We start from the raw sequence: 140,241 nt of genomic DNA, 5'->3' as shown, positions 1-140,241 counted from the left end.
TTTAGCTCACTGTTTACAGAGGTTTCAGTTTATAATGGGCTGGCTCCAAGGCAAGGTGGCATGGCACAGGGACATGACAGAGACAAAAAAGCTCGTGGCAGGCAGAAGGCAGTGAGGCAGCAGCAGGAACCTGCCTCTCGCTTTTACCCTTCCAGGCTGCCCACCCTTTGAACCTTCCATTATTCACACCCAGAACTATGCCAAGCCAATCAGTGGACTCCTTTATAATCACACTGTAGCATCACACACCCTAGATCCCGCCATCTGTGACCACATGACGCTTTGGTGGCATCTAGATAGAAGCCATAACATCTGCTATCCCAGACTTACTCGTATTTGAGTCCAGCTTTTAGGACAGAAATCTATGAATGACCACAATTTTTCCACGCAGTTGAAACTGAAGAGAGGGATGTGTGAGAAAATCTCCTTAGATTATTCTGTCTTGTCTACCCATAAGAATGCTCAACAGATTAGGAAGGGGATGTGATTTCCTCAAAATGATTCAGATGCGTTGAGATAGAAGGAAGTTGGATGGTAAGGAGAGTGAGAGAAAATAAAAATGCCTAAGATATGATATGTAGTGATACTGATTCCCCAAGATGAACAAGTATTATTTATCACACTAATGTTAACAATGATCCCAGTTCAGTAGTTCACAGAACACAACTAAGTATATATCACCCATATCCGTTTATTTGTGTTTTAGTACCAGGGATCAAACTCATGACCTCACACTTGCCAGGCATGTGCTTATGCCACAGAACTAAACCCCCAGCCCCTCCATATCCTTTTAAAACCAAAGGAATCTGTTATCTCTCTGCATACCCTGTCTAAAAAAATAAAATAAAAAACAATGTTTAAAAAGAAATGGGGGGGGGGGGCAGTAGCTCAGCGGCACAAGCACCTGCCTGGCAAGCACGAGGTCATGAGTTCAATCCCTAGTACCAAAATAAATAAATGAAAAATCAATAAAAATAAATTCCATTTTGAGGTTATTTGAAATGTTTCAGTAGCATGCTCACTATGTCCAGTGAATCAAATGTAGGGCTTGGGGAGTTAATATGATCAGGTTCTGGGCTCATTCATCACAAGACAAAAATGCCAGGCACAGTGATGCATGCCTGCATTCCCAGCACTCAGGAGACTGAGGCAGGAGGGAAACAAATTCAGTGCCATCCTAGACAACTAGCAAGTTCCGGGAAGCACTTGGACTGCATAGTGAGACCCTGTTTCAAAAAGTAAAAAAAGAAATCAGCTTCAACATCCATGGATGAGGCCACCAAGCATGAATCAAAAGGACTAGCGGTTAAATCCTACACTGAGAGCTGTATCCCCAGCCACCACCACCCCTTCTTTTGGACAGAATCTTGTTAAATTCCCTAGGCAGAACTCAGCAATCCTCCTCCTCCTGTCTCAGCCTCCCAAAGGACTGGAATAATAGACATGTCTCACTAAATTGTCACAGCTGTCCTCAAACTTTCCCTCTTCCTGCCTGAGTTCCTGAGATTACATGTGTCAGCCTCTGCACCTGGCTCAAAAATATTTTTATAAACTGGATGTGAATTGGACATGGTGGTACATGCTTATAATCCCAGTGCTGTGGAAGGCAGAGGCAGGAGGATCACAAATTCAAACCCACCCTGTACAATGTGGTAAGAACCACTCAAAATTGTTTCAAATTTAAGATGCTGGAGATGTAACTCACTACGAAGGTCCCAGATTTAACCTCCACTACAATACCAAAAGAAAAAAATGTATGTATCTAAATAAATGGAGACACAAACCATGTCCACATATTGAAAGACGTCATAATGTTAGGAAGATGTCAGTTCTCCTCACATAGACCTATACAGTCAGTGTAGCCCCAAGAAAAATTGCAAATGGCTTTGGAAATTGACTAGCCAAATTTTATATGAAAAAATACCATGAGTAATTAAGATAGGGGCTGGGGGGCGGGGCTGGGGATTTAGCTCAGCTGCTTAAGCACCTGTCCTGCAAACATGCAGTCCTGAATTCGATCCCTGGTACAGATAAAAAAAAAAAAAAAAAAAGATAGGGGTTGGGAATTTAGCTCAGCAGCATAAGCTCCTGCCTTGCAAATGCATGGTCGTGAGTCAGTCCCCACTACTGATTTTTTTAAAAACCTCCTGTTGCTCTGGCTGGGTGTGGTGGCTCATGCCTGTAATCCCAGCACTTGGGAGGCTGAGGCAGGAGGATCGTTGCAAGTTTGAGACCGGCCTAGGCTACAAAGCGAGCTCAAGGCCTTCCTGAACTGCATAGAGAGACCCTGTCTCAAAAAGACCAAAAAAATTAAGATATGCCTTGGGAATAAGGGAATGATAGGGAGAAGACTTGATTTCAGGCAGAGGAAGACCAGAAAACCTGTCACATTGCACAAAACTCAATTCCAGTTGAATCACACAGCTATGAAGGCTTTCTGATAAGAGCGTCATCCGAGGTTGTCTTCTAATCTATAACAGTGCCTTCTGAACATTCAGACAATGTAACACGCTTACTCATTCGTTTCTTCTCTCCCCTCCTTGCCTATAAACTTCATGAAGATGGTAATTGTTCTGTCTGCTGCGAACCCTTTACCTGAAACGGTGTCTGATGAATAGTAGCTACTGGATAATCAGTTTTTGAATGAATAAATGAAATGAAACACCAAAAAAATGGTTCAGGGGTGTGCTGTTTTGGTGATGCATGTGGAACCCAGAGCCTTGCACATAATCCACATGACTTCACCACCTAGCTACATCTCCGCCCTTGTAGCAGTGGTTCTTAAACTAGGGCAACACTGCCACCCAGGGGACAGTTGACAGTATCTGAAGACATTTTTGATTGTCACAACTGATGAGATTGCTCCTGGCATCTAATAGGTACAAGCCAGGGTGCTACTGAGTACCCTCCAGTACGCAGGACCCCTCCACAACAAGGAATTAAATGGCTTACTGTGTTAGCAGGGCTGAGATGGAGGTTTAAGGTTAGGAAAAGCTCTAAAATTAAGAAAATATCTACTGGGTGTGGTGGTGCATGCCTGTAAAAATAGCATTCGGGAGGCTGAGGCAGGAGGATTGCCATGACTTTGAGACCATTTTCAGCTACATAGTTAGTTCACAGTCAGTTTGAACTGCATAGCGAGACCCTGTCTCCAAAAAAAGCCCAAAAAAGGAATAAATAAAAATAAGATTAGGAAAATATGTCCTAAACATGATGCTAAAAATCTCTAGTCCTGTAAGTCTGACTGCTAAACTTGGCAATATTAAAAGTAAGAATATCTGAAGCCAAGCACAGTAGGACACACCTCTAATCCCAGGTACTTGGGAGAGTAAGCTAGGAGGACTGCAAGTTCAAGCCCAGTCTGGGCGATTGAACAAGAACCTAGCTCAAAAAAATTTTTCAAGGGCCAAAATGTAGCTCAGTATGAAAGCTGTGATTCAATACCCAGCACTGTGGGAGACAACTCAGTGACTCCCCTTCAATACAAAACAATTGCCGTAACTTTGATTATTTGGAGTCTTATTTCCTTATACTGATTATGCAGAGAGCTGGCTATGATATTGCTACAGGCAGCTGAGTTAGTTAAAAATATAGGCAGTGAGACAGCGCTAGGTCCTCAATGGAGTCAGTGCAAAAACCTGGCAACTCCGGGGGAGACAGACACCTCCTGCCGTGGGCCAGGCCTCAAGACAAAGGATCAAACAAATGCATCTACATCCTGGGGACTGATATTCTAATTAGTTCCCTCTCACCCTGGAGTCACTAGGGGAAAGGTCACAGCTCCAAGAATGCCTTCTTCCTACAAAACTTGCTTTCCCATTTGTCCCTAATATAATCAGTTTTACCTGAACTCAATAGGCTGAACTATTTTACCCGAACTTATTGGCTAACTAGCTATATCTCACCTTATGCTCATCTGCCTTGTGAGTTCCCACTTTTCCCCACCTTAAACCCGTGGCTTTATAAAAGTCCCTGGAAAAGATGGAGTCCTTGGCAACCCACTTGGGACCCCTTCTGTCCCTCTTCAGACAGAAGCTTCCTTCTCTGAATAAATATATTCTACTCTTCACCTTCCTTGTTCCTAAAATTCATTCTTTGGTTTTAGAGGGCGTTTCATTCCCCTATATCAGTATTTCCTTCTCTCTAAGCATTGCAAATAAGGCTAGCCAAGGTACTGGTATACCGACAGTCTCCTGTTTCCTTGCATAGTGTTCTCTGTAAAAGATATGAGCACAGTGACATGTTAGGGCCAGCAGCTTCGGGAATGTCAATGGGGTATGAGCTTCCAGGTAAAGAGGCTATGACTCCCCTGGGCACAAAAATTTATATATCAGAAACTGAAGCATCAGCCTCCTAAAACAGTTCAGTTGCTATCTTAATTGGATTATGCAAATTGATTCTTTTGCAAATCTTTAACTGCGTTTTGCAGAGATGCTTTCCTCCCTGCCTGGCTAGCCAGCTCAAGTTACTCACATAATTCCCACCATCCTCACTCACTCTGCTTCACGAGGTAATAAATTCTGGGAGAGGCCTAAGATCAGAGCCTTTGTCCACACATCCTCACAGGAATTAGATTTAGGACCGCTTGGCTGCCCTTAATTTGGAATATGTATTGGTGCCTTTACTTTTGCCATGGATTGCATTGGAAGTGGTAAATCGAAATTAACTTGCTGGGATTCTAATAATATCTCAATGGGATTACAAATATAACTTTTTGGATTGTGAAGAAAACTAGAAAGAGGATTACAATACTTGGATGACTATATACAATATTTGGGATTACAATAAGCACCACTAGAGAAAAAAGAAAAAAAAATATCTGACACGGGTATATACCTGTACTTGGGAAGCTGAGGCAGTAGGATTATGAGTTCGAGGCCAGCCTGGGACCTCTCCAGGAGCTCAACGTGGCACCTCCATCCTGCACCGGAGTGCTTTGCACCAAGGTCCTAGCCAAGTGGACCTCTGTGCTGCTTAGCACCCCCAGGACTCCCATATAGCAAATTCAATGCTAGCCTAGACTAGAGAATGAGACCTTGTCCAAAAAGAAAGAAAAGGACAGGAATGGAGTATCTGTTCATCAAAAAATACCAGCAAGGGAGTGAGCATGCAGAGAGTAGGCAATCTCAACATGTGAGCCAGCCAAGGGCTCATTAGCAGAATACAAACAAGAAAAATGGCGGGAGCCACCGAGACTAAAAGTTAAACACATATACAGGGCTGCTACATGGCCGGGGCAAGGTAAAGTAACAACTAAAGACACCTGGCTCCAACTCCAATGAACTAAATAAAGACTGTCACCACTAACATTTCACCCCTCTAATGAAACGCAGCCTAGAGATCTTTTCCTGCAGTACTCTCCTTGTTGACATCTTTTTAAAAAAAAAATAATAAATGCAGGCTGCTCAGAGGCATCCCCTTTCCTAGTCACCAAAGTCCCCAAACTCTAGAGAGGGCTTTAATCCTCCTAAAGTCCTAAAATCATATCAGTTATCTCATTTATTTAAGCCTTCACCATACACTCGAGAGATTAAAAATCTAAACCAGGTCCCTGAAAGAAAAACTTGCCAGCAACCCCACAGAAAAATATGAAAGAACCACTGAGCAGGTCACAAGGAGAAAAGATGATTGATGGCCAGCAGATACAAGGGAAAGTTCTTGTACAGAAGATGTCAAATTCAAATCACAGTTAAGGTTTGCCCATTCTAAGTGGAGAGAACGGGACCCTGCTGCCCGTGATGTGAATGGCTGAGAGCCTCTCCTGAGGAACCTTGGGTAGTGCCGTGTCCAGTAATGGTGTTTGAGTGCATCTAGCCTTCATAATAGAACCATTTTGCTGTCAACTTTTGTTTTCTTCTTGTTTGTTTCTAGAGACAGTGTTGCTCTGGAGTTTAGGCTGGTCTTGAACTCACTATGTAGCCCAGGCTGGCCTAAAGCTTCTACCTAATAACAGTCTTCCTGTTCAGCCTCCCAAATGCTAAGATAAAGGGCCTGTATCACCACATGTGGCTTGTTTGTTCATTTTACACCTTTGTTTTGTGCACATTCTGCGTGTATGTTTTACAAACTAAGAGTTGTGTGTTTTATTAAATTTTTTTTGAGACAGAGTCTCACTCTGTAGTTTAGGCTGGACTTCCACTTACTATGTAGTCCAGGCTGGCCTTGAATATGAGGTGATCCTCCTGTCTCCTGAGTGCTGGGATTACAGGTGTATGCCACCACATCCAGTGTAAATTTTTTAAAAGAAAACTCCTCAAATAGGATTAAATCACAGGTTTTAGGCTATTTACATAATTTTTTTTGAGATAGAGTCTCAATACATATAGTTGAGGCTGTCCTTGAACTCACTATGTGGCCTCAAACTCACAGCAGCCCTCCTACCTCAGCCTCCCAGAGTACTGGGATTATCAGCACGTGCCACTACACCCTGCCTCTAGGCTATTTACATTATAAAGTACTTAATTTGGGCGTGTCTGAAACACCTTAGGATGTGTGGATTACGCCTTAGGGCGTATCGGATTTGTTTCTGGGATAGAAAAGGCCTGAAACGCTGGAGGTAGCCACAAAGCAAGAGTGGGACGGGCTGTTAAGTACGCAGTGGAGCAGCCAGGACTCAGGACTCTTCTCAGGGTGCACAGTGACACCCCCACCCGACGCTCAGGGCCTCACGCTGAGGTCCCAGCCAGGCGGGCCCTCAGGACTCCCACTTCTACCGCCCGAGACGTGTACACTTAAGGTGAGGGTTGCATCCGTTCGTGGCCACTTTTCTCAGTAACTATGCCTGGTGTGGCTGCGGGTAAGAGGTGAGCCACGCGAGTCCCCCCTCCCCCGGTTTGTTCTCCTGGTCACGGCCTCTGGAGCCCATCGAGGAAGGGAGGTCGCTGAGGAGCAGAGGCCGGCTGGGTCCGGGGCTCCTGGTGGACCTGAGCAGCTGGGGGAGGCCAGGGCGCTTCCAACACTTGCAGCCAGGCACCACGGGAGAGGGGTCCGCAGTGAACGAGAGACATCCCAGTGTCCCGACAGAGCGGAGCAGCTCAGCAAAGCGATCTCTTAGCTCCTCGCGGCTCGCTGGGTTTCGGGTTTTGAGCAGCATCAGCGGCTGGGTGGAAAGGTGGGGGTTCAGGGAGCTTGCAGTAAGAGGACACCACGGAGCAGAGTGAGGCAGGAAAGGCAGAAGGTGCCCGTGCTGGGTTGGAGTGCTGGCAGGCCAGCTGAGCCGGTGACGTTGCAGCGCAGCCCAGGTAGCCCAGGGACCGTCTAGGGGGTGTGTGCAGAGAGGCAGGGAGGTCTGCAAGCCTGGGGTCAGGGGTACAGACTCCCCACGGGAGACCAGGAAGACGGAAGCCAGGAGCAAGGGGGACCTCAGGCCGGTGGGGCAGCCGGAAGCTGCCCTTGGAAGGAGGAAGGGAGGAATCCGATGGTTTTCGGCAGAGGAGTGACACGCGATTACCTTTAGGAAACAGACTCAGCGGCGGCCCTGATCTGCCAGGGGTGTGGCAGCCTGGCCCTGCAGGAGCAGTCTGGCTGGAGAGTGGGGGCAGCCGGGTCTAGGTCCAGTCCGGGGATGCGGAGGGCCAGAGGGATAGCCTGAGAGAAGAGTGAGCCCCCGACTTCCCATGCTCACCGAGGCTTCACCGACTTCCCAGGCTTCACCGAAACCCGAGGGAGGGAGAGGCTAAGCTGGAGGAAAGGCCTTAGAGAACTTGGTCTCAACTAGACCGAGTGCTTGTGTTATCTTAAATCAGAGGGGGAAACTGGAAGTGTTGGGCTGCAGGTGCAAACTCGGTTGTTAATTTAAGCCACTTTCTCTGACCCGAGGTGAGTTCGTGGGTGAAGGTTTGTGCAGGCCGGAGGTGAGGTGGAGGGTGGCGGGTAAATTCCAGGGGTGCCAAGTAAGTGCCTGGCCAGGCGTGGTGCAGCTCATAGTGACCACATCTTCTGCCAACATCTGTGCCCTATTCTGGCAAGACCAGTAGAGGGGAAAGAAAAAAGCCAGACTGATCACTCTGCCCAGCACGCCTTGCTTCATCCCCACCCATCCTTTCTCCAGTAAAACAGCCGGGGGCTCCCCTTTCTCTCCTTCCTGACGGACACAGCAGGGTTGTTTTACTGGAAATGGAACCCAGGCTTCTCACAGGGCACTGCCACTGAGCTGCACCCCAGCCTCTGCCTTGCATTTCAGAGAGGGAGGTTGCTCATGGTCAGGCTGAAACGGACAGGTTGGGTTCCTGGGTGCCCAATGTCGGGGACCACACCTCGCCCAGGGAAATGTGCTGGCCGTGGAAATGTGTGCTTGCTGTGTGCTTGCTGGAGATACAGCATTTCTATCAGTTGGGCACATGGGCACACGCACGTACACACACACACACACACGTACACACACACACACACGTACACACACACACACACGTACACACACACACACGTACACACACACACACACGTACACACACACACACGTACACACACACACACACACACACACACACGGTACACCACACATGAAAGAACCAGCCCCTGAGAAAGAGGACACAATTGTCCAATTCACCTCGTGATTAAGTGACCCACCTGGTCCCTAACTCACATCCTCCTGGAGCTGTGACCTGCTCACAGGCTGATTAGTTCAAAGAGACAGAAAGGCAGTCACTCCTGTGGCCTTGGGGTGCATTCTCGCATACCCTGTCGCTGCGCCCTGGTACTTTCCTTTCTGAAGTGGGCACTGGGGCTCTTAACCACCACCCCCCACCAAGGGAAGCCTCTGCTTTCAACTTCTCACTTTGTCATCTTTCCACATTGCAGAGGTGACTTGAGGTCACTCATTCTGTTTCACCTGGCAGAATCTGGAATCAATTTAAAATGTTCCACAGGGGCTGGGGATTTAGCTCAGCGGCATAAGTGCCTGCCTTGCAAGCAGGCAGTCGTGAGTTCGATCCCTGGTACCGATAAAAAGGAAAAAGACTAAAATAAAATAAAATGTTCCACAGAAAGTAGGGCGTGGTGGCACACACCCTGTAATCCCAGCACTTGGGAGGCTGAGGCAGGAAGGATCTTTGCAAGTTCGAGACCAGTCTGGGTTACAAAATAAGCTCAAGGCCAGCCTGAACTGCATAGCAAGACCCTATGTTAAAAAAAGGTTCCCCTCTTCTGGCAACTTTAGTCTCCAGGGTGCTTGTTAGGATCAGACTGCCTGACCCCAGAGCCCCATCCCCTGGACCTGAACCCTGTAACCCATGGGCCCAGAGCACACTGTACATAGAAAGCACCACTGTTGTGTTGTCAAGAGCTAAAAATTAGGAATGATATAAATTTGCAGAGCTTACAAACAAAATCATGATCCAGAGCTACTCTATCTAGCACACCAAGCAGCCTTAAAAATGAGACAGTGCCATTTTGCACTGGAAAAAAACTGACCTAAATACAGCTGATCACTGCTTAGTTTTGATGTCTTTAGAGGGCAAATAACCCAGAGCACGAGTGTTCAAATCAAGACCTGTACTGTCCAAGATAGTACATTTGATGCAACCACCATCTTATGTGCAAGTAGTCTTTGATCAAAATATTACGTACCACAGCACGGCAATACACGCATGCACACTGGGAGATAAGGCTGAACTGCAAGCTAGAATGCACGTTCCCACCTCACTTGGTGAATTACAATTTAGTAATGTCCCTGCCGTGTGGTTATCTCTGGAGGGTGAACTAAAGTGGAGATAATATTCAGAACAGGCCATTGAGAATCCATTTAATGTTGCTTGTCTTCTTTCCAGCACTCAACGAAGAAACTTTGAAGCCACTGACCACGTGCTTACAGACAGACCTTGATACTGCCCCACGTTCCCGATTTGTAGTTACTCTGAGTCCCTGCACCACCTGTACAACCATGTGAGTATCGGAGGTGAAAAGCATGCTGGGATGTGGTGCGTGGCTGCCTGAGCGGCTCTGGGCCTTCCTGCCTCCTCCATTTACCTCAGTGATTTAAATCCCCCGTGACTTGGTTTCTTCATGTGTAACAAAGGAATAACTCAGATTTTTAACAACAAATTTCTCCTTCTTACAACAAACCCAGACCTTGAGTTGTTACCTGGCTTTTGTTACTCTAAAATTAAGTAACATCTTATTCCATAAAATGGGCTGTTTCAGTGAACTAAGCAAAAGCATTTAGCTTTAGAGACAGAGGGGATGGAGGAAGCAGAAACAAACAACACAAGTGAATTACTCCCTTCAGCTATTTTCCAGTTAGGATGAGAACGAAGGGTTCCCTTACAAAGCCTGCTGAAAAGCCTCTTTGAGGATTTGGCTCTTCTCTCTCCTGGTTTCTTGGAAGATCAGATGAACAATTGAGTTTCCACTTAGCAATAACATCAGTAACTCCATTTTGGTTTGTCCATTGGGCCTCATGCAAGCATTAAGAGCAAACCAGCGGCCTCTTAACACATTTTATTTAACACACTTCAGCTATTAGATTTAAGATAGTGTAACTAATAGGGTAAGTGACTTGGAAATATGTTTAACGGTCTTTTTCCTTCTTGGCATATAAACCAGCTAGTTCTGTTTTGCCAAATTTACAAATTATTTTAGCTTCATTTGTTTAATTTACTGACACAGGCTTTCACTATATTGCCCAGAGTGGCCCCACACTCCTTACCCTCAAGAAATTCTCCTGCCTCTGTCTCCTAAGTAGCTGGGACTACGTGTGTGAGCCAACACAACAGACAAGATTTCAGCTTCAATTAGCTGCCTGATACTTTTATGTTCTTAAAATAACTGAATCTTTAAAAAATTAAATAAATAAATAAAATAACTGAATCTTACTTTTATGCATAAGTTAATAATATTTATGGTAAAAAGTCAAAACAAAAAAGTCTAAAATTATCCATAAACGTCAAACCTGGTATAACCACTGGTAAAATTTTTGTTTTAATTTGAGTCAAGGTCTCACTGTGTAGCCCAGATTGGCCCTCAAACTCAAGCCAATCCGCATTCCTCAGCTTCCTGAGTGCTGGGATTACAGGTGTGCACAGCCACACCCAGCACTGTTGACAGTATTTGACGGGTTCTAATCACTCCTAGAAAGCTGAACCTGATTTTTATAACAAAGAACACATTCATAGCAAAATAATGCTTTTTTTTTTTTTTTTTTTTTTTTTTGTCTTTTACAGTCAGGGTCTCACTATGCAGCTCAGGCTGGCCTTGAGCTCACTTTGTAACCCAGGCTGGTCTTGAATTCCCAGTGATCCTCCTGCTTTAGCCTTGCAGGTGCAGGGATTACAGGCATGCACCACCACACCCAGCTCCAAAATAATGCATCTAACAGAATGTTTTCTCCTATTTTGCCTAGCAGAAATCCATTCATGGTCAATACTATGGAAACTTCTAAGCCAGGTGACCCTTTTCAACATGAACTTGAAGATTATATTAGAAAACAGAAAGCCAGAGGATTACAACCAAATGTCACCTTCAGACAGATAACGGAGGGCTCTGCACACAGAGCAAGGGGTCCGACTGGCCCCAACCCTCCGGTGCAAGAGCAGTGGCAGGCCTTCCAGAGGCTCCCCAAATTCCCCATGCCCTACAGAGGGCCAAAGAGGGTGAAAAGCCGGGTGCCTGCCTGGCCTAAAGCGCATCACTCTGGACAAAGGCCGTACTCTCTAAATCACTGTCAGAAAAAGGAAGCCCATTTCTTCAAAAGCCCCATCTTCTGGGAGGACCCCAGCAGGTTCCGCTGGTCAAGCCATCAGAACAGAGGCCAGAATCAGAGCGGCCAGGAGACAGGAAAAGGAGCCATCACAGTGGAGCCCCAGAGCCAGCACTATGCAGAGGGAAGGGCCTGTGCCCAGAACAGGAGCCTCCGCAAGAGGAAGGCCTGTGGGGAGCCAGCGAGTGCAGAGGAGCCCAAGCACAGAGAGAAGGACCAGCAAGACGGAGGGGACACCACCGAAGCCAGCAGACAGCCCCACAGGAAGAGCGGATATGGGGGCTGCAGTCCAGAGAGGGACCTGTGGGATGAGGCCATCCTGGGTGGCTACCATTGACACGTGGGCATTTGGGGCTCCAGCAGTAGGCAATTGAAATTGTTGGAATAAAGGATTTTGAAGCAATTAATGTCTGAATACTTGGAAGAAAAAAATCTTACCCATACCCCACATACTCTTCAAATATAAAATTCACATGCTATTCAAATATGAAACCTGGATAGTTCAAAGATAGAAAGGTAAAAAACTAAAATGCAGAAGTACTCAAAGAAAACACAGAAAAATTTGGTGATTGCTCTGTCTCAGCCACCCAAGTACTGGGATTATAGGTGTGCACCACCACACTCAGCTAAAACAGAAATGTATTTTATTTTTTCTTCAATCCATTTTATTCAAAGAGAAAAACAAAAACACTACAACAAAATTTCAAAATATGTCAATCAGGAGGCAATAGTCATACATACATTGCACATTGTCATCCCCAAATCATTCACCCAAACCACAAGACATCTGCATTCAATTGATTGAACAATACCAGCACAAATCCTTCTCTTCAGTGAACTCAGAGCAATTGATAGTATAACTATCTTAACTATTTTCTTTATATACATATACATACACATATACATATGCATGTTTTTTTCTTTCAGCTTCTCACATGAGTGAGACAATACAATGTTTACATGTGTGTCTGATTTATTTCACTAATGTGTATGGTCTCAAGTTGCATCCATTTACCTATAAAAGTCTCCAGTTTATTCCTCTTTATCGCTGAGTAGTACTCTTTTGTATAAAAATGCCTCATCTTTTAAATCCACTTCTCAGTCAACGGGCATTTCTGTTGTTTCCAAGATCTAGCTATTCCCAATTGTGCTGCTATAAACATGGGTGCACATATATTGCTGTGGTATGATGCTTTTAATTCTTTTGGGAAGACACCCAGAAAGGAAATAGCTGAGTCAAAAGGAGACTTTTATTCCTAGTTTTTTGAGGCATCTCTACACTGATTTCCACAGTGGTTGCACCAGTCTGCATTTCCACCAACAGTGGAGAACAATTAAAACAAATTTAAAAGTAAGTATTGTATAAATGCATATAATGGCTCCAAAAAGACACATTACAATGATAACCCTGGTCTCTGGGAACAGTGAATGGGAGGCAGACTGACTTTTCCAAGTGTTATTCTAAGTTTAGGATTTTGTGTCCAGTGAAGCTTTTCAAGTAATATTTTTAAAATCAAGAAACATATTAGGAAAAACCACTAGCATCTCTCTCTCTCTCTCTCTCTCTCTCTCTCTCTCTCTCTCTCTCTGCATCACTGTTGTAAATGTCCCTGTTCCAGTTATCAGTTTATTGCTTCTTAGATCCAAACCGCCTATTCACTTCGGAGAACCTCCGCAGTGCCAGTGGAGTGATGTTAGTCTCTGCCAATAGGGGACGATAGAGGCTCACCGTAAAGGGGAAGTAGGAAGAGTGGGCTTTCCTTTTCCCAGGTTGGCCTTTCTAATAGACAGCCTTGCCCGTGTATGTGTGTGTGTGCATGCGTGTCTGTGTGTGTGTGTGTGTGTGTGTGTGTGTGTGTGTGTGTGTGTGTAAGCTGCTACCATAGGGCAGAAATAGAAATAGATGCAAAAATGTAAAAAAGGCAAGGAGAGGGAGAGAGAAGAGGAAGAGAAGACAGAAAAAGGAAAAGAGAAAATAAAGGGAGGAAGAGAGAGGGAGGGAGGGAGGACACTGATGTATAAGTGGCACTCAGAAAGAAACTCACCGGAACTCTTCTCTGGATTGACTGAATCTCCCAAGGTGTGGGAGGACCTGTTGTGTGCTGCTTGTACCATCCTGCATTTGCAGAACTCGAGCGCCTCTCGTGCCCATCTACCAGATACCAATAGCCCTCTCTGTGCACCCCCCCACCATCAAGACAGTCAACACAGGCCAGGTCAAATTTACAAAAGGCTCCCCCTCTGGGAGTTTCTGTTCTCGCCCAGAACACCTCACTTTGCCCTCCATAGTTTCCATGGACAAACATTTAAAGCTTGTCACTGAAAACAGACCACAAGACAGGCCAGGCTGCTGTCTCGTCCTCATCTGTCAAATGAGAACATCATGCCTGGGATCTGGGAGGGTCAGGGAGTGGCTGTACCCAAGGTCCCCTGGGGCCTGGCCCGCTGCTCAGTCCACCCAGTCTTTCCGAATGTCCTTTGGGGCAGTGCATGGTAAAACTGTATCAAAGGACACACTCAGTGTCCAGCCCCTCCCTCCGTGTGCCCTGAGACAGAATCTCTGTTCAATGCCAACGCACCTATGAATCCCACTCTAGTTAATCTTCCTCAGACTATAGCTGTTGTTGGCTTTGCATTCAAATTAACCATTACTTTCATCTTTTTTTTCAGATCCATTTTATTTCAAAGAGAAAAAAACTAGAACAAAATTTCAAAACGTGTCAATGGAGCAACAATGGTACATGCATTGCTCACTGTCATTCCCAAATCATTCATCCAGATCACAAGACACCTACATTCAACTGGCCGAACAATATAAGCACAAACTTTTCTCTTTAATGAACTCAGAGAAATCAGTAGTATCTTAAGTTAGTCAAATAGTTATCCTATTTATTTATGTATATATATACACACATACATATATTGCTTCTTTCAGCTTCTCACCCTAGTGAGACAACATGATGTGTCTGATACACCTGTGTCTGATTAATTTCACTTGTGAGTATGGTTTCAAGTTGCATCCATTTACTTATAAAAGTTTACAGTTTATCACTCTTTATGACTGAGTCTGAGTAGTACTCCACTGTATAAAAATATCACATCTTTTTTATCCATTCCTCAGTCAGTGGGCATTAGGTTGTTTCCAAGATCTGGCTATTACAAATTGTGTTTCTATAAACATGGGTGCACATATATCACTGATATGATTTTTTTATTGTTTTGGGAAAGAATCCAGAAGGAGAATAGCTGGGTCAAATGGCACCTCTAGTCCTAGTTTTTGAGGAATCTTCATATTGATTTCCACAGTGGTTGTACCAGTCTGCATTATGACCAATAGTGGAAAAAGCTTCCTTTTTCCACACATCCCCTCCAGCATTTGTTATTGGTTGATTTCTTGGTAATAACCACTCTTTCCAGGGTGATGTGGAATCTAGGTGTGGTTTTATCTCTCAAAAGACCAGTGATGTTGAACATTTTTTCACATATTTATTTGTTGTTTGTATTTCTTCAACTGAGAAGTGTTAGATATCCAACTCAGATATCCATTTTTGGAATGGGTCTTTAAATCTGGGAGGACTGATTTTTTGAGTTGTTAATATGGTCTCAATAGTAATCTTTCGTCTGAGGTACAGCTGGCAAACATTTCCTCCCACATTGCGGGTTCTCTCTTCACTCTGTTGGTGGTTTCTCTTGCTGTGCAAAAGTTTTCAATAGGGTGAGATCCCAGTTATTGATTCTTTGCAATAGTTCCTGAGTGATCAGGATTTGGTTCATAAAGTCTTTGCCTACATCAATGTCTTCAAGAGCTTTACCTACACTATCTTCCAGCAGATTTAATGTTTCTGTTAATATTATAATCTTTGATCCATTCTGATTTTTGCTCAGTGCATGGTGAAAGATATGAGTCCAGTTTTTTTAATTTTATTTAAAGAAAGACTAAACAAAACAGAAAATAGGTAGAAATAATACATACATTCAGAGAAAAAATAAACAGTAAGAAATCACTAGTTGATGTTTACATATTGTCTTCTTACAAATAGTTGTTCAAGATACTAAAGTGGAGCATATAAAGTGGGGATTCACACAGTGAGATGGCAACCAGTTCTGTTCAACTGTCCAACAAAAACTTAGAAATATGGTTATCAATCCTATACACTTAAACATACATGAAGTTATCCATATCTTCAATTATGTTGAGACTGAATAAACACAAGCAGGCTAATATCACTCTGAACAAAGAATAATACTTTTTCTGGGTTTCACATTATGACACTCCAGGATCAGCACTGGGTATTTTAGTGTCTCTTTTTCTTCAAATTATCTGTTCATTTCATCACGTCATAAGATCAGTTCTTATAAACTGTTTATAGATTCTACACATGCATGAGTCTTAACATGTATTTCTATCCTTTCTATATTCGAGGGAGAAACAAGACAAAACAAAACATACTCCTATAAACACATGAGATGAAAAAAACATATAAGACACTTGTACAAAGTGTTCTACCATGGTTCCTGTGTTGTCTCTTGTTATCTCCAATAGAATTGGCTATATCCTCAGACATAGTATAATTGAATATATCAATACATAACAGTATTATTAAAAACACAACTTTGTATATAGTATAGAACTTCAAAAACTGGCAGTTATCAAACCAGAATGTGTATCGTAGAGTCTTGTCATCTTCAGTGTAGTTGCCTATACTCTCAGACTTGATACTATCAGTCATATCAGCTTTGAATAAAATCTTCTCTGCCTCATTTATGCTCTTTTTTTGCCATCAGTTTTCTGCTTCTCTTCTTCATTCTGTTTTCTGCTCCATTCACATTGAGGCCTCATAGATCAGAATATCATTTCCTTTTCCTATGTTTGGGAAGTTTTCCTTAATTATTTCTGTGAATAACCTTTGTAGTTCCTTTGTTTGTACCCCTGTTTCTTCATTCACATTCTTTATTCTCAAATTATAGATCCTTTTGTCATCTTCTAGCCTTTGTATTGTTACTGCTTGTTTCCTTGTTATTTTTAAAAAGTTTTCCCTTTCATACTCCCACATTGCAAAATTGTCCTCCAGTTTGGATAATCTATCCTTAGTTTCTTTCAAGCTGATTTGCCATCTTTCCATAGAGTTTTTAATTTCCTGGTAATCTCTGAGTTTACTTCATGTATTCTATATTTTCTTTATTCTTCATCAAATGGTTCTCTCCTTTGTTTAAGTTCCTCCCTTCTTCCATCTGTGTCTGCTTGAGGGGTGCTTAGTATCTCTTTTATTAATCTTCTTACATCTTGCTTTACTTGGCTAAATATTCCCTTTTAAACTCGTCTATGAGGTCCTGAATATATCTCTTTATGTCCACTGGCACCGTGTCTGATATTGCATGTTTGCTGTTCTCATTCTCCTTTGTATTTACCTGTCCTGGGTCAATGTTCTCAGGGTTGGGATCTTGGGACTTTTTGTTGTTGCTTCCTCTTTCAATCTTTTTTGCTTCTTCCAGGAGGCCCCAGTTTCTTTCTTTGTTGGTTACAATTCTTCTGAAGCATGCTGGCTAGATGACCCTTCCCACTGCAGTGTGCTAGTGAGTTGCAGACAGGGAGAGAGTATGCTGGCCCCTCCCGTCTGGCTCAGTCAAGCTGCTGTGGCCTGGACTGTATTATTTTGTGCTGCCTCCCCTATGGGTCAAACTTCTGAGACTTCACTGGGTTAGTGTGGTTAGTGTGCGCCACCATGGTAGGGACTTGATTTCAGATAACCCATTGGGTCTCAGCCAGGTCACATGACCTAGGCCTAGCTCACTCCACCAATCCCGTTTGGGAAGGGAACAACTGACTGAAGTCACTATTGCCCCTTATACTTGCCAGTCCTGCCTGGTCCCAGAATGTCCACCAGAGCCCCCCTTTCTATGGAATGGCTCCACTCCCATCACTCACCACAGGTCGATGCAGGCACCCTGCCAGCTAGCTCTCCTTTTGGCTGGCTGACTCCCGACCTCAGTGTGACTGCACCTCCAGTGAGTAGAAGCGGCGGGACCTCTGACGGTCAGCAAGTCGCCCACTGCTGCGGCGGGAACACTGAACCTTTAGCTGTAACACCAGGACTGTATGTTTGGTTGGTTCTTCTTGCCTTAATTTTTTCTTGGGACGAGAGAATTCATCTCCCTCAGAGTGGAGCTCCCCACTCTGCATTATGTTGAATTCTAAGTTGACTATCTCAGGGAGCCTCTCTAGGCAGCTATTATCTATCTGCCATCTTTGCTCCTCCAGATATGAGTCCAGTTTTTTTTTTTTAATTTTATTTAATGAGAAAAAGAAAAAAAACATGAAAAGGGTACAAGTTATACAGAATTTTTAAAAAACAATAGGAAATCACTAGTTAATAGATTACATATTGTCACCTTAGGAATAGTTGTTCAAGTTACAAAATTAAAGCATATAAAGTGGACATGCAAACAGTGAGACTGCAAACAGTTCTGTTCAATGATCCAACAAAAACTCAGTAATAATGGTTATCTATCCTATACACTTAAATATACATGCAGTTATATCCTTTAGAGCACTTTCTTTTCCTCTCTTCTTTACAATGACAATTACACATTTTGGGTTTTATTAGTCCCACAGTTCTTATTACTTTTTTGTGAAGAGCATAAAACCAAATATGACATAACAAAACAGAGTCAGTCAAATCAAAAGGATAGACGTAGTACACAAGGTGATCAACAATGGTTATCATAATGCCTCTTGCTATCTTAAAGAGAATTGCCTATAGCATCAGTTATAATAGAATTGAACAAAACAGTAAAGAACAAAACCAATAAAACCAAAACGTTGGAGACATTACAGGACTTCAAAAGAAGATAATAGTCAAACCAGAATGGGCATCATAGTGAATCCTATTGTCTTCACAGTTGTTGCCTGTTCGCTCAAACTTGGTACTATCAAGCAAAACAGAATAGAGGAAAATCAGTCAAAACAAGATGGTGAGAGCAATACAGGGTTTCAAATCAAGTTAATAGGAAATCAAAGTGGGTTACTATAATATATCCTGCTATTTTTTATTTATTTTCTCTTAATTAAAAAGATAAAAATAAAAAAATAATAAAAATAGATTGAGATAAAAGAGGATATAACAACAAAACAGCACAGCTCATAACATTTTTGTTTCACCACAAGATATCCTGACATAAAAGTAGTTACCATAGTGTCTCTTTCCTTGAAATCTTTGAGTATAACTTTGTATACTGTAGCATCAAACATATCAAGACAATGTAAAACCATTCAAGAGAATGACAGTATTACAGGGTATTTAGAACCAACTATCAGAAAATGAACAATAGTTTGTGTAATATCTCCATGTTTATAAAAGTTTTTATTTATATTATCACATATAATAAAATCCAGTAAGATACAATATGTTTTCCTGGGGCTGGGGATTAACTCAGCGGCATAAGCACCTGCCTTGCAAGCAGGCGGTCATGAGTTTGATCCCTGGTACCGATAAAAATGAAAAAGACAAAAAAAAAAAAAAAAAAAGAAAGTTGTTTTCCTTTACAACTTGTAGTACTTTACTCCAAGCTCTCCTTGATTTGAGAGTTTGTGCTAAGTCAGCTGTGATTCTGACGGGCTTTCCTTTATAGGTGATGTGTTTCTTTCCCTAACAGCTTTTAAGATTCTATTCTTGTGTTGAATTTCTGGAATCATGACTATGATATGCTTGGATGTAGTTTTTTTTTATCACTTCTTGGAGTTCTATATGCCTCGTTTATGTGTATGTCAAATTTTTTCCTCTACCACAAAGTTTTCTGCCATGATTCTGTGAACATTTTTAGTGTCATTTGTGGTATTTCCTGGTTTTTCATTGACTCCAATCAATCTGAATTAATTCTTTGTCTCATCTATCAGCTGCTGGGTTGATTCCTCAAGGTCCCTTGCAATTTTTGAGAAATCTTTCTTTTTCTGGTCACTAACTGCAAACCTGTATTCAGTATCTGAGATCCTGTCCTCACATTGGCCTAATCTTCTTCAAATACTTTCACTGAAGTTTTTATTCTCCTGGATCTCTGCTTGAATTTACTTTATGGAATCTACTTCTTTCCTATGCTGAGCTTCATAATTTTCTTAAGCTTGTCTATTTTCTTGTCTGTATGCACTCTACCATCACTAAGCATGGGATGTATTTTGGTAATTTCTGTAGTTATTTGAGAGGTTCTGATTTCATTTTTTCCAGCACCTTATTTAATTGCTGTGTGTAACCAGCAGGCCTCATGGGGGGTGTTTGGATCGTTTCACCTCATTACCCTCTGGATTTGCCTTTGGTAAACTAGATGTCTGGGACTGCAATTTTTAAGTGTCTTCTCATTTTATTTTCTCTCTCTTTTTATTTTAATTCCTGTGATCCTTGTAAAATTGCCTATGGTAGGTTGCTTTATTGCTAGTATTTAGGACCCTTAGGGATAACTGCTTCTCTGAGATATCTTCCAGGTGTGGTTTTTGAGTTTTGAGTCTATTGGAAGATCTTATCTCTTCAGTTTCTTGGAGATGAGAAGTCATTGCTTGTTTGCCTAGTTCTCTGGCACTGTTCCGCACTATTTCTGTGACCCTTAGTCAATCTCAGTCACAGAATACCAGGATCAACAGCTGTTTAGAATAATTATGTCAATTTGGCTATAGCAGTACCCATAATATCAAACACAGCTAGAAAACTGAGCTACCCTTAATTTGTCACTTTAAACTGTATGAACTAGATTTGTGATTATATAATGAAATATAAAACAAATTAGAAAATTATATGCAGTATACAAGTCCTTATGTATCAATTTTGCCCTCAGGGGTTAAATTCTAAAATGGGCTAAGGAGAAAATAGAGAAATGGAAGAGAAAGAGATTAGAAGTAAGATTGGAGGACAAAGGGGGCTCAAACCAACTTTGGGAAACTGGTGCAGAAGACTGAAAGAAAAGAGAGATGGACGAGATAAAAGGAAGAACAGAATAGAGCCACACCCACAAAGAAGCTAGGAACCACATTCACACTCATATAACAAAATGAAGCAGAAAAAGGAAAAAAACAAAAACAAAAACCAGTCCACTTCTAGGATTCTCTCTGGTTTCACTAGAAGACAAGTGATGGAGACAGAATCCCAAATCATGCCAATCTATCCCAGCAAGCCAGCAGTAGCTTTGTTTGGGGGGTGGATAATCTCAGGAGGCCTGCCCGTAGACAGACTCACTGGGCTCACTGCTGACTGAGCAGTTCCTATGGGCTCTGCTCGATGGATGGGTAGCAGTTCTGGCTTCTGACTCAGCCAGCTTGTTCCCAGGATGGCCCGGCCAATTGCTCTCTCCTGCAGGAAGACTAAGTACTCTGCACTCACCACCAGCTAGTGCAGTCCTCCACATCAACATCTCCCCCCCACTGCTACGTCTCTCTGCAGAGGCCTCTGGGGTCACCAGCTGTCTCTGTGACCACGGTCCAAAGTCCTGAACCATTCCTCTGGCACAGTGAGTCCCTCCTCAGGGAGAAGGCGCCACCATATACCAATTTCTTCTTAATTGAAGTTTTTTTCTTCACTCTCCCTGTGGCTTCAACTCGCACTTCAGATTCTTCCAGTGTCCAGTGGACCCACTTCCTTCCTTCTTGTCTTCCTCACGATGCTATATTCCAGCACCTGGAAGGCAATTCTCCAAGAGGCTGTTTTCTCCTCTGTTTATCACTCTGCCATCTTGGTCTCCCATTATTTTCTATTTGTAAAAAGTATTAGATTTCTTCCTAAATTAAACTTATGTTTTTCTTTATTATTTAAGGGTTTTTTTTAAAGGAAATAGTAATTTTAATGAAAATCCCCCTCACCAGGTGTGGTGCTACACATCCCCAACATTTGGGAGGCTGAGGCAGGAGGGCTGCCATGAGCTCAGGCCAGCTCGGGCTACATAGTGAGTTCAAGGCCAGCCTGAACTACATGGTGATCCTGAAGTGCTCTGTCTCTAAAAAAATAAATAAATAAATAAATAAAAATAAAAAATTTTTAAGTAAAGAAAATACCCTCATGGAATGCAGCTGTGGAGAAGTGAGAGCAAAGAATGAATGGCAAGAGGGTGGAAGAGGAGACTACACCAGGCCTTCCTGACATACACTGAGAATATGCTGGGCCTCATGGTAACGATGAGAATGGAGAGGAATCCAAGGGGAATCTGGGGAGAACTTATGAACAGTGATGTCCTGAGCAATGCATGGAGGTCAGGAATATGTGCCCCCAGAGCCTCCTGGGAGGGGTCGTCTCTTGTTTGAGCAGGCAGCAGCCCTAACTGGGGAAAGGGTGTGCCAACCAACCACAGAGCCTGTCATCCTTGGGCCCCCAACTCACACAAATGCTCTTTCCTGGAGGATCCATGTGTCAACCTCACTGTATTCCCAAGAGCCAGGGCTGCTGGGCTTCAGGCCGCTGGAGAAGGGACTTGTGGGGATGTGCTGTCCTCCAGGGGACCAGAAGTCCCAGGGGTCCTGGAGCTTCCATCTCTTCCCAGAAGTTGGTGGTGAAAGAAAGGCAGGAAGGAGAAAAGGAGGTGAGAGAGAAGAGAGGGAGGAAAGGGAGGAGGTCGGGAGCCAGAAGGAAGAGGAAGGGCAGCCGCTGCCTGCCCTGGGCAGGCCTCTGCCTGGGCCCAGTCCTGGTCCCTGCCCCGTGTGCGGCTTGGGCTGCAGGACGTGTTGATAAAATTCTCTTCCTCCCAGGCGGCTGTCTGCAGCAGAAAGGGCCAGACAGAGATCTGCTGGCTCCCAGGTCTAATTCAGGTAAAGCAGGACCCGCTCCCTGGGTCCCCAGACACATAGGGACACCGGTGTTCATGTGTATTGGGTATAAGGCGACCTCGCAGCGGCAGGGCCTATAGGGTGGGTGTCCTGTTTGGGGGGTGTCCCCTGGGCATGAATGAACAACCTCAGGTGAGAGGCGGCAGCACAGATAAGAGCTGGAATGGGAGGAGGGCTTTAGGTGGACGCTCTCTGCCATTCAGAGGAAGCTCTCTTGCACCCCCTAACTGCCAGCCAACCAGGGCCTGGTTTGCACCCAACCCCGACAAGCCCAGAACTGGCCATCACCCAGGAGGTAGCCAAGCTGCAGGCCCCAAGCTCTAATCCCATGAGCACCACAGCACCATGCACAGAAGCCAGTGCAGGAATCTCTGGAGCTTGTTAATCCCTCCAGGTCTGCTGGGTGTGATGGCACACACCTGTGATGTCAGCATTCAGAGAGCTGAGGCTGGAGGTCACTGGGAGTTCAGGGTCAACCTGGGCTTCACAATGAGTTCAAGGCCAGCCTGAATTACATAGCAAGATCCTGTCCCAAAACCCCACCCACCCACTCCCCACCCCCCAAAAAAACCAGAACTCTAGGTGTCTCTGAAGAATTAACAGAATGAGCTACTGGCCTCAGGGAAAAGAAACTAAATGGAGAGGCCACATGCAAATGTTTCCCCAGGTACAGTTCTGTTTTATTTTGTTTTGGGTTTTGGACCTTGCACTTTCCAGGCAGGTGCTTACACCACTGAGCTCACTGAGCTAAATCCCCAGCCTCACAAGAAGAAATTCAGAGTGTAAAAAAGCCTGTAATTTTACTTCTACCAGTGTTAGGAATTTACAAAAAATTTAAAGGTCTTCATTGGCTTTTATTTGTAATTCTAGAATCTAGCAACATCGAATTCTGTGAAACAGAATGAGCAAGTGTCCTATGAGCCAAGAGAGGCTTTTGGCTTTACAGATAGAAAGAAACTGAGGAAAACAGAAACGAAAAGCAGACCAGTTGCTTGAAAATTACTTTTGGAGGGGTTGGGGATTTAGCTCAGCGGCATAAGCACCTGCCTTGTAAAGCGGGCAGTCGTGAGTTCGATCTCTGGTACCGATAAAAAGGAAAAAGACCAAAAAAAGAAAATTACTTTTGGTGTCAAGAAGCGTTGAAGGGCAGGGGACTTCCTTGTGATTCCAGCAAAAACTGGCTTATTTGAGGGTCTGCCAATTAGCTCTTATGACTTCTAGGAAGGTCAAACAGCATGGGATTTCTGCATGACTTTGGTTTGCTCTGCTGGCCATACATGGTCTCAGTCAACACCAGAGGCCTCCTTTAATTTTACTTTACATTTAAATAAATGTAAAGTAAAATTAAAGGAGGTATGTAGCCCCGAGTGGTTTGGGATTCTTGATCCTCCTGCCTCAGCCTTTGGGTGCTGGGTTTGTACCACCAGGCCTGGTTTAAGTTCTGTTTAACAGAATGCTGGGCTATGAGCATTAATCAGGATGTGAATATGCAGAATACAGACTAGTGAGACACACAAATCCACATATGTAAACACACTGACATGCATGTTCTGTCACAAATGTGAACATTCACACACATACACAAGACACTCCAGCCTCAAGTCTCACCTGGTCTCTTTCTTCACCGGGTTCCTTAATTAATTAGAGAAAAATTACAGGAGGCTGTTGTTTTGGACTAGGCTCCTGTATTAGGGCCCAACAAACCAAAATTAAAAAATGGAAGCGAGGCACGGTGACCCATGTCTGTAACCACTCCCCCACTCTGGGAGGCAGAGGCAGGAGGATCACAAGTTCAAGTCCAGCATGGGCAACTTAGCAAAACATCATCCATTTCAAAATAAAACAAAATATAAAAAGGGCTAGGACTGCAGCACAAGGAAAAAGCCCTGGGTTTCGTACCAAGCAGTGCAAGAAAAAAATAATATTAAAAGGGAGTCAGCCATGCTAAAGTTGCTAAAATTCTAAGCTGTTTAACCTTTCAAGAAACCAGATGAAGGTGACCTAAATTTCCCAAACAAGCCAGTTTTAGTTGACAGTGATGTTTCCTCTGACTTTAGTCCTTATAAAAAGGAAATTGAAATAATCTGATGTTAACCAATCAGTCCTTTCTATTGTTCAGTCCTAGCCTTTCAAGGAAAGTAATTTGAAATGACCAATCCTCTTTTGGTTCTTTGGTCTCTGCTTTCTTTCTTTGGTTCTTCTCTGTTTATAAAACCAACCTCTTCTGCTCAGCCTACTCATTCTGCTTTACAAAATAAAGCACTGACTGCTCTAGTCTAGAATTTTAAAATAAAACCAATTAAGATTTTCAAACTAAATTGTTATAGTTTTGTCCTTTGATAAGGCATAGTTTTTCATAGTATCTGCAGGTGAGGTGACAGACCCTGTGGACGGAAGTCCTGTCTACAAGCTCACCACTGTGTGCCTTATCACTGGACCACGTGGGTCCTGGAGCAGCAAAGCGGCGGGCGTGGGACATGGTACATTGTGTGGAGTCTGGTCCATCCTCAGAATGGCTGTGAGGTCCGTGTCATCATGGGAGAAGCAGGGCTCCCAGACCGAGTAGCACCAGCAACCGCCCAGCCCGGGTTCAGCAGGGCCCCAAAAACCTCAGCTGAGCAGGTGGGTGGGGACAGAGTCAGGCCTCTGCTCTGCTTGCTGAGTTTGAGCAAAGCCAAACAGGGAGCTCCACACTTGTAGCTGAGTCTGCCAAGCAGTAAGAAAATTTCCAGAATGGAAGCTGATTTTATTTATTTATTTATTCATTTTTATCGGTACCAGGGATTGAACTCATGACCATGCACTTGCAAGGCAGGCACTTATGCTGCTGAACTAAATCCCCAGCCCCTGATTTGATTTTATTAAGGAACTGATTTTTAGATCAACAGCTCAGACAACGTTTAGAACAGTATAACAATAAAAATGCACATTCATGCGTGTATGTAGGTGTCATTGCTGATCCGTTACTGTAGATAGTTGTACACATAGGCAGAGAAGTAGATTTCCCATTGGCTACAACTCTGAGCAAAACCAGATTCATGAATAACACCCCGCACTCCAAGCACTTCATATCCTCACATTCCTTCTGTCTGCTCTTGCTTTTGGGTACAAAGAAGGAAAAGATCAAGCAGAATGGCAAAATTAGTCTAAAAACATATTTGAGAAATAGTTTACATTGAAATAAATTTGTCAATTTAGATATAAAAATGGTTGCTGTCTTGTGGACAATACCATAACCTTGAGATCAGCTTTTCTGTTAGATCAAAAAATTTCCATGTCTATCAAATAAAGAGCACTTACAAGTTTTTTGCCTTTTAAATAACATTCAAATGCACGCAACCTGAACCTTAATAGTAAATAACAAGTCAGGAACATCCCGGAGGATGTAAGAGGCTAGCAAGCTAAATTCTGCGGGGACCAAGTTAGGCTTGCTATGTGTTTTTGTGAATAAAGTTTTATTGGGACATAGCCATACCCGTGCTTTTGCACCAGACTGTTAACTACAGATATTGACCTGCAAAGTAAAGGTCTGGCCCTTTAAGAAAGAATTTGGTCAGACACCTAGGTGCACACATTTAATTCTAGGTACCTGGGAAGCTGAGACAGGAAGATGGCAGAGGTCAGCCTGGACACCTGGAGTTTCTGTCTAAAAATAAGAAGTGCTATAGGTGTAACTCCATGTTCTCTGGGTCTAATCTTCGGGAGAAAGAGCATATGAATATGAATATGAATTAATGAGAGAGAAGGGAAGAGTTTGCCAACCCCTGGCCAGGCCTGTTAAATGTGCCATTATAATGTTGAAAGTATTGGAGGACACCCTTTTGTGTTAGTGATTTCTTTGTTTACAAGAGACACATTGCTATTTAGAATTGGTAGGAGCATCAGAAAAGGGACTCATCTTTATTTAACTTTTTAAACCTTGGGTATTCTTTTCTATATTTTTCAACCTTTTTAATACAAATATTAAAATAAAATTAATTTTTTAAAGAAGATAGCCAGTGTTCAGTGGTAGAGTGCCTGCCTAGCATGTGCCAGGCCCTGGTTTCAACTCCTAGTACCAGGAAAGAGACAGAGACAGAGACAGACATAGACACAGACAGAGAGGAAGAAAAAGACAGAGACAGACAGCTTGCCTTCAGGAAGGTGGAAGGGCTCCTATGCTGACTTTGGAATTAGAAAGGTGGATTACTGACTTTCGATCAGGAGCTGAGAGGCCAAGCAGTTCCCTGGCCTGCTCTCCAACTCGGAAACAAACTTTCCAAAGACTGTTCGCGCTGCGCTGCACCTGACACGACTTCTGAGTGGGAGGGGGCTTACTTTCATTTCTCTGGTGGGTCATAATGGAACCAATAACCCTTTCGTCCAGGATCTGGGTTCCCTTTGATGAGGTCGGTTTGATATTTGCAGTTTTTTTCCTAAGAAGTCTAGAAAAAACGACCTAGGCTGCTTCGCTTTGATTTGGTTTAGAACTAAATGTGAGATTTCCAAGCGGAAAATGAACACCAACTCAAAAAAAGAAGCTTTTATTTCATATCGTCCCAAATATTATCTGAGCGACTGATCAAAATTCAGTTTATGTTCTAGACGCTTCTCTGATTTTGTTGCGGAATATTTATTTATATGTGTGTTATTTATGTGGCGCTAGGGATTGAACCCCAGGCCTTCCACATGCGTGCGTTCTACCTGGGAGTTACCCTCTGCTTTGCTCACAAGCTGATTTCTTCGGCGAAGAAAGGGCGTCTCAAGGGCGCACCCTATGGGTCGAGGTCCGCAACTGCAGCAGGTCCCAACCCTGGCTAATCTGCCAGCTCGACCTCTGCAGACCTGCACCGTTTACCAAACAGCTCTTTATGATGACACCGTTTACCAAACAGCTCTTTATGATGACACCTGTGAGATGAAACACAGGTAAGACCGACTGTGTCACCCACACATGTAAGTTCAAAATAAATCAGCAAACATAAATCGTCCCGTGTCCTTTCCAGCCCACTCCTGTCCTTGACTGACTGCTGACGGTATGGAGCGCAGAGTATGGGTATGGGGCACTGGAGGAAGGGGGCCCTGGCCGCTCCCAGGGTGGACTCTGGAGGACGCTGTGTATTCCCTTTCCTCCTGAGGATCCGACTAATCTCCATTTCCAACACCCTACTGTTTGGCGGGGTCCACACGCCTGAGCTCAGGCCACTGCAAACTGGACACTTTCAGGCCTGGTCCTCATCCCTGCAAGCCCAGTGACCACTCCCACAAAGACACCCCTTTCTCTCTCTCCCAGAGCCAGGGTTTAAAGACAGGGGACCACATCACAGAAGGGGCTGAACCCCTGCAGAGTAGAGGGGAGAAGGCCTCTTGCCCTGGTCCGCTCACTGCCTGTGAATGGCACAGAACAACCCTATGCAGTGTAGTGAGTGAAAGCTCTAAGATGTGGCCGGTAATTTGTCAGAAGAGCAAGCATTTCTGTAACAACTGCATCCGGGAGGTCCCTCTCTGTGATTTTAAGCAACACCTTGACAATAATTTAGTTATTCAGTGAGAAAGCCGTGCTCAGGAACCCGTGAGTTGGTAGAAAGACCCGGGATGTATTTTCTACACGATAAATAGCTCAGATACACTAAGAATACAAGAAGTCCAGGCGATGCTTCCCATCATTATTCATTATGGAATTGCCATGGAAACCCCAATGAGATGCCACTTCACACCCAAACTAGCATGGATGCAAAAACAAAAGTAGCACGTGCTAGTGAGGACTGCAGGGGATTCAGGATCCTAACACGGAGAGACTGGCACCCTTTGAGGTGGTTGGTGGCCATGTAACATGGCACCGCTGCTGTGGAAAGCAGTTAAGCCGCTTCTCAAGACATTACATCGAGCTCCTATGTGACCCAGAAATTCCACTCTTAGGTGTATGTTCTGGAAAACACTGAAAACAAAGGCTTGGATGCATATCTGGACATGGCTGAGTTTAGCAGCACTGCACACAATAGCCACAAGGCAGCCACAATCGCTGACCCAGAGGTCCATCAGTAGACAAACCAAATGCGGTACGTACGGACCACAGAATGCTACTCAACAGTAAAGAGGCTGACTTAGCACTGCAACACACATGAACTTTGAAACATTACACTTAGTGAAAGAAGACATTTACTAAAGGCCACATACTTGTAATCCCAGTGCTCTTGGAGGCTGAGTCAGGAGGATCATGTGTAGAGCCAAGCCTGGGCAACTAACTGAGCAACTCAATGAGATCTTTTCTCAAAATAAGACAAATACAAAGGGCTGAAGTTGTAGCTCAGTGCAAAGGCCCTATGTTCAATCCCTAGCACTGGAAAAGAAGGGAGGGGGACAAAGGGCAAAAGAAAAGAAAAATCCAATATGGGCGTGGTGGCAGACACCTGTAATCCCAGCACTCAAGTGGCTGAGGCAGGAGGATTAGTGTGAGTTTGAGGCCAGCATGGCCTACAAAGTGAGGTCAAGGCCAGCCTGGACCGCCTAGTGAGATCCTGTCTCAAAAATACAAGAAAGAAAACAGAGAGAGAGAGACAGACAGACAGACAGACAGACAGACAGAGAAACAGGGGGAAGGGAGAGGAGAGGAGAGGAGAGGAGAGGAGAGGAGAGGAGAGGAGAGGAGAGGAGAGGAGAGGAGAAATATCCAGAACCAAGAAATCAAAGACACAGCACACAGATGGCTGCCAGGATCTGGCTGGGGTGTGGGGGTAACAGGGAGTCAGTGGCTGTAGTAGGTAAAAAAAATTATTTGGGGGAAATGATTGTTTGTTTTGGAAAATGTTTTAAAAGTAGATAGATGTGGTGGCTATACAGCATTGTGAATGTATTATTTACCAGTGCACTGTACTATTTATTTATTTATTTTGGCTCTTTGAGACAGGGTCTCACTATGTAGCCCAGGCTGCCCTGAACCTGTGGCGATCCTCCGGCCTCAGCCTCCGGAGTGCTGGAATCATAGGTATGCACCACCATGCCCAGTTACACTGTACACTACTCTAAGGTTTATTTTGTAGAGAAAGATATCAGAGGAATAAAAGAACAAAACAAAAAACACAAACGCCATGTTCCTGCATGTATTATTCTTCTGTCGTTGGGACCGGTATTTTGCCGTCCTAATTGTAAAAGCTTTGTGTAGAAAATGTGCGTTCACGATCGGTTCGGTGTTCACTGTTTTCTAGTGAGTACTTTCGCTTCGATTTTTAAAAAATGCTTACTTTAAGTGAATTTCACCTCGACTTTTTAGAAACACTCTTGCGTGGTTTCCCGGGGCTCCGAGGCCCTGTACCTCTCCTGAGACCACCCTGGGAGCGGCCAGGGCCCCCTTCCTCCAGCGCCCCAGTCCCTCTGCGCTCCATACTCAGTTCAGCCACGCCGTCAGCAGTCAGTCAAGGACAGGAGTGGGCTGGAAAGGACACGGGACGAGGACGCTGGAGGCGACAGTGTCCTGCTCCCTTGCCTGTTTTAAACCTTGGGGACACTCATCCCCCCAAGCTCAGATGCACCTGCCCCGCGTCCTCGGCCACACAGGCGACCTCCGCAGGCCCCTACCCTGCAGACCCTCTGCCCTCTACCGCTGGACGGTTCACCCCAGCTCTGCACCCCTGCGGGCTCACCACCCAGCGCAGCCTGGATTTCCCGCAGGCTGCGGCGCAGCTCCCCACCTCCACCCCGCCGGCGCCCTCGGGGTGGGGGGCGCCCCAGCTTCCAGAACCCTACCACCGCGTCCCCACCCCCGGAGCCCGCGCCCCTCCGCCGGCGACCGTGGGACCTGCAGCGCCCCGGTGTCCCCAGCTGTCACCAGCCAGGCCACCCCGGGGCACCGGCGCGCTCTCCTCCTCATCCGGAAGCTGGGGTCGCGGTGGGCTCCGCCCGGGCCCCGGGGCCGCCGGGCAGAGGAGGGCGGGTCCTGTGCGCCCCGCCCGCCCCGGCCACCCCGCCCCTCCTCACCCAGCCCCGAGGCGCCGCGCGCCCGCCAGCGAAGGGTGACCCGGGCGCCGAGATGCAGCCGCGGCTGTGGCTCCTCGTGGCCGCGAAGCTCGCAGGTGAGGCCGGGGGGACTCGGGCGGCGGGGGCGCTGGGTGGGTGACGGACCGCGCGGGACCGAGCGAGCGGGAACTGGAGCAGCAGGCGTGTAGCCAGACCTCGGGAGGCTGAGACAGGAGCATCGCCGCGAACTGGAGACCAGCCTCAACCGCTTCTTGAGACTATTTGGAGGAAACAAATAATAGATAATGCAGAGACCAGAGGCCAGTGGCAGGCACACGGGGAGGTGATTGGGCAGGCTTGGTTCCCGAAAATGGAGAGGGAACTCCAGCGGGGGCCACTGCTCAGAAATCCGAGAGCCCCAGCACCAGGCCACCTCGGAAGGGGGCGAAGGGGAGGCAGGAAAAACAGAGAGGGAAGGAAGTGAAAAGGGGAGAGGAAATACCCAGGGCAGAAGAAACAGTGCCTTAATCCAGGGTGCCCACAGCTACGCGCCTCAGGAAGGCTCCCCCACCCTGGGTGAACCCCACACTGGGCCCCGCTTTGTTTTACTTCCGGGAAGCGTTGGTACTGCAGCCGGACACCAGGTCTCTGGTCAGCAGGGCGCTCTGGGCTGCTATGCAGCGTGGACCTTACAGAGAAGGAGGCCAGGGGAGGTCTCAGCCGGGAGGGGATGTGGACACAGCTCCTGGCTGGCCGCTGGGGAGCCGCTGCTGGGCTTCCTCGGACAGGCTTCCCGAATCCGGGTCTGCAGCTGCTCTGTGCCAGCAGGGCCCTCGAGAGCCAGGAGAGATGGTGGGTCTCGCCGGTTCACAGCTCCAAGCCAGGCACCCAGTCCACAGCTGGGTGAAACTGAGTCCGCTACACCCGCACCGTGTGACCTTGGGTGCCTTCTCACTCTTCCCGAGCCTCTGTTTCCTCCTGCGTAAGATGGTGTAAGACAGTTTGTATCCTGAGAGGTTTGGTGAGGACTGAATGGCACAATGCAGGCACCACGCCCGGCCCAGCTCCATGTATCAATGCTGCCCTCCTGGCTCCTATGAACTCCCCTGGAGGTCGGTGACCCAGGACGGTAGCCTTGGGGGAGAAAGGAGGAGGCCCAGCAGCGCTGCCAAATGGCACAGATCCCTTCTCAAGGTGAGGAGAGGATGGGTGGCTGGAGCTGTGGAATCACAAGCTTTGAGCCACATCCTAGGTCCCACTAGAAACTGAACCCAGGGCCTTAACTGAGCTGGGTGGGACACCAGGACAGGACAACATGCCGGCCGCCAGCTCAGGAAACACACCCCTGGCCTTCTTTATGCCTCTCTGCTCTGAGCCAAAAGAAAAGGCTGGCCAGGCACGTGGGGTTTGTTGGAGGCTGTGCATCCTTGGCAATATGGGTGACCCTTTCTGAGGCTTCTCTCAGAGGTTTCATTTGGGGCTGGGAGCAACTCCCAGTCCAAGCCTTGAGGCCCCTGAGCAGGGTTTACCTGTGTGCAGTGCCTTAGTTTGCAGTGTGATTTGCTAGGCCTCCTTTCATTTCCCTTCTTTCTTTCTCTTCCTTTTTCTTCAGTACTAGACACTGAACCCAGGGCCTTAATACCGAGCTGCAGCCCCAGCCCTCCCCGCCCGCCCGTCTGACCTTTTGTTTCCTGAGACCGGGTCTTGCTACATTGTTCGGTTGCCCAGGCTGGACTTGAACTTGCCACCCTCCTGCGTTCCCCTCCCAGAGGGCTGGGATCACCCGATGTCCTTTCATTTCTTTCAAAACAAGGGAAGCAGGGCATCACCCAGCTGCCCGCCTCTCCCAGCGAGGAGGCAGAGTCCCCATGACCTGACTGAGATCACTGGGGTGTAGAGTAGAGGGTGGGATCGAGGCCGGGCCTGTGACTCTTGTCCGGTTCTTCATGGCCAAGCCCCTGCCTGCGGGGAGCTTCCACCTTGCAGCCCTGCTCCCAGGGTAGCTGTCCTTCTGCTGGGGAGTGGGGACCCAGTGATCAAGGATGCACCGCATCCTGGGGTGGGGATTGATGGGCTCCAATTCTGCCTACCAGACACAGCCAGCTCCTTTTACGGGACAAGGTGACTGGTCCTCTTTTAGGTTGTCTAGACCAGCTGTGTGTCCTGCCTGGGACTCCAAGCCCTCTCTAGCTTGCCCTGGGTCTCGGTCAGCTGCTCCGAGCCCAGCCTGTGTGGAGTGGCAGCTCTGACAGGTGAAAAAAGGCAACCAGCTTTGGCTTCAGATGTTGGGTCCCAGAGTTTGAATCCCGGATCACTTCTTGGCTGCAAGTGGGAGTCTGAGCAAGTAACTTCAAGCCTGAGTTTTCTCGTCTGATTAATAGGCATAAAAATCTCCAAACCTGCTGGACATAGTGGACTCCTGGCAGTCCAGCACTCTGAGAGGCTGAGACAGAGGATTTTGAGTCCAAGCTCAGACTGGGCAATTTAACAACTCAGAACATGCCTCGAAATAAAAAAATAGGAAAAAGGCTAGGGATGGAGCTTAGTATAAAGACACTAAGTTCAGTATCACAGTATGTACCACAAAAAAAAGAAAGAAAAATCCAAAAGCCAGCTTGAGGCATGGCTGAGGTCATTTAAGCAAAGGGCAGGTGTCTAAGGGTGCACACACAAACACAAGCTGGACAGGGCAAGTCTTGCTCAGGGCCCCTGGGAGATGTGATGCATGAGCTCTGAGTCCCTATAACACCCCCCCCCCCCAGCCCTGCCACCAGCAGCTGGGAACCCTGCCGGTCCCTGACCCCCTCGGCTTCTGTTTGCAGCTCTCCGGGGCATCTGTGGCCTCCAGCAGAGCCCCCACTTCCTGATGCTCCAGACCAACCAATCGGCAACTATGACCTGCGAGAGTAAGACCAGCTCGATCAATGGCCGTCTCTACTGGCTGAGGCAGCGTGGGGCGCCCAGCCCGGACAGTCACCACGAGTTCCTGGCTTCTGGGGATTTCTCCAACAACATCGTCTATGGCAGGGGTATGACCTCAGAGATGCTCACTCTGTCTCGGCTTTCCACCCGCTTCACTCTCAGTCTCAAACACGTGAAGCCTGAGGACAGCGGCGTCTACTTCTGCATGACCATAGGGCACCCCGAGCTGACCTTCGGGATGGGAACCAACCTGAGTGTGGGTAAGCGCGGGGATCTATGCTAGAAATGGGCATAGAAAGCCAGGCGTGGTGGCTTATGCCTATCCCCCACCCCCCAGTACTCAGAAGGCTGAGGCGGGAGGATCGTCACGAGCTCCAGGTCAACCTGGGCTACATTTGACCAAAGCCCATCTCAACAAGAAACACAGTAAGAGCCTGTCTCAAAAAGCTTTTTTTTTTTCATGTTAAAGAAAAAATGAGCGTTGGCATCTACCGGGTGCCAGGTGCATACCCAGCACTGGGGCTGCTCTGCCGTCAGCACCTACAGTGTTGTTGCTGGAATAACAGGAAGAGGGTGCTGAGGGTCACCCAGCCACATACCTGCAAATGCTTTCCATGGCCATCTCAATGCCTGCACCTTCCCCAGCACGGAGTATGCTATGACTCCCATTTTATTTATTTAAATTATTGTTGGCAGTTTGGTTTTGGGTTGTTTTATTTTGTTTTGTTGAGAGAGTCTCACTACATAGTTCCGGCTGGCCTTGAACTCACTGTGTAGCCCAGGCTGACCTCCAACCTGTGGCGATCCTCCTGCCTCAGCCTCCCAAGCTGCTGGAATTATAAGTGTGCACCCCCATGCCCAGCTTCCTGTTTCATACTAAGTATTTGATGTGTATTTTATTCATCCAATGCACCCAATGTGTCCAGCCTGGCCACACCGCATGTGCACACCTGTGGCAGGTGGCTGCCACACTGCACAGTCGAGGGTAGGAAGAGCTTGTGGCAAAATCCCCCAGGCCACACTGGGCCATCGGGCTACAGCCCCTTCCCCAGCTTCACCCATGGTCGGGCCTCAAGCTGCACTTCTTCCCCATGTGGGGACGCTGAGCGGGCCAAAGGGAACCCAGAAATGAGACCACTCAGCATGGGGAAACTTTGGGACACCAGGGGCAGCGCTACAGTGAGGGAGACAGAAGGGAGAACAGTGGCTGTGTCTCCTCTCGGCAGTGCCAGGGCTCACATCGCATGGCATTGCATCGCATCGTGGGGCATGGGAATTGGGGGTCCCTCTGGGTAAGACCCCACTGGTTCTTGTACCAAAACTCAGGCCTTGGGGTGTGTGTTGAGTTTGCTGCTTTTTTGTCTTTAAAGCCCCACATCTTCCCTGGGACCCCACAGGGCAAGTCCGCAAATAAGCTTGGCTGGGTTTCCCCATCTTCTCCCCGCCTCGCCGCCCTGCCCAGCACTCACTCCTGGATTCCGTGTTCCCAAACCCCTATGGGCCCTGCACCTTGCTGGCACCTGTAACAGCACTGCACCTCCCCAGAGCCACCGCTCACAACCATCCCGTCTCCGGGCTGGGGATGGAGGTAGACGCACTGTCCCTTTTAAGAACAGAGAGGGAGTCAGGAGGAAGCAAGGGGACCTGACAACAGCTGAGATGCATTTATAATTGAGCACCAGGCTGGGCATGGTAAACCCACCCAGAATATATCTGAATATCCATAATCCCAGCACCCTGGGAGGCTGAGGCAGGAGAGTCACAAATTGGAGTCTATCTGGGCAAGTTAGTGACTTAGCAAGATCCTGTCTCATGGTTTTAAAAGGGCTGGAGTGGTCCTTGATGAGAAGGCTCTGGGTTCGATCCCCCATGGTGGGGAGAGGGACACAAAAACAAACAAATAAACCAGAATGCCCCACACCCCGTGAGCCCCACCAGACCTGAGCCACTGAGTCAAGGTGCTGAGAGCTGGCTTGCTGCTCCTGGAGGCCCATCCCTGAGCAGGGGAGAGACCGCCTGCTTCTCTCAGGATTAAATGAAGCAGCGAAGCTGGCCGCACACCTCTAACCCCAGCACTTGGGAGGCTGAGGAAGGAGGATCTCAGTGAGTTGGAGGCCAGCTTGGGCCACACAGTGAGACCCTCTCTCAAAAAAATAAAATGAAATAAATGAGGCAAGCAGAAGCATTCTGGGGCTGTGAGCAGCATTCGAGTGACCCCCCCTAGTGGGGACGGGCTCCCGGCACGCTCAGAGCCTTAGCTGGTGTCACCTGCCCCTCACCGTGGTTCCTCAGCTTCCCGATGGCCACCTCCCATGTGTAACCTCGTCAGAAATTTTTCACTAGGGGTACAGTGGAAAATGGGCAGCACCGGGTAGAAAAAGCCTTTGGGTTCAGATCCCAACTGTGAGTTGGGAGCTATTTCAACCCTCTGAGCCCAGCTCTCCTTGTGGATAAAACTGCAACGGCAGGGCCCGTGCCAGAAGTTGTCGAGGTCTGCAAGCTGAGGCTGAAGGGCTTGGCGCTGCCACCTCCCCACTGGGAGCTCAATATGTCTTCATTCTAGTTCCTTGGTTTTTCCCAGAAAGAGCCATGAAGCCAGCCAAGTCTACTCGAGACCATGGTGTCTCTCACCACCCCGAGACGGCTCTGGGGACAAGGGCAAGGTGTCTATCTTGGGTCTTGCTATGTAGTCCAGGCTGGTCTTAAATTCATTGAGTAGCCTGGGCTGGCCCCAAACATACAGCAGTCCTCCTGCCTCGGCCTCCCGAGCTGCTGGGATTATAGGCATGCACCCCTGCACCTGGCCAAAGCGTCCACTTAGGAAATGGAAGACGCCAGCCCGAGATGACCAGTGCGCTGCCTGCCTCTCCTGTCCCGGGGTTCTAGAGGTTCAGTTCTGCGTTTCTTCTCCCGCTGCTTTGCCAGAACTCATTTCTCGAGCTGTGTCCTTAGCTCGGCAAGGACTGCAGGGCGTGTGCTGTGCACCCACAGCTCACTCAGACCCCAGGGTGGGGATCCTTTTGCTCTGCATGCTGCACCCCTCACCTTCCCCAGCCCTCAGCATAGGACACTGGTTCAGGGCGACCGAAGGAGGGGGTGCCCAGGAAAGGAGAGGCCCTGCGTTCCAACCTTCTCACCTCTGCTCTGTACCTTTGAAATCCAAACCTGAGCCTGGAGGCCCCTCCAGCTCTATATCAGATGATCTTTTATTTTCAGTACTGGGACTGAACCCAGTACTCTTGTACACTCACACCACTCCTTTTAAACTTTGAGACAGGGTCTCCCTAAATCAGTGAATCACCTAGGTTGAGATCAAACTTGTGATCCTCCTGCCTCAGCCTCCTTAGTGCTGGTTAATGGGCTTGCACCCACTTGTTTCCCCAAGAAAGTTCTGGGTGGTAAGTTTTTAAGGACACCTGAAAAGGGAAACAGCCCGTCTGGCACCCTGCATGGTACTGCAGCGAAGAAAGAGCTCTCCCAGGGGCTGGGGATTTAGCTCAGTGGCATAAGCACCTGCCTTGCAAGCAGGCAGTTGTGAGTTCGGTCCCCAATACCGATAAAAAGAGAAAATGACCAAAAAAAAAAAAAAAGAAAGAAAGAAAGAGCTCCCCCTCTTCTTCTTTTTGGGTTCCTCCTTGGGTATGGCAGGTGGCATGAGGGCTGGGAATCTGGTGGTCAAGGGAACGATGGGTCTCAGGACCATGGCACCAGGGTGGAAGGTGCAGTTGGTGGCTAACCTGGGGCTTAGATGTGCATCTGCTCTTCCTACAGTTGATGTCCTGCCCACCACGGCCCAGCCCACCACGAAGACGACTCCCAAGAAGAAAAAGTGTCAGCCCCCCAGTCCAGGGCCCCAGAAAGGTGAGTTCCTGCTCCTTCTGAATGTGCTGGTTCAGTGCGGAGTCTGTAGCCCGTTCCTCCAGCACCATGCTGGGATCAGAAGGGACACATCACAGGCCACTAGGGTCAGATTTGCAAGTCATCACAGAGCAAATCTTGGAGGAGGATCCATCCATCAAAACGCCTGAGCACGGTGATTCACAGCAGCTTGTCCTAACAGCTGAAAAGTAGAAATCAGAAGCCACCGATGACTCATGAATGGATCAAGGAAATGTGCGATCCATAACAGTACAGCTGTGTTACTTGGCCATAACAGAGAATAAAGCACTAGAAAACATTAAAGCTTGGTTGAACCTGTGGACTGTTATGCAGTGAAAGAGGCCAGTCACAGATAATATCGTATGAAGCTGAGAATGGTGAGGCACACCTGTAATCCCAACCCTGGGAGGCTGAGGCAGGAGGACTGCAAGATCAGCCTCCCACCTGGACATCAGTTTAGTAAGATCCCATCTCAAAATAATTCCTTTTAAATAAGGAAGAGGGACATAGCTCAGTGGGAAGGCTCTGGGTTGACTTCCCAGTACTGCAAGAAAAAGATGCTGCATGATTCCGTGGACATGAAATGTTCAGAGTAGAAGCTTCCATAGAGACCGAAAGCAGATGAGTGGCTGCCTGGCCAGAAGGGATACTGGGGAGGGATGAAAGTGACCCTGGTTGCTCCAGGGGTATTTCCGGAGTGGTATAAATATTCTAAAGTTAGATTGTGGTGATGGTTCCACATTGTTAGGATGATACTAAAAACCATGACAGTGTATGCTCCAAACAGGTAGACTTTATTATATGCAAATCTATCTCAGTACAGCTGGTAATAAACAAAAAAAATCAACCCAAAGGAGCAGTGCTTTACATTTTTCCAGTGCTGCTGCCTCCCAGAACTTGTGGCAAACAGGACGGGGTCCCTAGACATTTGCCAAGGAGCTCGAAGACCTGCCCCCTGCACTGTAAGCACCCGGGTAGGGTGGGCACATACACGCACACCCATGCACACATGTGTACACGGACACGTATTTCCCTTGAGCTCACCAGCTCCGATGTGTTTCTGGAAAAACACTGACTTCAACCCCCGCAAGGCTACTTGTGACAAACAGAAAGTACCATTCGCTGCTCCCCAGAGAAGAAACCACAGGCAGCAGCCCCGGGCCTGCCTTGTGCCACTCGGTGGCTGAGTCTTCAAATGTAAGAGACCAGGAAGCATCTGGGAGGGTACCCCCCAGGACCTGGGCGATGAGGATGAGAGGCTGCCACAGGAGGTCATGGCAAACAGGAGGCTGGGAAGCACTTGGGAGGCTGCGGCAGGATTGAACCTTTAAGCCCAGTTTGGGCAACTCAGTGAGACCCTGCCTCAAAATAAAATATAAAAAATGTCTGGGCATGTAGCTTAATGCTTAGTGGTTCAATCCCCAGGACAAGGAGAGACAGAGAGAGACACACATAGAGAGAAAATTAGAGCCAATGAACAGAAAAGCAAAGTGACCTTGTTTTATAACATATTATGACCCAACAACTTGACCTGAAGGTTTGCAGGCAGGCTACAATTGTGTGTGTGTATGTGTGTGTGTGTGTGTGTGTGTGTGAGTGAGAGAGAGAGAGAGAGAGAGAAAGAGAGAGACATGGTCTCGCCTTAAACTCACTTTGTAGCTCAGGTTGGTCTCCAACTCTCAGCAATCCTCCTGCCTCAGCCTTCTGAGTGCTGGGATTACAGGCGTGTGCTACCACACCCAGCTATGCTACAATTTAAAAAGATATAAAATACAAATACAGTCAGGTCATCAAGATGAGGCTGCAGGAGAAGCTAGTGAAATCAGTTAGAATAAAGGACCTGCAGTGCTCTCGACGGCCTCCAGCTCCATCCTGGCCTCTCCTTGGAAGGAGGGGTCCCTGCTGCCCCGTGGCCATTGCTATCATCTTCTGAATTTTGTGGAGTGATAATTTGCATAGCATAAACTCTGCCCATTCTCAGGATAGAGCCTCAGTGAGCTTTAGTGAATGCATAGTTCATGTGGCCATCACCACAATGTAGGTTTAGGACACCCTGTCGCCAGCATGTCTGCAGCTGGCCTCCATCCCCACCCCAGCCTCAGCCACCACAAACCCCCGATCCTCGGGTCATTCAAGCTGGAGGAACTCAGAGACAGTGAGCGGAGCCAGGCAGAGCACCTTTGAGCCTCAATGTTTATGAACTGCAAAGTGAGAGAGAAAAAATAGCGGTAAGACCTTCCTTCCTTCCTCTCAAGATGAAAGTCTGCAGCCAGTGGTCCTGGGCTCATCAGGAGGACTCCGTGAAACACTCTGTCTCCCTCCTGAGCGTCTGAAATGCTTTTTCCAGACTGTAGCCTCATCCCTGGCTCTGCACCTCAGCTGCCCAGTGGGCGCTCACAGGAGCCTGCAGACCAGAGGGCGAGGATCAGGGCGCTGAGAATGTAAACCCTGCCGCTTGTTAGCATGCAAGTGGGCAAAGGAGCAGGAGAAACAGCACACAGGTGCCAATGCGTGCAGTAGGCCGAGCCTCACGCACGATCAGAGGATGGAAGCAAAACACATACATGCACGCGCGCACACACACACACACACACACACACACACCTGCAGACTGGGAAAACTAAAAAGCGGGTGATATTCAGGGCCTGTGTTAAGGGGTGCGGTGCACTGGCAGGAGTGGAAATCGGTGCTCTCTTTTTGGGAGGCACTGGCCAGTGTCTGTTACAATCTGAAGCGCACAAAGCTATGGCTGGACAGTTCTGTTTTCAGTATCTGCCTCTGCATGTACTGGACTCCCACTGAGCCCAACAAAACTCAGCTATATCCGTATATGTGAAAACTCAAAAATTTAGTATCTGCCACTGGAAGGCACTCTCGTATGGGAAGACACCATGATGTTCCCTGTTCTCTGAAGGGTTGTCTGGTTTTGGTTTTTGTTTTTAATTTTGTAAGACAGGGTCTCCCTGCATAGTTTAGGCTGGCCTTGAACTCTTGACAATCCTCCTGCCTCCGCCTCCTACTTGCTGGAATGGTAGGCATGTGGCATCACACCCAGCAAATTCTTACGATTTTTATTTTTCAATTTTTATAAGTACATGTTTGCAGTAGGCAATGATTACATTCATAGTAGGGAGCTGATACAGGTACATAATATATCTTAGCTCCTTTTATGTCACCTTTCTCTCCCACCTACCCCCTCCATCTCTTGCAGTTTTTGTAAAATTTAAATAAATTTTTTAATAAGTAGTTAAAAGAATATTTCATTGTCCACCTCCTTGGAATACAAATAACTTCTGAGCTTAATTAATTTTTTAAAATTTGGATGTGAGACATGATTTTTTTTTTGCATAAAATTGTCTCCCTGATGTCTAAAGTGCCCACGAGAAGGCCTGAGAAGGATATTCACAGCAGCACAGGGCTATGAATTAACAGGGTGCATGTGTGAGTGGGTGTCTGAGCAGCCGTGCCCCTAAAAAGAAGCCAGGGTCTCACATTGGAGGAGCACTATTGCTGTGGCCCGCAAAATACGAAGGTCGCACAGGTGTTTCGGCTCCCTGGCAGAGTACAGCTCGGGACAGCTGCACACTTGGCTGTCTGCGTAACCAAAGTTCCTGTCCTGCCAGGTGTGGTGGTAAACACTTACAATCCCAGCCCTTGGGAGGCTGAGGCAGGAGGATCACTATGAGCTTGTGACCAGTCTGGGCTATATAGTGAGACTCTGTCTAAAAAAACTGACCATGCCTGGCAGGAAAGAACTTTGATTACAAAGACATCCAGGTAGGCAGCCATATCCAGCCACACTCTGCTAGGGAACCACCGGCCACAGCACTTTGAAGTCCCCAAGACTAACAGCCCAGAAGCCTGAAACTCCTTGGCTGCACTGTCAGCTTTTACCTGCCCCAAGCTATGGGCATCAAGAAAAGCCACAGAACCCAGGCATGGTGGCACACACCTGTAATCCCAGCATTCAGGAGGCTGAGGCAGGAGGATCACCTGACGTCTGAGATCAGCCTAGAGTACACAGTGAAACCCTGTCTCAAAAAAGATAAAAAAGAAAAGAAAAAAAGACACGTTATAGGGAACAGAGTGGGCAAAATATGGTGGCAAGGGAGGAAATGCAGCCAAATGCCCCTGGCGGTGCCCTGGGTGGCCCCTCCCTCAGGACCCGCCCTGCTGTGTCCGTCACTGTATCTCACATGTTCAGCCTCAAGCACGTGTCACGGGTGTGTCTTCCAGGCCTGCACTGCAGCCTCGTCACCCTGGGCCTTCTGGTGGCCAGTGCCCTGCTCCTGCTGCTGTCCCTGGTTGTGGCTGTGCATCTGTACTGTGAGTTGTCCCTCCCTGTGCCACCTCGGTGGCCCCATCTGCTGTCCTAGGTGTTCGTAGGGCTGCTCTCTTCTCTAGGAGAGCGCAGTGGGTGACGACAGCCTGCTCCAAGCCTGTCCCCCCCAACCAGAGATAGTCTGGAAGTGATTTTATGTGGGTTTGGGGTTGGTGGGAGGTGTTGGGAACTGAGCTCAGAGTCTCGCACATGCTAATAACACTGCTGTACACCTGAGTGACACCCTGGGCCTGGAAGTGATTCCCAGCCCAAAACCCAGCTGCCCCAATCAGAGACCACAGTCTCTGCCTCTGGACAAAGCTGCTCCCCCCTCCCCCCCGCCCGCGCAGTAATGACCTGGCCTCAAGATCAGCCCACGAGGCTTCCCCCAGGTGGGGTGTGGTAGGGTGCACCCCATCCAGAGTGCAGCCCACAGTGTGTGCCAGGGGAGCTGGAAGTCACCACGCAGGCTGAGCTCAGGCCAGACGCCCGGGGGAGATTGCCGGGGTGAGCAGTGTCCCCATAGCTCCCAGACAGTCTCCAGAGAGACACCTCCTGCCATGGCTTCCAGGATAGGAAGCAGGCAGAGGGGACACCCAGGCCCTGGCTCTTCTGCCCATCCATACCACCTGAGCAACAAGCCCTCTCTGGCCCCTGTACAAATGGGGAGGGAGCCCACAGGGCCATGAACCAGGTCAGCGGCTCTTAACTTTTAGGGGTCCCAGGCCCTTTTGGGCCTATGGTGACCACTGAGGACCCTGCCCTCAGAGAGATGAACCCGTGCACATGCACTGTTTTGCATACAAGCCCCCCACCGGTGTCTGTGTACCCAGTTATAAGAACACCATTAAACACCATTAAAGTTCAAGGATCTCAGTTTTTCCAAGGACCTCATTCGTGAAAGAACTAAAAATTGTTAATTTATTACCGCTAACTGCAACTAGCTGTGTTTATTTAGTGTATTATGGATGTCATTGGTTGCATTTTAAAGATGAAAAATAACAAAAGATGCAATTAAAATGTAAGCAGAGCAGACATGATGGCACAATTCTGTGAATCCAGCATTCTGGGAAGCTGAGGCAGGAGGATCTCAAGCTCAGCCTGGGGCCACTGAATAATTTAGCCAGATCCTGTCTCAAAATAAAAAATGAAAAAGGGCTCTGGATGTAACTCATTGCTAAGGCCTTGGGTTCAATCTCAAGCCCTGCAAACCAGCAAATGGGGAAAAAAAAATGTAAGTGGATAGCTGATGTTTCCTTCCAGTGTCCCAGTGGAAAATCTCATCCCTCCTGGGCACTCTTGCCCTGTTTTGAGCTTCCCGCTTCCCCTCAGCCTGCTGTGAGGAGGAGAGCGAGCTTAACGACAGACCCTGGTAACTGTGTCAGGTTTCCTGCTTCACCGCTTCCTAGTCCCATGAGTTTGAGTGAGTGGCTCAGAAGCTCCTGTGTGTCTCAGTTTCCCCAAGTGTGGAATGGACATAGCAGTAATTCCCCAATCACAGGTTTACAGTGCGAGGGAAGGGATAAAATGTGGGAAGTATCTGGGGCAGAGCCTAGCCTGGGGAGAAGTCTGCCGTAGCAGCAGAGCCCCCCACCACCAGACCTCTTCCCTGTGTGCCCCTGTCCTGGCCCTGTGCCGGGGTCCCCTGCACTGACAGTGCCCTTGTTCTGCTCTTCCAGGTCTGCGGAGGAGAGCGCGGCTTCGCTTCATCAAACAGTGAGTTCTGTCTTTCCTGAGTGACAGGGGTTTCAGGGCCCCTGCTGCTGCGTGCAGCCTCAGATGTCACCTTCATAAAGCCATCGGGTGACAGGGTTCAGGGAAAGAGCTGACTTAAACAAAATGCTGGGTAATCACTTGGCAAACACATTTGGTGTAAATTGAGATTCTGTGCTCAGCTGTGCTACTCACAGCTGTCAGCCTGCAACACACAGAGCACCAGGTCCTCTGCGACCCACAGCTTCATGCATCTGGGTTGCAGGGAGGTCGCCACCCCCACTTTACAGAGCCATGGAGCCAGGCCTGTCCTTTACCAGGAGCCATCAGCATCCTGTCTGTTGCTTCCTACCCCTCCTGGGCCCCAAGGGGGCTGGCAGACTGAGGCTTAAAGCCCCTCCCCGCCAGCCCCCAGCAGAAGCACAGGCTGCCAGAGGCCAGAGGCTACAATGCTCCTGCCTTCCAGGGTTAGGCCCCAGGTCCTGGCTGTCCCGGTGTTCTTGGATTTGCTTTTCTTCAGCAGTGCAGACTTTGATATCTGCTTCCCTGACTAACATGTCTGATCCTCAGAACACACCACCCTCAGCCCCAGCTCCACTCCAGCCAGATGCGGTGGTGCACACCTATAATCCCAGCACTCCAAGGCTGAGGCAGGAGAATGGCCAAGATTTTGAGGCCAGCTTGAGCTACATAGTGAATTCAAGGCCAGCCTGCACGTCTTCATAGCAGGACTCCATCTCTAGAAAATGAAAACACCCCCAGCCATGTGGAAACATGTGAGGGGATGACAGAATAGCATCTTAATGAAAGGGTGCGACAGGGCCTGGTGTCAAGGGTTCTGGCTCCAGCAAGGGGCAGTTTTGGCTTTGAATTCTGATCACGTGACTGGGTGCATGATGTCACCTCTCTGAGCCTCCAATTTTGCATCCATAAAGTAAGGTGACAGTACCAACCTCCTGGCTTTTGCAAAGACTTTGAGAACGCTGTAGAGCCTGTGGCCCCATCCTGTGGAGTCAAAGCTCAGACTTGCATAGAGCCAAGTCAATTCAACTCTAGGAGTCCAACCATTAAGAAACAAAATGTGAGGGGCTGGGGATTTAGCTGAGCTGCATAAGCACCTGCTTCACAAGCGCGCAGTCATGAGTTTGATCCCTGGGACCGATAAAAAAAAAAAAAAAGAAAGAAACAAAATGTGCTTTTAAGTCCCGTGAAGTTGTAGTTTCTGTATTAACTGTCTTTATCCGATGCTGGATTACACTGCGTTTCTACAGAGGGTTGTTGAAGATGCTTGCTGTACGCCAGGGGCGATTTGCAATGATTAATTCATGGTGTGCAGTTTCGACCTCCTGGGTTGATTTAGAAACTGCCCCCTACCTAACAGATAATGAGAGGTAACTGTCTAAGGCTAGGCCCTCAGGAACTGCCATCCAGAGTCTTCCCCTGGTGACTTTTCCTGGAGAGCAAGCCTCACTCTGGGCATCCCCTGAGATCTGTGCCATGAGCCTTTTCATCTTAACTGGTCCCTCACTGATTTGACACCAGTTTGGGGATGTTTGCCTCAGAGAAATGAACCTGTGCAAGTGCACAGTTTTGCATAGGATCCCACAAGAGACCCCTGTCCTGAGAACACCATTAAAGTGTAAAGTTCAAGGGTCTAATCTTCCTAAGGACCTTGATCGTGAAAGAACTAAAAATTGTCACCACTAAGCACAGTGAGCTATTTCGTATATTATGGATGTTATTGGTTGCATTTTAATGATAAAAAATAATAAAGGCTGAGATAAAAATGTAAGGAGAGCAGACATAATGACACGGGATTGCAACCCCAGCACTCTGAAAAGCTGAGGCAGGAAGATGGAAAGTTCAAGTTCAGTCTGGGAAACTTAGCCACTTAACCAGATCCTGTTTCAAGATAAAAAATGAAAAAAAGCTCCAGATGTAGCTCTGAGCAAATGGTGTTGGGTTTATTCCCCAGCAATGAAAATAAACAAGCAAAAACAATAATAAGCAGACCTGCTGATGTTCCTTCCCATGTCCCCATGGGCAGTCTCCTGCCTGATCCCGAGTTCAGCAAGCTGCAATTTGAGGTAACTGCTCCCGGCCTCTAGCTGTCCAGAGAACACCTCCCCATCAGCAGCCCAGTCCTCCTCGGTACCTTACTGTGCGTCTCTGGACAGCTTGTTTTGGTCCTGCTGAAAGCAACACTATTCGAAGCTTGAGTCCTTTGGACTACTTTGTTGTTGGAGAGGGGATTTTTTTTTCTCTTCTTTTTTTTGAGACAGGGTCTCGCTATGCAGTTCAGGCTGGTCTTGAGCTCACTTTGTAGCCCAGGCTGGTCTCGAACTCAAAACAATCCTGCCTCAGCCTCCCAAGTGCTGGGATTACAGGTGTGAGCCACCACGCCCAGCTTTCTTTTCTTTTCTTTTAGCTTTTTTTTTTTTTTAATGACTAACATGGGTCCTAAACATGCTCACATAAAAGTCTTAGCCTTAGGCATCCTCTTTTGCCTTTGCCTCCGTTACAGGAAATGCAGTATCAGTTGGCCTGGAAACAGGTGGTCTCACAGCTCACTGTTGATTCCAGGTTCTACAAATGAGCAGAGACAGTGCTTTTGGTGGCCCGCTACCAAAAGTCACAGGTCGGGAATGAGCAACATCTGGACAAAGGAGAAAGAAAGGGACACACTCAAGGGTGGAAATTTCACTGCCGTGCGCAAGCTGCCTGCTTCTAACTGCTGCAAGTTCTTTCTGGGGGCCTCGCGTTGGAGCCCTGGGGTTTCAACGCTGAGAGTCCTAGTGAGAAGGCTCCAGAGCCCCAGGGCTCCCCACAAAGCGTGCTGCAGGACTAGGAATCTGCACCAAAGATACCACCTTCGGCTCCTGTGCTCCTCCCAGGCTGGGCTGGGACTTGGCGTTGGCCATGCAGCCACCATCTTTGCTTTGCTCTAGTGTGGCAGGGACATTGGCCCCTGGATCTGTTATGGGATGGAGCTGGTGTGACAGCCTCCCCAAGAGGCTGCTTGTGACTAAGGCTTCCAGAGAGAAAATTCCCAGCAACGGGGGAGGCTTCCTCTGGAGCTGGGAAGCCGTGGGCTAGGGAAGGAATTTTACTCCATGCCCTGTCTACTCTCACTCTCTGTCCTTTTAGGAAAATACTTCATTTGTCAAAAATAAAGTCTTGTTTTAAAGATGCAAGTGACTTCTGTGACATAAAAGAGATAAAAAGCTCACCCATAGCAAAGATATTGATGCTCAGTGGGAAAGACACAAGGACAAAATTTATAGGTCCCCCTTTTGTATCTGAGATCCTTAGTCACCCCCACAAGATGCTGCAGATCACACTGCGGGGTGGGGAGGCTGGAGGACTTAGGAAGCACTTGAGGGACCCCACCGGCAGGCCATGATGGCCTAGGGTGCTCCTCTAGATTACTTCTGGGGCTGGGTCCAGGGACTCCTAGCCTCCCAGCAGCCTTGCACCAAAGAGAGCCAAGACTTCAGGGCCTCTGTCCATCCAGTTGTTATCAGCTGTCAGTCTCTGCGGTCAAAAAAGGAACAGGCAAGGAGAAAACACTGAGCCGGGGCAGGGAGTAAGAGAACCCTACCATCTCAAAAGGCCCCCAGGTCTCATCTTAGCCCTCCCCTGAGTACCAGCAGCCGAAGAGCTACTGAGCCCCAAATTAGTGCAGGCTGAGCTGAATTTGCAGAAGCCCCAGCCTGAGGAGATCAGAGCCTGTTTGCTTTTTCTGGCAGTCCGGAGAAGGGCACTGGCAAAGTTGGTGTGTTCAGAGGCCTCCAGCAAGCATGGAGTATAAAACCATTCTAGGGAGCAGAGGAGGAAAAGGGACTCTGGGTAGCGGCAGTGGCCACCTTCCAGAACCCGAAGTGCACCTGCAGCAGCAGAACAGGTGGGGAGGGTGGGGGTTAGCAGGGGCCGATGCAGGAGCAAGGCGGTCACAAAGCAAACACCTTCTGCCCATCAGCTCAAAGAACAAGTGACAGGCCACCTCCAAGGCTGAGGGGAGAGGGAGAAGGACTCAGGGCGGGTGGACCAGGCTCATCTGGGTCACTGTCAGGATGTGGGCTCCTGGTGCAGGCCGTGCTCGGGAAATGATGGGACTGAGGCCCTGGCTGCTCACACCCAGTCCTCAGCGGAAGGAAGAGCAGGCCTCAGGGCCCCTGTGCTGCAGCAGGGCAGGCGCCAGCCATCTCCGACTGCTTCTCTGCAATAGCATTTACTTGTGTACCGGTTCAAATGGGGCTGGATCCCATAACACAGCCGGCTCAGGCTCCCCATCTGTTTCACACAGTAGGCAGCTGCTGGGTGGTGCCCAGGGAGCCTGAGCAGCTGCGATGCCAGCACTGGGGGCTGCGGTGAGGAGGTCTGCACCAGCACCTGCTTTTGTTTTGAACAGGAACCAAACAGTCACTACTGTCTGCAGAGCCACTGTGGCTACTAACATGGGGTGCGACCTGCAATCCCAGCACTCTGAGGCCCGGGCAACACGGCCACCTCAGTTGGGGCCAATTTGGGCTACATAATGAGTTCAAGTCCAGCCTGAACTACATAAGCAAGACACACACAAAAATTAATCTTGCTGTCTTCTGACAAGCAATTCCACCTGTAGACATTTTCCTTAAACATGCCAAAGTAACCGTATACAGAAACAGGCATCAAATTGGTCCATTTGGTTCTGCTTACTAAATGAAAATGGGAAGCAATCCACATGCCCATCAGAAGGGACCTGTGAGATACAGTATGATCCAGCTAGGAGTTTATGCTGCTGTTAAGCAATGCCCTAGATCCATGTATGTTGACATCTAACGGTGGCCAGGCCATAGGCCTATATTTTAACATCCCTGTTGAGTATTTTCAATTTAATACAAAACATGGTACAGAGTAGGATCATTGTTAAGACACAAAGAGATATTACTAGAAGTCAGGATGCGGTTACCTTTGGTGCAGGATGATCACTATCAAGTTGGGGGACAGAGTGTTCATGTGCTCCCTTTGTAAAACAGTTACCAACCCGGGTGCCGACTTTGATGTATAAATGGACATAGCTAGAGATCATACTTCAATAAAGAGATACAGTTTTAAAAATCCAAGTACGGAACATCACAGAAGTCAGTAAAATCTATATATAATACTTTCTCGTTCTTCCCATTTATTCTACACTTTTTAAAAAAGAAAACTAAAATCTTAAAACGTGTAACTCATAAAATGCATAACAGGTAGGACAAAAAATTTTAATCTCCTTGTTCTGCAGACTTTCTCGTTTTCTTCTCACCAAGGCCTCTGGGTACGAGTGTGTGTATGTATGTAGGAAAAAGTCTGTAAGGATCCACTTCAAGCCATCAAGGACAGTCACCCTGCGGAATTTCCACTTCCGTTCACAGTGGTGTGCATGGTTGGGTTATACTTTTGTAACGGGGGGGCCACAAAAGTGTGGTAAAAAAGAAACAAGTTATTTTAAAAGGGCTCTCTGGTCACTGTTATTTTAAAAAATAGAATCTATTTAAATACCCAAATAGGAGAGACTTGCTCGTAAAGTTTATTTTTAAAAATCGGTACCACATATATCACTGTGTCCTGTGTCGGAGGCCACCAGACGACAGGCCCTGGGATTTACCAGCTGAGCCACTTCAGTGCCCCCAGATCCTCCCCTCTCAGGCCTGCCTGGGCCTCCCCCAGCATGCACAGTAGACAGGGGCTGTGGCCCCAGCTCTGCGGGCCCCCTGTGCCTGCTTCAGTGAGAAACAGGCTGCAGGTGTGGTGCCCAGGGGGCGTCTACGGAGGAAGGGGGCTGCAAGGACCACAACAAGGTCAACGAGGAGCCCACCCATCCTTTTATCCTTCCCTCCCCACCCTGCCCGCCCGCAGTGCTGCGCCTGCAGGGAGTGGGGAACTTGTTTTCAGAAAGAGATCCCCCGCCCGCGTGGGCTGCAGAGCTGATCTGAATCTACCACCCAGTCAAAGGGAAAGAGAGACACAGTTCTGGTTCACAGCCTTTGCATATGGCAGAGGACAAAGAGATTTCCTCTGTCTTCTCGGGAAACCTCCTCCTCGCGTCACCGTCACCGTGAGTCACTGGTGCCTGGAGTCCTCGGGGCTACCCGGCTCAGTGTGACTCAGACGGAAGGGAGCCAGGTTCCCAGAGTCTAGGAATTGAACCCAGGGCCATCACCCTGAGCAAGAGCCCCGTGTTGGTCTCACTTAGTTGCTAAATTACCCAGACTAGGCTGGAACTTGCTGTCCTCCGGCCTCAGCCTCCCTGAGTGCTGGGATCACAGCTCTATGCTGCTGCACCTGGCACCCGATTCTTAATAAATTGCAAGCTGCCACCCTGGGGGCACTTGCTGTCCCGTGCCATGTTGTTGGCTTTCCAAGATCATGGTTTGCCTGCTCATCCAGTCTTTAACGTGTGATTACTCCTTTAAGAGTTTGAACTCACTGTGTAGCCCAGATTGGCTTTGAATTCGGGAGAGATCCTCCTGCCTCAGCCTTGTTTCTGAAAACAGATTGCCCACTCCCTGCAGGCTCAGTACTGCAGGTGGGAGCAGGGGCAGGGAGGCATAAGTCTAAAAGGATGGGGCAGCCTCATTGTTGACCTTGTGGTGGTCCTTGCAGCCCCCTTCCTCCATGGACACGCCCTCGACGCCACATCTGCAGCCTGTTTCCCACTGAAGCAGGGACGTGCCATCTCGCTGGGCTCCTTAGGCACCTGGAAGTCAGTTGAACTATACTTATCTGCAGCACCTTCTATGTGCCCTCCTGGCCCAGAGCTGTAACAATGAGTATCCTGTGGCCAGGACAGACCTGGCAAGGCTAGAGGGCCAGACAGTTCTCAGGCCCAGCTTCTGTGCCCACCTGACCAGCCGGGGCTAGGGGAACCCACAGGCTCCTTCCTGGCACCTGGACAGGTGCCACACTATTGCTAAGCCTGAGGCCAGAAACTACATGAAGAAATGCGCAAAGCAGAGGACTCAGCTCTGAGGGCCTTGGGCTCTCACAAAACAGGTCCCACTCCCGCCACAAGTGGGCCAAAGCATGGTTCGTCAATGGCCACCACTCCCAGGCCTGCTCCAGCTGGGGCTCTGTGCTCCTCAAAGCTGAAGGGCCCTGGCCCAGGTAACAAGCCCCTTGGAGAGCATCAGCTCAGCAGCTCAGATGGGTCATAGGCACGGACACTGTCCCCACCCCAGGGCAGGTTTTATCAGAGGATGAAGACCCGGGGCAGACAGTGTCTCAATGACTCGGAGAGTGGCCTGGCTGTCACCAACCTAGACACAAGACACGAACCCCTCAGAGTTGGCTGTGCCTTGGCTTCCTCAGGATTCTGAGAAGTCACATGGGGGCAAAGTTACAAGAGGAAGAGCAGAGGAGGTGTTGGTGGGGGCAGAGGCCCACTGTCTCCAGCTGCCTCCTCCCTCCTCCCCACACCCTTCAGCATCCTGTGGGCCTGAAGCCAGTTTCAGGGGTCGCCTGCTGGCTGGGCAAGACCATGCCAAGCCCAAGGGAGGCTGTGACTCCTGCCTCTGCCCTCAGCCCCATCACAGCCCTCAGCACAGCCCAGTGAGGTGGGGAGCAGAGAGCAATGTGCAATTGGAGCACACAAATGCCGCAGCTGCCTTGCGATGGGTCACAGGTGGGTGGCAGGGTCTGAGCCGTCCCTCCCGTCCATTGGCACCACCCTGCAGTCACACCGAGGGGTGGGTTCCTGCTGAGGGAAGTAGGGTGACTTCTACAGGCCTGTGGGCCTTCACCGGAGCTCCGGTGTGCACCTCCTCCAAGCCAGCTCCCTAGAAACTCAGAATCTCCAGTCTGGGTCAGACTTGTAAAGGGGCTAAAGGAGATGAGAAGAAAGCAGACTGGACTCGGATGGGAGCAGCCCCCCCCATCACCCTCCGTGCAGAGAACCCCAGGTCTTCCCTTTTTTCTTTTTCTTTTTCTGGTTGTGTGTGTGTGTGTGTGTGTGTGTGTGTGTGTGTGTGTGTGTTTGAGACAGGTCTTGCTATATAGTCCAGGCTGGCCTTGAACTCACACCAGTCCTCCTGCTTCAGCCTCCCAAATGCTAGGATTATAAGCATATGTGCCATACCCAGAATCAAACCTTCCCTTGGACAGCTGGCCCATAGTTTAACCAGGTCAGATTGCTAATGTGAACCTCAAACCCCCTTGTTGTAGTCAAGGATTGTACAGAGAACAATTGAAATCAGGACATGGAATTTATAATATTATTTTTATAATGGTCACTCCGAGTTAACACAAGAAACTGCAGGAAATCTATCTATAACACTAAAGACACAGAATGTTTAGTCAAGGGCCTGAATCCCACAGCAATGTCTCACATGAGACCAGATGAAGGCCCGGAGCTCATGACAATGCCTCCCACGAGTCCAGCTGGAGATCTAGAGCCCACAAGAGGGACTCATGCCAATCTCTTTTAAGGATCTGTGCCACAAAGGCCCAAAGGTCAGTGGTGGAAGCCAGAAAGTCCATGCCAGCAGTGTGAAGGAACTGTGCTGGTGGGATGAGGGTTCTACGCTGGCGCTGAGAAGTCACACTCACAACAAACACCAGGGCTGTCCTAAAAAGCACCACAGCTGTCCTCAGCAACACGGAGGCCCGGAGCTCCTCCAACAACAAGCACAGTTGGGTGCATGTCAGGAAGCAGCATGACGAGTTCATCCTGGAGACCAAGCGGCACATGTCTTCCTCTCAGGAGCCAAGAAGCAATGCTCGATGTGAGGACCAGAGCTTCTCCAGGAGAACCAACGGCTCAAACAGCAACATGTAGGAGAACCCACAATGCCTCAACACCTCAACACAATAGCTTCTCCTTCTCTACATCTCTATTTATGCTGGCAGCTTTCCTCAGGTAGAGCATCTACACTCAGCACCATGGTGATTTAATTTCACAAGTTGACCACCAGTTTTTAATCTATAGCACTCCTCCGCCCCCTCCCCTTGCCCTGTTTTTAGTATCTAATCTTAACTAAGACCTCCTGTGTGTGCGTGTGTATGTTTAAAAAATTTCATAGGCTTCACTTCTGTCATGAACTCAATCTCATTGTCACAGGGTGAGTTGTGATCTCCACAAGGTCAAGAATATCTTTTCCAGAAAAATACACAATCTGCCTTTTTGTATATGCAACGTGAGTTATGATCAAAGTATATGACGAATGTTTAAAATTTTTAAATTGTTACAGTAAAAGATGAGTTGCCTGCAATCCCCCCAACACTACTCCAGCTTCATTTCAAACTTATCCTGCCCTTCTTACCACTTGCCGAAGCAATTGCCGAGTCCTCTTTCGTGAGGTCTTTAGTCGCTCGGACCTGACTGCCTCAATGTCCCAAACTGATTCAAAACACTGACCTTTCACAGTCATTTTGTCCTTGAGCACGAGCCAGAAGATGCACAGTCCAGATCTGGTGACAAAGGCAGATGAGGACACATTAGAATGTTTTTATTTGACAACATTTGCTGTAAATATTTTGCATGGACTCCGGGCATCAACACAGCAGAGCAGCTAAGGACAAAGCACTGCCGGACTGGTTCAGAAAGCAGCGAGAGCCGTGGTGCAGGCGTGTTTGAAGCGAGGGGGGAGAGTGTAAGGGGATGCACGGTGGTGTCTTTTATTACGGTACTTTATTGAATTGAAGTTCACTGTAGCTTTTTATTTTATCTCACCTTGTATAAAGAAGTGAACCTGCTCATGGTTGGAGAAACCTGGGTGTTGCTGATAGACACTGACAGCTATGTGGAAAATGGTCCTGCAGAATCTTAGCAATGTGGGATGCAGCTCCTGAATGGACTCCACATGCTTGGGGCTGTGGTGCCCAGAAAGTAAAAGTGTCCTTCCATAAGAATAAATAGACCAGAAGAATTCTTTCCATGGCATTTTTGGGTAAAATAGGAACTTCAGATAAATCCAAGTTCCTCACCAAGGACTCGCAGAATGAATGATGAACTCACCACACCCAAATCCATCACGCAGCATCCAAAGAAGACTTCAATGAGTGACGTGGCGAGACTCCCAGGGTGAGCAAGTCTGCACCTTGACAATGGCTTGGTTGAGAACTTGTGAACTTTGAGATGGCGCCAAAGTGAGGTGCACTGAAGAGAAACCGAGCTTAGAGTCTGGTTTGATCTTCTGCCTGGATGGAGATGTGCAGTGTGATAACTCCTCAGATGTCAGGCATCGACTGCAAACCACAGCACACGTCGGCCCCGCAATCGCAGGGAAACAGCCAACAAGCTACGAACCTAACCCAGAAAGCAGCACAGCTTGGCAGCCACCTGTGCGGCCAAGCTGGGCTGCTTTCCGGGTTAGGTTCGTTCAGTGCCATTTTGACTTAGGATGCTTTCAATTTAGGATGAGTTTGTTGGAACATAATCCCATCACAGGTCAAGAAGTATCTATGCTACAGGGGAGGAAAAGTAGGACTCAGGGAAGTATTTACAATATTTACAGTTTACAACCTACTTTGGAAAGCAAATAATTGCCTCCTTCGAACTGAATCTGTGGCAGTAGCTGTGTGTTCGTGATCAGTGGCGGGCAAACCTGGGGTTAGCAGGATTCCTGCCTCCTTGCAACAGTAGGAACAAGCGGGAAAAGCACAGTTTCCCCCAGGAAGGAAATTAATTTCTCTTAAATAGCAAGAAGAGTTACAGGGGATACAGCTCAGTGGCACAGTGCCTGCCTGGCAAGTGCCAGGTCCTGAGTTTGAGTCCAGTTACAAATAAATAAATAAATAAATAAATAACCAAACAACATTAAGAAAACAAAATCAAACTTGGAAACATTGTATTTCCTGTTTTAAAATTACTGTACAAAATTATAGTAACAAAACTATATGGCACAAGCATACAAACAGAAACCTAGGCCCTGAAAAGAATGGCCATTACATATAGAACCAGCTTTCCACGATGAATGTGATCATTATGGGCTACAAAATTTAAAGTTTTTGAAAAATAAAAATTTTAAATTTTAAAAAAGAATGGACATACCAGAACTAAATCCAAATATATAGAGGTAACTAATTTTCAGCCAGGGTACCAAGAGAATATAGTGGGGGAATTTGGAATGAAATTCAAACACATACCCAAACATCAATTTAAAATGGTTAAAGACCTCAAACCATAAAAATCCTGGAACAGAACTTAGGGTAAAAGCTCCCTGCTATTGGCCATGCTCATGATTTTTTTGGATATTGTATTGATCACTTAGGCTTTCACACCAAAACATAAACAAATGAGACAAACACAAAACTAAAAAGTTTATGCACAGCACAAGAAACAGCCAACTAAAGGAAAAGGCAAACTGTGGACTGAAGAAGCGTTTGCAAACTTCGTACCTCATAAAGAGTTAATTCTCCAAATTTACCAAGAGTTTTCAACACAAGAGTGAAAGAGCAAAGAAACTAATTTTTAAATGGACAAAAGAGCTGAGCAAATGTTTCATAAAACAAGGCATACAAATGGTCCACAGTTATATGAAAGGCCCACAGAATACCGGACCATCAGGGAAATGCAAGTTAAACCATGATGAGGTGTCATCTCCCAGCTGTGAGAAGGGCTACAGTCAGACAGGCTAGTAAGTGATGGCACAGACGTGGGCACACAGGGAATCCTCTGACACTGTCAGCAGGAATGTAGCCAGGGACCGGCACTAGAGAAACAGTGTGGAGATCCCCAGACAAATTAAACACAGAGCTACCACCCGACCCAGCTGCTCCCCTCCTGGATCCACACCTAAAGGACTTGAAATACTTAGCACATCATAAAGGGAATTGCACTCCTGTGCTCCACACAGCAGCATTTGCAGTAGCATGCTATGAAAACAACTTAAATGTTCATCACTGGGTGAATAATGAAAAACGATGTGGTGTGCTCACACAGTGGAATATAATTCAGTCCTAAAAAAGAGATGCTTGGACAGACAGGAGGACAACAGGCTAAGTGAAGTAAGCCAAACACAGAAAGAAATGTGTTGCTTATATCGCTTATATGTGGAATCCAAAAAATAAAATAGCTCAAATACACGGAGATAAGGAACCACACGCAGGAAATGGAGAGATGCAGGTGGAAGATACACAATAGCCGATGAGTGAGATGAATGAGTCAGAGATCTAACCCACGAGGGGAGTAAAGTTAATACAGTTGCATTGTGCTTGGGATTTAGTGTTCAGTAGGTAGCATCTGGCAGCTCTTGCTGCAAAAAGTGACTGTGTCAGATGATAAATGTTGACGCTGTTCCCTGTAGTAACCATCTGTGTCCCAGTGTGACTTAGAAACCTCAGACATACACAACAAAACTTGTCTTTAAAAACCTGAGTATCCACCTGTGAAATAAATGCCAATACATCCACACAATATGATGAAAGCCATTAACATAGTGCTGTGAAAGAATGTTTAATAAATAGAAATATACACTGGTTTGTGTGTGTGTGTTTCGTTTTGAGATAGGGTCTTGCCAGGTAGTCCAGATGGGCCTCAAACTTACTTTGTAGCCCAGGCTGGCCTCAAATTTAGGATCCTCCTGTCTCAGCCTCTTGAACACTAGGATTACACGTATGCACCACTATTCCAGGCTTCAACTGGGGGGGGGTGCTGGTTTGTGATATAGCACTGGGAATTGAACCCAGGGCCTTGGCACTGATCTACATTCCCCATCCTAGCCCCCCCCTTTTAATTTAGAGACAGAATCTTACTCAATTGTTTAATTGCCCAGGCTGGACTTATTTTTATAAGTTTCCTGCCTCAGCCTCCTAAGTACTGGGATTATAGGCATGTACCACTATGCCCAGGTTCGATGTGTTCCTAAATTCACAAACTATGTTTAAAAAAAAATCACATACTATGTGAGCACAATCCTGGGTGGGGCAGAAGGAGATAGGGAATTATCTGGGTATGAGAAACTTCCATTAAATAAAATACACAAAAAGAGTATAGGCCAGGGGTGTTGGGCAGGGGGCACAAACATTGTAGGTGACTTTTACCTTCCTGTTTTACATGTGCAGTACTTCTACGTGTGTATTATATTTATAGGCCGAGAAGACAAGAAAATAATCTCTATCTTGAAATAAAAAGTGTGTGTATGTGTATAATGTACCTTGACAAGACAAGCTAGGTAAGGTGGCACACACCTGCAATCCCAGCACTCAGGAGGCTGGGGCAGTAGGATCACCATCAGTTTGAGGCCAGCCTAGGTCACATGGCGAGTTCAAGGTCAGCCTGAACTACATAACAAACCATCTCAAAAATAAATAAATAAAAGAGAGAATGAAAGAATGGCTTTGTTACAAAGTTATGAAAAGGTTATGAACTAGAGCTGATGGCCTGGGTGTTTTGTTTTGGTATCAGGAATCGAACTCATGACCTTGCCAGACATAGGCTTATACCGCTGAGCTAAATCCCTGGCCCAGATAGCCCCACTTTAAAGCAAGTCGGGGAGAGGCACAGTGAGCCAGCCCGGGCAGTGAATGAGCTGCCCAGAAATGCACTCGAAGTGGCAGCTGTCGGTTTTCAGCAGAACTCTCATCTCAACACTGGCAAATACTCATGAGATCTACCACACCCTTACGAAGCTAAATCTAACAGGAGATGTGGGCCAAGACGACCACCAAACAGGAAGCCTACCGTCTCAAAGTTCTTTGGACTGCTTTAGTAAAGCAATGCACCCAGGAAAAAGATGAGACCTGCCTCTGGAGACACCTTATCTGCCAAGAAAGGTGGACATGAGAGCATGTTTCAAAAATACAGTGCACCTGGAATTAAGACTGAAGAAGAGGCCTCTCCAGGGTCGGTGCTAAGAGTGTTTCTGTGAGTATTCAGGTACTGCCGGAATGGAGAACTTTGTGAAGACATTGACGTAGAACCTGAAAATGTAGCTATGCTTGTCCTTGCTTGAAAATTGGATGTACGAAACACGAGTTATTTTACTCTACAAGAATGGTTAACAGGAATGACTTCTTTACAATGTGATACAACAGAAAACTCAGAAATTCTTTGGATTGTTTGAGGTCATCATTAAAATGATTCTACAAACTGTAAGCTCATTTGTAGATACACATTTGACTTTGCATGGGCGGAAGATGGTGTTAGTGATCTTGAGCTGATGGCTACATCCTGTAGAGCAGGGGTGAGTGAGTGCTGTTCAGCTCTTGGACCCCAAAAAGAACCACCCCAGCCTAAACACTGCCAAGGCAGGGCATATATAGCTCAGTGGCACAACACCTTCCTGGCAAGTACAAAGTCATGAATTTGATTCCCAGTGCAAAAAAAAAAAAAAAAAAATAAAAACCACTGCCAAGTGCCTTGTGGGATTATTATTAGGAGAATCTGGCCCCCTTTTCCAGTTTTTCACCATTTCTTAGAGCAATCAAAATGTACAGTGAAGACCAGGATCTAGCTCAGTGGCAGAAGTACCTGCCTAGCAAGCACAAGGTCCTGAGTTCAATTCCTGGTACCAAAAAAAAAAAAAAAAAAAAAAAATGTAAAGTGATTGACAGAGACCAGTGGTGTGAGGTGCTTGGATTCAGAGAACAATTCATCTTGACCTCAGCAGCTACAGTAAAGATGGAGCATAGTCAGTCTTGTCGGATAAATTTGTGGTGGATTGAAGACAAACAGATGTCCTAGAAGTATGTGCATGACAGCGAGAGTGGCTGTCACCACACCTGTGTCACCCGTTAGTTAGCCGTAAATCGCTGTTTGTATCAAAGTCCTGAAAACATGACTCTCTCTGCCTCCCCAACATGTGCTTATTCACCCTCCATGTAAATACCTCCTGTGAAGTGGTGCTCACCCCGCCCCCAGCCACCCATTTCACACCTCACTGATGCTGCCAGAAAGCTTTTTCCTCAAAGGAAGTCGCTGCAAGCTTCCAAGAAATGCAAGAAATGCTCAAACAGAGGTCTCCTCAGTGACCTTGGCTTGTCTGCAGGTGTTTGTTTGTTCGTTTCATTGTTTTGAGGCAGGCTCTTACTGCACAGTAGGCTGACCTTGAACTCAATGTGTAGCCCAGGCTGGCCTCCAATTTGTAACAATCCTCCTGAATCAGCCTACAGAGCACTGGGATTACAGGTGTGCACCAGCACCCCAGCCTGCAGTTTTTGATCAACACACCAAGATACTGTTTATTTTTGCCGCCACAAAAATCAAGTAAAGTGGGGATGGTGGCACACACCTGTGTTCTCAACATGGGAAAGCCTAGGCAGGAAGATTGCAAACTTGAGCTTGGGATGGGCAATTTAGAGACACAGAAGACCTTGTCTCAAAATGAAAAAAAATAGTAAGAAATAACGGGTCGGGGGGAGCACTAGGGATAGGTCATTGCAAAGAGCTTGGGTTCAATGCCCAGTACAAAAGGAAGGAAGGAAGGAAGAGAGAGAGAGAGAGAGAGAGAGAGAGAGAGAGAGAGAGAGAGAGAGAAAAGGAAAAGAAAACCACAGTGATTCTACATGTGCGATCACTTCCATGGGCAGTTCCCAAGGTGCCAGCGCCAGCCCACCCCTTCTATCCCACACAGGAAAACCCACCCACAGGAGCAAGAGTGACCCTGTCTCCTACAGGAATCACTGGTGCCTGCTGTGCTCTTTCCTAAGGAAGTGGGTAGATTTAATTGTCATACCCCACCCCAGCAGTGCACAGGAAGGCGGCTGCACTGGGGGGATTAAGGTTGTGTATTGGGGCTCTTTCCTCCTGGCAGGACTCAGGACTCAGGTGATTCAAGTAAAATCACCATCACTCTTGCTGGGTCCTCTGGTGGCCCCTGGTCCAGAACCAGTGCTGCGTTCAATGTTACCACTATGTGTTGATTAGCAGTTCCTGTTTACAAAATTGTCCTGTCATATAGATGCTCAAAGTATTCCACCGTTTGTGAGAAAGGTGATGTGTTAGACTTTGTTTTGTTTTGAGGGCTATGAGGAGTTCGTGGGTTTTGCAGGTCCATCCCTGGCCACACACCGAGGCATTATTGGCTAAGGTGGAGCAGGTATGATAGCCTGGTCACTCCTGTGACCTGATGGACTCCTCTGATGAGAGCTGGAGCCAGAAAGACAACACGGGCCTCCCCCAAGGGCCACACTTCCTCCCAGGTTTTCAAGGGTACATGTACATATAAGTGACACTTTCTAAAAGCCACCTGAAAACAAAGGGGCCCCAGCCGGCTTGGTCCACAGATTTATCAGAGCTCAGGGAAGCACAGACCTCTGGATCTGCACATCCACATACCAGGTAGGACTTTCGATTGGTGCCCAGATTCTCCCGTGTGCCCCTCTGCAGGGCAGATCTGCAGGGGTCTTGGGGCTCCTGTGTCTTTGGCGACAGCTGGCAGATGCATGTTGTCACACAGCCTGCTACCTTCAGCGATAGCGATAAAGGGCGGGTGCCGGGGCTGGAAACGGCCTTTTGAGAGTAGTTCTCAGGACCTAGGGACCATTCATTCGGGCTTGTATGTGACAGCAAAGAATGAGCCCCAGCACTTTTCTTTCTCAGGTTCCTGTCGCATTCCTTTTCCTGGTTGGTTTCTTGGCACGGTGTCCCTCACACTTGGTCGTCAGCCAAGAGGAGCTGGGCCAGCAGTCACCCAATGTCCCAGTCCCAGGTCTCTCCCAGGCCAGGGCATTCACCTGGCACACGTGCCCTACCTGACACGTGCCCTGTGCAGCCTGCCGTTGTTTGGCTTAGGCACGATCACAGCAACCGCAAGCCTGCCACAAGCCTCCGTGTTTGCATGCCTGGCTTTGCTTTGACAGTTACACATTCAAACGTGGTCAGATTACTGAGATCAAAGGAACCCGTGTACCCTGGACAATCCCAGAGAAGTGAAGCAGAAGGGCCCCAAAATAGGGTGGGGGGCCCTCAGGGAAGGCAGTCACCCCCAGGAGCAGGGGGCAGCCAGGCAGAGCTGCTCCTGCTAGGGCCCCACCTGTGCATCTGCACCTTTATTGTGGGGATGTTATGCAGGGTGCCCTTCCACCCCACAGCACCCCAACCCCACCCTACCCCATGCTTCTGAGTTCACCAATAAGGACAGGTGCAGCATTGTCCCCGTTCTGTCCTAATCCCCACCGTGTGCCCAGAGCTACCCTGGAAGCTGTGGAGGAAACCACTAGGGCTGGGCGAAACTGCTCAGACCTTTGAGAGTAGCTAGAAATCAATCCTCAAAAAATATTTTTCTCTGGATTTTGCTCATTATTTAATAGCAGCACTTGTGGATCTCAGAACTACTGAATCTAAGTGGTTGATTTTGTTTTTGTTTTTGTTTTTGAGACGGGTCTTACCTATGTAGTTCAGGCTGACCCTGAACTCACTGTGTAGCCCAGGTTGGCCTCAAACTCACAGTGATCCTCCTGCCTCAGCCTCCAGGGTACTGGAATTATAAGCATGTACCACCCTGCCCATTCCCAGCATGTCACACTGACACTTGTCCCACAGGCCTCACTGTGCACAGGGCCACAGCTCTGGGCCCTCCTTCTCCCTTCTCAGGCTCAGTGAAGAGAGAACCCTCACCCCAGGTTTCCCCTGCACCTAGAATGTACTCCCTCTAGCACTATCCCCGTTGCACTGGGGCCTGCATCTCCCCAAGCACCTGGAGTGTGGACACACAAACACACACACACACACACACACACACACACACACACACACGTGCTTGCAAGCATGCTGTGCAGTGGCTCCTCCCTGCTTAGGCTCTGCACTCCTCTGTCTGGGCCCCCTGGGCTCCCCTCAGCCTCCTCCAGCCCTCCCCCATTCTGAGCAGAAGCCAGTAGTAGCTGTCTCTGTCACCACACTCAGCACGTGGCTCCTGTCTGTCTGTTTCTCCTTGCTCTCTCTGCCTCACCACACCCATCTTTGAAGACCCCTATACAGCTTGAGAGGAGCCTAACTCCTCCTGGCACAGTGCCCGGCACCTGTGTCAAGGGTACATGGTAATCAGTGCATTTGTGAGCAAGCAGTGTGTTCAAAGCAAAAAGAACCCAGGCCCTGGTCCTGCATTCTCAGAGCCCTCTTTAAACACAGTTGTGTAAAAAGGTCAAATACAATAGATTCTGCTGCAAGCAGGTACCTAGAACCATCGAATTCATGGAAACAGAAAATAGAACAGCGAGCGGTTACAGAGGCTGGGGGGGGGGGGGAGGAATGGAGGGTAAGTGTTAATGGGAGGGAGTTTCTCTTCCGGAGGATGAAAGGTTGTGTGGATGGCCTGGGTGATAGATGCAGATGTGAACATGCTTAACGCTGCTGAGCTGCATGCTTAACCGTGGTCAAGGTAAGTTTTAGGCTTTGGATATGTTTTACTGCTATTTTTAAAAACTATAAAAAGTGGTTGGCACCGTGTGTCCTGTGATCCACTATTCTGGAAGCTGAGGCAGGAGGATCATGAGTTGAAGCCCAGCCTGGGCAACTCAGCAAAAATCTGTCTCAAAATAAATGCAAAGAAAGAGTTATAGTGGTCGGGAAATAAATACTTCAGGGCAAGAGCTCAATTCTCAGTTCCTCCAAGAAAAAAAAAAAAAGGATTGAGGAAAAGGGAACAAACAGTATGAATAAGTGCTAGAGACAACACAGGGCAAAAAGTGAAGTTGATGTTTGTCCACAAAAAGAGGCGATCAGTTCTGCAGACCAGCGGCAGTGGACGGGGGAGGAATGAGGTGTCTTCAAATTTCCCATTTGTGAAAGTGATACAGTCTCAGTAACAGACACTGCTAAAATTCAGGAACCAAAAAAAAAGAGCAGGGAATGACATCTTGATGTGTGTTTACCTGGTGTGACTTATTTACCGTTTCACTTATTTTTGAGACAGAGTCTTGCTGTGTAGTCAAGGCTGGTCTCGAACTCACTGTAATTCTCCCGCCTCCTGCCTCCCGCATGTAATTCCCGAGTGCTGAAATCACAGGAGTGCATCACCACACCCAGCCAACCTCAGAGATTTTAAAAACCTTTTCCAACGCAGTGATCATGCTGAATGCATGCTTTTATTAAATACACTGTACATGTTTCCCATTTTCTGCCTAGTTTTCACAACCTTCACACTCCAAATTATTAATGCTTAACCTTGTATTGAATGGATCGTCACTTACTCAAATATTTCTTCTTTTAATGCGTTGGGTGCTGCCAGCATTTTAACATCTCTTCCCATCCAAGTGTGCTAAGTCATAGTATTATATCCCCTGGAGAACTGTCAATGCTTTATCACAGGAATAGCCAACGTCCCCTCCACTAGCTATTCTTTTTTTAAATTTTATTTTATTTTTATTTTTTCCCTACTAACTATTCGGAGATACCCAATTCGTTGTTGCCAACTCGCAGGCTGTGGTGCTACTCACCTGGACCCTCAGCACTGGGGAGACTGAGGCACAAGAGTCACTCTGAGTTCCGGATCAGCCTGGCTACATAGTCAGACCCTGTACTTTTTACCACTCACTTCTCTTTCCCCTTCTCCCCGTGCCCTCCCCAGCTTGGGGTGGTCACTATTTACACTATTTACACTACTTCTAGCCAGTGTACACTGTTGTTTTTAAGTTTCCACAAATCAGTAAGGACTGATGGTATTTCTCTTTCCTGCCTGACTTCACTCAATCTGCCCTCCATCTCCCCTGGCGTGGGCGCAAGCGACAGCACCTCCTCCTCTCTGTGGAGGGACACTACTTCACTGCGTGTGCGTGGATGTGCGCCTATGTCACTTTTCTTTATCTGCTCACCTATTCACGGACTCCTAGGTTGGCTCCGGATCTTGGCTTTTGTGGCCGTGGGCTGCCGTGTCTTTGATGTACCGATTTCCTTTCCCTTGAGTGAGTAGTTCTGGTTCTAGTTTTTTGAGTAATTTCCATTCTGCTTTCCATAATAGCTCTGCTAATTTAATTTGCATTCCCACCAATGGTGCATGAGAGCCCCCTTTCTCCACATTTTCACCAGCCTTGTTATTTTTCATTATTGATTGACTGATTGGTAATGGGGTTGATGTCTCTGCGTTGAACTACATCTCCAGCCTCTGTCTCTTTTTTCTTTTTATCTCTCTCTCTCTCTCTCTCTCTCTCTCTTTCTTTTAAGATAGGGTCTTGCTAAGTCATTTGGATGCCCAGGTGAGACTTAAACTTTTTTTTTTTTTTTTTTTTGGTACTGGGGATCGAATTCACAACCTTGTGCTTGCCAGGCAGGCGCTTATACCACTGAGCTAAATCCCCAGCCCGAAACTACACCTTTTGATCCTCCTGTCTCAGCTTCCCAGAGCGGTGGGATGTCTCTGGTAACAGTCATTCACAATGATTTAATTTGTATTTCACTGATGATCGGTGATGTTGAGGGTTTTTCTTTTTTTAAATATGTTTATTAGCTATTTGATGGCTACTTTCAAGATCATTTGCTTGTTTTAAAGCTGGCCTGTTGGAATTGCCTGATTTAAAATTGAATTATTTGGGTTTTTGTTGTTGAGTTATTAGAGTTCTGTATAGATCATAATCCCCTGCTGGTTGAGTACTTTACATGCTGTTTCATTTTCTAGGTCATCTCTTCACTCTGTTGTTTCCTTTACTGCACAGGAGCTTGGTAGCTTTCTTTATGTAATCCCGTTTGTCAAGTTTAACTTTTGTTCTAGTGATTTAGGGTCAAAACTCTTGGCTCAGACCAGTGTCCTGAAACCTCTCCCCGACCTTTTCTAGTCCTCTCCTAGTTTCCAGTCTCATGTTTCCATGTTCCATCCGTTTTGCATTAATTTTTATATTACAGCTTTTAACATCTCCTATCGAACAGCTTTCCAAGGCCAGCACTCCTCTCCTCCATCACAGAAATCATCTTTCCCCCGCTGTGTTACACATAGGAAATCCTTTCTCAGTACTGATACAGTTTTTTGTTTGTTTCATTTTTGGTTCTTCAGGACAGGATGTCGCTGTAGTCAGGCTGGTTTAGAACTCAGCGATCCTCCTGACTCGGCCTCCTCAGGGCTGGGATTATAGGCATGTGCCACGCAGTATTATTTTGGAAGACTGCAGCATTTTAAATCTGCATCTCCTCTGGGGACACAGCAAGGGATTTCTGCTGTAAGCAGGGCAGAAGCTCCATCCTGTGTACCCAGCTCGGTTCCCCAACGGTGCCCAGGGGCAACTCAGGCAGATCCATTCCGGGGCCAGGAACTGCCAAGGGAGGCCTCAAACTGGCAGCAGCCCTGGCACAGGGCACAGGCAGAGACACAAACCCGAAGAAGCGTCTGCGTGTGCACAGCCTTCCGGTGAGGAGCGGCTGGAACCCATGCAAGGGGATGCGGGAGGCCAGGGGCCAGGGACCCCAAGACCCTGCCTTTGGAGAGCACCGCTCTGTGGGGGCTCCCCGGATGCAGCAGGGAATTGCTAAAAACGAAACCGTGATTTTCAGAGGGTTCTGAAGGCGTTACCCCTGGAGGGTGGCTGTGCAGCTGGGGGGTTTGCGCTGGCTCCAAACTGGGGCTCTGCCTGCTTTCGGTTTTCCGGGCTGTGGTGCCTTCCACCCGTCCGGGGTGGTTCTGACTCTGCAGGCCTGGGCCAGAGGGCCTGGGGCCCCGTGGGAGCTTCAGTTAAGGGGAGCTGCCAGGTCAACACCCCACCCCGCTTCCTGGCTTCAAAGTGACTAGAAAAGTTAAGCTGCATGCTTGGGGGTCTGGCCCTGCAGACACCCGCCGCTGGGTGTTCCAGTTCTTGTTTAGTTTCCTATCAACCTAATGAGGTAGGTGTCAGGAGCCTTTTTAACAGGAGGAACAGGGTTGAGAGGCACAGGGCTTGCTGGGAATAATCACACAGCATTAAAACACTGGAGAGCTAGGCTTCACCCCAGGCAGCCTTCCTCCAGGGCCCACTGCAGACATCTCAGAGCCCCCCAGAAGAGAGACTTTCCGGGCGCAAGCCTGGAGAGTGTGGAGAGGAACTGGGGAGAAGACCGAGCAGGCTGATAAAAAAAATTGGGGTTACTGGGCTTTTTGGGGGGAAAAACACAAAAGTAAAGTTGATCACCCAAAGCAGGTAAAGGCAGCTACACAGCACACAGTTCAGGAGAGGAAAGGCAACAGGAGGAAGGTCAGTAGGTCAGGGCAGGGAGACAGCGGGATGGCTCAGTACTTAGGGCAGCAGACCCAGGCTGCTCCCGCACCCCTGGGCAAGTGAACTCACCTCTCTGAACTTTGAATACAAAACGAAGATGGTCCTGCCTGCCTCACACATGAGCATTAGTTAAATCATTGCCCCTGTTATTACATCATAGTCCAGCCTTTTCTTTCTTTTTTCTTTTCCATGTGTGTGCATGAGTGTGTGTGTGTGTGGTACTAGAGACTGAACACGGGGCCTTCACACGAAGCTACATCCCCAGCCTTTTCTTAAGACAGAGTCTCAAGAAGTTACCTAGGATGGCTTTTGACCCTCCTGCTTCAGCCTCCCAGAATGCCGGGATTTACAGGAGTGCATCACCATGCCCAGCTGGCTCCAGCTTTGCTGAGTAGCCTAAATCTCACCCTCACTCAGGCTGGACACAGAATGTTTCATTAACCTTGAGAGCTCTGGGATCAAAGGTGCTTATAACATCCACTTGTTCTGTTCTGTGAACCAAAAGAAGCAGAGTTTTGATGTTTTGGGGTGTTACTTTTTTTTTTTTTTTTTTTTTGCTCTTTAGATTTCTTGAGAACTTTTTTTTTTTTTGCTTTAAATTATGAAATATGGCAAATATACCCCAAAGCACTATTAGCAATATAGTAGATGTTCAGAGACCTATCATCTGACTTAGCAAATACAACATTTTGCTAAATTTGCTTTGATCTTTTAATTTAAAAAGCAAAATGTTAGGGCTGAGATCCCTCTCTCGGCCCTTATTCCGCCTTCTGTACCCCACCATTGCAGGGTGCGGCTTCTGCCTTCAGCCTGTTACATGCTTATACCTGCAGTCCTTTTCTTCTGTGAGCAGAGTCCCCCAACAATGACACAATGGCCACATAGCATTGCTTGCATTGGACTGCATCTTTCAAGTGCTGTCCACTCTACTGCACTTGTCTAAATTTATTTCACTCAACATTATATTTCTGAGAGTTATTCGTGTTGATGCCTGTGGATCTTATTTATTGAATCATATCTTATTAATTTATCACCATTTAGTTATTATTCCCTGATCCCTGTGTATAAGGTTGTTTCCAATTCTGCTGTTTTAAATTTCTGGCTTCTATTGTTTGTGTTTTCATGGACATTCGTATACGACATTTCTCTGAGTGATAAACCTAGAAGTGGAAATGCTAGGGCCAGAGCGTTTGCATTTTTGCTAGAGATTTCCAGATGATCTTTGAAACATTGCACTGTTTATGTTTCCACAACTTTGCATAAACGTTCCTGGTTGCCGGAGCCCCATGCATGCTTGCTGTCTTTAGATTTGCTCATTGTTTGTTAATCTGAGGATGAAGTAATATCACCCACTTTAATTTGCCTTTCACTTGTCTAAGTAAAGCGAGCCTAGTGTCTTTTTATTTGGATATTGGCTTAGTCTTGTACTTTTCCCCCATTTCTCATTGAAACATTTTATCTTGTTTTTAAAGAAAGAATCATACATTACAGATTATCATCCTTTGTTGCTTCTATGCACTGCAAAAATCTTTTCCTAATTTGAGATTTACCTTTTCACTTCATATTGACTTCTGCCCTACATGCTTTTTGTTTTCGGTGCTGGGGATTGAACCCAGGGCTTCATGGATGATACACAAGTTTTACGTAGCTACACCCCAGCTTTGCCCTATATAATTAAAAAAAATTTTAAGTATAACATTATTATACTTCTATGATAACATTATTATACTTTTATATTATACTCCTATACTTTCGTGGTTTTATGTCTTGACCCAAGAAAATCTACCTTTATCTTATGTCTTTAAGACATCATTCCACATTCCGTCTTACTGTGTCTGGAATATGTATTTCTGTGAATGGTTTGGGATAGATCTGAAGTTTTCCATTTTTCCTGCTTGGGAAGCCGCTAGTTAGGACCCTGGTGCTGTGCTTCTGGCCTTCAGGGAAAGGTCTTTTAGTGACCCCTGCTGGGAACCCTAGCGGTGCTGTAACCTCCTCAAACCCAAAACACAAAGCACACAGGTCCACAGAACAGACCTTTCATCAGACTCTCCCTCCACCTGAGGGGTCCCCCAGTACACCCCAGCAGAACCTTTCCTGCCCCGAATCCTGGGGACTGAGCCCTGCCCTGGTCTGCCATGCCCTGTCCTGTGAGCTGCCCCATCCACTTCATGGAACCCAGGCTGTCTGCTCTGAATAACTTTCCTCATCGTCCTGGAGCAGGGGAATGGTAGCCCCCAGGCTGGAAGGCACTGGGGGACACTCCTGCTTCAGAGCAGCTGCTCAAACGCCTGGGTCGAGAGGGTAGTCTGTCCCAGTGACATTCTCTCCTGATAGGAAAAGCACTTTTGAAGCCTCTTTTCTGTTTCAAAGACAAATGGATACAAGTTTGTTAGAAAGAAACTGTAACAACAGCTTTTGCTTCTCCAAACACATCATCTTGTCAATTTGAATAAAGCCAGAGCTTCTGCTAGCATGCACACACACAATCTTTACATAACAGGGTTGTGAGGTACACAGTAGTCTGCAGGTCACTTCTGCTGACCAGTGTGTGTTAGTCTGCTTTATTTCTGGCCACGCAGATGTACTGGCTGACTTTTAACTATTGCACAGTATTCCTGCAGCTAGTAAACAACAACTTAAATACTCACTGCCCTGTTAATGAGTTGCGGGGTTTTGCCCAATGCCCATCATGCAGGCAGTGCTGTGTGAACACCTTCACACCCGCTTCCTTTGGCACAGGGCTGAGCCAGCATGTTCTGCTGCACACAGAGCTGGGCATGGTGCTGGCGGCCCACTCAAGCAATCACTGGGAAAATATTGATAAACATTATTTAAATGGATGGCTGAACAGTGCTCCATCATGTATATTTACCACAGTTTCTCCATCCGTCCATCATGGACCACTTCCAAGATTTAGTTATGAGTTGTGATGCTACATGCACGAGTATGCATGTGTCACCATAACGTGATGTCTTTAACTCGAGCAGGAGGATATCCAAAAGGGATATAGTGGGTCAAATGGAATTTCTATTTTTAGTTTTTTGAGGAATTTCCATAATGATTTCCACAGTAATTATAATGGTTTGCATTCTCACCAACAATCTGGAAAGGCTCCTTTTGTCCCTAACAAGATTTAAAAATGACTTTAAATGCAAATGGCTTACATACATCACTAAAAGGCAGGTAGAAATTGTCAGATTTTATTTTCAGTACTGGGGATTGAACACATCTCTAGCTTTTTTTATTTTTTTGTTGGAGAAAACTAGGAAGTAGCTCTGAGCAAGATTTAAATTTTACTAATTGGCTTCCTATATTTATCTGTGAGTCTGTCCTAGGCCTCGGCCCCCTGCCTGGCAACGGGAGCTGATTCATAGTAAGTGAACCTCTATGAATCACTCATCCTGGCTGAGGCCTGTAGTGGCCTGTGAGGCCAGAGACCCCTTAAAGGGCACGATAAGGCCACAGCTGTGGACACTTGGCGCCAACCCCAATTAACAAGATAGAGACTGCAGCTGCAGAAATTACTCCTACAGTCTCACTTCTACCATGTCTTCATGATAAGACAGTGCTACTGAGCTGACTTGATTCATGTCTTAGAGACGTCCTTAAAGTGACTCCCAAGGTCCTGCTCCTTGCCTGCGCTTTCCTCAGTTTCTCTGTCTTTTGTCTTTGGTCCTAGTAAAAGTGGACTGATCCAGAAAACTCTTTGTCTTAGCCCTCGGAGTCTTGAGTTTTAATTAAAGGATTTTGACCCTCCTGGAGCCCTAAAAAAATCATACAATTTGTCTTTTTTGTTTAACCTCTACCATACACTCATTTGGGAGATCGGGGATGTAGGTCAGGACCTGATAATTTTTCATTTTGAGACATTTGAGAGAGATGGACACCATCATGCCAAGCCAGACAGACTATCAGATTTTTTTTTTTCCTAAAAAGACTTGCCAGGGATTTAGCTCAGTGATATAAGCGCCTGCCTGGCAAGCATGAGATCATGAGTTTGATCCCCAGTACCACAAAAAAAAAAAAAAAAAAAAAAAAAAAGACTGAGCCGGGGATTTAGCTAGCGGCCTAAGTGCCTGCTTAGCAAGTACAAGATTATGAATTCAATCCAAAAAAAGACCTAACCATACAATGTCTACAAAAAAACATTTTAAATTTAAAGACTCAAATGGGCTGTAAATACAAGGGAAAATATACATCATGCTAACATTATCAAAAGAAAATACTAACAGCTATATTCATTTCAGATAATGCAGATTTCAAAACACAAAATTTATCGGGGATTACATAATGTCAAAGTAATCAGTTATTTAAGCAGACAAAACAATCTAACAAGCATTTACTTAACAATGGACCATTAAACTTTGTCAGACAGAAAATTGTAGAAATGTAAGAAAAAGTAGGCAAATCCACTATTATAAGTAGATATTTCAACACTTTTCTCAGTAACTGAAAATCCTGTAGACAGAGAATAATAGCTTAATGAATTGAACAGCACCATCAACAAACTTGACCTAAATGACAAAGAATGCTCCATCCAGCAACAGCAAAATACACACCCTTTCCACGTTGACATGGAACATTCATCAAAATACTATATTCTGAGCTACAAAATACATCTGACCAATTTAAATTAAAAAATACCATACAAAGTAAAGTCTCAGGTCACAACTGAATTAAACTAGAAATTAATAACAGAAAGATAGCTGGATAATCTGCAAACAATTGAAGATTATACAACATACTTCTAAATAACACAAGTCAAAGAAGTCTCAAGAAAAGTTTAAAAACATTTTGAAGTGAAAATGAAACTATTTCTCAATTTATAAAATGCATCAAAATAATTTTGAGAGGGAAAATTATAGCTTTGGATACATATACTGTATATTAAAAAGAGAAGATGTAAAATCAATCATCTGAAGTTCCACTTTGAGCCAGACATGGTAGCGCATACCTGTGACACTAACACTGGGAGGCTGAGGCAGGGGGATTGGTGTGCGTTCAAGCCTGTCTCATAAAAGAAAGAAAGAAAGGTAACGTTAGGTTCCCAAAGTGCACGGGCTGGGGCTGCACAGGCCTCTGTCTGTCCACACCGAGGCTGCTGGTCGCTCAGGTCCACAAGGAGCAGAGGGGGCAGTGCTTCAGATGAGCGGGCTGGAGTTTTCCTTCTCAGCATGTGCTTTGGGGTAGAACAAATGGAAACCTAATTCCTACAGCCTAAGAGCTGAAAGAGCTTAACCTCCTCCAGTTAAAAAATAGCGAAAACACAAGCACAGAAGGACAAGAACAGACAACCCATATACAAAAGAGAAAATCCAACCTGTTGTCAGATCTACAAAAGTCGGCTGTGATTTTAAAAAATCAAAGAAAACATTTTAAAATATTCCAATTTTTGTCTTTCTTAAACTGCTTCTGATTATATGAAATGGGAATTTCCACATGGAACCCATACTATGCATGTGTCCAATCTTTAAAAGGTCAACTTGACTCAAAAAGCCACTTCCTTCTGCAAATCTAAACCAAGAAATGCACAAAAAGAAGAAATGCCAATGTTTCTTTCTATATAATTTTAACAGCCATGTGGTTTTTACACTTTATAATATCACCTTATAACATAAACACAAACTACTAAACATGAAGCAGAAATTGGAAATCCACAAACCTATTTAGAAAATTTATTATTCATTCAGAAATTAGTAGATCAAGAAGAGATGAATAAAAAAATAAGAGATGAATATAAAGTATAAAACAAATGTAGGTAATATGTTTTACAAAGTTTGATCTAATATATGCATTTTTTCTAATCACTCATGCAAAATTATGCCTACATTAGTTACAAAGTCAACATCAATCAAAAACTCAAATTCCAAAAAACGATGAATATATTTTCATTCTCAGGTCATAGAGCAATAAAGTTATAAACAAAAGGAGGTGAACATATATCCAGCTGAAGAATTAAAGACTCCTTTTATGAACCCTTGGGTAACAGAAATAAAAATTGAAATTATATATTATTTCAAATTCACTGTATCATAATGAAAAGGTGGACACAGTATGAATGTTTAAGTAACTGGACAAAATTGAGTGGAATATTATGCAGCTATCAAGTGAGATTAAGGAAAAACAGGTTATGAGAGAAAGTGATATAATAAGAATTTTTGTATCGACCACTATTTTTTTTCTTTTGTGGTATTGGGGATCAGACTCATGATCTCATGTTTGCCACATAGGTGCTTATCCCACTGAGCTAACTCTCTGGCCCACAATAAAAATTTCTGAAAGCATACTAGATCCTAGGCATGATGGCACATGCTGGAATCCCAGCACTCTGGAGGCTGAGGCAGGAGGATGTCAAAAATTCAAGGCCACCCTGGATTACAAAGACCTGTTACAAAACAAACAAACAACAACAACAAAAAAAAAAAAGCAGACTGGGAACCTGAATAGGAAATTTGATGAAAATGACAGTGAAAGAAAAGAAAAATACATATATATAGGATAAAAGCAAAAAGATTTTGGAAAACAGTACAAAATAAATGCACCAACAGGTTAACACTGGCACTGTGAATGATTATTTTTTTCTTTTCTTCTTGTTTTATATTTTCCAAAATATTTTTAAGCTAAATAAGAAAGCATGCTGGGCGTGGCGGTGTGTGTCTGTAATCCCAGCACTTGGGAGGTTGAGGCAGGAGGATCCTTGCAAATTTGAGACCAGCCTGGGCTACACAGTGAGCTCAAGATCAACCCAAACTGCATAGCAAGACCCTGTCTCAAAAAGATCAAATAAATAAATAAGAAGGTGAAGGTTTTTTGGCTAGATATTAACTGTATTCACCTGAGGACTAAGAGATTTAGGGATTTGCTGAAGCCACAGATTCAGCTCAGGGCCCATGCCATCTCCTGGCTTCTGTTACTGTGCCTGGCTGAAGACTCCTCTGCAAAAGGAGGAAGCTGGTTCACATCACAGGAAAAGAAAGGGGCTACTACGTGTAAGGACTTGTTAGTGGCTAACAGCATGACACCCGTTCTCTAACAGCCTTTGGCAGCCCGCCAGAGGGCCACCCAGGTAAACTGAAACCAGGAGCAGACTGAAATGAATGAGCCCTAATAACTTCAGAGGGTCCTTGGCTCCCAGCACTCCCTGTCCAGGCCCGGCCTGAGCCCAGGATGCAGGGTGGAACCCATGGCCCAGACCTTTCTGCAGGGCCACCTCTGCCCCGAGGGGGACACCAGCCTCAGTGACTGACAGACACGGGGGGTGGGGGAGGACCAAAAATCTCCCCTCTCCGGCCTTGTCTTGGGCCAGAGATGCCATCAGTTTTGATTCCATCCCATCCTACTTCACCCCCCAACAGTCATCTTGGTCACCAAAGCAAAGCAGGATTCTTAGGGACCTGTAATAAAACAAGAGGGCCTTGGAGGAGACGGGGGTCCTGGGACTGGGGTCGGAGCCCCAGCCAGGCGAGGAGGCCGAACAGACTGGGATGCCTGTAACTCAGGAGTGCACCTCCCTGTCGGGTGGAAGCCTGCGCCTGCCACACTTTGCTGGACGCCATCTATCTCCCTTAGCCTCCCCCATACTAAGGCAGCATCCATCGCTTGCTGCAGGCAGAACCGGACAGAAGGGGGGTGGGGGGCAGCCAGGCTGGTCCAGCCCGGAAGGATGCAGCCTTTCAGGGCCTGTTTCTCTCCCTGAGTGTCCAGGGCTCTCTGAGTTCATGTCCGGCCTGTACTCTGCTTTTCTCTTCCCCCTAAGCCCTCAGCCAGTCTCCTTCTCCCCCCAACTCTGAACCCCCAGTTTCTGCTCAGCACCCACAGTGAGCTCTGTGCCCTGGCTTCCCCCAGACGGGGTGGGCAGTGGGAGAGGTGGACTGGGGGGCCGGGAGGGATGCAGCCTGGACACCGCGGTGGCCACCGAGCCCCCAGGGCCGCAGTGGGGGGGTGTCAGGGGGAGCCGCCCCAGGGACCCAGCCGCCGGACGGCCTCACCCCCGCCACGCACTGCTGGGGTCCCCGGAGCCCCTCCCGGATGCCTGGGCTCCGCCTCCGCCTGGGCCCGCGGTGGTCTCCGTGCTCCGCAGCAGGCAGGGGACCGAGAACCGGGGTGCGGCGGGGACCGTGGGAGTGCAGCGCCTGAGGGCTGAGCTGAGGTTACTTCAAGGATCCTGGCCAGCGCCCAGGAAGAATTAACGGCTGCTGTAAAAAGAAAATTTTCCACTGACTGCTTCAGGTTTCTATTTTGGGGTAAGCTGTTTGGAGACAACAAATGGTGTGTTGTGTATAAAGAAGATGGGTGGAGGAAAGGAGAAGACAGAGAAGGAGGAAGAGGAGAGAAGAGGAAGAGTAGGAAGAAGACAGGAAGAAAAAGAAAGGGAGAGCTGGGCGTGCTGGCGCATGCCTGCCTGTAACCTCAGCACTCGGGAGGCTGAGGCAGGAGGACTGTAGCAAATTCGAGACCAGCCTGGGCTACAAAGTGAGCTCAAGGCCAGCCTGCACTGCACGGTGACACCCTGTCTCAAAAGGATAAAGAGAGAGAGACAGAGAGAGAGACAGAGAGAGAGAGAGAAAGAAAGAAAGAAAGAAAGAAAGAAAGAAAGAAAGAAAGAAAGAAAGAAAGAAAGGAAGGTGGAGGAAGGAGGGGAAAGGAGACGAAAGAAGAAGGGGAAATGGAGGGCAGAGGGTCCCTTGTGCTGTGTTTTATTTTGCAACACTGTTATTGCTAGAACAAACACTGACAGGACTCAGGGCAGCTTTCCAACAAAAAAAGAACAGAAGACTCTTCTGCTTAAGGAGATTAGTAGTGCACAGTTGCTTGGAAAGAAATCAGGTTTTCTAGGCAACCAAATTCATATGTAAGTGACAGGTGACCCAGAAGGACAGCAAGGACAATCCCTGAGGGTGGACATTACCTCAATACTGTTGATCTCCCCCAGGGTGGTGGGCAGAGGGCATGAACAGGCGATCTGCGGAGAAAGAAAGCTGGGTAGCCACCAATCCAGGGCAAGATGCTCAGGCTCAAACTCAGCCAGGGAGAGGCAAGGTGGGCTTTGTTTGTTTGTTTTTGTGGAGCTGGGATTGAACCCAGAGCCTCTAGGAAATAGGAGAGTTTATACAACAATGAGATGTCAGCTCACACCTACCAGACTGGCAGAAATAAAAACACTGACGAAAACCAGGTGTCGCCAAGCACGTGGGTGATGGAAACTCACTCACGTGAGTTGGGTACAAACTGATGCCACTCTGGAATTTACCAATAGCTGTGGGGGTTGAAGAGAAACATTTTTCAAACAATCTCTCTTCTTGAGGTCAACTGTTCCTCTTCCAGGCCAATACCCAGAGGAAATGTTGTATTTGGATTCTCTGTAACATGCAGTGATGTTGGTTGTAGTATCATTATAATGACAAAAATCAGAAACAGCCTGTCTCCAAATAAGATCCCATGAGTGTTTCATGTTACCTGCTATATTGTTCTGTGTTCAAATGTTTTCAAAAGTTAAAAGTAATGGGTGCAATCATTTCAATGAATGAAGGCCGGTTAACATTGTTTCAGTCTCCGTCACCTTAGAAGCCCCCATCCATCGCCCCCAGCCTTCCCATCAGCCTCCTCGCCCTCATCCCTTGGTGGATCCCAGATGTGGCTGTGACTTACACCTTCTCTTTTTGCCACATGCTTGCCATCCAGGCCTCCATCATAAATCAAACCTCCCCAGTGAGGTTTTCCCACCTTCTCAAGCCCCGTCCTGAATTTCCCACACGGCCTGGAGTCTGTGTCAATTGTTTCCTCCTTAGGTGAGTTTTCCCCCGAGGTTTCGTATCCTCTTTTGACCCTCTCGGTCTACGTCACTACCTTTCCATAACACCTCCTTGTCAAACTCAACTCCAGTCCTGGTCCTTTCCTGGACTCCAATCCTTGCTCTTTGACTGCATTTGGGACACTTCTCTTTCAATATTCTCAGGACTGAAGATCTGCATCACGAGTTCCAGTTTAATTTGCTTACTGGTCAAGCATGTGTCACCAGAGAGAAGGGCAGACAGAGTCAGCCCTCGAAGTCAAAACGAGTGGGCTTCTCTGCTTTACAGCTCAGCTTGTGTTTCCTGCCAACCTAGGACTGGCTGAACACATGTCAGACATTCATCAAGCTTCCCAAGATGCCTTCCTCTTCCCTGTTAACGTCTGTGCAGAAAGAAATATAATTTTATTTATCCCATTTGGCACTGTGACAGGTGTTTTGGTTTGACTTAAGGACTTATATTTTTTAAGGACTTATATATTAATTATGAAATTTTTTAGCCACGATCTCTTTCCATATTCTTTGCCCTCCTTTCTTTTATTCTCTTTCTGGAATCCTAGTAAACATTTCACAGAGCCAAATCACCAGGAAACAGCTTTTTCAAACTGCTTCTGTATGCATTTCTCCTGGCTTGTATTCTTGCCGGTACCAGGGATCGAACTCACAACCCCGCGTTTGCAAGGCAGTCACTTATGCCACTGAGCTAAATCCCTAGCCCTCCTGGTTTGTGTTCTGTGAGAATTTTTCAGTGCTGGTTTCTAGTTCACAAGTTATTTCTTCAACTGTGTTCAACTTACAGTGCATCCTACCTTCTACCTTGAGTTTTCATTTCCAGTACAGTTAATACTTATGATCTTGAGCTGTTCTGGTTTAATTTCTTTACTTTCTACAAGTTCTCTTCCTCTTACAGTAAAACCCTTTTCACATTGGTCCATGATTTGCATTTCTTTGGGAGTGGACCCAGGCTCCAGTTGTTCACTCTTATACGCTTTGAATTTTGAGTATGCAAGCAAATTTCTCTTGAGTAGAAAAAAAAATGTTTCACTCTCTTCTCTTTGTCTTCCTCTTCCTGATGTTTTAAGCAGCCTCTCGGGTTTCAGGGCTCCCAGTAGGAACCAGTAGGAACACAGTGGCTCTGGGCTGTCACCTTTTAATCCGCAGAAATATACATGGAAGTCCCTGTGTCAAGAGAAAACCAGGCTCCAGGAAGCACTTCATTAACTTTCCAGTCCTGGTGTCTCTGTATCAACAATGAACCCTCAAGAGCCAGACCCCAGAAAGGCCAGAGCCCAGGAAGCCAACCCTGACTGCAGCCCGGATTCCACCACTGCAGCCACGCCGACCTTGCTTCTGGATGCACAGCCTTCTCTCTTCCCACCTTCTCGTATTCTCAGCTGGACCGTCACCACGTGTCACAGCACAGCAGTCACACCGTTTTGGATAGAAATCACATGCCTGCTTCTCATCAACTCTCTCCTAATTTCATAACCCATTTTTGAGCCCATCCACTTTTGTAAAACCTTTCTGACAGCTGCCAGGAAAATGAACTCTGGTCTCTACATCTTCGACTCTGCCATATTCTACTTTCTATTTAGCTTTCACTCAACAAGTATTTCTTGAAAACCCAGGAAGCCCTTTTTGGGCTGAAGCAGGGGGGTAGCATGAGGAGACCTTCACCGGAAAGGATAGGGCAGAAGTTAGGAGGCCACTGCAGAGACCCAGGCTGGAGATGAAAGCCACACAGATGAACCTGAGGATCCAAGGGGTGCAAAGTAAGAATGGCAGAGGTGAACTCGTGCTGACACGGTCTTCGTGACTGAGACAGAGCAAAGTCCTGGTAGTTTCAGAGCTGCAAACTAGGAGATCTATAACAGTCCGTAGAACTGAATTGGCCAGGGAGACAGCAGGCAACTGCACGGCTGTGATTCCACCTTTTCTTTCTAGTGCACATCTCAGGAGCCAGAGCAGAGGGCTCTGATGAACTTCCTGCTCCTGCCCTGCCCAGTATTTTGAATATTTTTAATGTGTGTGAATTAAAATCTTTTCATTGCCATAGTTCTAAAACTGACACTTTACCAGGTATGATGGTGCACATGTGTAATCCTGGCACTCAGCAGGCTGAGGCAGGAGGCTCACTGTGAGTTTAAGGCCAGCCTGGCCTCTGTAGTGAGTTCAACACCAGCCTGATTACACACTGAGACTATCTCCCAAAAAACCCCCCAAAATAAAGTCAAAACAGAAACAGACATTTTGAGAATAACAAAGGCCTATCTACTTGTTTTGTTTTCTCTACATATTTTGAAAAATACAGGACTTGTGTGACAGAGTGCAGTCATTCCCAGTTCCTCATCCCATGAGAGTGCCACAGGCTGGGCTGCGAGACCTCACCTGCCCATGACAGGCAGGCCCAGCCCAGTGCTCTGCACACCTGGGCTGCAGAGCCAGTGCTTCCAAGCCTGTGCAATCGCACCTGTTCTTTTGCCTTGTGCAGAGCGGATGTCGCTGTGGTTACATCGAAAATTCACCACCAATTGTGAAAAGTATCTTTGGGGTCACAAAGCTTCCTTGGTGGGTTTGACATGCTGCATTGATATGCCCCCCACGGTGCTCTGTGGAAAGGGGCTGCTACCCTTGGCTTAGCTATGAGGCTGGAAAGCCCCCAAATCAGCGGTAGCTCACTTCCGCTTGTTTTCAAGCAGTACACCCCCCAAAAGTCCAGCCATCATCACACTCGGAGACCTGGTTCCCTAGATCCAAACCTCTGAGGGTTGACCTAGTGCCACCCTAACTAGGCAACGTATATGTCCATGTCCACCCATCCTCTTTGTCACCCTTCAGATTGCATCCTTGAGTCAGCAGGGTCACAGGATACTCCTCCTGCAGTAGGGACAGTAACCAAACAAAATGGGAAGCGGCCATCTACAGCAAGGCTTGCCATGTTGATGACCTGTCTGCTTCCTTGTTCTCATTCGTCTGAGCGGAAGAACAGCACAGCGCGTACACCCAGGAACACACACACAAATCATCGAGGAGCTTTTTCTTTCCCTATCTCCTCCATCTTCCATCTGAAAATGTTCCACGTGCTGGAGTAATCCTCAGTGAGGCAGGTATGTATATCACAGCAGAGCTAATACAGCAACTGCATAAATGGAGAAACTGCTGAAATGTCCATTAGTAGGAGATTTAAATGTTAGAATGTATAAATATATAATATGTACCCATGTAGAAGAGTGGGGTGGCATCGTAGTGTGTGCCTGTAATCCCAGCACTTGGGAGACTGAGGCAGGAGGACAATTTTGAGTGCCAGGCCAGCCTCAGGCCAGCCTGAGATCTCCTCGTTTGCAGCTCTGAAACTACAGAAAGACTTCAAGGCCACCCTAAACTACATAGTGAGACCCTGTCTTAAAAAGCCAATAGATAAATAAATAAATAAAGTGGATCTACATCTGCTGACATGGAAAGTTTTCCTTCTGCTAAATAACAAAGGTAAGTTGCAGTGTGTCTATGTATATGTAGATATATTAACAACCCCACATGTCTAAAACAATGCATAAACATCTGTTTGTGCACAGATAATATCTGAGGAACACACTCAACTATAACAGTGGTTTTTTTCTAAAGTGATGACAATCAAAAACGTTGAGACAGAAGACTTTGTACTCACTTTTTGCACTGTCTGATTTTTTTTATAAGAATATATTACTTTTACTGGGCCTGTTGGTGCACAGCTGTACTCCCAGCACTCTGGGAGGTCACAAGCCTGAGCCCAGCTTGGGGAATTTAACAATGAGTGAGACCCTGTCTCAAAATAAAAATAAGAAAGGGCTGGGGATGTAGCTCAGTGTGAAGGCTACAGGTTCAATACCCAGTAACCCATACCCAACCCTGAAAAGAATATTCTTGTAACTTAAGACACTTAAATTTGCTTTTTTGAAATATAAAATGTTCCATTTCATGGTTAAACACTTTAGATGCTGGGGTGATGCTGGTGGTGAAATCAAAATAATTGAAAAAAAGGCACCACGCCCTCAAAGGCTGGGGCTACAGCTGAGTGGTAGAACACTTGCCCTGGGTCTGATCCCTAGCACAATAAATACAAACCGAAATAAATGAAATAAGCAAATGTAAAGCCCATCCAACACTTGTTTGCTTTCCTTTAGCGATCAGGGAAGTGCAGTCCAGTGGACACAGCTCAGTCCATGCAGTGCTGTGACTTCCTGAGCTCTGCCACACCCATTGGGGTGCAGCGGGGAGGCAGACCACGGAGCAGGCTGTATCCAGAATCACCAGCAGCAATGGGAGGGGTGCCAATAGGGGATTCTAAGGAGGAAGCTGGTGAAAGGGGAAGAAAGTGTGCCATTGAGGCTGGAAGGCAAGAAGGAAGAGATCAGATCACAGGGACAAAAGTGGGAAAGCTGCGGGCCTCCCCCACTCCCACACGGGCACACTTTTTCCCAGCCCCCAGCCCAGGGGAGGAGAGAAAGGAGGTGCAAGTCAGGCGGGGAGGAGGTCGGGGTGTGGCACAGCAGGTAGCAGACTTGTAGGCCAGGCAGGACAGCCAGGCAAAATCGGGCACCGGAAGCCTTGAGGCTGGGAGGGGTCAGCCCACACAAGGGCTGGTGAAGCCAGCCAGGGGTTGAGTTTCCAGGTGGAGGGGAGCTGCAGGGGTGATGGCTGTTGGGCTGCTGCCTAAGAGGCAATGAGGCTGTGTGGTCAGCAGAGGAGGCAGGTGCCACCAAGGTGTCCCCTCTAACGCTGGAACAGGCCTGGACTGCCCTTCTCGAGTTCCCCAGAAGTGGCCGGGTCACCTGCTCCTCTCCATGCCCGGCCTCAGTGCCTCAGTGCAGAAGCCCTAAGGCGACATGGAGTGAGGGCCAGCGAATGGGACACTTTGCTCCCTTCCTGCCTCTCATCCTGGTCTCCTGAATGCTTTCGTCCGCCTTCACCTGTGTCTGTTACTCGCACCAAAGAGCCACGTGCATGGCCATTTCCAAGCACTTTTCTGTGCCCCCAAACCCCCGGTTTTCAGTGCCCACAGCTGCTCCCAGCCCCTCCTTGGGCTGGAAGGTGACAACCGCGAAAACAGAGCGACTCGCCGCAGCGGGGGCTTCGGGTGACATCACATCCTCCAAAATCGACGTCGGGCCTCGCCGCCGGCCCAAGGGTGCAACTTCCCCACTGCGCATCCCCTGGCTCCTGGGCGCTCCCTTCACGCCTGGACTCCAGGCTCTGCCCTGCGCCGAGGAGCGCGCGCCATGGCCCCGCGAGGAAGCGCCTGGCTGCTGCTGCTGCCGGTGGCCCTGCTGCTCGGTGAGTCGGTGGCGACCACGGGGCAGGGGTGGGACAGCAGATGGGGGAGGTCGGGCTCCGGGCTCAGCCTCGCTGCTTCTCCCCACACCCTGCAGACGCCGCCACGGCCCAAGGTGCCAGTCAGTTCCGAATGTCACCCCGTGAACTGGTCGCGCAAGTCGGCACCAAAGTGACCCTGCGCTGTGAGGTGCTGGTGCCTAACGCGCCGGCGGGATGCTCGTGGCTCTTCCAGCCCCGCCACGACGCCAAAGGTCCCACCTTCCTCCTGTACCATTCGGCGTCCGGGACCAAGTTGGCCCCAGGGCTGGAACAGAAGCGATTCAGCCCCTCGAAGAGCAGTAACACCTACACCCTCACGGTGAACAGCTTCCAGAAGCGAGACGAAGGCTACTACTTCTGCTCGGTCTCCGGCAACATGATGCTCTACTTCAGCCCGTTCGTTCCCGTCTTCCTGCCAGGTGCGAGCGCAGGGCGCGTCTCCGCAGGGCGGCTCGGGGCTCACCCTCAAACGCATTTTTCATTTTATGTTATATTTTGGTTCTTTGAGACAGGAGTTTGCTGTGTAGCTCAGGCTGGCCTGGATCTCGTGGTGATCCTCCTGCCTCTGCCGTCTTGAGTGCTGGGTTTCCAGGCAGGTGTGAGCCACCCACTCGGTCCGAAAAGGTTTTTCACACCTCTTAACCCCCTGGGGGTTACTTAGATACTATTCCCAAGCACAGACTGAAAAACCAAGCTGCAGAGTGGGCCCAATAGGGACCGGAAACGGCTTTTTGTCCCCGCTGATCTAAGTTCAGTTGCTTGCGAGATCCTGGGCAAATTACTGAAATCCCTCGCACCTTTGTTTGTCCCCCAGTACAAAAATAGATTGTGTACCCGGCTCACAGGTCACACGGAGGGCAGCGGGCAGCGGGCAGCGGCTCTGCCCACAGCACCAGGGTCCCTGCTACCCAGCGTCCTTTCTCCCTTACGGGGAGAACCAAGAGGAGGCGCGCCCTTGGATGCAGGGGTGTAGGGATGCTGAGCGAGGACCGAGCCCGAGGCATCTGCCGCCTCTCCCAGCTCCCCACTCAACCGCCCTGTTGCTCCCGCAGCTCCTCGCACCACGACGCCCCCTCCCCCTCCCACCACGCCGACCCCCAGCGTGCAGCCCACGTCGGTGCGCCCCGAGACGTGTGTGGTCTCTAAGGGCGCAGCAGGTAAGGCCTGCGTGAGTTCCCGGCGGGCCGCAGGGGACACCCACTGCGGGGGTCACTCGGATCCTCCGATCCTGGAAGGCGGTCCAGATTTGGGGGAAACAGTCGGGGGCGGGGAGTGGTGCTGGCGATGGCGGGGTGCGGCGGGACGGCGATCGCGGCCAATCGCTAAATGTGGAAGCAGGTGCGAGGTGGCTGGATCTCTCCTGTGATGTCTACATCTGGGCGCCCCTGGCCAGCACATGCGCGGCCCTTCTGCTGGCACTGGTCATCACGATCATCTGCCACCGCAGTAAGTCCTGGGGAACCCCCGGGGGGACGCTGCCCCGCGCCCGCCCTTTGCGCTCGCTCCAGCAGCCCTTGAGAGGAGTTGGGGGCACGTTTCAGATTCCGGAACTACATTGCAGGACCAGGGACAGCCCGTTTTTCCTGGAGATAAAAGGCAGGAAAGCCTTTCCTCCCCTTTTTCCACTCCAGGAAAAAGTTTTTGCAAACAGCGTCTTAATGGCGAGCTGTAGGAGTGCGCGTTCCACCCGCAAAACTCAGTTCGCAGCCAGAGTCCCGATTTGTTGCAAACAGCGGAGCGCGTGGGGGTGGGGTGCAGGTCTGTACCTGAGCCCTGAAACCTGGGTCAAACGTTGACTGGTTTCAAGGTTTGGCTTGGCCCCCACCCCACGAACCCCTACCTCTCTTTGAGTTCCATGTAAATGACTGTGCCAGCGCAGGTCTGCAGAATCGGCACGTTCGCCCACATCTGTGCTTGCAATGTTTTTAAAATTAATGTTTGAGAGGGAAGAACTAGGAAAAGAGGAGGAACTGCATACGGACACCACTGGGGCACTCACTTTCCTCCTTTCTTCTTATCCAGGGAACAGACAACGCGTTTGCAAATGTCCTAGGTGAGTCTCTTTTATCCCAGTGGCAGGGAGTGGTGAGGGGCTGTGGCTGTGGTCTCGCTTAGCTGTGGTCAGCTAAGCCTTGAACGAAAAGGCTAGCGCTGTGGCTGAGGTTTTTTTTTTTTTTTTTTTTTTTTTTGTTTGTTTTTTGTCTTTTTTCCTTTTAATCGGTACCGGGCATCGAACTCACGACTGCCTGCTTCCAAGGCAGGCGCTTATGCCGCTGAGCTAAATCCCCAGCATCTGTGGCTGAGCTCTTGATAGGGGGTTGGGGAGTGGGGGTGGGGAAGGTTTGGCAAGATCATTCTAAATCTTCATTTGGCTTAGCACCAGAAAAGCCACCCACCGGAGGCTTCCTGGTATTCTGTTCAGCTCCTCGAATATCTGTGGGCCTCTTTTGGGGGGATAATTCCATGCAGATTCCACTGCTTTCTTGAGAAACCCCCATTCCCTTCTTATGGTCTCTTCTCTCGCATACCCCAGCCCCACCTCGTGGCCTCTGGTATTAATTCCCCTATGTCAACACAGGGCCTTGATTTAATGCCAAAGATAGGAGGAAAGTAATTAGCTCTCTGGCAACTCAAATGACTTCCTCGTTCAGTTTAGCGTAAGCATTCAGCATTTGGCAAAACAAAACAAAACAAAAAGTCCTTCAGTGAGAAAGACCTCAGTCTGCTCTCCCTGGTTCTCAGGCAGAAGCAACATTTCAGTCCTAGGGAAATCTCAGCCACGCAAGAGCCTGCAGTGTGAGGTCTCTTACTCCTCACAGCAGCCACCTATGGCAGGTGTCACGTCATGGTCCCAACTCACAGATCTCTGCTTCGAGGTTAGGAAACCCACCCGAGGGGGCAGAGGCAGGCCGACACTTGACACTCGATTATCTTCTGCAAAAAACCCACAGTTGCTTTACAGTCACCCCTGTGAGCTGGGGCTCCTTGAGTTTTACCTCTGCACACTGAACCTTGGACAGGAAATACATTTTTTTTGTGTGTGTCTTTTTCATTTTTATTGGTACCAGGGATCGAACTCACGACCTCCTGCTTGCAAGGCAGGTGCTTATGCCGCTGAGCTAAATCCCCAGCCCCCCCAAATACATTTTTTAAAGAACAGACATTTCCTCCTTGTCATTATTCCCCAAACAATACAGCATTTACATCGTATGAGGGGTTACAAATAATCTAGAGGTGATTTAGTGATTTGTCCAAAGCCACATGGCATCCAAGTAACAGAGTTGAGACTTTCAAAGCTCAGTCCCAGTGTTAAGAGTAACCAACGAAATACACGAATTCCTTCCAATAGATGAAAATATTTCAGATCTTATACCTGAGCTTCCATTTTATCCTTCTTGGTATTCCCCTGTACAAATCTAGGGGCATCTTTATGCATCATTAAACACTGGGAATATAATGAATTCCCAATGCATATGTTGCTGCAATTCTAACGATAAAAACTCTAAAAACCAAGAAGGATTTTTAGTATTTTTATTACTTGGAACATAGTTGGAAACTTTTGCAAGAACTGAGTCCTGCCCTGAGAGGTAAAGCTATGCAGATTAAACTCACCTGCTGGGTTCACACAGCTGAGTGAATCACTCCGTGACCCCAGGGCTACTCAGCCTCAGGGTGTTTTAGAGGACAGGCTATGTGCACATGACATTCCTGACAAATTAGCCCATGGATGACTGCCCTGGATTAAATTAACAGCAATTTGTCTGGGTCAGCAAAGGTAATTTTAGGTCAAGTGGCCATCCACTAGGGTCACCCCCTGTTAGCCCTGGGATCCTCAGGGCTGAGAGTCACATCAGCCCCAGCCTTTTACCTCCCTGGTGACCTTGACAAAGGCTGTAAGCACCTAGGCTAACTGGGCCCAGATCTTGCCTCAGCCACCTCCCAGTTCTGCGACCCTGGGCCACCCAGTGCCAACTCCATGGCTGCTGTTTCCTGTGGCTGCTGTGAGGAACAAGCAAGATGGCATGGATTGAGTGCTCTGAGGGGCTGCCGAGGCCGTTCACTCCACCCCACACTGGCACTCCAGGGACAAGTTCTCAGACTCTGAGGGGTCAGGGAGCTGGTCATGGATGGATGCTGCATTGGAAGGGCTCCTGCTACTCTGACATTCCTTTCTTCTCTTTCAGGCCCCAAGCCAGGTCTGGAGGCAAACCCAGCCCTTCAGGGAAGTTAGTCTAACAACATGGCGCCCAGCCTGTGCGAAGCCACTACATGACTTTATACTGAGATCATTCCTTGGACAGCAAGTGCTCCTCTTTTGGGTTTCCCAGTCTTCCTTCCTATGTATTTGTTCTCATTACTATTTTAGTGGGCATGGGGTGGGAAGAGTTGCTTTTTCGTTAGACAAAAAATAAAACCATGTAGCATCTGCAGCTCACAAGGGTCACAGGGCTGTTACCTCACACAGGGGTTAGGGTAGCAAGCAGGGCTCTCAGGTACTGGAATTCACTCCCTTCCACTCACTTGAGGGTGGGCAGCACCCAGGGGTCATTTATCCCTCATCATGCTCCTCCACCCACTTGAGCTCAGATGCCACCCAAAGAGCAGTCTATCTAAACCCAGGCCAAAGCACATGCAACTGCTTTTTGAACCCGAGAGCCTAATTTATCTGCAGAGAATGCAGTGCTCCTTTGTCACTTATATCTGTCCATGACCTTTAATAAATGTGCTGCTTTTCCCTCACTATCCAATGTCTGATTTGCAATTCTGTGCTCGCCCTGTGCAAGAGCTTGGAAGCCGTGGGGCCCCCCCACACAACAGTTACACTGTGGTGGGGCTGGAGGCAGCCTCGGCATCCTTTGGTCTAAACCTTTCCCTGACAACCAGAGGAGGCTGAAGCTCAGAATGGGTGCAACTCGGCCAATGACAATAAGGTAGGGCTGGAGGTTGGAGCCCTTGCCTGTCAGTCCTGGGCTCCTTCCTTCACACCATCCAGGATCCTCTTTCAGAGGCCAGGGGCTCAAGGTGGGGTGGTTGTGATTCAAAGCATGATTGGGTGTCAGATCCAAGGAGGCAATGAAACGAAGACAAGAGAATTTCTGCCTTGACAGGTTCAAGGATGTTAACACCAGACCTTCCTATAATGAAACATTTAATTGTATAGGCTGAGTATCAGCTGAAACCAAGATACTATTAAGGGAGTCACCTGTGCTAGGGAAAGCAGAACAGAAAGCTGAAAAATTATAATAGTATGTATTCCTATAATAAAGGAACTCAATCCCAGAAAATTAATCCCTCCATTGCTAAAGAAAATCACTGTGAAATTCCTTTAAGGCCAGACTGCTCTCCCAGCCCCTGCAGAGCCAGGGATGAAGCTTTGCAAGTATGATCAACCATCTGTAACACATTTGAGAGCAGAGGTCCTGTTGAGTCTCTGAATCTGAGATACCAGATTGGAACATGCTCATGGGATCGCTGATGACGCTTTCTACTGGAGTTGTTGGAACTCTCCCAGCACATCTCTGGCCCTCCCTCCTTCCCTTCAGCAGAAGCGACGGGTGTGGAGGCTGAAACCAAACCAAGACTGCTGTCCCATGAGGGTGTTCTCTGTTGTCATATTATGCAAGCACTGGGGGGGGGGGGGTAAAGATCTATGTAAAGAAATACCAATGTCTCATAATTCTTAGTCCATTATCAGTATTATGGTATAACTTTTTTCTATGCATATATGTAAAATATCTACCTTGTATTTTTAATACTATGTTTTTATAAGTGGCTTTAGTAAATAAACATTTATAGCATGCTTTTTAAATTGGCTAAGTAGCATTCCATTTTCCCATGACTATAAATAACACCGCTAAAATTTTCTTTAGGATAAATACCTGAAAGTAAAATTACCAGATTAGTTCCTACTCTGTTTACCTTGGAGTCTTCATTATCATGAAATCATGATGGTTATCCTCTTCTACCATTGCTTGCCTTTCTTTTAATATGCAATCTATCGCAAAATCGTTTTGGGGATAGAATATACTTACAAAGAAAAACTGCACAAGGCCTACGTGTACAGCTGCCGTGTTACACAGTGAGGACCCCTGTATAACCAGAACCAGGTCAAAAATACAGCTTCTTCCCTTCTTTCCCAACACCTGCCCTCTACGATCACTGTATTGTTTGATATCTTACTTGTGCATGTGCATGCATGCACACAGGCGACGGCCATGCTGATCACAGGCTCTACCATTGAGCTCTAGCCCTAGTCTTTTTTTTTTTTAACTTCGAGATGAGGTCTTGCTATATTGCCCTGCTTAGGGTTCAAGTGATCCTCTGGCCCCATCCCCCAAGGAGGAACTACAGCGGTGTGCCACGAGAGCTTTAATTTTTAAAACCAATATACTTTTGGAGAAGTGCCCTGTGTGTGGGAAAGCAAACAGAAGCTGAGAAACTTCCTGAGACAAGGAATGGCTCTTGCCCCTTCCTCTGTGAATCCAGACACCTGATGAGCACGAGGCCGTGCGGGTGCTGAGGTCAGCTTAGGGCAAGCACCAGGGGAGGCTCCTGCAGTGGCAGAGGCTGGCACCGTGCTGCCTCTGGGCTCCTTGGGAAGGATGAGAACCATCCCACAATGGGTTGCTTCTATCTTGTGGGAGAAATCTGTGAAGCTGACCATGCCATGGTGAAAATCATTTCCCATCCTGAGTAGCGTTTCCTCTTCAATCTTTAGCTTACTGCTCAGCAGGGCTTGGACAGAACTACCATTTGAAGGCTGGAGGGAGAGGAAGAATAAAGTACTGAATTTTAAAAGTTCAGTGTTTAAATAAAAAGGATTTCACTCACAAGGAAAATGGGAAATAACCACTCATAAATTCAAAACTCAATGTAAGAATAAGTATTCACTAGAACTGATGCTTTAGGCCGGGGAGAAAAACAGGCAATGGGCAAGCCATTCGGCCTAATGCATGCTAAATAAAGGACGGGCTGTGAATTCGGGCTCCCACATGACTAGAGGAACCAACCTGTCCTACACACACAGGAACCCAGCAGTTTCAAGCTGTCAGCCTCAGGGCTCAACATTTTTATTTGCCAATTACTCATCTGAAGCCCCGATTCAACAAATCTATGTGGAAGATGCAGAGTGCGTTTATTCCAATCTTGAAAAACAGGAAGTAACTATACTTTCTTCAGCCACAATTTTGTCATCTACTGGCTGGAAGTGAGCCTCAACGTGGGTTATTTAATGAACTGCTTTTTACAGTAAAAGAGCCCGCTCCATCCTTGGCAGTCCCCAATCTTGGGCCTGGAGTCTCCAGGGTCTACCAGCTCCTGCTATTCACTCAGGCCTGTGTGCGGACCCTCTCCAACCACAGTTCAGCAACCACTGACGTGTACAGCACTTAACCCGCATCCCCTCCCACAGCCAGCTGCGTGGGTGCATTTCCCCAGAAATTTCTGCAGGGCCACCCCGGCAGAGTAATTAACGCAGAGGCTCTGAAACCAGCTTCCTGAAAGTGACCGCACTGCTTTGTAAGTTCATTTCCTTGGCCGTAAGATGATGATGATGATAAATAGTCCCCACAAAAGGACAAATACTTGAGTTGATATTGATTTCTTTCATTGTTCAGACAGCTGCTGGGACGTGGTAAAAATAATATATGCTGAAAAAGATGTACCAAAGTTCTCACAGACAGCGTCACACTGATTACACTCTATATGCTACACCAAATGCAGCACCTGTGCCAGTGTTCCCTCGTCACACAGTGACTTTCTGGATGGATGTTATCACCTAAACACAGGACCTCAGCACCTCGATGGATGCCAGGGCACCCCTTCACACAAGCCTCACAATAGCTGTCCCTGGCAGGGATGGGGAGAGGCCAGCCTCTTCGACATCACCCGGCCACTAGCTCCAAATTCCACTACCAAGGTAGGACACAGCAAGGTTCCTGTGGAGAAAGGGTCTGTGATCCGAGACATGACCAAGTCTCCAAATACACAAAATGAGCACAAATTCGTATGACTCCACCACCTTCACTTACCACTGAGCAGGACAGACAGGTGAAGCCTGTTCGTCCTTGCAGTGCTGAGTGTGGCAGCCCTTGCACCAGCAGCCTGAGAGGCTCACTGCCCCAACCGGGCTTCTTCCAAGCACGCGCTCACTACCACTGTGATCAGAGTGCAGCCCAGAGTTCCCAGATGAGCCCAAATGGGGGCAGTATCCTAGAATCAAACAGGGCCCCTACTTGTTAAAGACAGTCCTGGGCCACCAATTCTTCTCACACTGCTGATACCACAGGGTGGCGGTGACATCCTCAAGTTCTTTCCATGCATGCAGACTTAGCAAACGCAGTGACTGGCTTTTCTCACAACTGGCGCCTCCCTACTCCCTCCCTCTTACCTCTGCCGCCTGGCACGTTTACACAGACCGGTTCCACAAAGTGCTTTTTAAACATACATTTAATTTTTAAAAATATACATAGGAGAAGCCATGTGTTTTACATAGGAATACGCACATTAACAAAGCATTTCTTATACTTTTCCAAAACTCTATTATATCAGTCCGAAATTTATAAATTAAATATATCAGAATTTAAGTTAAAATGAAATCCCTGAAACTACTGGATATGCTAGACTTTGTCCAAAATGAAATGAACAGAGAGTGAGTATGGTTTGTGTTAAATAAGGTTTATTGTTAGCTTTATTGCCTATAGTTTCTAAGATGCAACTTTATTGTGCCTTTGCAAACAGGATACATCTCTTAAAAAACTGATCAAAAGTTTCCATACATATAGCTCTATATGATAGATTACAGTGCAACACTATTCTTCTTACATAATTATAGAAATACTATAGAACCCAAGAGCACAGGGTAAGCAAAAGAAATACAATCCTGAGCCATCTGAACAAGATGATCTGGTGAAATCTTTTAGTGTAAGTTTAGAAAACACAAGGGAGAAAAAAATACATGCACACTGCAGTCGTGAGAAGAATACATAGAATGCCTGTCCCTTGCTCAATGCAGGTGGGGTGATGGCGAATTTCCAACACATGCACACTCACTCACACTCCTGCTCTCTTCTCCTGCTTCCCTTCCACCCTCAAAACATTCACTCCCACCCCTTCCCAAAAGAAAGATCAGGCACTACATCCTAGTGAACCCCACATCTGCCTGGCTGGAGAAAGTCAAGTGACTGCTGAAAGGAAGTGCAGGTCCAGAACACAAAACAGAGCACATGCTGCCAGCCAAGTCCAGCTGCTTCTGCCTCTTTGGAAGTAAATGAAGCACAAGCCTGCTATAGTTCAAAAGGGACCTTAAAAACAGAACTTGTGTTTTCTGGCTGATTACAGTAAAATCAACAGCGGAAAACTCATCCTATATTTAACTGCCTCATCTGCTACTAAAATACATTTGTCCCTGTATTTTTGGTATCTAGTCAATTATGGTTCAGTAAGAGAAGTTCACGAAGCTTGCACTGCTCAGGGTAAGCACTACGGCACACCTAAGACAGCTGGGCAGGCTCACGAAAGGCCACGCCTTCCTTGCTGACGTCCCTCCAGACCGCAGCATTCTAGTGTTGCCAGAGATGACAACGTGAGGAGAGTTAAAGGACAACGGGGATTTGGTTTGAGACTTCACCTGACGCGTGCTTGTGATGAAACTAACCAAACCTTCCCCAAAGATAACCTGAGTCTGCTGACTGAAAAGACTGGCCAGCGTGGCTGACAGTCCCCATTACAGAGGCTGAGCTGGAATACCAGAGAGCGAATAGTCCACCAGCAGCTTGCCTTTGAGGACAACTCAAGGGCTCTTAGCTTTTGTTCTATTCACCATCCCAAAGCCCAACACCACCGAGGTGGAAATAACTTGCAGCATAAAGAATACTGAACTTGAACTGCACAACCTATGGGACTAACTGGAGAGAAAACAAAACAAAACAAAACAAAACAAGGATCCTCATTCCCACGTGACCTGGTGTGGGTTTTAGTGTCTCTGTATACCTCAGTTGCTACAGAAAAATTAAAAAAAAAAAATTTACTTCATAACATCCTTATTTTCAATTAAAAGCTCACACATTCACAAAATACACACTCTATGAATATGAGGTGGCTCTTTTCTTAAAACTTTTAAAATAAAGAGGCACCATTACCCGTTCATTTTTGTACTAGAAGTCTCATATAATCATCAATAAACCAGAAACAGCATCTGTGATGATTACATGAAGGAGAATCAAAAGCTCAGAAAGGTAATCTTAGCCACTGTGAAGAGTGTACTTGAATATGCAGATGTTCTGGTTAAGTCAGAATCTGAAGACTCAATCAGAGGTTGTAGGGGTCGAGAACAAGTCTTGTGGCCTCTTGTCCACAACTGGTAAACTGAAATGGCTCCCAAAGAGATTTAAGAAACCATTCTGAAATTATTTCCAGTGGACACGGTTAGTCCCACTGTAAGAAGCCTTGTCTTTATGATTAGCTTTTTCAAGTGGAGGCAGAAAGCGACACAGCATCCCACACTGCTGACACTGGCAGCACTGGCGGCAATGGGGTCGCGCCTGTCTGTGAAGGCTTCCCAGGGTAGGAGGGACAGAATGTTGTACTTCAGCATCTTTGGTCTTAAGGTCTGGCCTCTATGAACCCACCTCTCCTGCACATCTAGTCTCTGATATAGTTTAAGTGTCCTTTCGCTTGAAGGTTACAAGACAAAATTTTCACGGTAAATTACCAGGCCAAGAGTTTCCAGTTTCTGGCCCTCTTCCTGCCCAGTGTAGTGCACAAGGACCTTATCCAGCAAGCTGTAAAGTCCAACGCTACACAGCATGTTCTTTGTAAAGTTTCATGAAAATTGTTAAGAGGATTCCCAACACTGAGAGCGGGCTAAAGCAGAGCTCTGGCCTTTATTCTGAAAAGTAGCCTGAGCCAACTGTGTGAAAGGTCTTGCTGCCAAAAATATTTACCACCAGCCTCTAGAGCGCATCTGTATTGCCCAAATTCCATGAAGCCTAATGGTTGGGTAGATACTTGAGGTGGAAAGGTAAGAATAAGATGTGAATAAAGCTAAGCTTGGCCTAGGGAGAAAGAGATTAAAAAACAAAACAAAAACAAAGTACTCTAGAATTTAATTCAAAGGAGAAAGTAAGTAAACCAGTTTATACCCTCAACAGAGTACTGTCTGGCACCCTCTCCTTTCTCTTTTGCAGTCCAGGAGCTTGTCTTAGTCCCTTCCTTCACTGCTTTGGTACAGAGGAACTTTATAGATGGTTCCAACAGTGAAGCAGAGGTCACTGTGGGACCAGACTGAGTCTGGACAAAGCCTGCACACTGACCTGGGAAAAATCGAGATTCCTGGCAAACCTACACAGCACCCAGTAGCCATCAATATGAACGAGCATGCGGTACTCACGCAGGGAGTTTCTGCAGTACCCTTTTTCTTCCCAACAAACCCCAGTTCTCCCAGGTAAACACACAAGATAAACCATCTGGGTCGGTGACTGTGAATGTTGCCAATTTGCAATTAACTTAGCACCAAATCTGTCAACCATCCCCTGCCCCTTAAACTAAGTCCCTCTGTGGCCTAAAAGTGGCACACTTCGGCTTTCATTTTTGCATGAAAGTATTCCTATATTGATATTCCGTCCCGTGTCAGATGAAATAAAGTTACAAAATATTTGGTGGTTTCCACGCAACATTTTTCTCATGATGAAGTAACTTCATGGGTCTTCAAAGTCAGAATTACGTCCACTGAGGTTTTTTCCATGTCGTTCCTCATACGGAGAAAGTCTTTCACATGGCTCTTTCTGGACAGTGCATTAAGTGAAGATACTTCAGCAAAAAAAGATCATTTATCCATATCCATTTGAGTAATATACAGATTCACAGTCAATGAGATGACAAGATTTGCAGAAGAGAGGCATTGAACAGTAAGTATACTAATCAAATACAAAAACTGCAAGAAACATATTGTGCACTAAAGAAAGGTTGCTAGCTTCTAACTTTAAGGACTTAAAGTGATGGATATGGTAACTGCATTTTAGGAATGAAACATGCATTTCCCTTCCAGATATACAATGTGTGATGCTGGTGCACAGATCTGTATATTCACATGCACGACACTGTGTCTGCAATGATACACACGTGACAGCCAGCCAGGTCTGGAAGGCAGATTTCAAAGCACAGGTCTACCAAGACCAAGAGAGCGTATAGCAACTTAAAAACACTTCTAACTTCAGAATTTCATTTTATTGAACACACTTAAAGCAAGCACCTCTTGGTAATAAAAGCAAAAAACCCAGTAATATCCCTTCCATTCAATTCTAGCAGAAGTCTTCTCACACCAGCCTGCTAATAAATTCATGACAGAATTTTAAATAGGCAGCCTGCTGGGGCTATGAGCTGAGCTCAAATGCAGGTGTGTTGATTTCTCAGCAAGAGCTGATGCAGAGGAAAACAGCAAAAAGCAAATTTGGAATCTGTCACAGCTTTCTTCCTTAAGCAAAACCAGGAATGCAAATTATTTTTACAACCACAATTCAATTTGTTCAAACTTTCTCTCAAGAAGTTTTCAGTTAATTACATGTAAATAGCAAGAAAGAAAGCTCTCAAGGCTTGCACAGATGCTCTCAAGGCTTACAATTACCAAGAAAATGACAAAAGTAAAAGCAGGACTATTAAACACATGGAGGGAAGGTCAATTTCTGTTTCTGCTCTCAAGAAGTAAAAAAATCACCATAGAATTAAGTACAAAAACCTGCACTGAATGACGACGACTGCTGGTGTATTTACTTGATCAGAAATGAAGACCAAGAGTAGAAGAAAGCCCTATGGTAACGCTCGTCGGGGGCACCTCCCTCGGTGTGCACTCTCGTGTGTTGGCAGAGTTCCTGCAGCGGTAGCTGATATAACACGGGAGTCCTCGGCTAGCGGCTCTCAATGCCACTCTCTCTTCTGAAACGTACCCACAATTCAGTTCACTTACAAATCAACAAACGAAATTCAATTCTTCAGAAAAATATCTGTTTGGCATCTCCTGGGCTTTGTTCCATTGGACAATATGGACATTTTAATCTGAAAAGAAGACAGAAAAGTTCTCAACAAGGAATAGGATCCTCACTAAGCACTCTGTTTTCATCTAGTCATAGAATATCTTTAACAATTTATACAAACAGCGTATGCATCAGTATTTTGCTCAGAGGATTAACCATGCTTTCTCTTAATATAACTGCTAAGCAGTGAAGATTCACAAATAAACGCTATCCTTCTGGGGAAATCATGAAACTTGTTTTGTAAACAAAGACAACTTTTTTGAAAATTGCTTCAGATCCAGTTTTTCTTCTCTAAACTTTACGGTGCACCAGCCTCTAAATAAATATCAAATGCATAGGCAACACATTCCATGCAAGGATAGCAAATCACATGCCAGATATACCACACCAAGAATGTCCTGCATATCTCATTTGTGGCATAAGAAACCAGCATGGGCAGGGGAGTTAGCTCATCGGCATAAGCACTTGCCTGGTAAGCAGGCAGTCATGAGTTCAATCCCTGGTACCAAAAAAAAAAAAAAAAAAAAAAAGAAACCAGCATGGTCTCAACTGAGATTGCTACTCTGTCTGCCTTCTACAGTAGCATAGTGGCAGACACCTGTAACCCCAGCATTTAGGAGGCTGAGGCAGGAGGATCACAACAAGGGGCCAGCCTGGGGTTAACAACAAGTTCACAGCCAGCTTAAACTACAGAACGAGACCCTGTTTAAAAAAAAAAAACCTTAAATACATTTTCATGTAGTGAAATATTCTATAGTTTTAAAGCACCTCCCCCCAAGACAAATTACCAGTGAAAAATGCTAAGTACAGGGAACAGATGCAGTCAGTCACTCCAGAAGTTGAGCTACAGATCACGCTTAGAGATCTCACCTATGTACAAAGCAGATTTGCTGACTAAAGATGAGATGCTATTCATTTTACAACCAGCAAAGATTTAGCTACTCCTAAATCTATCCACATCCACTTCTCACTGCAACTTCTCCCACTCAGTTCCAAAAGATTCACTCAGCAACATTTAGAAATTCTGACACTTACTTGCTACCGTTAAACATTTTATTCAGGGCATCCCTTGATATTATATGGCCACAAACCAGTTTCATGGGTGGGTTGTTATCTGTTGTTTGCTGACGAAGGATGGGACAGGCAAATATCGAGTGATACCAGCACTTTTTACCAAGGTCAACTTCAATCTGCTCGAAGAGAAAAAGTGCAAAGGTTAGTAACATTTCAGAAAACCTCCAGACACACTCCTGAAAATTCCTCAGGGTATAATCAGCCACAAAATCACCAGAAACTCTCTTTTGTTGTTTTAAATGAACAATAAAACAGGTTTGTTTTGGGGAACTGGTAGAAGAATGTAGTATCTTCATTGTTTCTGACCCCCCTACCATCTACCCTCCCTAGCTGCCTAATTCTCACATAAGAAAAATTAGGCAATATTTAACTTTCTGCATCTAACTTATTTCGCCTAACATTATTTTCCAGGGCTGGGCATATAGCATGTAGGCTGTTTCCAAAGCCTAGCAACTGTGAATTTTGTTATATAAACATGGCTGCACACATACTGCTATAGGGTGATGCTGTGAACGCCTCCAAACCTATTCTACAGTACACTTAGCTCGGTGATGAAAGCAGTGAAATAAACTGCTCTTTTTAAATTATTTTTATTTATTGATTTATTTGAGGTAGGGTCTCTATGTAGTTCACGATGGCCTCAAACACAGCCACCCTCTTGCCTCAATCTCCTAAGTACTGGGATTATATGCATGCACCACCATGCCCAACAAGTAATTCCTTTAAAGACATGGTTTACATCTATGTGTGCTTCAGATCTGAGATTTCCATGTTTGAGTGTAATGGTCCTGAGAAACCACCAGAAACAAGGCAGTAAAACATCTTCCAAAAGGGCCTTTTGCAACCTGTATATAGAAGTCCATAGTACCTGTTTCCATTGTTTCTATTTGCTGCGAAGTAAATAAGTCATATGGAAGCCGAGAAATCATCTAGCAGGGCAGCTGGCCCATGCCAGAGTTCCTTCTAAATTTTTAAATTTACAACCAGTATAAAACTCTATCACCAAGGCTCTTTCGGGACAGTTGACAAGACTCTAACAGAACAAAGGTGACATGCAGACTTCGGGTTAACCTGCAATTCAGGCCGCTCTGTTCTTGTGCTCAGCAGCACCGCAGCACACAGCGTCTGGCACTGCCAGATGCCAGGTCCCTGCCTCAACAGGCATGAGAGCTCAAGGTCTTTAACCTTGCTCAAAGTAGCTGTGCTGGAGTGGGTGCTGCCTGCGTCCTGACCACACTCGGGGACAGGAAGGCACCTTGTCTTTAACCACAGCAAGGAGAAGCTGGAGTAACCAACTGCTAAGTTTGCCAGCTGGAAGAGGAAGGGAACTGCAGACAAACTTGTGACCAAGTGTGGCAGAAAAGAGGAAGAACCTAAACTCACGTCTCAGCCTCTTCATAGGCCAGGAACACGAGGAGGAGGACAATTCCAAAAGTAGCACACACCCCACACCCTAGCCGCACTAACACAGTGTGCCTGATGGCCCTTATTTTAGAGATGAAACTGTCTAGAAGGGTGGCTGATGTAACAATTAAAGCTGTGGTGCTTCCCAGGACAGCAGTGACACGTGGGACTGGAGGTCACAGCTGACTGCAGATGCTATAGGGATGATCTTTACTCTGAAACACCTAGGTACTTTTTCACGTTGGCATGAGAAAAGCATCAGCATGAATGCATGACGGCATCAACACCAATGCATCAGACAAAACTAAATCCAGTTAAACTGCTTAACTGCTTTTTACAGTGAAGAAAACAACAGTATAAGGGTCTCTGTACTGTATTCCAGAATGCCCTGTGTGCTACGATATGTATGGACCTTCCTCACTACTGAGGTTTTCTTTATTGGATTTCATTGTCACTTTAAGCGAAAAATTTTAGAATATTCCTCCAGGGTCTCCAAAATGTACCATGCTTTTCAGTTCTTTTATTTGGGGTGGCAGGGGTGGGTACAGTGCTGGGGATGAAACTCAGCATCTTATAATAAAGGATTCACTGTATTACTGAGCTCCACCCCTTAACCCCTCATCTAGTTTTAATCCATGCCTGCATACACTTAAACAAACAAACAAACAAAACACTGCCAAATGGCCTCCATGGTGTTTCCTGGTTAAAAGACGGACGTTTTAAACCCTTCAAACATGGTCTCTTTGTATGCAGGAAACGTAAACAGTCAACAGAAAATGCACTCACAGGCAATTCGTCTTTTTGGTTCCAAACTCCAGTGCACTGCCTCTGTTCAATCACAGCTTTGATGTTAATTAGAGCTGGCAGCGCCACGCAACCTGCTGAGAAACTGGGAGGGAAGAGGACGGTCAGTGCCAGCCAGGTGTTGGGCCGAGTGGTCACCAGATGTCCTGCACTGCAGTCCTGGCCCCTGGACAGGGCACAGAGCCTTCTGCTCTCCTAAAAGCAAACGGGGCCACTTTCCACTAGAGGAAAAATAACAGGTTTTTCCCTTCCCTGTTCCCCAGTCCCACTGGTATATTTTATGTAGCTACTGAAAAAGAAAACAATCCTTGCTTAAAAGCAAAGGTCTACATTTACTAAATAAACCTCACCAATATGGAAGAAATGAAGTTAAAAAATTTAAAAAAAGAAAGAAAACACCTTAAAAACCACCCATTTTTCAGATCTGGAAGGGGTACAGCCCTCGGCCTTGCCCCTCAGGCCTGTCCTCAGCTGAAGACAGCCCCGTCATCAGCCGCACCCAGTAACTCTCCACTTGTTTTCATAACAGAAATGTACCGTGTACCAGAAATGGTACTGATTAATTCACTTAAAAATTAAAAACACGCTACATCATAACTAACATTTTTTTTAAAAAAACTATGCTTTTCAAAATGAAAATACATTTGTAATAAGAGTGGCACAGTCTTTATGTTTATTAATAAAGGCAGCTAGATTCTTGTAACCTAATTTGTATTTGATCTGTTGCAGTATGGTTCTTTTGGCTGAAGTAAAAGAAAAAATATATCCTCACACAGATACATAGTACTTTAACTGCTTTGCCACAGAATTATCGGTACCAGGGATCGAACTCATGACTGCCTGCTTGCATGGCAGGCGCTTATGCCGCTGAGCTAAATCCCCAGCCCCTGCAGATGTTCTTTAATACCACACTAATGCTTTTAGCAGATTCCTAAAGGTTGGCTGCAAAGTGAAAACTGAATTCTGTTGCCCTGCTATACTGCAATCCATTGGTCTGATTCATACTCTGAATAACTCTGCCATCCATCCTTTTGTAAAATCATACTGAATTAAGACCTCCCAAATATTTCACTCTGTAATACCCACAAAAATAAAATCTGATACTACCACCAATCTCATCAGAAGAGTCATCATGTAAAGCGAAGATGACGAGCTCACAACTAAGCATATGAGGTTTCAAAACTTTCAATTTTAGCTTAGTCTTGCAGTCACCATACACAAGCACAAAGCCCAAGTACTTTATGCAAACTTCCTATCAGAGTATTAAAACGATGAGTACTCAAAGGTCAGAACTCACTAGAATTTATGATGCCTCACAAGGGCACTGGGAAGTACAGCACCTCTTAACAGCGCAGGTACGTGGCAGTGAGGGAAACGGCGAGTGTGTGTGGAGGCCGCCCCATGCCATGGCACCAGCATGCAGCCCCCACTGTCACAGCACCATCTGTGCCCACTGAGCGGTGCAGCACAGGCTCTCAGGACACATGAGGCTCATGTGCTTTGGCTACCATCTCCCTAATGCCGAGTCACTGCCAAATGCCACCTGCCACAGCTTCTCACAAAAAAACAAACTTGGCTTTCATGGTCAAGACTAGTTAAGAGGAGTTTCCAGATAGAGTCACAGTCCACTCACTGACAGGGTGTGCTTCCATACCTGACGCTGAGAGGGGACTCCACAGAGAGCCCCAGGAGGGCACAGGCATCCCGAGTAAAGATGTCACAGATGTCAGCCCACTGGTTTGCATCGAGCAGGTGGACGTACGGAGAGTTCTCAATTCCTTGTCTCAGGTACACGAGGCTTCCCATCAATACCTGGATATCTAAATGAAAAGGCACCCCCAATTTGGAGGTGTGGCTAATCACACCTGAAACAGTTTACTCAGGGAAACAGGCTGAAAAAGGCAAAAACACCCCACCTTAACTGACTAGCCTACATAATGTATATATTCCAGCCCATAAGCCTGGTTTCAGAATCCTTCACCCTAAATTAAAAAACAGTAGAGAGAAAAGGGGAGTAAAAAGCACTGAAACTACTGAGCTTCCCTTCCAACTCAGGTGTGGTGATGTGTGCCTGTAATCCCGGCACTCAGGGGGCGGGTAAGACAGGAGGTCATTGTGAGTTCAAGGCAAAAGACTCAACTTACAGTGTTTTTCTTTTGTTTGTTTTTTTGAGATAGAGTCCCACTATATAGTTCAAAATGGCCTAGAACTCAGACTGATCCTCGTGCCTCAGCCTCTCATGTGGTGGGATTACAGGTATGCACAGCCACACTCAGCAAGTGTTCTACTCTTATTCCTAGCACGATATAATCTTTCTTTCTTAGTTTTCTCTGAGTTTAACAGGAAACCTCCCAATATATAATGTCTCTTTCAAGCTTTTCATTTCAGAGACTTTAATGTTTTGTTATTGTTTCACAGCCAGTTACAATTCTTTTGGATGTGACTGCCACCCATAGTTGTTTTAGTTCATTAGCAAATATGTACATTAAATGTAGTTAAGATAAACTAAACTTCACAGGTGATGACATCTATTCCAAGCATTGTGACATCTGACTCTAGACTCACCTTTTTGATGATTGAGGGCAAATGGCTGGAAATTCTTAGCATACTGCAAAGCCTCTCGCTGATTTGTGGTTCCACCCATTAACAAGCTAATAAAATAGAGTCGGTGTAGCTTAAATTCCAAAGAGCTGTTTTGTGCTATCAGCATTTCTCGGTTTGATACTGCCCATCTTAAAAAAAAAAAAAAAAAAAAAGCAAGAAAATGTTAACAATAATCAAGAATACAATCAAGGTGCATCTAAAATCACTGGAAACACAGTAATGCAAAACAGGGTTTGGCCTGCCATCTCGTGGAAGGCTGTGGTTACATCAACCCCTCTGCAGAGACTTGTGAAGAAAGCAAGTTTAACAAACTCCACTTACAGGTTCTAGGTAATAGCACTTATTTGGCAAAGTTTTCAATCAATAGTGATGACCGCCTTGATGCAACTGGATTTCAACAGGACCATATTCTGAAGCAGGTGTCAGCCAGGAGATGCAGGACCTGCCCCCCAGGGCAGGCCCACTGCTCTTCCCCCCTAAACTGACCTGCTGGGCTGGGTGTGTAGGTACAGAGCTCACAGAGCATGCACAAGGCCCTGGGTTCCATGTCCAATACCATATGGCTTGTTTATAAAGATTCTGCAAGAAAATCACTTGTTTTTAAACTTTCAATAGCTGAAAGATTTTGTACTGATCACTCTGGAATTAAAAATGCTTCCTCTCAAAGTGCTTTCAAGCATACCAGGAAGACAAAACTACACAGAGTATCTTCCCCACACCAAAAAGTTAGTGAATAGTATTAACAAGGGAAAGAACATTACTCGGTTCTGAATGATCCAAAGTATAGTGGCTTAGGCCTCAACAAGCTGAACAGCTGGAATAATCCATCTTGAGCTAAGACTACGAGATCAGGGGGGCAGTAAAGCAGAAAAATATCCCAACCAGCTGTCACAATCAAATTCTGTAATTAAGTGATAGAGAAGTATTATTTCTCTAAAATATTCAAATATAGAAGTTATTAGCATCTTACATTTTAAATTGACTCTGCTGGACAAACATTCTCCAGCTAGCCCAATTCACCGAAGACCACTGGAATCAACTTGATATGAATATAAATTCTTTTTTGGGAAGGTACCAGGAATCAAACTCAGGACCTCACATTTGCCAGGTGCTCTGTCACTGAGCTCTATCTCTGACCCCATATATATATAAATTCTGAGCAGCTCCACAAGCTACAAGAGTGAAATATTTCAAGTTATCCATAATGAAACAGCTGGCTAGGATCAGGCTTCAAGGAGTTACCACTTTTCTGGATCCCACCTTTCCCCAAAACTGGGTTGCAATGTCTTCTCCCTCTGCTGATGTGCCTAATTTCATGCTCAAATCATTACACTTCTCCGACATCAAAGGTGTGTGATTAATAATATGGATCTTGAAAATATTTAAATTTAATTAAGTCAAGGGTCCTTTCCTGGCACATCAAGTGTCATCAGGCTGCAACACCAAGTCTGAGGAACCTGCTGACAGCAACATGGCACAGGACCCCATTCTCTGTGAATGTCCTTCAGCCACTATTGCTGCCAAAGGAACCAGGTGTCCTACTCTGCGAGGCACCTTCTGGACTCCTGGCTCCAAGGAAGGCATTTAAATCCGGCTACTACAGAAGCTTATCCTATGCCCTCCACTCACCACAGAACCAGTGTACCTGCTAACATGTAAGGAGCGGCAATAATCTTCTTGTTTCTGATATAAAGAATGTATGCAAGCGTTTGCAACATCAAGCAAAGGAATTAAAAAGTAATTACCAATTTTAATAAAAATTAAAGCCAATTCAACAAAGGGACAAAGCCACTTGTAGGTACCTACAGAGTAACTTTTTATTTCCATAAGAGAATGTCTAGGACTTAGGTTGAGTGGGGGGGTAGAATGTGACATATAGGAAAGAACTTTTAGATGCTGGACAATTAGGAATAATCGCTCTGAGGAAACTGGATTTCAAGAATCACTTATGAATTGCTACAGTATGGGCAGGGCTATTATACCACATTGAGGGGACGAAAGGGGGTGGCTGAATCACTAAGAGGCCACCTGAGAGACCACCAGCTGGAGGGGCAGTGGGCAGCACAGCCATTTCTAAAGCAGTCCACGCTTGCTGACGCTTTCCATGATGATGATGAACACGGTACTTTATATTTTGCAATAGGAAAATCATTATGCTAATGAACAAGCACAATTTCTTAGCCTCTTTTTTTTTTTTACTCAAAGGTCTGAATAATTACTAATTACTTTTCCTGGTAATTTAAGCTCTAAATTATCAATTTGAGTGTGGCAAGTTAAATACCCATGTTCCTTTAAAAAAAAAAAATGAACAAACATTTAGACAATGCAATTCTTAATTTATTATTTGAATTTATTTTTACAAACTTTCAAAGTTTCCTACAAGGTTATGAAATAATTAGAAAAAAGTAGCATCAAAAAGTAGCAATAATTAGAATAAATGTTTAGAAAAATAAAAAGACAACCATACAAAGGAACTGGAAGAGCCAGGCATGATGGTGCACACCTATAATCTCAGCACTCAGGAGGCTGAGGCAGGAGGATCACTATGAGTTGGGCCATCTTGGGCTACATAGTGAGTCAAAGGCCAGCCTGGACTACACAGTAAAACCCGTTCTCAAGGAACCAAAAAAAAAAAAAAAAAAAGGAACTGGGAAGGAGGGGAGGGCATCACAAAAACCCAAAAATGTCAGGGAAGCACTGTGACACTGAATCACACACGTCAGACCCTCACATTGCCTAAAGTCATGTCTCTTATTCTAATTAGAAACAGCTGTCTTTACCTTCTGAGTACCTAAAAAAAAAAAAAAAAAAAAAAAAATCTCTTATGGCAGAAGAGATTTCCAAGCTTTTCCTTTCCTAGCAAAATACCATTGTCTAATCTGAAGATGAAACACCCTGTGTCTACCCCACGGCCACAGCACACTGAACCACATTTAAGGCTAAGCTTGCTGTTAGGACGGACCTCCCTGTCACCTCCTCAGGCTTGTACCCATGAGCCCACATCTGTTTTCCTGACCCCCGGTACAGTTAACTAGCCAGACAGTACAGGTTTTCATTTAAAGACATTTTCTGTGTTGCCTTTTAATAAGGTCCTCAGGCCCTTCAATCTCCACTTTGTACTCCACACCTTTCCTGGTTCAGTTCTCGTCAGGCTGCCTTCTTCAGATGCTGCCTGAACTGACGGCTGGACTCAGGCACCCATCTCCTGGCCGCCCTCTCACCCACGGCAGCAGCTCCCCTGCGGCTTAACATCAGTGACTCCATGATGATTCTGAGCTGATGAGACGCTTTTTCACTCGTTGTACAGTTCTCTCTTCAATCCTTGTATTTATAGCACTGTCTTCTTTCAATAGAAGCAACTTCAATACTTCGCCTCAATACTGTCAAACTGGTGTTCTGTTTTCTAAAAAGGGCTCCGAAGGGGAAGCGAATGCTCCATGGAAGCCACCAGCAGCATTCTGCTCACAGTGCACTCTGAATGGAAAGAGCATGGAGCACCTTATCTTGATTTTTATGGTCACAAAGCATGTGCTTTAGCTTCCTATAGGCTGAGGTCTTGTCCTGGCTTCATTTTACTGTCATTTGTTCTCAGATTGTTTTAATTATATCCAATTTCCCTTGATGCCCAGATCCCTCTTTCAGTTACCCACTTTTATAACCTTGAGTACGCAGAACAGACATTTAATAAGCATCTCAAATGTTTAAGGAATGATGAACTGCAAGTTCTTCACTATCCTGTTTTGAATAAGGAAATTATATTTAAAACATGACAATTATTTGCGTACTTCCATATAATTCTGAAAGTTACTCTGATTTTTATAGTGTCAACTATCTTGGAATAGAACTACATGCATGCATTCATTGATCTTCAAAATTTTTCAAGTTCTCTTAGCTAGAAAACTAAAAATGAGCCGGGCATGGCAGCACATGCCTCTAATTCCTGCACTCAGGAAGCTGAGGCAGATAGTTTGCTGAGAGTTTGAGGTCAGCCTGGACTATGTTAAAAACAAATAAACAAAATGAATATCCAGGAATTTGATTCACTGAGCAGAACAAGAAAAAGATCATTATACACACACACACACACACACACACAAAATTATATATACATAATTTTTTTGAGACAGTCTCATTATGCAGTTCAGGCTGAGGCAGGCTGGCCTCAAACCCATGATGATCCTCCTGCCTCAGCCTTCCAAGCATTACAGGCATGTGCCACCACACTCAGCTAGACAACTATAATCTTAACCTGATAACAATCAAATTCAAAGACTACCAGGCAGTCAAAATTACAGAAGCATAAAACTATGTTAGCATCCTAGTAGTCAACAAAGCACCAAAAACATGTAAGTCAAACAACAAGATTATGAAGTATTAGGAAAGAGTACCATGTTCTGGATAATAGCATTTCCAGCATGAGACTTCTGACTTTCAATGACAAAAACATCTCTACTATACCAAACAGTAAGCTAACTAAACACACTCACTTACTAACTCTGCTAACTTTCTAAAATTCCACTTCCAGATCACCAATGTAAGAGATCTGCAATTACCCCTACTTAGGAAAACACTGGAGATAGAACAGCACAACATTCAGCAAGATCAGCAATGTCACATTCCTTTGGTCCCCGCCACCACCGGCTCAAGGGAGGGAACTTCTGGGGCTCCTTCCACAAACAGACCCCAAAACAATACTACTTAACTTAGGTGTCTAAGCTGAAGCAACCCACACTGACAATTATACAACAGAAACATAAGCATTAATTATTCTGTCAGGGTGCTGAGAAGACTTGGCATTACCTGGAGCATGTTTAGAGTTTCCGTATCATTCCAAAAATAATGATTTTACTTTTCCTGTTGGCTGTTCTCTCCCAAAGTGACTAAGTGACCAGCATTAGTCTGTTTATCTCTCTACTCTTACAATTCTGCTAGTCTGGGTAGGTATCTATTTCTGGTAATTCTCAAAGAAAATACCTCTTGACAAGTCTCACAGCACACTCAACTACAACCTTTCATAGACTTTTTTCCCCCGGTATTATGGATTGAATCCAGGGCCTGCTTAGCTACATCCTTGTCCTTTTTGAGACACAGTCTCATTAAATTGAGTATGTTAGTCTCGAAATTGAAATCCTCCTACCTCAGCTTCCTGAGTAAGGGATTACAGGCATATGCTACCATCCCCAGCTCTTTCACAGTAATTTTAAAGGCTCATAAAAACCTTCCCTTTCTCATCTCTTTTAGTAAAACATCTTCTAGTCTCTTGGAGATAAAAGTTCATGTTCAAGAGAATGAGCAACACTTAAAACTACAAATATAGACTTGGTGGGACATGACAGCTATTTGAATAAAATGCCTAAAAATTTCAGAGAATAGCAAACAAAAAAAATCCTATAATCCAACTGCAACCTAGGATTAAGAACCCTAAACTTTGTTTTAGAAACAGAAAAAGATAGCTAACATTTCATGGCCAAAATATTTCCGCCTAACTTCTAAGAAATGGGTTGAGTCCACCATTGGAAGATATTACTACCTCAGAGTAGATGTGAGTCTTTTTCTTATGTGTTCCATTTATTTTGAGACACAGTCTCACTATGCAGTTCAGCTTGAATGCACATGTAGCCCAGATGACCTCAAATTTACAGTGATCCTCCAGCCTCAGCCTCCCGAGTGCTGGGACTACAGGTGTGTGCCACACATTCTGGTAGATAACCACACAGAACAGTTTAATCTACTTGCACACACCCACACCCATGTTACACAAGGTTCTCAGCAATGCAGACACTAGTAAGGGTGGCCAATAGCTATTCGGGGTAATTGATTACCATATTATATAGCATAGCTATATACACTGGTGATAAAAAGTACTTAAAACTTATAAGAGGTTTTTACAAACCTAATAAATAACAGTAACTGTCAGCAGGTTTAGCTCTGCATGCTTTTAAACACTTCACTTCAGGGAAATTTAAATTTTTTCTCTCGTTTTTAATTTCTCTAGTAACTGCTCAGGCACCTACTTAGTTACGACATGGAGGAGCCCTTGATAAAAGTAACATTCAGAAAATGTAGACTCTTTCTCCGGAGGAGTATCTATAGTCCTGGAACTTCCTACGTACTTTCACAAGCAGTAAATGCAGAACAGACGAGAAACCAGGGTGCTTCTCCAAGTGTTCCCCCTCCTCTGGCCTCGCAGGTCCACTGTGTTCCCTTCTCTTCTGGATCATTCCTGCTGGGTGTCTTCACATTTTTAATTAGCTTCTCTTTACTAGAGGTACTTTTCTCTATCAGGCTAAGTGCACAGGCCGAATGAGTTACAAAATGATCAACTCTCCTGTTTTTTCAAAGGTGAATGAATCGGATGGAGGGAGAAAATTAAACTCTAGGGAAACAAACTCTGATTTGCTGAAGCTGTGACTGCCCTTCTCCACTGGCCCCTACCCAGGCCTCACTTCCTCGATGGTTCTGTGGCTATCAAACAATGCCTGAGGCAGGAAAAGTGCCCACCTACGAGAAGCCACAGCTAAGAACAAGAGAGCAGACACCAGAGACTGCTTGGTCAGTGCCACTCTCATTTCCAGTGACAGTCAAAGCTCCACGAGCAGGTACTTGGTGACTGCTTTCTCTGCTTTCATTTTCTGTAACTGTTTGCCTCTTATAAACCATATTTTATTCACTGAAGTGCAATTGCTCTTGAGCCGTACAACCATTTTCTCACCCTCGGAACCATTGGTCACACACTCCACCAAACCACAATGACAGCAGCCCTGCCACCCCTCTGGATTTCCAATCCTCACCTAATGTCTGGCCTTGGAGAGGGACTTCCACAAACTTCAGCTGCCTCCCGGGCACTGTTTTTAGCCTGTTCCATCTGAGTCTCTTCTTTGGTTTTGGCTTTGTTTTTTCTCTTCTGCAAAAACCTGTAACCTTTCCCCCTTCTTTTCTACAACCATTCAGTTATTTTCTGTTCCATAAGGCATCCCATCGAGGTGTTTGCAAACACAACTACAAACTGTTTGAAAAAGTGCTGCGAGCTTTCCCAGAGATGATGGTGAAATACTCACCAAGCCGCCTGGGAAAAATTCTGTGGTCTACGGTGGCCACATACCTCAGTGGTGATCCCTCTACATGAAGATGGCTCTTGGTATGAAAAGACCATTAATCCAGGCCAGAGGCCTACAGCCCTGGACCCTGCCAGATGAAGGTGTGAGCCCACTTAGAGAAGATGAAACTTAACTTCATAAGATAAATGTAAACTGAAAATAAGAGATGCTGCTCTTCCTCCACCAAGATTACGGAGAAACAGAGTAAGGAGGAAATGGGGGAGGAAGAGGAGGAGGAAGAAAAGGATCAACTGGTGACACAGACGTGAAACAACCCTCGCTGTATGTGGCAGGACTATATTCTGAAGCAGCCTTTATAGGGAAAGATTTTGCAAACTCAACTCAAGTTTTTTTTGTTTTGTTTTGTTTTGTTTTGAGACAGGGTTTCCCTATGCAGTGCAGGCTGAGTAGCCCAGGCTGGCCTCAAACTCACTTTGATCTTCCTGCCTCAACCTCCCAAGGTGGGATTTTAGGTATGCACCACCACACCCAGCTCAACTTTTCCTTCCTTCTGTCGCCCACACCCACCCCCACCCCCAGACAAGGTCTTGCCATGTAGTTCAGGCTGGACTTAGAGACCATGTAGCCCAGACACCTAAAACTCAAGGTAATTTTCTTTCTGCCTCAGCCTCCTAAGTGCTAGGATCACAGGTGTGGGCCACCTTGCCCAGCAATTTTTCCATTTTCTAACACCAGGATTCTAAGGTTATACCCTTGCACTGCTTCTAGCATCCAATTTATTTTCTTTATTTTGTGAGCTATATATTCCATATGTCCTGGTAATCTCACACTGAAACATTACCAAAGGAGTCAGATCCATGGCATGGGTACAGTGCGGCTTGCTGCTTGCTTTGCATGACCTTTTACATTTTTAAAGGGTTAAAAAATAAAACAAATACATGTGACACCTTAGTCTGCGAACCCTAAAATACTTACTATTTCACACTTTACAAAAAAATTTGCTACCCCTCTCTAGGATAACATTTATTACAGTCTACTCAGTAATTTCAGGTAACTGTATCGATGGGTTCAGAATGAATCATCACCATCTACAGTAACAAAGAACAGAGCGCCTTTGTACAGTATTTGCAGTCTTCATGCATACCACTTAGTTCAAACAACAACTCAATCGCGTCTTCAAATGCTAGCACATTATGGGAGCTCGGATATCAGACCAGTGCCGCCTGAAGAACAGTGCCTCAGTTACAACTCCAGGGTGCAGAGCGGTGGGACAGCGGGGACGTCGGAAACCCTCTTCTCTCGTGGGAACTCAGACTGACTGGGAAGTTAAATAAGCCATACAATTTTCTCATATTGCACTTCCCCATATTTCATTTGGCTAAAAGAAACTAATCCTCCTGTGATTTCTCTAAATCAAGAGTAAGATAAACATATCTAAAGATCTTTAATGTGTTTTCTAAGTGGGTTTTCTTAGAGAGTTCTCGCATAAATAGCCAAAAGAAAAACTCAGTAACTCACTCCAGAGCAGGTCTCAGAACTCTGACTTTTAATGCTTCTAATATTCTATTTAATTCCACAAATGGTTCCTTCTGACTTGGGTCTACAGAAAGACCAGATTCCTGAAAAAGCAGAAAGAACATTTGTTAGCAATAAGTAACCAATAAAGATGCAGTGGTAAAAGTGTACTCTAGATTACAAACTATGGGGCAAGCCATTTAACATATGTTTCTGTGGTGGAGACTGACGACTGCCCTCCCGCACTACTCTACTAGGACCCCCAAATCTTAGCTGGCTCCATGCCCATGGAATAAAGCTGAGTTATGCTTTCCAAGATGTAAATCTTGGCCAATGAAGTATAAACATGCACGTTCTGTCTTTCTTGGAATACAAAGGCCCTAAAAACAGCAGAGCTACATGGAATATTATTTATCTTTAAGAGCTGCATGGGACAGAGCTACCACCTGTGCTGTGGGCCTATCAACTACCTGCTGCTTCTGTGAATGAAAAACACACATCATTTTTGTTTAAGCCACTGTTATCTGGGCCCTAGCTACTAATTTACTAATTCATTTGAATAGTTTAAAATAGAACAGTTTGGAGACATCAACAGGGGACTGAATCCCAGATCCTTCGAACCTGCACACCTTGGGCTAGTTATTTGTTTCTCTTTCAGTATCCAGCAGCTGCCATTAGGACTATGAGATATTGGTGAACTGTTTTGAGATCCCTGTGCTTGTCACTAGTGGAAATACAGAAGCACTACTCGCTTGATACACATTTTAGTCTGAAATTCATTTGATAAATTTCTTTAAACTGGGCTAAATCAGAAGAACAATGTTTACAGTCCCTCTCCTTATCTCTGCTATATGCACCACTTGGGATCCCTTTGATTCATAACCAGCTTACTGGGCCAGCAGCAAAAAAACAATTCAGATAGTAAGTTTTAGGACCACAATTTTTACCACTTAAGGGGGGAAAAAAAGAGATTTCTTAATAATCCCTAATAATTAAAATACTAAAAATCTATTTGTAGAAGGCTCTCTCCACTCTGTAAATAATTCAAACTTTCTCCTTCCCTCTCTTTTTCTTTTCTCTTTCTTTCTCTCTCCTCCCCTGCTCCGGTTTGCTGGTGGCCTTGTCACTGTTTCTGCAGCACTGGGGATGACAGCCAGGCCTCCTGCAAGCTGAGCAAGTGCACTCTCGCTGAGCCACACACCCCCAGCCCTGTTTCTGCTCCAGTCCCCCAGGTTGCGCCCTAATACCTGGCAGAGCTCCTCGGCTACATCCAGCATTCCCTGTCGAAAGAAGTGCTCCACCATCACCTCGTTGAGAAGCCGCTGGCTGTCTGCCTGCCAGCAGCCATCTATTCCCACACTGCTGATGTCAGAATCAAAATTCTGAAAAAGAGAAAGGAATCATTAACATCCACCTAATGGAAGGAATGATCTACATTTCAGAGATATTCTCAGTAAGCACCCAATTCCAACTGAGCTAAACTATCACAAGAAGGAATTTGCTCATTGCTTCTTTGTGAACTCTACAAGGACTAGTGCTCAAAGAATAAAAATACATATCTTTACAGTGTATTTAGATGAGATTGGGCACATTTAGGGTAGTATGGCTGTAGACGTTACAAAGTATTTAGGAAAAATATACAGAGCTAATGTAACTTCTGTGAAAACAATGAGTAAACTAATTTCTAGGCCTCAAACTACAGTAATATTTTCAGAATTACACAGTGATGATCTGTAAAAGCACACTCAGTACACCGCTGTCTGTAATGGGGAATGGAGGGGAGAAACCATGTGTGCCCATCAATAAAAGACTACTAAATAAGCCATGGTGTGTCCCCACAACTGCAGTACAGAGGTCAGGGCTGAGGGAGAAGAGGGGTTTGCCATCTGGTGAGAAAGCACTGTATGTGCTCCTGTGCAGCCTGAGCTATGCATGTGCAGGGCTGACCCTAAACAGCATACTATAGACTTGGAAACTGAACAAAAGTCAGGTAGGCTGCTACAGTACACACAAGACGAAACTGACACTGAAAACAACCACCTAGAGAAGAGCAGTCAGTGCTTATGGTCTGAATCCAATCAGGGCAACAGCTTGCTGAAACACAACAACATTCTCCACAGAATTTACACAACATGAAGAGTACCAAAGCCTAACACTCAAAATATTGCTGGGTGTGGTGGTGCACACCTGTAATCCCAGCACTCGACAGGCTGAGGCAGGACTGTCATAAACTGGAGACCAGCCTGGGCTAGATAGTGAGACCCTGTATCAACAAAACAGAACAAAACAAAACCATCAGAATGTTGAAGGTACAAAGAAAAATTATTTAGCATACAAAGAAACAAGAAAATCTCAGCTTACGCAGGAAAAGAATATCAACAGATACTAATCATTCTCAGAAGACTTCAGAGTACCCCAAGAATAAAGGCAAACTCGCATTCTTGAAACAAGACAAAAAGGTTTATTAGTGAAGATTTAGAAGACACAATAACCAAAATAATAAAATTTCCTTGGATGGGCTCAGAAAAGGAGAAAACAGGCAGTGGGAAAAGTCAGTGAAGAGCCATTCAAACAACACAAGAAAGGTTTAATGAGCAGCCTCAACAACCTACTAGAAAGACAAAGGATCTAACATTTACATCATCAGAAAAGTAAAATGAGAAGCTTTAATACCTGAGTAACACTTCCCAAGTTTGCCAGTGATAATAACCTACAGATTCAAGAAGTTCAGTGTACTCCAAAAAGAAATCCTACCCAAACACTGCACAGTCAAGTGCTGAAACCTAAAAACAAAAAATCTTGGAAGCAGCCAGAGAATGTGGCTCCAGTGAGCACAGAGGTCTCAAACAAAAAACCATGGAATTCAGAAAGAAGTGGTGCAACATTTTTCAAGTTTAAAAAAAAAAAGGTGGCGGAGCACTATTCCTGAAATTCTATACCCAGAGCAATTATCCTTTAGGAATGAAGAAACTAGCACAGTTCTAGACGAAAGAAAACAACACATTTTCAGATGAATGTGCTGATTTTCAGACTTGCTCTAAAACAACTGCCAATGTCAGTTTTCCACATAACAAGGACACCCAAAGCATCAAGAGCACAGGAGATGCATATTCACATCAGGATCTGAAGGCCTTGGTCACATTCACTTCCACCCCCTCATTTTTCACAGGCACTGCCCCCAATAAACCTCTAGCATTTACATCTTTACCCACATACAAGCCAACTAGATAAAATCATTTAGATATAAAATGACAATCTTACTCAACTGCTGCTGAAATACATCTCATCAATAAGGAATTTTTATTAGACACAGGAGATCAGATAGTAAGGAAACTCCAACAGCGCCTACAAACAACTAGCTATCCCCAATCACCACGATACTGGAGACGGCTCCTCTCCAACAGTAAGCACAATGTTCTGCTCCATAAAGAGCTAGCCACTCTGTTTTAGATATTCAGCCAGTAACCAGGATTTGGAATCATTCAGACAAAACCACAGACTTTCTCAGCTGGGGACTGAATCAGGGACCCTACACATACTGAATGGATGGTTCACTCACTAACACTGAAGAACCTCGACTGCTTGTGCAAGGTTCTCAAGTTCCATTTCTGACTCTCAGATTCTGTAGATATAATTTTATAACGGTCACTGATACTTCTGAGCAAGTTATTTCTGTTTACTTACAACAACTAGAACACTGGAGTGTTCTATTTTGCTCATCTTCTGGATTAGAACAGAGGCTCAAAAGAGGATAGATGTTACACTGTCTCATTTTATTCCCCAAAGGGCCATCCACATGAATAGAAATGGATACATGAAGATGACAGAATGCATTACAAACTCAAGCATTCACCTACTATTCTTGTGTTGTCTAAGTGCATATTATATCCAAGAATCACTGAGGCTAATTAAGACAGGTTCCTCCCAGATCTGTTAACTTCATTTAACCCAAACACAACCTCCAGAGTTCTGCTTATCCATTTGGTGGTTATTCTCCAATCTCATCAACCCCTAACAAAACTATCAGGTACCTATCCTACAGGAAAATATGAAACAACTTTAGAAGATACATTTCCGAAGACAATTTTTCGCATTATACATTATGGCATTACTCATCAAGGCAGAACTTAATAAGCCACTACCAGTATCTGTTCGGATCAAACAAAAAAAAATTCCTTGAATACTTTTCTTAATATACATGGCAAATTAGCCAGACATGATGGCACACCTGTAATCCCAGCACTCTGGAAGGCAGAGGTAAGAAGATCACAAGTTCAAACCCAAGCCTGGGTAATTTAGTTACTTAGCCAGATCATACCTTAAAATAAAAAATAAAAAGGGTTGGAGATAGAGCTCAGTGTGAAGGCACTGGGTTTAATCTCCAAACAAACAAACAAAAAGATGTTGATCACCTAGAAACTTTTAAAGAGTCTAACATTTAAATACTATCCTTCAGGGGCTGGGGATTTAGCTCAGCGGCATAAGCGCTAAGCGCCTGCCTTGCAATGATCCCTGGTACCGATGAAAATGAAAAAGACAAAAAAAAAAAAAAAAACAAAAACAAAAAAAACTATCCTTCAGTCTTGTTAAAGTTTACAGCATTTTTGTCCTTCATAAACATTTATTTCATTAACACTTACTATGACTATGGGCCCCCACTACATGAGTGAGAAAAATCAAATAACCATTTAAAGTATCTCTGACCATATTCATGCCCTAAAACTTATTTGCTCTTCTTGGAAACAAATAAGGGTGAGTGAGCAATGCAGTCTTCTGGGCTTCTTTCTACCACTCTTGATTTTCTAGTTTAAGCCACTCAGGTGAATGAGAGAACTTCTTTAGTAGTTTTTATTCTGGTCCCAGGTAGTAAAGAAGCTCAGATGATAACAAGAGGTGGAGGGAATGAGAGGCAGTGTGCAACTCCTTTGTTCTAACTGCAGGTCCTTACACACTGTTGCATCAGAACTGGCACTGCGCCCAGCTTCTGTTGCTAGGTGACCACGCTTACGTGCATGGCTGCCCAGAATTAGCAGCACGACAAACCAGCCCAGAGCTGGCTGCTAAGGAGAAACACCTGACTATTATTAGCATCTGTGCTTTACTATAATTTTTCCTCTCATACTTTTAAAATGAAAAATCTGGCACATTTTTCTTAAACGAGAAGGAAGGATTCAAATGAACCAAAAGCTTAAAAAAAAAAAAAAAAAACCCACATTCAAGGGTGTGTCCCCTGGAGGGGGTGCGAGGGTTTGGAGAGAGAAACCCTCAACACACTAAGCCTGGAGGCTGAGAGGAAGTAAGTTACAGAGTACTCTACCATTCTGGCCAAACATGAACATACTTACAAACCAGTCAGACTTTCAGTACTTGCTTCCACTATCAAAAAGCTATCTTTTTCTCAAATAGATTTCATAAACATAATTATTGAGTATTTAACAGTAACATGCAATTTGTCTATTTCTTAAAGTATAAATTCTCTTAAAAATGTTATTTGTTAAAAATTTCCCAACTACTTTGGAGAAAAACTTCTGCACAAATTTAGCAATATAGTCTTGTTGAACTACTGGCAATTAGTTTTCCTTCTTAGCATCCAGTTAATGTGGTTTAACAATGAGAGAATGTTGAGGACACGCATCAGAGTAAGAGGACCTGGGTTTGAGTTCCTCTAACTTGGAAAAGACAGGTACTTTGCACTCAACCCATAAAAGATTAATATTCAGAAGAGCTTGTAAACACAATCTCCTATCAATAAGAAAGACAAACAACCTAACAGGAAAAAAAGTTAACAAAATTCACGAAAGGGGGCAATCCTAACTAAGGGTCAAACCTGAGGAGATGTTCAAGTTCAAAGACCACCGAAGAAAGGTGAAATCAGTACAGCTAGACCCTAATCCACACCCACCTGATTAATTTTAAAAGGTTTTAAAATCTGATGCTATCACACACAGGTGAGTAATAAGGAAGCAGGAACTGCCACACGTGTATGGTAAGTTACAGTTAATTTATAGGTTTAGCTGCAAGTTGGTATCTCTTTAGGGAAAAATTTGGCAATGCCTATCTGGTAAAGCTGACAGTGACACACACAGCCCACGATGAAATAATACATACTTAAGCATTTATCACACAAAGTGTTTTATAAACTACAGGTGGAGAAGTAAATCTAGTAATGTGGCCATCACTTTTCTGGGAGGGTGTTTGTCAGGTTTCCGGAGACAGGGTCTCACTAAGCAGTTCAGGCTGGCCTTGAACTCATTCTGTAGTCCAGGCTGGCCTTGAACTTGACCGCAGCCCCCCGAGTGCTGGTATTACAGGTGTGATGCATCTTCAGAGGGCAGCACTAGCTTCTAGCCACTGCTGCTCTCCTCCGTGAAGAGACAAGTAGATTCACACCAGTTCACCTTTACTTTGTGAACAAAGGGGAACAATGTGCCAAACCATTTTGCTGAGCATTTGGTGGGCAGGTGCTTGGAATTGAACTCAGGACTTCATGCTTACCAGGCCACTGAGCTATACCCCTGGCCCCTCTGCTGAGCTTATAGCCTCAAATCCTCCAGGATCTCTCAACATCTGCCACATTCTGGTATCTTTGTTCCTCACTGTTATTTGACAGAACTTTTCTGCTCTGGCCAATCTGCTCCCCTCACTGCCTCCTTATCAGAACAGATCAGGGAAATTTATTTGAGTGACTATTAACTGCCACCTCCCTCTCCCCAGACACATCTCCTACCATCCTAGAGGCACGGGAGAAAAATTCAAACAACAGGTACCTTAGGGCACTAAGAACTGCTTCTCTTTAAGAAATGCCAGTTGAGAGAGGTTCTCATTTTAAAATCTGGATTTATCTCAGGTTTTACATTTGCTCTCTAGTTCCATGACCTCAACCAGGTTACTTAATCTTAGTTTTCACATCTATATTCCCAGCCTGTGACCCCAACCTTATAAAATGTTGATGAAGATTAAATTAAACCATGTTCTAAAACCCTCTACCAGTATCCACTCAACAGTAAATCGTTCAATATACCGTGCTTCTATCAAACAGCCTCGCAACCTGATCTTCTGATGCTACAGCAAGAAATATAGGGGCTGGGGATTTAGCTCAGCGGCATAAGCGCCTGCCTTGCAAGTCGTGAGTTCGATTCCTGGTACCGATAAAAACGAAAAAAGACAAAAAAAAAAAAAAGAAATATAAGAATCTTCATTACAGAATATGAGCTATATGAGTTAGAATATGAGTTAACATAAGTAGTAAATAAATTCATTAATTTAAAATAATTTAAAGAGCCATGCATGGTGGCACAAGGGTTATAATCTCATCACTTTGGAGGCAGCAAGACAGTTTTGAGTTTGAGGACAGCCTGGGCTCCACAGCAAGATCCTTCCACAAAGCCAACAAAACCTATCTGACTGCAATTACAGACTAGATTAATCTGCACAGCTTATTGAGTAGGTTCTCGCTTTCTCTCTCTGCTTAACCTGACTTGGAGGCTACACTACACACAATATTCCATTTCCAGGCTTAGACAGAGTGGATCTTCCAGGTCCAGGGCAATTCTCTGACCCTGCATCCTAGTATCAGACCTGACCTTTTTAAGTTCCAGGCTTTCCCATGGCAGGACCTATAATTCAACAAATAATCATTATCAACTAGATCACACAGCTGCAGTTGGAACAGCAGTAGTACGAAAAACTCAGGCGTACGTATAGGTTGGAGCCAATGATGCCACATGACAGATGGTAGAGAAATCCAAACTCCCCCCCTCTCTTCAGAGAAAGATCTTCGGACCAAAAAAGGCAGAGTACAATTGCTTCACACAGGTGCGGATACCCACCGTGGAGGAACAGAGAACAGCTCACCGCCGCTGTGTGTCACAATGCTCGAGTTGTACAGAGGTCCTCTTGGCGCCTGGGCTTGCTTCCCACCACAGACCAGATCCTCTCCAGGGCTACTCGTCACTCCCAGGCTCATCTATTTCTGGCTCCTCTGTAAGGGCTGCCATGAGAAAGGGCGGGGAGGACTGCAGCGTCCTACCCGCAGCACACACCTTGGCCGGCCCGGCAGCAGGGCACCCCTCAGCATGTGCTGAGGACGTGCAGCTCCTACTCAAACCATGTACTCTTGACCATGATGCATGTATTTTACCACACGCTTGCAGAAGTACAGACACTGTCTACCACACTTTCTTGAATTAGTCTCTAGTTACTGGTGGTGGAAGACACTTTGAAATCTTTTATTCTTAGGAACCATAGTCCCGGATTTTTATCACCATTTCCTTTATAACTTTGTCAGTTAAATATTCCTTTTCACTAATTCTAAAAATCTCACCCATAATATCTATCAAAGTATGTCTATATTTCAGAACTTACTTAGGGGCCAGGGATTTAGCACAGTGGCGTAAGTGCCTGCCTGGTAAGTAAGAGGTCATGAGTTCGATCCTCAGTACCAAAAAAAAAAAGAACTGAGTTTAGGTTATTTTCTTTAACAGAGTGAATTACCTAGTTTCTAAACTTTTCCTTCCTTACTGCTAACATTCCTCTACTACAGTACGGAAGGACTGTCATTACACAACAAAAACTTTAGAGGCAGCAGCTGGGCACAATGGTGCCCACCTGTAAAATCCTGGCACTCTGGGAACTGGGGTAGGAGGATTACAAATATGAGCCCAGCATGGCAACTCAGTAAGACCCTGTCTCCAATGACTCCATAAATAAAATTAAAAGGACTAGGGGGCACAGCTGGTACAAAGGCCTGGGTTCAATCCTCATTACTCCACAACAAAACAACTTTTTTTTCAGAACCAGCATATATCTAATTCACCTACTCCATTTACTTTCCTCTGTCCACATTTCCTCCTCCTATATCCAGTGACACCTACACACAGGCATTTCCGAGCTATCTTAAAGAGTCACCGTTTCACTTGGCTACGCCCTCTCTGCTCACTCCTCAGCGCGGTCAGCATTTGGCTTCACAGCATGGCTGCTCCACCTAGCGGCGGAAGTTATTCAACCATCATCTCCTTTCAACACAGCCCCACCATGGTCTCACCGACTCTAACACAGGATAAGAACAGACGCCTCAGTGAAAACATTTTCTAAGCGTTCATCCACCATTTCTAAATCATATACCTCGTTCCCCATATGTCAAACGCAACTAAGGTACATGCAACAGGGGAAATACATGCTGTAAAACATTCAACCGAGTATCTGCAACATAGCTGTTCTCGCCCTACCCCTGACTACTCTTCACTGTCACCCTATTTAATGAAGTCACACTAATCCTCACTGACTCTGTTTTCCTCCAGTCTCCTGTTGGATCAAATCCCCACCCTACAGGCCTTCTTCCTCCTCCACCTGACCTTTCCCTGCTCCCAGGAGCAGCAGCCTCCTCATTCAAGTCAATCCTAAAGTCTCGAACCTGAGTTAAGCACCCCCCCACCCTTTCTTTACCCCGCAGAACCCCGAGTTGGAGTTGTACTCTGCCCTAAATCATACCCATCCTTCCCGGTGTATTTAAGATACAAACTCTACAAACCTTAGCTAAAAGCATGCTTCTCTTCCTTTAAGTCCATACAAACTTTTAAGTTATCTCAGGACCTTCCCAGTTACTTTATTTGTACATAAAGCACTTTTACATGAGCAAAGTAGTCTGCAATCTTGAGGCCCATGGACTTTGTTTTTAGCTTCTAACTATACCACAGCAGACCTGAGACACTAAAATCTTAGCAGTCTTTAGTTCAACACATACGCACATCTCCAAAGCCTAAAGCAGTAATAATTTTTATTCATTTTCTTAAACAAAAAAATATGGTCAAGTAACCAAGTAAAATACTTAAAAAAAATGCTCTGATGAGGACAGAATTCTAGAATTTCTGAAAGAAAGGAAATTAAAAACAGTACAATATATTGTTTTGAGAAAACAAAAACACGTCATTGAATCTTTTTTTTTTTTTTTTTTTCCTATTGGTACCGGGGATCAAACTCACGACCGTGTGCTTGCAAGGCAGGCACTTATGCCGCTGAGCTAAATCCCCAGCCCTGAATCTTTTTTTTGTTGTTGTTACACAGCGTCTACAAAGTAGTGTGGGCGGGCCTTGAACTCACGAGGTAGCCCAGTCTGGTCTCAAACCCTCATGAACCTTCTGCCTAAGCCTCCCAAATGCTGGGATTACAGGTAAGTGCCACAACGTCCAGCAATCTGTTGAAGAATCTTAAGGGCTGGTGTTCTTTAATTAAAAGAGGGATCATACTAAGGACATTTAAAAATAGTTAACATATTAATATGTATGTGCCCACCAGCTTCAGCAATTTGGTGGTCCATGTGTCCTGGGAGCAAGACACACAAATTACAGCTCCATAAAGAATGTGTTAATTTGTACACACCTAATGTACATGCATGACTACTCAAATGATCCCTTTGTTGTGGGGCAAGAGTTGAGAAGGTCTCGCTACACATTCCAGTCTGGTCTCGAACTCAGTGATCCTCCTGTGCAAGGACCAATGTGCCGTGGTTTCAGGCCTGCGTGCACCACCACACCCAGCAATCAATCGGTTCTTTCTCAACCTTCCTTTGCTCTCCGGAAGGGGCACATTTTTTTCCTCACATGCTGTTCCTAGATCCCTACTCTTTCAATCTGCAGAAATACTCACAGCTTCCTGGTCACGGGCAGGTTAGCTGTCTAATTTTCACTTTAGACCAGCTATTGTCCATATATTTTAAAAAACAAAAAACACTGCCCATAAAAGACCCATTGGCTTCTCTGTCATCCTGTGAGGACAGAAGCATGTGTCCATCAAATGGCACTCACAAGCTGCTGGACAGCATTCCAAGTCTGTTACACAGGTCTCTGTTGTGGTATCTGCAAACCCTTGGGCCACAGTGGCTTCAGCTTTATCCTGTTTGCTCAACACCACTTCATGAGTCCACTCAGCTTTACCATAAGCTCCCTGGAGCTTGCATAACTTGGCAGGTTCAAAGTTAAGAGTGGAGGACTTACATCAATGGAGTCTAACCAACAGAATCCCCCACATCCATGAGAAGGTTGTTTACAATGTCTAAGTAGCTTCTAGGCATCACCTCCTCTTTAGCTGAAGCAAAAAGATGTCCCAAGCAGGGGGAGAGAGTGTACTAAAAGCTGTTAGAGAACCACACTAAAAGATCCAGGCTTTCCTCTGTGGCTCTGGACTATAATCCAACACATAATTATCACTATCAGCTAAATAATATAGTTTCATATGATGGATGAGAAGAATCTAGGTCACCTAGAATCTTAAGGGTAAGAATAAATTTTAAAATATCATTAGGAACATCTACTTCAAATGCCCCATCCCCTCATAAAGTCAGAATGTATATTATTCACTATAAATGCATTCTCTTGATGGCCAAAGGCACAGTTCCATTTTGGGCACCAAATACATCTAAATGCTTTGCCTCAAAAATTAGTCAAGGTAGATGACAACTCACAGGAGTATCTACTAAGAGCTGCTAGACCTAAGGATGACATGCTCAGCAGGTCACCAACGAGGAAGACACAAGGAAAAGAGGGTTTTGACAATAATTACGACAAAACAACAGATGTCACATAGGAAACGGGGAAATACGCTCTACCAGTAGCAGAATGGAGCGCTGGTGAAGTATTCACCCAGCTCTTTCTGATCCAGGTGACCCAGGGCAGCCCACACCTGAGGTATGGTTACTGAGAGCATCCCGACTTCCTCAAAGAATCGAGTTCTTTCCCTGGTCATATTCTCTGATTGGCTACCTTGGATGCAAGGTTATCTCACTGTCCTCTCACCCACTGGTTCCCATCCAGAAGAGGTTGGTCTCTCTGCCATAAACAGCCAGTCTGGTTACTACTGTGAGCCATCAGAATTAACAGGTGCCTTGATCACGCTCTGCCACCAAAATCTAAGGCGTCTTAAAAACCACCAGTAGCTTCTATCCTGGTAACTCAGGGTTCTTTGCACACAAATGATTTAAGACCATCTCGAAGGCGCCACATCACTACTGCCGTGTGGTCCTGAAGCTAATTCACATCAACAGCCTATTCAGGCACTAACCCAAGGCTTCCAGTGCCACTGCTCTGAATGGACCTCGCCCCTAACTTCCTTCCAGAGCTGTGCTCACTGCCTTGGAGCTACCAAGCAGGCTTCACAACTGCCGAGGTGTTTCCAAGAACACCCACTGCCCCCCACCTTTGCTGGCGACAGCCACCATGGGCCCAATAATGTGGCTGACTGACTTCTGCCGTGCCAAAGCCTTCACACCACTACGGAAGCAGTGATGGCTCATTGAGCTGCCACTAGCACTTCTGTAAGCCACAACCAAAGGAGTCCCCAGAGCCCCTGCCCCTACAGGTCTGTCACAACACACCCACCAGGGAACAAGATCTCCTTGAAAAGTTTGGACACAGCCCCAGGCCCAGCCTTCTAACACTACAGTGCTGATCTCTAAGACAACTTCCAACAGGCTGGCCAACCCACAAGTCAGACTCTCTCTTGGGATTCAAGAAGCTTTTGTTACCTGTGAGAGCCAACACTGCTGTGCACACAGATGTGGCAACTCGTAAGACTGCACATTCAGAAATGCCTTGCTAGACAGCTCTCCTCAGACATTTGTCCCACTCTCCCAGAAGTTTACTACAAGTTAACAGAAATGCTTGCGACCAGTCACAACCTTTCCAGAGGTTCAAGCAGTGTCACCAGAGAGCCACCCTAGGCTGATCCGCTCAGGTCCCATGAGGACAAACATTGGTGCATGGTAAAAATGATAGATGCTTATGAGCCAACCACTATGCCAAAAATTGCTTATCAAGAAATATCACACATGCATGTGCATGCACACACCACAAAAAATAACTCAACAAAAGGGATCAGCTTGGCTGGCTAACCACCAACTCACTCACAGAAGGCCATGCAGAAGAAAGCGATCAGCAAGCCCACAGAAGACAAGGCCAGGATGAGGCAAGACAGACGCGAAGGTGTTATTCCAGTCATCCCTTAACAGAGACAGGCAGCCAGAGTTACTTGGTAAGAAAAGTTATTCCTAGAAACAAACTCCCATGTACTGGGTTAAAATTTCTCTGCAACTGTATTCATCAGGGCTTCAGTCATAAGCAAGGGGATAAGGAACAAAGCCATACACAAAGAGGATTTTGTTTTGTTTTTTAAATAGTAGCAACAGAGAACTTTAATAACAGTAACCCAGGAAAACTACAGCTATAAAAGTTATTAAAAGAAAAGAAAGGACTAGCAGAAAATAATTCAGAACAGCTAATACAATCAAAGCACTGCCAGAGGAGGGTGCTAAAAACACCCAATGCTTCCTTCGATACTGTACCTTATCAATGGCTTTTCCAACCCGAGAAACACTGCTGTGGATGTCTTTGTGGTCTGAAGCCAACTTCTGAACGGTATCCTTTATTCTTTTACAGCACTGTGTCAAAACAAGTGAAAGCGTCCCTGATAATTCGGCATCTTGGCCTATTAAAAAGAAAAGGAGGACTGGTTACTTATGAAAGGTAGTTTCAAATAGACCCTCTGGAACATTAAAGATGGGAGAAAATGAAGAAAAAAATAAAAAACCAACCCGGTTATCTGCTTTGAAGCAGATGGTCACATTCATAGACATTATATTTTCAAGTGAATCCTAAAAAAAACTTAATTTATATTTGGAAATAAGAAAACTTTAGCATGAAATAAAGTACTTTATAATTGAAACAAACAGCACAAATTGTGACTACTGTGAATGACTTTCTATGAACTTACTAATCAACTCAGTTTAAATGTTTAAGTCCCAAAACATTGTGGTTGTTATCAAATTTCTGAAAGAGAGGATTTGGTTTATATACTTTACATTCCACATAAAAAACTAACAGAAGCAATACCAAGTAGACTTTTCTGCTTCTATCAAGTAGAAAAGAATTAACAGAGCAGGCCTGACACCGCACTTCTCAAAAAATCCTGCATGCCACCATTCCCTCTAACTGAGAATGGTTCACTGTAGCCAGGTGCAGTGGCACATTCCTTTACCCCCAGCACCCTGGGAGGCTGAGGCACGAGCACCACAAGTCCAAGTCCGAAGACTCTCTCAAAGATCCTGTGTTCAGTTCCCGGCGATCTCCAGCTCACTCTATACCTGAACTGCTGTACAATGTGGCTCATGATGAACACTTGCTTCTCTGAAACTCTGGTCCTGCATGACCAGCCCTCAATAAAAACCCCAAGCAATGAGCTTCTATTTGTCACAACTTGTTGCTGGAGGGATTAAATACATCCTGTGCACTGCACTGCACTGGAATAGAACCCGGGAACCTTTCTTCTGGTTTCCTCTGGACTTTGTCCTGTGACCCTTTTCCTTTTGTATCCTTTTGCTATCATAAATCTGCCAATATGCTGAGCTGTCAAGATCTTGAAACTTGCTGAGACTTAGGGTGATACTGGGACCTCATTCATGATAAAGCTACTGAAGGTTACTGCAGTTTATAGTCCTTCCCTGTGCTGTCTCCTTCCAAACAGTTCATCTAGCAGGAAAAAATAAATACAAGAAGAGAACAAAGAGAGACAAGTCCAGCTCCATATCCCCATCAGTATTTCAGAAAGCAACTCCATATTTAAGCAATGGTTCTTAAACTTGAATTTACGTCTGACTCACCAGCAGGCCTAGTTAAAAATAGTTGGTAGCTGGACTCTCACTCCCAAAGTTTCTGACTCAATTGGTGTTGACCAGAGTTTTTTCATTTAACAAATATGTACTATGTAACAGGGACAGCACTCAAACAGAATAACCAAAAGTTCCTGCCTTTGGGATTTTTGCAGTGAAACAATTACTAAAACTCTCTTAACTTCTGGCCATAGCACAACAAGAAAATTACACAGTATGAGGAAAGATGGTACAAGGTCTTGTGAGGGGTGCAGGGGCAGTGGGTTCAATGACCAAAAACAGGGTGGGTGGACATAGCAGACCTCCAGGAGTAAATGACATTTGAGTGCAAACTTCAAAGCAATAAAGGAATTACTTTCTGAGGGGCTACCTTGGGGGCAAGCATTCCAGGGGGAGGGGACACAAACCCTCCTACTGGACAGTATAAAGTCGACTTCTGGGCAATGAAAACCAGGAGGGCAGGTGCTACAGTCACTGGGGGCCGAGAGCTTTTTGGCACTGTGAGGACTGTGCTTTCATGTTGAGTGGGAGGGAGATCCACCATGAGGGTCTAAGCACTGAAGTACACAAAGGGACAACGTTTTGGTACAGCCCCTCCTCTGTAGGAGCAGGAGGCAAGGCAGGAGGCGGTGGCCACAGCAATCCAGAGCACCTTGGCTTAGGTCGGCCTGCCTGCATCTAAGGAAGAGAAGTGCTCAGCTATGTCTCCCATGGTTTGTAGCCTGATCCAACTACAAAGATTTTGAAATTGTTTCTCATTAAGATGAGAAAGGTTGAGCAGGTCTGAGGCATCGGGAAAGCTAAAAAAATCTCAATTTGGAGGGGTCTGTTGAACTTGCACCGCAGGGGAAATGTGGGTGTCAGATGAAGATACAACTTGCAGCTCAAGAGCAGTATCAGTGCTTAGAGACAGGAATCTGAGTCACAAATCTGAGACACACAGATAAATGATTCTTGAGGTCACGGGACTAAAAGAAACGACAGAGTTGGGTTAGGGTTAGGGCCAAGGGCAAGCTAAAGTGGGACTGGATAAGGGGACTAACAAGCTGGGTGTGGAGTGCACGCCTGTGACACCAGCACTAGGGAGGCTGGAGCAGGAGGAGGCCACACAGTGCAACCTTGCCTCAAAAAGCCAAAAGAAAGTACAGCAGCGTGGCAGGAAGAACCAACTCTGTTAAATGTGCTGTTCAGTCAAGTGAGAAATGAACTGAATCCTAGCCCTGGTCTGAAATGAGATGTGGGAATTGTCCATAATAATGAAAGAAACCTTGTAGAGACTGGGTGTGTTGGCACACATCTGTATCGCCAGCTGCTCAGGAGGCCAACACAAGAGAAATGCTGGAGGCCAAGACTTTGGGACCTAACTAGGTAACTAGGTGAGATCTCATCAGCAAGAAAAGAAATCCTAGCTGACTTCCGGGAAAACATGGTGGGCAGATAGCAGCAACTACCGGAGGCTCTCTGAAAGGTTCGGCTCAGAAGTCAGGAATGGTGCGGACTAAGGAGACATAAGCCGGTAGAGATATGCTCTACTGACTCAGGAACGAACTGAGCTGAGAAAAACCAACTTGGAATGCAGTCCTGGCGCTAAAATAGGAACAGAAAAGACTCGGTGTGGAGGCTGGACCCCGCGCCATTGGAAGCCGCCATTTGGGTTTCCCGTCGCTCGGCGGCTGGCTGCCTCTACATCCGCTTGGCAAGGAGAGAGACGCACAGAAGCTCTGTGAACGGGAGTCTGGGACCGGAGTCGAAAACAGGACGGACAGGGAGGCGTGCACTGAATTGTGGTGAGGTGAGTGAGAGAAACTGACCCCCTACCACAGTTTGACTCCAGCGGAGGACTTTCTGGGCTCGGGCAGTCCTGCAGGAGCAGGGCGCGGTGGCGACTCCAGCCACACATTCCCTCTCGGACGGGATTGGTGAAAAGTGCCTGGCCTGCGTGACGCTGCTGGCGGACTCGGTAGGCTGGCCCAACCCAGATCCCAGAGCCTGACAGTGGCCCAGAGGGGCGACTCCCGCGTAGGCTGCCTCGTCCATAACTCCCTGTTGCGCAGTGGTGGGCGGGAACACCTAGCCAGCGCAATTCGATCAGGCTGTGGCTGACAGGCAGAGAAGCTGGGCCTCCTATGTAAGCTTGCATATATATAAGGAAAAGAGAATATGGGAAAAGGCAGCAACAAGAAAGGCTCCTCGGCCCCCAATTCTGAGAAACAGGCAATAGCGGACACCGCACCAATAGACATAAAGCGCCATATAGAGAGCCTCATAGACCAATTCAGGAATGAAGTTATCAACGACCTGAAGCTAGAAGTATGCAGAATAGTTAGAGAAATGCTAAGCACCACCCAGGAAAAAACAGATGGTGGAATGGAAGAACAGAAAAAGAGGGGAGAATTGTTTGATGGAGAAAACAGAGAAAGCATAGAGTACGTGAAGCAGGTTCAAAGGGACTATCAAGAAATTAAGAAGTCTATCCAAGACTGGCATAACAGCTTGAAAGAAACTAAGGACAGACTATCTGAACTGGAGGGCAGACTTGTAATATGGGAGAATGAAATGAAAAACTTCTTAAAAATAACAAAGAAACAAACAGCAATAATACAAAGACAAGAAGATGATAAGAGGAGCCATAACTTAAGGATTAAGAACATAAAAGAAGAAGTAGGGACACAAACAAGTGAACTACAAAAGCTACTCACAGAAATAATCCAGGAGAATTTTCCTAATTTAGCAAAAGGTAAAGATACTCAGATGTATGAGGCATATAGGACCCCAGCCACCTACAACCCAAACAGAGAAACACCCAGGCATATAATAATAAAAATTCCAGAAATTCAATACAAGAACAGAATATTAAAAGCTGTAAGAGACAAGAAACAGACCACTTACAAGGGAACACCCATCAGAATTACAGCAGATTTCTCTGCACAAACCATCAAATCACGAAGAGCGTGGGGGGAAATAATTCAAGCTTTGAAAGATAATAATCTCCAGCCAAGATTGAGATATCCTGCACAACTGTCCCTGGAAATTGACGGAAAAACAAGGTGCTTCCAGGATAAAGAGGAACTGGGGGAATTTGCAACCACCAATTCAACTCTACAGAAAGTATTGCAGGATATTCTAAAAAAAGAAAAATACAAAGAACCCAGAAATAGTGGCGGGGAGGCCACAACGAATGGAGCAGAGAACAAAATGAAGAAGACAAACTGACAGCTACTGACAGAAAAAGAGCTCAACAGAAATGAGACAGAGAAGATTGGATGATAGGAACAGCTATTTTGGAGAAAATGACATCTTAATAGGTAATACTGATTTAGTATCATCTTGTTTTGAAGTCTCATCTAGCTTTTGTTCTTCTGTCTCCAATGGTCTAAACAGGTTGTATCTTATTGGATTTTATTATGTATGATAGTATAAGCACAAACCTTTTAAAGACAAGGAGATTATACAGAGGCCATTGTTCATTTTCTATTAGTCGATTCTAAATACTCTGTAATGCTGTCATTCTCTTAAATGGTTTTACATTGTTTCGATATACTTAATGCTACAGTATATGAAGTTGTACTCAAGGACTTCAAGGAAAGAGTCAATATGGTAACTACTTTTGGGTCGGAATTATCTGGTGGTGAAACACTATTCTGCTTAAATGGTTATGTTTTGATCTGCGCTGTTTCGCTGTTATGCCCTCTTTTTTCTCAATCTCCACTCCATTATTTACTTTTTTATTTTTATCCGTTTAATTAAAGGGAAAAAATAGCAGGATATAATACAGTAACCCACTTTGACTTTCTATTATCTCGATTTGAAGCCCTGTATTACTTTCACCATCTTGTTTTTGACTGATGTTCCCCTATTCTGTTTTGCTGGATAGTATCAGGTTCGAAAGTTTAGGCATCAGCTGTGAAGATAATGAGATTCATTATAACGCCCATGCTCGTTAACTTTTATCTACTTTTGAAGACCTACAATGTCTTCAACGTTTTGGTTTTGTTGGTTTTGTTCTATACTGTTTTGTTCAATTGTATTATAACTAATGATATAGGCAATTCTATTAGAGATAGCGGGAGGCATTATGGTAACCATTGTTGATCACCTTGTATTATGTTTTTATATTATCTATTATGTCCACCCTTTTGACTTGACCGATTCTGTTCTGTTATGTCACATTTGGTTTTACTCTCTTCCAAAAAAGCAATAAGAATCGTGGGAGCAATGAAACCCAAAATGTGTAATAGTCATTGTACAAAAGAGAGGAAAAGAAAGTGCTCTAAACTATATAACTGCATGTATATTTAAGTGTATAAGATAGAAAATGATATCACAGAGTTTTATTGGATCATTGAACAGAACTGTTTGCAGTATCATTGTTGGAATGTCCACTCTACAAGCTTTAATCTTGTGACTTGAACAATTATTTCTAAGATGGCAATATGTAATCCATTAACTAGTGATTTCCTACTGTTCATTTTTTTCTTCTGTAAATCTGTATAACTTGTACCCTTTCACTTTTTTTTTCTTTTCTCCTTAAATAAAATTTAAAAAAATAAAATAAAATAAAATAAAAAAATAAAAATTAAAAAAAAGAAATAAAAAAAAAGAAATCCTAGAAGGCTGTGGGGACTATGAAGAAGGGCTACAGTAAGTCTGGGCCAACAGCCATTGGGAGAAGTAAAAAGATAGGCAGAAGGTGCTATCTATAAGGTACCTAATCTAAAACCGGAGAGCTGAGAAACAAACAGCCCTTATCTCTAAATACAACTGGGCAAAGTTTATTTCAGGTGATTCTAGTAATCTAAATTGGGCTAAGAGAAGACCCAGTATGTTAAGTTTGTCTAATAGATGTTCCATATATCCAGGAATGAAAGATTGCTTCAGTAGCTATGTCCGCACGGCTCTGGCCTGCCTGAACCAAGCCTTACCTAGCCTCAAAAGCCTCATCTCCTTCATGAGCCTCCCCGTCCACACACTTGACTTCCGGTTCTGAATCCTAGGTAACTTCTGTTCTCTCCACAACTCCCCCAACCTAATTAAACTCCACTTAACAGTTTCCTGTGCACATGCCATGATCAGTCTCAACTAAACACAAGCCTCTAAGAGAAGACAAAGTTGTCAGTGTAAACAGAGGAGTCCACTGTATTACAGTAATAGCACCTGCAAACATGCAAGATACTTGATGGTAAAATACTGTGAGGAGAAAGCCTCAAAATGGAGTCAGAGCTCAAACTACCAGATTCTTATAAGAAAACATGTACCTACCTGGTGTGGGACCACACACTTGTAATCCCAGTACTGGGGGGGCTGAAGCAGGGGAAACATCAAGAGTTCAAAGACAGCCTTGCATTATACAGTGAGACCTTGTCTCAAAAAAAGAAAAAAAAAAAGGAAAACAGGTGCATCATGGGTCCTAGATTAGTTGGTTTCCTAAATATGACCACACAAGCAAGCCCCCAACAAATAGTTAAACTAAATTTCAGCAAAATTAAAAATGTTAGTGCTTCAAGAATACTACTGAAAAATGGGAGAAAATGTTAACAACTCATGCATCCAGAATGTATTCTCAGCCCAGGTGTGGTTACACGCACCTGTAATTTCAGCTACCCCAGAAGCAGGGGCAACAGGGATTGTAAATTTGAGGCCAGACTGGACAAATTAAGACCTTGTCTCAAAATAAAAAATAAAAAGCATTGGAGAAGTTAGGTATATATTCCCTTGATTTAGTCCTCAATACAGACCCAAAAAAAGGGGGAATCCTTACTATTTGATAATATCAATAACACAACAACTCAATTTAAAACCAGCAAAGGAAGCTTGGCACAGTGGCACATGTCATTATGCCACCACTCAGGAAGCTGAAGTAAGAGGATCCAGGTTTCCCAGCTGAGGCTGCAATACCATGGCTAGAATCTGTCTTAAAACCAAGAGTTGAGTGTAGTCACACCTGTAAGCCAGTACTCTAGAAACTGAGGCAGAAGGACTGCAAATTCCAGCACCCTGGGCAATCTAGCAATTTACTAAAATCTGGTCTCCAAACAGATAAAGGCTGGGGTTTTATTTAGAACAAGGTAAGGGCCCTGGGTTCAATACCTGGTACCACCAAAAGGGCATAGTATTTCAACAGGCATTTTTCCAAATCAGATATACAAATAATCAATATGCTTGATACCACTCAACAGTATGGAAATGCAATCAAAACTACAATACTATTTTAAGCCCACCAAGATGGACAGAGTTCCTGCACAGCCCAGGAGTTCTGCTCTTAAGCATGCAGGCAGGAGAAATGAAGACACCAACTCAGACATGGGTGTCTTAGTCAGAGCTGAAATAATTCAAATGTCCAAATGACAATGGGTAAACAAAAGTGTGGCACAGTATGTATATACAATGGATCATTCAGTCATAAAAAGAAACATTATCACAACATGGATGAGTCTTGAACTCACTGGATGCAAATAAGCCAAGACACAAAAAGGCATGTATTGTGTGATTCTCATAAGCAAATCTATACAGACAGAAATTGATTAAAGTTGGCAGGGGCTGGAGGAAGGGTGGAATGGAGAGGGTGTGGCCCCTAAGAAGTATAGGGTTTCTTTAGGGAGTGTTCTGGAATTAAACAATGGTTACAGGTGCAAAACTGTGAATATTGAAGAAACACTTAACAGAATACTTTAAAGTGTAAACTGGACCTAGATATGGTTGCACATATGCCTACAATCCCAGCACTCTGGGAGGCTGAGGCAAAAGGATCACAAATTCAAACTCACCCTGAGCAATTTAGCAAGACCCTGACTCAAAACGAGAAAAAAAGGACTAGACAAAAGGTTAGAGCAGAAGCCAGGCTTGAGTACAGGGGTCCATCTGGAAAGTCCTGGCCAGCAATGTAGCAACACGTGGGGTTTGGTGCTATTACTTTATTTTTTACCATCTGCAAAGTCCCCATCTTTTTGGTTTTTAGTTTTATGAATGACAGATATTAGTGCACATAGTCAATTAACACTCAGTTCTCCAAGGAAAATAATTTCTACAAGGGACAGTCATGAGCCACACAGTGAGTTTAGTCAACGATGGGCCACACATATGAGGGCATTTGCTATAGCTAGGCACTCAGGAGGCTACACCATCTTAGCTCCTGTTGGTACATCATGAAGTTTGCACAATGAAATCTCCAAATGACATTTCTCAGAACGCGTTCCTGCTGTTAAGCAACGTATAACTACATCTACAAGCCCACGAAAAGTATAGTGCAATCATCTGAACGAGAACCCTGGGAAAGCCCTGTTCAGAGGAAAGAATTTCAACTAATGCACTTTCAAATGGACTGTTTGGAAAGCAGCCAACGGTAAAAACAGGTTTGAGAATCACTTAAATGACAGGACTGACTGAGACAAGACCAAACTTCTAGGTCCTAAGGGGAGAGATCTATTGTTTTTTTGATCTATGAAAATACAACCTGCTTTTAGGAGAAACTTTCTGAGAAAGAAACATAGCTAGATTTAGTTCTTATTAATGAGACAAACATCTTTACCATAACTGAATCACATGCAGGTTGGCCAGTGTAGTGGTCACTCAGCACTCAGGATAAAGTCCCGTGTCTCTTGTGTCTTTTGATGTCACAGACCCAGTATGATACGCAGCAGGGTAACGGGTAACACAGGGTGATCACTGAAGCTCACAATTGCATTACAAGCCCACTTTTATTTATTTACACTTAAGTGTAACAGTCAGAATGTTAAATCCAAGTAAAGAGCAAACACACATGTAGATGGTTTAAATTAAAAATAACTTCCTTTCAATTTAACAGACTAGGACCTTATATTTTGTAAACATTTGAAGTATGATATTTTCCAAAATTACCATAGACATGGTCTCCTCCCAAACCAGACATTCATCAAAACTAAATTATAATCAAGCGAACTCAAAACTACTTTTATATAAAGCCTGGCTAAGACTTCAAGCTAGCCGTGGGGTTCTTCGCCACTCACTTCACACAAGCCCAGCATCCTGTGCTTCTCCGTTGGAGTGTCACACTTTGATGTAAATAGTTATTTTTCTATCTTTCCCATAAAATTAACTGAAGAAACAAGACTGCCTAATCCCCAACACTTAGCATACTAACTGGTACACACCAAGCATTCAATAATTACTTACACACCAAGCATACAATGTATTACATGAATATGAAAAGTACGTACTATAAATTTTCAATTTCAAGCCCCGCACTGGGCACTCTGCCTGGTACCAACTTCCTTGCCCACAGCTTCACACACAGTCGCTGGCCAACCGACCCCTACTCCCGCAGAATGCTTGGTGTCTACCCCCCAGTAACACTGCAGCCTGCAATTTTCCAGGCACCAAATAAACTGGGAATTTGTTTCTATTTGCCAGTGAAATTACTAAGGAGAAAATTCCAAGGAATCTTTGTATGTATACAAATATACACACACCAATTTTCAAATAAGATACATTCACAAAATAACCAAGTTTCTCCTCCCCACCCCCAAGGTAAATTTCTTCTTTTCCAAATAACACCCCACTTCCATAATCTTTGGATTTCAATGGCTTATGCTTTGACTCCTTGCTTTTGATTCTCAGTTTCTTTGTAAAAGTAAGCTATCCCATGTCAAGATGCAATGAAATAAATAGTGCACAGTGTATTACGTAAGAGTGCATCCAAAATCGGAATACAGGAAAGTAGAATAAACCTAAATGTTAAAAGAAGTATGCATATGGCTTCCATGAAGCTACAAATTATAAAATTTCTGGTTATATCTTGCTTTTTTTTAAACAAACAACCTGCAATATAATTGTAGCATTTTTTACATATATATGTTCTATTTCCTTACTGATCACAAGACTTAAGACAATCATGGGGGGGGAGACAATCACGTGTCCCACTATGTGACAAGATTCACTCAATATTTTGGCCCACTTAATTCAACCAAAACAAATTCAATCAAAAGTCATTAAAATTGACAACCACATTTCTCAAAACTCCTTGGGTAGTAATCACAGTTTCAATTTTCTGTGTGCCTCTTATTTTTATGGGATGGGGGTTGGAGGCAGGCCTCAAACAATTGCACAAACACAGTTCATGAAACATGGCACTCCTAAAACTAGACAGCTGGCCAGTGGGTGGGCCGGTGGTACAGCCTGAAATGTCTGCTAGTCGGCAGATAATCAGAAGTTCTAATTTGATCTATACAAGAGTTTAAGGATGCTACTAGACCATCACAGGCTGCCTAAGAGCCAAACACATCAGAGATGAGACCCACCATACTCAAAACACACACACACACACACACACACACGGAGGTACCATAAAGAAAGGTCTTCTCAATACCCAGGATGATTCAGATTCTTAAAAAGCTTGAAAACTTCACCACCTAAGACTAGAATATATTGGTAGAAATGAACAGTCAGAAATTGCTAATGTCTTATTTAACATTTTTATGAATATCCTAGAGACAGAAAAAAATCCAAGTTTATAAATATTACATTCACTGCATTTCAGTTCTTCTGAATTATTGAAAGTTAACTCCACTTTCACCAAATGGACAGAGATCTTAACAGAATTAAATGGGAGATAAAATGGAGCCCAAGTTTTGATGGGGAGATAGTAACAAAGAAATCCATTTAGGAATCATAATCCAAACTGTACCTATGTGAAAATTCAAATCTCACAAAGCTACGTTCCAGAATTCATTGTAGACTTGTTTTAAAAACTTAAAAATTTAAAAGCCAAAAGAATATTAAGTATCACTAAGACCAGAAGAGGGAAAACTTTTGTATCACTCCATCTTAATACCTTATAAACAAAACAGAAAAGCCAAAAGGGAGAAAAAGACATTTCAACTCAGTAACATTTATTAAGAGCCAAGGCCCTATGGCAATGACAAAGTATATTCCCACATGCTATCAGCTTATAGGCAGGTTAAGACATTTAGAATGGGAATAAAAAGAAATAAAGGATCAAAGGAACTAACTTGTACAAGTCAATGACAGAGGGGCTGGGGATTTAGCTCAGCGGCATAAGCGCCTCCCTTGCAAGCAGGCAGTTGTGAGTTTGATCCCCAATACAGATAAAAAAGGAAAAAGACCAAAAAAAAAAAGTCAATGACAGGATGAACACAGACATCCTTGCTAACTATTGGAACAGAAAAGCTTAGAAAGGTGAGGTTGCTGTTACAAAGGACTAGTTCACACTGTAGAGAGTGGATTAAACCAGGGGCTGGGGATTTAGCTCAGCAGGCATAAACGCCTGCCTTGCAAAGTATGCGGTCGTGAATTGGATCCCTGGTACCGATAAAAAAGAAAAAGAAAAAGACAAAAAAAAAAAAAAAAAAAAAAAAAAAAAAAAAATATATATATATATATATATATATATATATATATATATATTAAAAAGAGAGTGGACTAAACCAGGGCCCAAGGAAGCCCTGGGCTCCTCAGGACCTAGCTCAGCACCTTAGACACAGCAGCTGCTCAACAAATTTACTCAGAGGGAGGAAAGGCACATCAGAACTCATTTACCTTTTTTCTAGTGGCAGTACACAATGAAAACAAACTTTTTGGGGTTTGTTTTTAGTCACTAATGTTTGGTAAATCTGCAAAGTAAAAGAACGTATAGCATTAGGTCTTCCAGCCCTGACCGTTCAGAACGGAATGGGGACCACAGAGACGGGTGTTAGGGTTCAGAGGTTACTAAAGGCCTTTGCATCACATTACCAGCCTAGTGTCTCAAACATGAGAAAGAAAGAAACAAGAGAGTTTGTGTTTAAGAGCTAAATTACATGGTACAGACTAACAAGCTCAATCACTGTCATAGGAAGGGGAAGACATCAAAATGTATGAAGTAAGGAAGCAAGAACTGTAAAGAAAAAGGAAATGCAGGCACAAATGTTAAACGTCTGCGGGACAGTCACGTTTTTATTATTTGTACTGGGGTCAGAACCTGGGGCCTTCACACTGAACTACATTTCCAGCACATTTTTTTATTTTGAGATTGCGTCTCTCTAAGTCACTGTAATGCCCAGACTGGACTGAAACTTTCTAGCCTCCTGCCTCAGCCTTCTAGTGTTGGGATAGTCATGCATCACTACACCCAGTGGCAGTCCCAGTTTTTTTTGTTTATTTTTTTAGGAAAGCCTAATCAGTGCTTTCAAATTCAAAATACAGGGCCTTAATTAACCTGCTCATGTCTACCATCTCTGCCACAAAATTCTGAAATGAACTCATACAAAGCCAAGTGGTCTAAAATAAATTCCAGCCTCAGCAAGTCTTCACAATCATGTCATCCAGCCGGTGTTGACCCTAAATTCTCTAAAGCAAACCTGACAACCACACCCCTTTCTAATAGCCTCTCAATTACAGATATTTTACTTTCCATCTCATATCCTGCCCATCCAATCCCTCAATTTCTGACCCAGTCCCCCCAAAAGAAATATTTCTTCCACCTCCAGGCCCACCATTCATCCTCTCCAGGCTCTGGTTCCTCCCTTTCTGCCTCAAACAGGACAAAGATTTTCTCCAGGGGAGGGAGGGAAGGAGTGCCTTCAACCACAGCACCAGAGGTTTCCTTGCACCCTATTTCTCTTCTAACCTCTGGTAATCTCACTTGGTTTAACCAGTCCACAAAACTGAAGCACAGAAGGTCACAGACTCCCCCAAGTAGCCAAGTGACAACTGAGCAACCTTTTCCCAACCATTCCCCTTGTTTCTGCCACTCCGCCTTGGCCTTCCATCGCCCAAAGGCTGTTCACAGCTACAGCTGGATCGTTAAGGGTTTACTCCTATGATTTTCCCCCTAGAAACGATATCAGAAAACAGTCTCAAACCTATAGCTCTCTCATGCCCTGGACTCTATTTACATTAAACTCTCCAACTTTATCCCATGTGTCCAAAACCAAATTCACTATCTCTCCTACCCAACTATATTATCACCACCAGTTCAAATTTCATTTTACAGGGAACCATAAGGTCTGCTTCTCCCTCCCTATATGTTAACATTACAACTACTCTAGTTAACAAGGTTTTCCCATATTTAACCACCACGGTCGCAGGCTCCTTCATCCTGTGAGTTCAAAAGCACGGTGTCCAGAAAAGGAAGTTGTGAGACTCCTTCACCGGTGACCTGCACTACCTCCACATGAAAGTCACCTGGATAAAGAAGGCCAGGAGGATGGAGAGGAGGGAGTGGGCTTCATCTCATCTGCCACAAATACACACACTGCCCCTCTCCCACCAGGCCTTCCTTTAACACTAAGACCCCAAGCTAGGAAGACCCCAATCTCACGAATCCATTAATAAAAACTCCTATACTTCTTGCTCCGAAGGAATTTTAATTTCTATTTTAATGGGAAGCACACAGCCCTTTCATGCTGTTCTAAAAACGCTAAATAAAACCCCGCCCCGACGGGCTTCCACAAGTTAACTCTGGCAAAGCACTGTATCTGTTCCGAGGGCTAAGGACAATCATCAAATCATCTAAGATAAAACGTTTGCTACAGCTAAGTCGGTTTTCTGAGAAAAAAAACAAGTATAAACTGGCCCGGGGAAGGCAAGTACTAACAACTTGTGTCACAACTGTGCTTTTTTTGGTCTCATCAGAGGCTACACCACGGGTCCGATTCGCCGGGTTTCCTAGGAATCGGGTCAGTGCCGCTGAGGAGTTCAGAAGAGCTTCTCCCATACAGGAGTCAACTGTGAAGTTGCAGCAGCGGCTGCTCGGCTAACCGACAGCTAAGAATAACACTCCACTTTCAAACAAACAAAAAGACCTGCAAAGAAAGTCCTCGGGCCCAGAGGCTTTCCCGCACTGAGCCTCTTGACTGCTCGGACCCGTGGGTCCAATGTCATCGGCACACCTACCGCCGGTAAGCCTGTCGTTACCGGGAAGGAAAGCGGGGGCGCCCACCCCGGGAGGGCGGCAGTTTGCACGTGGCGCGGACGCCCCCATAAACCCCCCACTCACGTTGAACCCGACTCTGGGCCGCGTTTCCGGACAGGTTCGCGCTCATTCTGATTTAACACTGAGGGCGCCACGGGCTCCAGGTAAATCCGGCGCAAAGAGGAGGGCAAAGTCGCCAGAGCCTGGGGAGCCGTCGGGGAGAAGGGGCCAGGCCCGGGGCCCTACCGTGGCTCTGCAGGATCTCGTGCTTGAGGCCGCCGGTGTAGTCGATGAGCTCCTCCAGGCCGCGCTCGCACAGCTGCCCGTAGCCCGAGAACTTGTGCAGCACCTTCTCCAGCTCGCGCTCCACCGTCACGCACTGATCCATGCCGGAGGCCGCGGTGCCCGGCTCCTCGGCGCCCGGGGGTCCGCAGCCGTTCGGCCCGGGCCCCCCCGAGGCCGCGTCCTGCTCCTGGTCCCCCAGGCGGACGGCGCGAGAGGCTGAGGCGGCGGGCGCGCTAGCCGCGGAGCCGGGAGAGCCCCGCGCAGCCCGAGCCCGCCCTCCCCATGGAGCCCCGGCCCCGGCCCCGGCGCGTCGCCGCCGCTCTCGCCCGCTCTCTCGCCTGCCCGCCCCACCCGGCGCCGCTTCTCCGACCCTGCTCTCGACGTGAGGCGCCGCCGATTGTTTTTGTTTTCACGGGAGCCGACCGATGACCTGGTTCTCCCGGGCGGCACCAAGCGCCACCGACCGGGAGGGGCGCCGCCAGCCGAGCGAGGGAAGGAGGCGGCGCGGGGCGTACCAAGCGCGCCCGGGGGGAGGGGGCGCGACGGGCGTCCGCACGCGCCGCCGCTCTAAAGGTGTGGGCCGTACCACGAGGAACGCGTGCGAGGGAGAGAGGGAGGGTGGAGCCAGACCCCAATTGGTCCAAGTAGCTAAATAGGGAACTTTGGAGACAGTCCCAGGGCTACAACTACGCGCTCCGTAAACAAGAGGGTGGAAACCGTTCGCGACCACTCCGCCCAGAAACGGGGATGACGAGCTAATGGGCGCGCGGGGATTAGGTAAAAACTGTTGTTCTCCAATCCCTGGCCGAGGCGTAAACCCTCAGCCAATCCGGATTGAGGGGCAAAACCAATGAGTTCACTGTTGGAGGGGGTGATTTGGAGAGCACGCGGGGAAGTCAGTCGTTTCTGGAAGTCCAGGAAAGAAAAACGAGACAGAAATCAAAAGGGCAATTTCTGTATGACTTCGTCCTAACCATACTTTATTTCGTCTCCTCATTGCTCTCAAGGGAAAGGGGTCCGACCTCCCGAAGTTTTGGTAGATGGACCCGCCCCCCCCCGTGAAAACCAGGCCAGTCCACCGGGGGGCGATGGTGCCGCGGGCGGGGTAGCTCGCCGGCCGGAAGCCGGGTGATGCTGGGGCCCCCAGCGAGCTGGCGTGGCACGCTGTCTGGGCGCTCGCGACATCCAGAGGGTCACACTCCTTACCCCCACCCCCTGCCGGCCGACCTTTGACCCTGGACGCTTTCCGGGTCGCTTGCCTTGTCCGCGTGCCAGGTGCTGGGTGGCTTCACGCAGCGACAGCACCCTGTCGGCGAGCTGGACAGTCTGGCCCTCGCCGCATGGGAGCCTGATTCCATTGACTCTGATTGACTCAAATCCTTCCCCTTTTCGCCGTTGTACCTTCCACTTTGGCCTGTAGCTCTTTGCTCAGCACGCTGCCGCCGCCGTTGCACTGCAAATTTACATCCTTCGAGATGCCCAGCTTGTTTGTCCTGGAGCCTCTGTCCTTGGCTTTCCTGGGCTGGAAAACTTCCGCTTTTCTCATCCAGAAGTTCCCAGCTCACTTGTTCCCTCAGCAGAGGGATCTCACACCCCCTAGCACATAGTGTGACCTCTGCCTTGTGCACCACCACCCACGGTTACAACTGCTGTTATAATACATTTTTTTTCCATCCTATTCTAAAACCTGAAATGATACTTGTTAATTTTTTACCCTACAGGGAATCCAACCTAGGGCGTTCGTTGCATGCTAGCCAAGCCTACTACCACTGATCTGTATATCCAACTTAAGGTGATAACCTTCGTGACCCTCAGATTCCTGTTTTATAATTTTAAAGTATATCTCACTGGATTGTTATACTAAATGAGATAATACATAATGACTGCCCGTAATAGGCCCTTGATAGTCGCCAGTGGGGATTATTATTAGGCAGTCCCAACTGATGCTATTACAGAGCTCTTTTCCTCCCCCCTTCCCCTATCTTGCTTTCTCACTTCTTGGCAGATGACCCTGATTCCTGTTTCAAAACTAGGATTCAAAGTCCATAGGAGAGGATCTGGGACTTGTGCAGCAGCACAAGCGCCTGCCTGGTAAGTACAGGGTCATGAGTTAGATTCCTCAGTACCAAAAAAAAAAAGAAGTCTATAGCATATTAAGAAAAAAAAATCAAATTTCAGCAACTTAATTCTCTCATCAGAGTCTATTTACTAGGGCTGGGGATTTATCTCAGTGGCATAAGCACCTGCCTTGCAAGTGTGTGGTTGTGAGTTCGATCCCCAATACCAATAAAAAAAAAAGTCTATCTGCCATTCATTCTTCTGTGTCAGCTCTAATATGCCCAAAGAAAGTCTTTTCTGTCTTCCAAGAGGACCCTGTGGCGTGCTAGCTTCATCTCACACTTTTCCTGATCTTCCCTGTGAGTTACTGAGGAGCCTTAGGAGGAGGCAGCTCCATTTAACCATCCTAAAACGTTCCCTCAATCCTTCCAGTACCAAACTGCACAGATAAACCTATACTTGTTTTTTTTTTCTAATGGTCATGTGTGTGTGACTGAGGGTTGAATCCAGAGCACACTGAGCTACATCTCCAGCCTTTTTTCAATTTTATTTTGAGAAAGGTTCTCACTGAGTTGCCTAGGCTGCCTTAGAATTTGCAGTCCTTCTGCTTCAACCGCCCAAATATAGTATCTGGGTTTACAAGTGTGTGTCCCCACACCCAGCTCAAACAGTCTTTCTTAAATTCAGTCTTTTTTTTTAAGGTCTTGTTTCCTCATCCATGTAAGACATTCAGCATAATGCCTGATATAAGATAACAGCCATTCTTACCCCACTCATCAGAAAATAATCAATGACTCTTAGGTACGATGACTCATACCTGTATCCCCAGTACTCTGGGAGGTTGAGGCAGGGGAATGCCAAGGTTTAAACCCAACCTGGGCAGTTTATTGAGACTTTGTGTCAGAAAGTTACAAAAAAGGGAGTGTGACCCACTGCAGCCCTTCCAGGGGGAGAACTAGCAGTGTCTCCTGAGATCCACGCCATGTTGGAACTTTGGACTCTGGGAAGCCAAGCCAGCACCTCCCCTCCCTGGTAAACGGAGGCAAGGGTGGCAGACTGCAGCCCTTCCAGGGGGAGAACTAGCAGTGTCTCCTGAGATCCACGCCATGTTGGAACTGAGGATGCTGTGAAAACAAATGACCATTCTGCCTCCCTGCTTAGGAATAGCGAACCTATTGCTGCATGGCCTAGAGTCAAATATCCCACTTCCCCTATCCTTCTCCTCCCCCTCCCCGCCCATTAGCAAGTGGGAACCAGAAATCTGAGCATCTCCTGGGAGGTGGACCATAGCAAATAAGGGGGACTTCTTTCTACCATTTCTTTGAAGGCAAATATTTTTATTACTGTTTTGCTCTTTTCTGATTAATGGTACTGCTCTATTCAATATTCTGTTTTGATAAGTTCTATAGTGTTCTATATTTCATTCTATATCTCATTTTGATATACGGGAGTGAAATAACAACTATTATAAAGATAACAAAATATACTGTGATACCTATTACTTTTATCCCGGTAACCTGCTGTGAAGTTCTGTACCAATTTCACTGTACGATCTTAGCTGGCTTTATTCTGACTTGTTCTGTTGTATACTTTCAAAATAAAAATTAAAAAAAAAATAAAGTTACAAAAAAGGGCTGGCAGTGAACCTCAGCACAAAAGCCTTAGGTTTATTCCTAGTGTGTGTGTGTGTGGGGGGGAGCTTGATTACCTACAACTTCAAATCCTAGCTGTCAGCTGCATCTTCTGCCCAGTGTTGCAGCTCAATCTGCTGTCCAGACACCCAGAACTGTCTCACCCTCAACAGGAGGTGAGCACAGCTTGTGAGTACCTTTCTTTCCTCTCCTAGGAGGCGTTTGTTTATTCTCAGCTCTTTAGATCTTCCCTTTCTTTAAAAATAGCAATTCACGTCTTACTCAACTATTGACACCTTCTGGAATGTAGGCCTGCACAATTCAAATCAGCTGTAGCTAGTTAAATCAAAATTGAAATTAAACTAAAATTTTAGTTCCTTAGTTGTACTAAACACAATTCAAATGCTTGCTCGCTACGTGTGGCTGATTACTGTAATGATGGGTTGATTGTGTCAGTTTGAGAAATTTAGAAGCTTAACTAAATTGGCTCAGCAATTCTACACACTAGAATATATGGAAGACCCACCTCAGGGCAGCTCGTGGCTTGGATGGTATAAAGGGAAAATGAGGAATGATGGATCTTTTTCTATTCTTCAGAGGAGCTCCAGTCTTTCCTTTCAACTTGGATATTGTCTCCTGGCTTCCAGCGCTGACTCTTCAGCTTCTGGCAGGGATCCTTCAGCCTTCCGTATAGACTCATCAACCTTCCATTACAGGACCACCAGCCTCTGATTTGCACTTGGCAGTGAGCTCCACACCTTGGGC

The 140,241-nt window shown here is 45.8% G+C and overlaps 3 protein-coding genes and 1 pseudogene across 8 annotated transcripts; 3 read left to right on the top strand and 1 right to left on the bottom strand.

Annotated features, from left to right (window-relative positions):
• Positions 1-30,402: 30,402 nt before the first annotated feature.
• Positions 30,403-46,451, top strand: Cd8b (CD8 subunit beta). 3 transcript variants are annotated; one of them, XM_063229332.1, is made up of 6 exons: positions 30,403-30,538; positions 33,245-33,451; positions 37,116-37,205; positions 41,460-41,549; positions 43,224-43,260; positions 45,782-46,451. In XM_063229332.1, the coding sequence occupies exons 1-6, from the start codon at positions 30,496-30,498 to the stop codon at positions 46,203-46,205; spliced, it is 891 nt and encodes a 296-aa protein (XP_063085402.1). In that variant the 5' UTR covers positions 30,403-30,495; the 3' UTR covers positions 46,206-46,451.
• A 10,239-nt stretch (positions 46,452-56,690) lies between these two features.
• Positions 56,691-57,901, top strand: LOC100726934 (DCN1-like protein 4; annotated as a pseudogene).
• Positions 57,902-76,115: 18,214 nt separating this feature from the next.
• On the top strand, positions 76,116-85,216 carry Cd8a (CD8 subunit alpha). Of its 4 annotated transcripts, none has more exons than XM_063229330.1 (7): positions 76,116-78,231; positions 80,154-80,434; positions 80,530-80,892; positions 81,526-81,630; positions 81,812-81,919; positions 82,496-82,526; positions 84,658-85,216. In XM_063229330.1, the coding sequence occupies exons 2-7, from the start codon at positions 80,380-80,382 to the stop codon at positions 84,707-84,709; spliced, it is 714 nt and encodes a 237-aa protein (XP_063085400.1). In that variant the 5' UTR covers positions 76,116-78,231; positions 80,154-80,379; the 3' UTR covers positions 84,710-85,216.
• A 3,917-nt stretch (positions 85,217-89,133) lies between these two features.
• Rmnd5a (required for meiotic nuclear division 5 homolog A) lies at positions 89,134-136,494 on the bottom strand. The gene is made up of 9 exons (XM_003468947.5): positions 135,749-136,494; positions 121,294-121,436; positions 109,208-109,342; positions 107,964-108,064; positions 99,349-99,515; positions 98,438-98,603; positions 96,766-96,868; positions 94,537-94,691; positions 89,134-93,523 (listed from the first exon to the last, which is right to left on the bottom strand). Exons 1-9 carry the CDS (start codon positions 135,888-135,890, stop codon positions 93,460-93,462), a joined length of 1,176 nt encoding a protein of 391 aa, XP_003468995.1. The 5' UTR covers positions 135,891-136,494; the 3' UTR covers positions 89,134-93,459.
• Positions 136,495-140,241: the final 3,747 nt, after the last annotated feature.

The sequence above is a fragment of the Cavia porcellus genome, unplaced genomic scaffold, assembly GCF_034190915.1.
Source record: "Cavia porcellus strain 051 isolate PalLab524CR breed Dunkin Hartley unplaced genomic scaffold, mCavPor4.1 scaffold_18, whole genome shotgun sequence".
Classification (NCBI taxonomy): domain Eukaryota; kingdom Metazoa; phylum Chordata; class Mammalia; order Rodentia; family Caviidae; genus Cavia; species Cavia porcellus.
The sequence above is the reverse complement of the archived record's forward strand: the minus strand, read 5'-3'. Positions and strand labels throughout refer to the sequence as shown.

Coding starts and splice junctions, on each gene's coding strand:
- Cd8b (XM_063229331.1), top strand. CDS start 30,496: ATGCAGCCGCGGCTGTGGCTCCTCGTGGCCGCGAAGCTCGCAG. Junction 37,206..41,459: donor CAGTCCAGGGCCCCAGAAAG/GTGAGTTCCTGC, acceptor TGTGTCTTCCAG/GCCTGCACTGCAGCCTCGTC. Junction 43,261..45,781: donor CGGCTTCGCTTCATCAAACA/GTGAGTTCTGTC, acceptor CCTCCGTTACAG/GAAATGCAGTATCAGTTGGC.
- Cd8a (XM_063229330.1), top strand. CDS start 80,380: ATGGCCCCGCGAGGAAGCGCCTGGCTGCTGCTGCTGCCGGTGGCCCTG. Junction 80,435..80,529: donor GCCGGTGGCCCTGCTGCTCG/GTGAGTCGGTGG, acceptor CACACCCTGCAG/ACGCCGCCACGGCCCAAGGT. Junction 81,920..82,495: donor CACGATCATCTGCCACCGCA/GTAAGTCCTGGG, acceptor CTTCTTATCCAG/GGAACAGACAACGCGTTTGC.
- Rmnd5a (XM_003468947.5), bottom strand. CDS start 135,890: ATGGATCAGTGCGTGACGGTGGAGCGCGAGCTGGAGAAGGTGCTGCAC. Junction 109,343..121,293: donor TTGGAAAAGCCATTGATAAG/GTACAGTATCGA, acceptor TCTCTTTTTCAG/AATTTTGATTCTGACATCAG. Junction 94,692..96,765: donor ACCAAAAAGACGAATTGCCT/GTGAGTGCATTT, acceptor CTCTTCGAGCAG/ATTGAAGTTGACCTTGGTAA.